At 48.4% G+C, this 128,820-nt stretch overlaps 1 protein-coding gene and 2 long non-coding RNA genes across 12 annotated transcripts; 1 reads left to right on the forward strand and 2 right to left on the reverse strand.

The window, feature by feature from the left end:
* Positions 1 to 28,404: 28,404 nt before the first annotated feature.
* On the reverse strand, positions 28,405 to 33,378 carry LOC135185826 (uncharacterized). 3 transcript variants are annotated; one of them, XR_010306642.1, is made up of 5 exons: positions 33,340 to 33,375; positions 32,691 to 32,808; positions 32,142 to 32,258; positions 30,890 to 31,859; positions 28,405 to 28,648 (listed from the first exon to the last, which is right to left on the reverse strand). It is a non-coding gene; the product is annotated as an uncharacterized LOC135185826 (long non-coding RNA). The 3 variants fall into 3 exon arrangements; XR_010306644.1 differs by having other exon boundaries at positions 28,405 to 31,205; XR_010306643.1 differs by lacking the exon at positions 28,405 to 28,648 and having other exon boundaries at positions 28,939 to 31,859; positions 32,691 to 32,779; positions 33,340 to 33,378.
* A 7,146-nt stretch (positions 33,379 to 40,524) lies between these two features.
* LOC135185679 (uncharacterized) lies at positions 40,525 to 41,854 on the forward strand. Of its 2 annotated transcripts, none has more exons than XR_010306572.1 (2): positions 40,525 to 40,552; positions 40,635 to 41,854. It is a non-coding gene; the product is annotated as an uncharacterized LOC135185679 (long non-coding RNA). The 2 variants fall into 2 exon arrangements; XR_010306571.1 differs by having other exon boundaries at positions 40,641 to 41,854.
* Positions 41,855 to 42,311: 457 nt separating this feature from the next.
* On the reverse strand, positions 42,312 to 109,684 carry JCAD (junctional cadherin 5 associated). Of its 7 annotated transcripts, none has more exons than XM_064162660.1 (4): positions 73,206 to 73,266; positions 59,419 to 59,777; positions 49,250 to 52,902; positions 42,312 to 44,262 (listed from the first exon to the last, which is right to left on the reverse strand). In XM_064162660.1, the coding sequence occupies exons 2-4, from the start codon at positions 59,715 to 59,717 to the stop codon at positions 44,228 to 44,230; spliced, it is 3,987 nt and encodes a 1,328-aa protein (XP_064018730.1). In that variant the 5' UTR covers positions 59,718 to 59,777; positions 73,206 to 73,266; the 3' UTR covers positions 42,312 to 44,227. The 7 variants fall into 7 exon arrangements, with proteins under 7 accessions (XP_064018730.1, XP_064018727.1, XP_064018726.1 ...); XM_064162657.1 differs by lacking the exons at positions 42,312 to 44,262; positions 73,206 to 73,266 and adding exons at positions 62,186 to 62,274; positions 109,537 to 109,684 and having other exon boundaries at positions 48,641 to 52,902; XM_064162656.1 differs by lacking the exons at positions 42,312 to 44,262; positions 73,206 to 73,266 and adding exons at positions 62,186 to 62,274; positions 62,371 to 62,385 and having other exon boundaries at positions 48,641 to 52,902.
* Positions 109,685 to 128,820: the final 19,136 nt, after the last annotated feature.

Below are 128,820 nucleotides of genomic sequence, written 5' to 3' on the forward strand. Positions count from 1 at the left end.
TACCAGCTTTCTTGTGCTCTTTCACTTGCTTTGCATTCTGGTTGTATTTTGTTTGGTTTTTTTTGTTTGGTTAGTTTGTTTTTTCCTGTAGCTGCTTATGGGATGTCTTTACCTGAGCTACAAGTTCCTCATATTCTCTTATGCTTCCTTCTCCTCCCCCCCCAAATTTTGTCCTTCTACCATGCCACCCAACCCAGCTCTACATCCCACAGCCCTCTGGAGCATCCTGGGGGCTCTCACTTCCTACCTGTGCTCCCCAGATACAGGCTGGGATAACTGTGGCTGTCAGCAAGCAGCTCTTGTAGCTGCTGAGGATGCAGCACAGTGGCCTACACCACAGCCTGTATTGATGGGAAATAAGGATCTAAATGGAGTAGAGAACTGTTGAGCTCTCACTGGAGGCTTTTCCACCAGAGCAGGCACTGGCCTTGGTCTCCATTCTTTGTGTAGTCCCCAGGCCTTACTGGACAGGCACCAAGAGCCGTGCTGGTGCCCTCATCCTGCTCTAACCTGGCTGAAATTGTGCCCAAGCTGGAATGCACTGGCTGGAGGAGAGGAAGGGAGTCTGGCAGGCAGAGTGTAACAGGAGCTTCAAAAAGGCTTTTTGGGGGGTTTATTTGGTTTGGTTTGGTTCAGTTTGGGGTTTTCTGAGGGATTTATTTCTGCAACTGCTAGAAGCCTAAAGAAAAACTTCAACCATCTTGGACTCCTCTTACTCTACAGGTGTGGTCAGATGTTGCTCATGGAAGCTGCCAGACAAGGCCATACAGCATGTACATAAATAAGGCTATGAGATACAAAGAGGCAGTGACACCGCTGCAGGGGTGAGAAGGGACCCTTGGCGGGCTCAGAGCCAACACTGCCTAAGGCAGCTGCATGGATTTCACATCCAAGTGGCTGAGCAGGGCTGAGATGAACATCCCATCCACCCAGCTTGTCCAAGCAGTGACCTTCAGAGCAATTGTTTTAGGCAGACTCTGCAAAGCTTGCCCCAGAAGACAGATTTTGTTTCTGTGCCGACCACAAACAAGAAGTGGAGTTTCAACACAAGCTGTTTGGTGAAATGAAGTCAGTCACCCTGAGTTCACAGCACGGAATGCACTCCTTCCCAAAGTGAAATGCAGCTTTGGAAGGGCAACACCTTCTCATGAAACAAGCTATTGTTGTCTGTGTGTGAGTGCAAGCAGATTAATGATGAAACCGCTTTTTATGAATGCCTCTTTTCATCCTTTCCCTCACCTGTATCTTGCTTTTAAGGCAGATGGTGTAACTTCCTTTGCAGCTCCAGTTCCCATTGCTCTCTTCTTGTCTTGCCACTGGGGAGCAGGCCCAGGTAGGACAGCCCATAAAAAACCTTTAGCTTACAATTGCTCAGTGCCATGTGCAGCCTATAAACAACCCAGCGCTCTGAATAAGGAGCTGATTCAGGCTGGTGACCCTTAAGCATCAGCTGAAGACACTGAACACAGCCAGATGGGCTGTAGGCCTTGCCACTTTTCTAAAGCATGCTTTAAGTTAAAATAAGTACATTCAATGTCAGCTTCAAATTCCAAAACAAAACCTGGGCAGAGTAGAAGTGCAAATTCCCAGATATGCAAGACTTGCACTCAGCTGCTTAAATGGAGTAAGTAGAATGCAGAATCACACAGGATGTTAGGGGTCAGAAGGGTCCTCCAAAGATCATCCAGTCCAAGCCCCCTGCCAGAGCAGAATCCCCTAGGGCAGGTCACAGGGGAATGCATCCAGGTGGGCTTTGAATATCTCTGGAGAAGGAGATTCCACAACCTCTTTGGGTAGCCTGCTCCAGGGCTCTGGCACCCTCACGATGAAAACATTTTTCCTTATGTTCATATGGAACCTCCTCTGCTCCAGCCTGCACCCACTGCCCCTTGTCCTATCACTGCCTCCATACTCCCAGCGCTGCCCAGCACATCATCATAAGCATGAATGAGGGCAGCCCTCAGGCTCCTCTTCTCCAGGCTCAAGAACCTCTCAGCCTTCCTTCACAAGGGAGATGTTCCACTCCCTTCAGCATCCTTATGGCTCTACTCTAGACTCTTTCAGGCAGTTCCCTGAGGTTCTTCTTAAACTGGGGAGCTCAGAAATGGACACAATATTCCAGATGCAGCCTCACCAGGGCAGAGTAGAGTAGGGGGGAGAACCTCTGTGACCTACTAACCAGAGACCTTCTAATGCACCCCAGGATGCCACTGGCCTTCTTGGCCACAAAGGCACATTGCTGACTCATGGTCACCAAGATCCTCAGGTCCCTTTCCACTCTGCTGCTCTCCAACAGGTCAGTCCCCAGCCTATACTGGTCCGTGGGGCTGTTCTTTCCCAGGTGCAAGACTCTGCACTTGTCCTCGTTGGATTTCATTAACTCAATAAGAAATTGTCCTTGCAGGATTAAAATGGGCAATGTAATGAAATCAGATGCATTACACTAGATGCAGTTTCAGGCTCAGTCTGCCCAAATTCACTGTTCTGACAGTATTTCAAAGCTTCTTTTTTGTCTGAGAGGCTTGTGGAGTTTGCAAGATCTTCTCACAAGCAGCATATGCAGTTCTTCAGGACTTGCATCATCAGGGTTGTGTTTTCAAAGCCTGTATATGCAGAGTAAGGGCTTTTTTACACTATGAAGCCCTACTAAAAGACAAACATTTCTTCCCCCTGTAAGGTCATGGGAACTGTTTCCCAGAGAGCCCTGCCCAGCAGTTTCTAGTTAAATGGCAACCATTTCATTAAAATGTCTGTTTTCTGTCAAGGAAACTTAGCACATCTTTAACTGTCAGAAAGGGCTGTACAAGCACATGCTATAGCAGAGCACAGAATCCATATATATCTGCTAATAACATGCTCTGCCTCCACTGATAAAGACACTTCTGTCAAGTCCTGCAGTTAACCATTGTCACACCATTCAGGAGCCATCCATTTGGCCATAGCTGCCTGCAAAGAAGTACTGCAGGAATCAGAGAGTCATAGAATGGTTGAGGTTAGAGGGGACCTCGCCAATGTTTGTAAATATGTAAAGGTTGAATGCCAAGAGGCTGGAGCCAGACTCTGCTTGGTGATGCCCAATGACAGGACAAGGGGCAATGGGTGGAAGTTGAGGCATAGGAATTGCCATGGAAATATGAGGATTTTTTTTTTTTCACTGTGAGGGTGACAGAAGCCTGGAACAGGCTGCCCAGAGAGGTTGTGGAGTCTCCCTCTCTGAAGATATTCAAGACCCACTTGTACACATTCCTGTGCGATCTGGTATAGGTGAGCCTGCTCTGGCAAGGGGTTTGGACTGGATGAGCTATCGAGGTCCCTTCCAGCCGCTGACATTTTGTGATGCTGTGATCTTAAAGATCATCTAGATCCAAGCCCCTGCCATGGGCAGGGACATCGTATTACCTGTGCCCTCACCGTGGAGTGTGGCATACGCCACTGTTTTTCCTGTTACTGCCTTCTTTTGAGCAGTGCTACAGCTGGCAGGCCCAGGGTGTCCTTTCTTTAACTGCAAAATCCAGTCAAGCCAAGAGCCTGGAGTCAGACCTTGTGGGATGCGTTCTCACATCAGTCACTTTTTGATCCTGACAAGCCTCTCATCTCCTCTGTGCTTCCCGCAGCGGCACACGGGCACGGCAGCACCACAGCCGAGCTCCTCTCGCTGCTGAGCCCCCCGCCGGGGTTAGCTTCTCACGGGCTGCCTTTCTTTTCTCCTCTCTTCCAGTGTATACAACGATTTGAATTTCCTAACAACACACACATGCTGCTGTGCGTTTAAGAGAAGGTAACATCAAAGGGAGAGAGTTTAGACTGAGGGCAGAAGGTGATGAGGTATTTCCTGGGGAAGTTCACCCTACGGTCTTAGAGCTGCTAAATATTGTTGTTCTGAGGAGTTAAACCCTTGGTAACCTGCGGAGTTCATGTAAGTTTATGTTATGTGTGGTGTTCTCCAGCCAGTGTTTAGCGTGCAGGGTGAGTTATCTGGGTCGAGATTTGTATGGCAACCCAGTGACAGGAGAGCAGAATACAGCCTGTGGATTTATGGTACGCAGCAGTTTCTAGGGTCCCAGTTCAAGAGGTGGTGTTCTGGGGGACAGCACAGGCAGCCGTCCTCTGCCACGGGCTACCCTACCTTCAAGAGCTTCTGCTGCCACGCCAAAGATTGATGCAATTCAATAAAGCCTAAATGCCAGTTAAGATGTTAACACAGTATAAATATTTACTGCTGTTACTGGGTTCGAGAGGCAGCTACTACGTTTGCAGCTATGGATAGCTAGAACTGGAAAAAGATACCCCATGCCTGCTGAGGTGTCCAAGAAGTGGCAGAAGAGATGGCAGCAAAGATGGGAGAGAGCCTGAACTTCAGCAGAGCTCTGGAAAGAAGGCCCAGCCAGGGAGTCACTTGGTTTGCACAGACTGTTAAGAGACAGGATCTGACCAGGAGGCACAGGAGAGATGAACAGGCAAAGGAAGGGAAATCAGGGTCAAATAATGGAAAAAAGTCACAGAGAGAAAGAGAAGCAGGAGCTGGTGGAAGCAAAACTGATGTGACACTGAAGCAGAAAGCACTCAAGCATCATCCTCTAGGTGGCTAAGTTCCAGGTACTGCCTTTAATAAGAGGAAGCCATTTGTGAGGAGGGGCACATTGGGATATATAGCCTGAGGTAGAGTGAGAGCATTCTAGCACCACAGCAGGGGATCAGTTTTGTAGTCCTGCAAATTTCACAGGAAAGAGCTGTACCCTCCCTTTCTCAGGACCACAAACAATAAGAGAGCTGTCCAGTATGTGTGTGTGCTCCTACACGGTGCTCTTTGAGTGACACACAAGGAAATAATCAAACAGAATAAGCATTAGAAGGAGATGCCTGGTTAGAAAGCAAACCAGAGGAACCCTAAGAATAACATGGGGGAAATGCAAAAGGAAGCAGAAAGTCAGGAGGAGTTGGAGAATGCATCCAAAGTGGGATGCAGAGCACACCGAGAGCAGGCCAGGCAGGCCACTGGAAGCTGCCATGTAGCATGAATGGCACACATCACCAGCATGACTGGGATGTTTCCAGGAAGCTTATTTCTTTCATGGGGGACTAAGGAACTGCTGCTCTGGATCACACTCGCTGTCCAACACCTCCTGTGGAAGAACAGCCAGAAGCCATGGCTGGGGAGGAACAAAGCCTGAAGCTGGGGTTAGGAAAAGAGATTGCACAGAAAGGTTTCCCTGTGAGTCGGGTGAGAGCCACACAGTTTAGAGCCTTCCCATCACTCCTCCAGTTTTATCTGGCTTAGTAATAGAATGTAAGTGGTTATTACTGGTTTGCAAACAAACATTTAGTCCTCATATTTGAAAAGTTCTTTAGGGTAATCCTGCATTCCCATTCATTACTGCCCCAAATAGAATCTCTTCCAAGGTATGGAAACTGTCAAGTACATGCAGTGCTTTTTCTTCAGCGTTAGGAATTCCCACTTTCCCCCTGGTTTCTTGCCTCAGAGTTGCATTGTTCTAGCTGAAGAAGTTACTTGAAGATTAGTTGCAAGAAACATCTGAGATGGTTGCTGATGGAGGCATAATGCAGCCTTGTTTCCACAGAAGCTCCTGCTGACCTTCCATGTCTTGCTTTCTTTTCATTAACATTCTTTCTTCTAATAAGAGATACATTTTATACTGACATAATCTTTTCTTGGAGATACTTTCCTAGTGTTTTGTGTGGAGGTTTTTTATTCTTGTCATTATCTAGGAAGATTTTCATCTGAAGTTATTCTTTTCTGTTTCGTTTGGCATCCACATTTGGGAAAGAGCCAAGAGAGGAAGTGACAAATCCATCAGCTTAAGATGGGAAACCCTGTGATTTCAGAGCTGCTCATGTCTTGTTAGAAGTTGCCTTTCCCTTTGGCTATTTCATACTGACATACTTTCATGGGATAGTTTCTCCATTCACGTCATTAAAATACAGCATCAAAATACATATTCATCAAAAACTGCCTGGAAAAAGTCTAATCTTGCCAGTCATATACTCTACCAGGCTTAAACAGCACCTGAGACAGCAGACCTTACAGGACATGGGGGGCATGATTTGCTATTAATCAGAACAGTACTAACAGCTTCACAAAAAGTATGGATCATTTGTTCAATTGCTATCCTGCTTACAAACTGTTTTGCCTGTACTCAACCACGAGTACCACCTCATACATGTATGCTCCTAACATATTTCTGTTGCATCTTTCCTCATTTGCCTGAGGCACAGTGAAAACTAGCAGCAATCACTCACTCCAGCTCCTTCCCCATGAAAAACATTGTGTTTCAGCAGCAGAAAGGAAAGGTTTTCATTTCGCTTCTCTTGATAGCAGTTCTCAGGGTTTTGAGATGCTTCTTACCGTAGAAAAGCAAATGAGAATAACTGCATTGATGAAGTTGTGCCTAGCACAAGCCCTGGATAGCAACTCAGATTAGTAAACCCGTTGCAAAACAGTATAAATACCAGTGAGATTAAAAAGACTCCCTCTAAAGCAAACAAGTCAGAGCACACAGGAATGTTACATCTAATATCTGCCCCGGCTTGCACAATACCTAACATCTCCTATCTGAAACTCCACCACCCCTCAGAACAGCCTCCAGCAAGCAGAAAGCATTTTAGTCCCAAATCGTTAGTCCCAAGAGGGCTCGGTGCCTCCATGTACATCCTCTAAATCCCTCCTGTTGCATTGCAGCACTAATAGGGGAACCACGGGGAGGTGGACAAGCAGCAGCGAAGTTTCAGGCGAGGCTGCCTGAAAGATAAAGGGAGATTAAGATGAGAGCTGCCCTGAAGCAGAGCCAGCCAGTCGAACCATGGTGCTTACCCAGTAAATAACCGTGCTGACAACCTCCCTCACCTTTCAGCACTTGTCCCTTTTAAACAATTCTGTGTATCTTGTGCCCTTACTCCTAACAACGTACCAGCGTGGGTGTTGACATTTAACCTGTTTGTCAACAGATCCATTTACATCTCATTTCGCTGGCACCCCGCGCGGGAGGCAGTAAGTGAAGAGCATTTTAGCACAAGCGATGAGAGATGTCACTGCTGGTGCCCTTTAGCACTGCCTGCACTGCCATGAAGTATAGCTACCATTACTAACAGGGATTTGAGTGTAATGTCTGCTTTCACCCAGCAAGGTCAAAAATTTATGGTTCTGACCTTTTCTCTCTCATTTGATGTTAGAGTGGGCTCAGGTCATGTTCACAAGGAATAACATAAAATCAAATAGAGTTGGTGTAGGTTCAGTGTGAAGTGAGGCAGAGAAAGCATTCCATCTCTCTCTGATAAAAGGACTTCAGCAAATTTAATAACCAGGGCCATAAATTTCCACAAACTTTACAGAAAAGGTTGTGAGGGCACTAAATGTTTCAAAGGGCTACACAGGAGAATGCAATTATTCTCCAAGAAGACCTACATTTATTCTTATCATGGGTTAGTTTCTCAGATGTATTTTCAAGGTCCCAAATACGTGTTTCTAGAAGAGCAAGGCTTGTTAGGGCATAAAGGTCTGTGTTAGTTAAGCCAGTGTGACTTTTAAATGCTGTGCTCTTAGCAGACTGTAAAGTGCTGTGACTTGGTTTGAGTTGGTGACTCTGCACACGCAAACTAGAGACACATACAAGCCCTCGTGCTGCATTCCTCTGATTTGATCAAGTTGGCTCAAAATGGACTGCTGCTGTTTGTGCTGACAAGCCTGGGAGTTTTAATGGACTCTTATACTTTTCCCTGATTCTTATTTTTAGAGCCAACCAGAGTTAAACTATTTGGCTGAGTCACTTTTCAGCGCTGAAGTCCTCTGATGTGCACAGCTGCCATGTGGTCTCCAGCATGCTCCTCTTTACCCCATCACCAGCAGCCTAGCACTCGAGGAACAGGACTGCAGCTCTCTGTGCACATCAGTGATGGAGAGCAACTGCTCAGCAACTAGAGGGAAGGAGTATTTTAGAGACTGTTGGTTCCTTTCTCACTAAGCATGACAGGCAAGAGCCATGAAGTTCAGCCAAGATCAATCCAGCTAATGTTTAGGACTGGGGATTAGCTCAGCCCATTGCAGACACAAGGCTCAATTAGAAACCATTTTCCAAACAAGAAGTCACTCTGCAGTCTCCTTATCTGGAATGTTATTTCTTTTTTGTTTTTCTTTGTATTTTCTTTTTTCCTTTCTTTCTTTTAATTTTTTTTCCCCCTGCAAAGGTCAATTCCATGTCCAGCTGCCTAAATGCAGGCATAGACGCCATGCAGAGACACAAAGATCTCTGATGCTGTAGTACAGATGGCATAATGCATTTAAATTTGGGTACAGTTTGGTTTGCTTTTGATTTGTTTTCTTGCTGTTTTCACCACTTCGACAAGGAAAGATTTGGGGCAGTTGTGGGCACATAAAGCATGCTGGTGTGAGAGATCTGCAGCTAGCCTGGGCAGTTTTTTGTGCTGGAGTTTTTTGTGCTGTGGCTTTTTTGCTATCTGTAAATGCTCCCCCTGGCTGCAGCACCACAAGTCTGCGCAGATGTAGCCTGCCTTGAAGATAATTTCCCCCCAGCTTTCTGCTAGGATGAATAACTTTATCAGTTTCCCAAGTTTTGGATCAGAGTTTGGGGACTTCTGTCAGAAAATGTAGTGTCTGTTTGCATTCAAGCTGTCTATTTCAGGGTGCGTACAAGCTGTCCTCCGCTGCCGGGGACTGCAGCAAGAATTGTTTCTAAGAGTGTCTTTGGAAATACCAAGTCATACATAAGCTATGAAATAGATTGTTACTGTTGTATGGATATTTTCGACGCATTTGAGCAGCGAGAGATCAGCACAAACGCATTTTGATTCCTGTTAGCTAAATCCCTTGGGATCCAGAATGCTTCCTCTCTGGTTTTCGTAGTTCAGAAAAGGATGGAATTTGCACCAGCCCACCAGGGCAAGGGAGCAAGAAATTAGCTACATGTTGCATATCTTTTCCTACTGCTTGCTCCTGCTACAGTGACCTTCCTCCCTGCTGTGAAACTTCACAGCCAAATTTCCTCCCCAGTGCTACAGGGTACTGCAAGTACCAACGAAAAGAAATGCAGAGAGGAAAAAAAAACCCAACAACAACAACGACAAAGAGCAGCTAAAGAGCGATTAGCAGGGTAACAAGACAAACAGGAACTGCTCTTACCACAAGGTTTCTAACCACAGCAAGACCACTGGGAGAGACTGTTCTATCCAGTAATGCTCCTCCTCGAACTTAATGCATTAGAAGTACCTTGGCTGCTTTCTGTAGATAATTTAAATTCACTTTGTAAAACCAAGAGACCCACTGAACACCTCCCCCTGGCATCTGCTCATGACTTACCTTCCATACCGCTGTGGTCCCTCATGTCCATGCTCAGCCATTCCTTACAGGTCAAGAACATGAAGACAGAGAACATGTTCTAGTGGGAGGTGTCCCTGCCTGTGGCAGAGGGATTGGAACTAGATGATCTTTGAGGTCTCTTGCAATCTAAACCATTCTATGAACTTCCCATTGGTCTAAAGAGGCTTTCATGCCTGGGGCGACATTGGAGGCTTAGCCCAGTGTGGGAGCTCCACTCCTGCAGTGGGACAGGACAACATATTTACTCAATGCCTGCTTTCCAGCAAAACCAAATGAGGACATATTTTGGTTGGCTTTTTGTGATTGGTTTTTGTTTGTTTGTCCTTCTTGGAGTTTTTCTTTGTTTTGTGTTTGTTTTGGGTGGGTGGATTGTTGTTTTGCAGGGATTTGGTGTGGTTTTTGAGTGGGGAGGGGGTTTTGTTTAGTTGGTTGACTTGGGTTTGGGTTTTTTTTGTTTGGTTGATTGTTGGTTTGTTTTTTTTTAAGAATACAATCATAGAATCAGTCAGGATTGGAAGGGACCACAAGGATCATCTAGTTCCAACTCCCCTGCCATGGGCAGGAACACCTTGCACTAGATCAGGCTGCCTAGAGCCTCATCCAGCCTGGCCTTAACACCTCCAGAGATGGGGCTTCCACCACCTCCCTGGGCAACCCATTTTTGTTTGAGTTTCTTTTGGTTTGTTTCTGTGTTAGGTTGGTTTGTTTATTTGCTTGTTTTAATGCAATCATTTCATCATTACATGATTATTTAGTTCTCTATCCACTTGCTGGTAGAACTTGCTGCTGGAGAACTTCACTGCCATAGTATCTGCAGAGCCTCACCACTAGTAGAAGAACACAACACCATACTCAGAAATACAGTCTTCAAAGCAAGGGTTATCCCACAGAGTATTTCATGCCATTTTTCTTGTTTTGCTTTTTGCTTAGCAATTAGAAAGCCTCCTTAGTTTGTGTTTTGACAGAATTATTGTAGTAGGACACTCTACCATAAAAGGCAAGGAAAGAGCTTTCATGCCAGTCAAGAGTTCTCTTTATTTCTCTAGTATTTATCTAGCAACAAGAGAGTCACAAAACAAGGATCTTTCAGATGCAGGTGATCGGGAGTTTGGTTAAACAGGAATGAAATGAAATCTACAAGTGACAACTTGCTTTTGTAACAGAGATTACCTCCAGCCCAGGAAACATTACACAGTGCACCTCTCCTTGCTTGCATTTCAAAACAGTTGCTCGAGTATCTCCTTTTGGTAGTTGAAAATACCCAGTGCATATAGTCTGTGCCTTCCCTCAGCAGGGCTCCAGCAGCAGATGTGCCTGGCTGACTTTTCAGACGTGAGCTGCCATGCTTGTCTGTCAGTGTTTTGTCCTCTGTTTGGTGTCGTTCTGGTAAGAAAAGGTGGAGCAGTTGGGTGGATCCTGCTCTGTTTCACTCTCTGAGCCAGAGCCAGTCTAGCCCCCAGAGCAGATTATTTTCTCATCGTTGCATGACTAATATAACCACAGGCACTTGAAGTGCATGGGAATTTTTCCAGGCAGCATTCAGAGGGCAGCAGCAACCTTTCTGCTGAGGAGGGTCTGATGAAATACTTTCCTTTCTATTTGCTTTTAGTAAAGAGTTTGGTAGCACCATCAGTGCAGCATGACGGACCCCAAACCTCGCACCAATGGAAAGTAACTCCTCCTGAATCCTTCATATACCTTGAATTCCATGCCAGCACAGGCCACCCTGGTGACAGGAAGAGTTCATGCATTTTCTCAGGCATGTTCTCTAGTTAAGCTCTGCCAAAAGTGGCTGAACTGATCATTTCATGGTTACTGCACAAGAACTCACAAGAGAGATGAGAAAGCCTTGCTAGGCTGTGCAATACGTTCCACAGCACAATACCAGCAGCACGTGGTGCTGCCTCACAAGCATGGTGAGAGTCATCTTAACTCTTGCATATGGTCACTCTGTCTTTTCAGGTTCTGTGATCTGGGAACTGTTACCTTTGAAAGACATCAGAAATCTAGTCTGATAAAGTTATTGTAGTGGTGATTGAAAGCTGTGTGTAGACATGGCACTCTGGGACATGGCTGAATGGCCATGGTGGTCTTAGCTTGATGATTGGACTCGGTGATCTTAGAGGTCTTTTCCAGCCAAAACAATTGTGTGAGTCTGTGACCACGTGGATACCTTTTACTTATAAATGTCACCCACAAATACTTCAGCCACATCAAGTACGGTAAATGGAGAATGGAGTTGCACTGCTGAGTGAGAAGAAGACCAGAGCTGGACTAGAGGGATGTGGAGATGCTTTGCATGTTTCGATTTCAAAGCTGCCTGATTGAAAGCTTGATAAAAATCCCATCTTGCCCACAAAAACTGAACAGCCAATTATTTACTAAGGTTGTCTCAAATGATTTCTAAATAAAGGAGCATGTGGTTGTCTTCAAGGCTGACATTTTAGGTATGAAACTCAGTTCCATGTTAGGGATCCTCCACTCCCCTCTGCGATGCGCACTCTGTGAGGCCACCCTGGCTGCTGGCACTCTGCCTTGCCAGCCCACTGGGAATTCAGTTCAACCTCCAAATGATGCTGCTGGCATCACTCTGTGGCTCCTGCCTCCAAGCTGGGAGCATCATTAGCTAGTCCCAAGATAAAAATGTCAGTGAGCCTTACAGAAGCACAGAAAGTCCTCAAAGAAAAGAGAGCTGACAGAACCTCCTTGCTGTGAATTCTCTATTGCAGAGACAGTGTGTGGCTCAAACCCAGCTCATGGTGGCTAAAAGGCACGGGCCAGAATCAGATCTTTGTACTTTTGAATTGTGAGGGAATTCATTTTAGAATTAGAATCAGATTCAGAATGAATCAGGTTGGAAAAGACCTCTAAGATCATCAAGTCCAACTCATCACCTAACACCTTCTAATTAACTAAACCATGGCACTAAGTGCCTCATGCAGCCTCATTTTAAACCCCTCCAGGGGTGGTGTTTAAAATGGCAGCCCGTTCCAATGCAAATCTCTCTTTCTGTGAAGAACTTCTTCCTAACATCCAGTCAGAACCTGCCCTTGCACAGCTTGAGATTGTGTCCTCTTGTTCTGTCACTGAGTGCCTGGGAGAAGAGACCAACCCCCGCCTGGCTACACCCTCCCTTCAGGTACTTGTAGAGAGCAATAAGGTCTCCCCTGAGCCTCCTTTTCTCCAGGCTGAAAGCCTGCACCTGCAGACTGACATTTTTAGCTAACTCCACTATGTCCACAATAAGAGGGGAGAAAATACTTTGGTGAGCAAGGAGACATTTCCCTGTGACCACGTCTCCCATCTTTGCGGAGCATCTTCTGGAAATGACAGTCCTTGCCCTTGGTGCAGTTTATAACTGGATCCCCGGGATAAAAATACAGATTTGGGAGCAGACCTTGCTTCTCACAGTGGAAAAGGTTGGTTTGTTTGAATCGTTTCCTGCAGAGGTCAAAGAAGGGCAGTTATTTTTTTCACAGATCTAGATGGAGTATCAAGTGATGGTTAATTTGGGAAGACAGCCCAGGAGCGCAGGCCTGGCTGCAGAGGCGCAAAGCTGTAACTCAGCTGAACTCATTCCAGAGCTAAATTAACCTGAGCACAGGTCGGCAGGTGGCAGGCAGGACACGAGGGCAGAGCAGGGCAGGAGAAGAGGCTTGTTAAACTGTGATCTTGCAACTAGATCTCTGCCAGCGGCTGTTCAAAGCCTCTGGAGCCGGTAGCAGGCTGGAGGCAGGCTGGGTGCGGGGCTGGCACAGGCGCCCGCTGGGTCAGGGCCTTGTGAGCTCCCAGGACACGGTCACTGGACAGGCTAAATATAGCTCTGTCCCAATGGAAAACACTCTGGGTTCAGCCGTGTGCAGTCAGCAAGCCTCCTGATGCCCCAGAGAGCAGGACATGCTGTTCAGCCTGCGGAGGCCAGCTCTCGCTGGGGCAGAGGAGGAGGCCAAGCGCCAGCAAAGAGAGGGCAGACCCAGAAGGGGAGCTGGGTCTCCTCTGCAAGCACAGCAGCAGCAGATGCCAGGGGACTTCAGCCTGCAGAGCAAGCTGGCACAGCAACACCCCAATGGCAACCCCCCCTGAAACTCTGTAAGGAGAGCAAGTGGTAATTACAGGTTTCTAGAGCTCTGGTTCTCCAAAATCTTACTCTGAAGTAAGCTGTGGAGAAAATCTGTTTTTTCCCTTGGGCAAGTAGTCTTGACCAAATGTCTTCTCTTCCCTCCCCCTTCCCTACTTCACTGGAAATCCTTTCCCTTACACACACACAAGGCTGTTGCCATAGAAGTCTTCCTGACTCGGTTAAAAAGTGATTCAAGAGGATCACCCGGTGGCTGAACCGGCTTATGCTGAGAGGCAGAGCAGAGAACAGGCCCTCTCTGGAGGCTCGGGCTGCAAGGAGAGCCTCCAGTTTCCAGCTGGGTCTTGCCCGTCTGGGTGCCTGGCTTTGCTCAGAGCCAAGCTGCAGAGGAAGCAGCCGTGCTGCATGGCAGGGAGCGCTGTGCTGTGCTGTGCAGCACTGGGACCATGGTCTTTATGAAATGCTCTTCTCTCACTCTAGCAGTTAAACCTTTGGACTCGTTCTCTTAATGCAATTTTCACTTTCTGCAGCCCTTTGTGGTTTAGCTCTCTTCTCCTCCAAAGGACAGGATCCCTTCCCCCTGCAGTAGGGCATAAACAGTGTCTCCACAGCAGCCCCAGGGCCCAGGGAAGGCACGGTGAGTCCTGGCACATGGAAATCAGCCCCATGTGCCTCTTCGCTGCTGGCTGGTGCCAGAGAGGTGAGCCAGGCTCCTGGGCACACATGTGGCTTTGGGGACACAGTGTGAGGCACGGGGCAGGAGGTAAAAGGAAGGGGCTAAGTGGGAGCTTCCTCCAGTGGGTAGAGAAGTGGTCTCGCCTCCTTTATCTGTCAGGAAGGGTCTGTAGCAGTGTGCTGGCAGTGCAAGGGGCCCTGTGCCCTCGAGAGTGCTCTGTAAAATTATTCTTCCATTTCCAGGAGTAAGGCTAAAATCAAATACACACTACTCAGCTCACTGTAAGCATTAACCACCTCCTTTGTAGCCTTTCTGATGAGACTCTTCCAGCTACTGCTATGTGCTGGAGCAGCAGTCTGGCATTGCCATTGCACCCATACACCATCCCAGGGACATTCCCCAAATGAAAGGTCCCTCTTGCCTCAGAGAACTTGGAATTCTCACATGTTTGTTAGAGATAGAAGCTACTAGGCTCCAGAGGTGTCAAGCTGTGAGCCTGCCCTGCTGCTCCCTCATTGCCAGGTGGCACTGGCCCAGATGCTTGCCACAGCAGCATCGAGGAGCTGTGGGATGCTCCAGGGTCCCTCTCTGCCTGGGGACATGGTCACTCCCAGGCTCCCAAACGTCTCTTTGCCAAAAGAGTGACAAGGGGTTGGAAGAGAAGGATGGAGAGAGAATGATGGGGTCTGCCTGCAGGAACAAAGGAAGGATGACACGGAGGAAGGAGCCAGGTCTGCTGGAGTCAATAGGGTTGCCTAGAGGAGGTGGGAGGACAGGCACATCCTCACCAGTGTCCCTAGGTTCTGGCAACCTGCTGCTGAGCTCCAGCTGCACGGTGTGTGGTCTGACTCTGCCTAAGCTGAGCAGGCTGCAGTACCCAAGGTGCTGGGTCACCCTCTGAGGAGCAGGATGAAATCAGTCTCTTGGTTAGCTGCTAGTTAATTACGAGTAGCCTGGGAGAGAGGAGCAACAAGAGCTGTGGCATCTGGCTGTGCAAGCAGAGGCTCTGTTACTGTGTGGGACGTGACACAAGGAGGCACACAGGCAGGATACTGACTCTCCCCAGCCTGCAGGCTTCATGTGGTAGCTTCAATAGTTAGTGGACATATTTTTGTGTTATTTTAAAACACACCCAGAAGTTCAACGTGCACCACTGTCACAGGCTGGAAGTCGAAAAGCAAGACAGGACTCATGGTGTATCATGTGCATGTGGATCACATTATCAGAGGAGCATGGACAAAATAATATCTCTCTGCTGAGGCTTACTAGGGCTCCCAAAACATTCTGAGAGAAGCGTCTGACATCTTTAGAGTCTTAAGGCTAAGGATTTTCCACTTTGTTTTTTCAGATGTAAACATGTGGGACACACACAATGTCTTTTTCCATTCCAATTAGCATATTCCTTGGCTAAACGTTGCCTGGCCCTGATACTTCTGGGAGACACACACTGACTCCACACACCACGAGGGCTGCTGAGGCAGACAGAGACACAACGATGGCAATTATGGGGGATTTTAAGCAGCTTCACTTAACCCGTGAATGGTGTAATACCAGGCTGAAAGCTTTGACCAGCCTTTGATGTAAAAATTAACTATGGAAGGAGAAAGAAAGGGAAACAAAAAAAGCCCTGAACAGACTTTGCAAGCTGGTGCTCTGTAAAAATCACTGATCAAACACTGTTCCACCAGCTGAATGCTCTGATGTGAACAGCAGAAGAGAATTGAACCTTTCTTTGAAAGCTGCTTCCTTCCCAGACGAGAACTCAAAAGATCACCCATCCACTTGGTATTTAATTTGCAAAGTCACTGTGCTAAGCTGTTCCCACACACAGTAAATCAAGGGACAAGGAGCAGAAGATAACTGCTAACCCGTCTGGACAGTGACTCGCTTCATTTATTACCCAGGGAAGTGTGTCCATTTTGCAAACAGAAGTGGCATTTTCCTCACTCCGTGGCACCAAGTGTCTTGTTACAGCAGGGCTGGCAGGGCAAGAGACTTATTGACAGCTTGGGTTACAGGTGCCAAGTGCCCTGTGACTCTAACTCAGTGAAAGGCAGCCTGATGCAGACCTGGTCTCTCAGATCTCTTTCAAGGACAGGCACATACTGCAATGATGCCAGCAGTTCTCAGGCGTTATCTGTCTGGGATGTGTCTGACAGGGAAAATAAAAGAACTCTGACAACTTACCCACGCCAAATGTGAAGTGCTTTGGTGCCTCCTGGAAGCAAGCAGGAGTAAGCCCGAGGAGGTATATACCTTCCCAGCTCTGCAGCTGGGCTGTCAAACCCAGCCTTCACCTCTGTTATAACAAGCCAGAAGCTCAAGAGCTCAGGAGACAAAAAGCAAGAGATACCTGTTCCATCATCCACAAAAGCACTTCTCCACTAGCAGCTTTCAAACAGCTAATCAGAAAAGCAAGCACGGACTGGCAGAACACTTGAAACATGCTGCTGCCTTCGCGTGTCACTGCCATCCATCCTCAGGTGCTCCAGAGCCCACGGTCTGGTTTTAAGGTGAGGCACTACAGATCTATTGCCTCTGGGGCTCAGGATGCACTGATGTAGTCCTGTCGTGCAGTGCTGCCTCTCTCAGGAGCAGCCCACAAGGTTTGCATTGAGTTTGTAAGTCCTCAGAACTGAGATTTTCAACTCAGTTTTGTGCTTGGTCTGAACTTCTCCTGACCTGCTTGCAGCTTTTGCTCTGCTTCACTTAGCTGTGGCAGTTAAGTTCTCCAAGTGAGCACCGGTGCAAAGCCCATTTGCTTCTCTTTTGTATGACTTTGCCTGGCACAAGCATGCTTTCAGAGATAGCAGCTATTCCCTGCAGAATTCAGTGTTTATGGCTAATGTAATACTGCAGTGTGGAGGAGGACAGGTCTGCTATGGCAGCCTCAAGAAGTGGAGACACAGGATGAGGCACTGAGGTGCACTGGTGTGAGATGCTGAGAGATGGGGCCCAGGCTGGTACTGGAGATCTCACAGCTGTAAATATCTCTCCCATAGTTCAGTAGAAGTGGAGCTGGGCAAAACTGGGTTTAGGGTAAAAAAGAGAACAAAGAAATAGTGCCCAGCATATGGAAAAGGCACAATTTGATAAGTCCTGTGGAGCTCCAGGCCAAGGAAGAAAGAAAAAGTGTGAAAACCACTCTAGCAAGTTTAGGAAGAGGACTCCAAGCAGGTCCTAGATCAAGGAAGGAGACACCATCAACCCGAATGTCACATTCCTCCCTGTAAAGAATTCCAGCTGCCCCTGATGTGTTGCAGCACCCCCAGCCCTGTCAGACTGAGGCTGTCCAGGGCAGGGCACAGAGGAGCAGGTGCCAGGCAAGCCTGGCACCAAGCAAAGAGCAGAAACGAAGTGTGTGAAAGGATTTTAACTGCAGTGCTACTCTTGCTGTAACACTACACTAGCAGTGATTCTTGAATTTCCCTTGAGGTTTCAGTGAGTGTAAAGTGAGCTTCCTCTTCAGCTCTAAACAAGTTTTTTAATGTACAAACTGCTGGAATTAATGAAATGTGATGAGATCAAAGTGACAAAGTAGACACGGACAAGAGAGAGTCTGCTGGTCTGTGGGTTTGCCCTGGGCTGTCACGGTTCCCATGACTGAGCTGTGGCACAGGGTGACTTCTGGAGGTCAGGGAGGCCCAACTGGGAGCTGCACAGCACAGCGTGTTCCTGGGCAAGGGACAGCTATTTCAGCTGAGAGCAGCCACAGTGGCAAGCTGTCACCCACCACGAGGAAATCACTGCCTTGGCCGGGAAGGGGAACTCAAATGGATCCCACTGAGGTATGAGAATCCTGGGACAGATGAACTGTAGCACACATCATTTATATTAAAATAGTAAAGATCAGGCCAGAAAAGTCTACAGCCAAACTGATTTGGAAGGTCCACACTGGGCTGAGGAGCAGCAGGCTAGCAGAGGATGACATGTGTACCATTTGTAACCTAAGCCAGGCTGCAGCGATACAGAGACACCAGCTGGCTGCACAGAAAGCACTGAACGTGATTTAAGGGGACTGTTTGGGTCAAGTGATGCTGAAGTTTGTTTTTCACAAGACCTTTTGCTGAGAGTGTTTTCTTTATGGACCTTCTCCTGCCAAACTGCCAACAAAACTCAGCAGGATGCAATTTCTTCTCCATTTTCCCTGGGAAAAGAGGAGCACTGCAGTTGAGTGAGGCTAATCATACTAGCAGGTATCAAGTCTCTAGTGGACTCCCTTCACTTTTTTGGGTTTCCCTTCTTTCTTTTATTTTTCTTCCTTCTTTCTTTTTTTTTCTTGCAGCTGCTTTAAAGCACCTGGGAAACACCTGCCACAAAAAAAAAACCCAGAGGCTTGGGAGGCCTGCAGGACCAGCACCCAATACATTACCATGCAAACTACATCTCCTAGAGCACTGACTACCAGTTCTGTCACCACAGCTTTTATGAACTCCAGGAGCTGCAATGTGCCTTGAAAATCTAGCTCTTGGATGGACATATCTGGATGCTGGATTCAAAGTCAGCCTAACCAGCCCTGTGGAATGAGGCTTATGGATATCATCAAGCTTTGGATCAATAGAAGCACAAAGCTCTGGCAGCTCTCTAGCTGGGCCAACACTTTCAAAGGTCATTGCCAATTTTGCAAGACCAGATTTGAAGTTTAGTGTTCAGACCTATGCCACCTGCTTTACAGACACGCAGGAAAGCTGCTCCTTGCTGCAAAGACCTTACTTTCTAAACACATGGATCTCATACAGGCAAGGCTGCTGCTAGAATTAATAGTCTACTAATCATGTTAGCTTTTACTTTTCAGCATATGCTGATGCCATATTTCTACAGCCAAGCTATCTATAACATGATGGATAGTTTTGCCTGCTTCTAATTTTCAAGTAATAGTGGGAAAAATCTTAGATTTAATCAGAAGAACCTGACATTATTCTTTGGTTTTGTTCTTGGCATTGCTTTCACGAGTCAAAAACATTCCCAGCGCTCTGCTTTAACTCTTACTAGCGATGGGGGTGGGTATGCTCAGAATTTCCTGTCTCCATCATTATGAGTGGGGCTCACTCAAGAGGTGAGCCAGTTTTCCATTACTTATTGCAGAGCCTAGACCTCTCGTGTTGCCAGACCGGCACCAGGGCTGCTCCCACACTGTCCAATCCAACAACCACCCCATGACATTGACAGGAGCCACAGGGCAAGAGAGAGGCTGCTGGTGGAAAATGTCCCTCCTTGTGCCTTTCTGGAAAGAAGACTAATTACAGCACTCACTGCATTGCCAAGTTGCCCTTCCAAAGCAGCTGGTGGTGGGGAGGGCAGTCACCCTGGCTCTTCTGTGCTGGCAGATGGAGGAGCCAGGAGGGTGTTGTGCCTTAAGGCACAGCCGTGGTCCATGCCCAAGCTGGAACACTTGTCTGTCAAAAGAAAGTGCTGGGGAGTGTTTTGCTGCAGTCCATTCCCTTTCCAATCCTGGCAAGATAAGTCTCAGAGCGAGGCAAGTTCATTATGTTCCATGTTTGTTGATCTAAGCAAGGCAGAATGAACTAAGACTGATTTTATTTGGCTGGAAAGGGCTGAACAGCAGCTAATATTAAACACCTCTCATGAAACAGGGACATTGGTACTGAAAGAATTATAATGACTTAATGTGAACATTAATAAAGTGTTCATGAATAATACATTTTAGATTATTACCTAGATATTGGCTGGCTGCAGGTCCAACCTGAGCCCTTTTTTCTCTGCCAGTATTTAACCTCATCACTAATTTAGGGGATTAGAGGCACTAGAAATCCTAGCTGGGGGGGGGGGAATATGGAGAGATTTACTAGTATAATCCTTGTCCCATTCACTCACTGGTCCATTTTGTTCCTATAAAAGAGAGTAACAGATAAAATGAAGTCTGTAAATGAAGTCCATAAAATGAAGTGCACACTGAGCCTGTGGCCTCTCCACACAATGAGGTAGTGCACATGAAGCCATGCACTGTCCATAGGAGCTTGTCAGAAGTGCAGGAACCATTTTCCTGCGAGGCTGCAAATGCCTTCAGGAGGTCACTGCTGGCTCCATGCATTCTTGATGTGGCTTATAACTGCCTTGTGTCTGGTGGAGCAGACAGCCAATTCAGCCTACCTCCTTTTGATTGCCACAGTCAAGATTAGGGTTCACATGGAAAACATCCCACTAGCCAGAATTTTCCAAGCCAAGGATGGAGGAAGCAGCTAACACTGTAATACATGGCCTTGCAAAGTGCCACTTATGCTGGGACTTCTCTCTCCTTCCCCACTGGCTGCTTAAGCAGCTGTATCCATTTCCAGCACCCAGCACACTCCACATCTACCTCCTGCACAGCTGCTTCTTGCAGCCATGAACCTGCACCTCTGGCCAGTCTGTTAGCAACACAGGGTACAGCTAACACAAGCAGGGTACTCTGAATGAAATGAAGGTGTGGATTTGCAGTGTCAGTGCAGCTGCCAGTGGCAACTTCTCAGAGGCAGCCTCTTGCCCTGGAGAAGATTTTCCCTTTATAGTCAGGCAACTTTTCACTTACCACAGGCTGTGAGTGGGACCTCGCTGTGGAAAAGATGATGTGATGTAAATGCACATCCCCACAGTCATTTGTTTGTATAGCTGCACCTTTAGAAACAAGAGTTGCAACCAGAGTAGGGCTTGAAAAGAGTCCTGCTGCTGACCAAACAATGCTTTCAAAGGACTTCCAAACACTGCTCCATGTGGGATTTGTAAATTGTTCTGCTGTGCGAGTCACTGCAGCACTCCAGCCCATTTCAGCCTGAGCCTGAAGCGTGGTTTATGGTTAAAAACACCACGCAGCTGTAATACAATAACAAAGCAGTTCCTCTGACTAAAACTGGCCACAGTCCTAGGGGCTTTTCTACTGCTTTCTCAGTCACACCCTTCCCTTAAATCCTCTCCTGGGTCACACAGCTGACCCCGAAGTCCACAGCATTTAATGGCTAGTCTAAACCAGCAAAATTATTTTCCAGAGCAGAACCTTTAGGGTTTGACATACAGATAGAGAGTGAGTTTTAATACTGTCTCATTTTTGACTCGTGAGCAATGCTTGACCTTACTGCTGTGCCCTCAGCTGGGTTTCACAAAGCGAGCTGTTGGGGAAAACATCCATCCTCAGATTCCCAAGCACCATCAGTGTCATGTGGGTGTCATCAGAAGGTCACATTGCGTGTGTACCCACAGGCTTCTCCTCCGACATGCCCTAAGCTGCAGTGACTCTGCAGGAGCTTAAACATCTGGAGCCTTTCTGCTGCTCTTGGGTACACTCCTGGGTGACAGCTGCTGGCTTCCTTCCAGCTGTGTGAGCACCCGGAGAAGGCAGCCAGCAAGGACCTGCATGCATGGCCAGGCACAGCCACCCCTCCTCAGCCAGCCAGGGCCTCAGGGTCACAGAAACATTCCCATTGGAAAAGACTCTCAGGATCACCAAGTCCAATCATTGTCCCTACTCTACAAAGTTCACCCTTAAACCATATCCTCAAGTACCACATCCAAATGACTTTTAAACACATCCAGGGTTGGTGACTCAGCCACCTCCCTGGGCAGCACATTCCAGTGCCTGACTTGCTGGAAAAAAATGTTCCATGTGTCCAGTCTAAACCTACCCAGTCCCAGCTTGAGGTCATTCCCTCTGGTTCCTCTCACTGTTTACCTGTGAGAAGAGACCAGCAGCAGCCTCTGCACACCGTCCTTTCAGGTAGCTGTAGACAGCCATGAGATCTCCCCTCAGGACTGGGGAAGGGCTAACAGAAGGGACATTTTCTGCAGAGTGTACCTATTTTCATCAGCAATTTTTTGAGGAGAGAATGCATAGAAATACAGTTTTGCAGTAACCCATACTGCAGTGCTGAATATTGGAATGTGAGCCTTAAAATAACCAACCAAACAACCAAAAAACAAAGCTTTTCCGTGAAGAAAACCTCTACACCTGCAGTGAAATATTTCCCCAAGGTTCTCCAGATTTCCCCCAACCTGAAACTCCTGCCCAAGCCACTTCCACAGGAACAAAAGCAGTAACCAAGCTGGATTGCTAACATTGTGTGGGAGCCCAGTTTCAGCTGACTGCTGGAGATTTTCATACTCTCAGTACCTTTCTACTTTGCCAGTTCTAATAAACCCCTAATGACTTAGGGGAAGGAGGTGCTGCAACACACAAAGACCTTTGCAGTTGTCCTCAGGGCTCAAAGGTCTCTCTGTAGCAGGCTGGTGTCTTGTCATCAGTCCACCTTGCAGTCTTCAATGTACCTATGAGCTGCACTAGCTCTGCATAGACCAGCACCTTCTTCCAGACATGAAAGCCCACAGGAGCAGTGCCTCCAGGCCAAGCATTCTAGCAGGGAAAATTTGTTGTTTTACCATTCCTTTCTCCCATTTCTGCACCAAGGATCTTCCCTCATTAAAACAACACAGAATCATAGAATCAACCAGCTAGGAAGAGACCTCCAAGATCATCCAGGTCAACCTAGCACCCAGCCCTATCCAGTCATCTAGACCATGGCACTAAGTGCCTCATCCAGGCTTGGCTTCAACACCTCCAGGGACGGTGACTCCACCACCTCCCTGGGCAGCCCATTCCAATGCCAATCACTCTCTCTGGCAAGAGCTTCCTCCTAGCATCCAGCCTAGACCTCCCCCAGCACAACTTGAGACTGTGTCCCCTTCTTCTGTTGCTGGTTGCCCGGGAGAAAAGAATTCTGGATAACCCAAAAGTACCATCCAAGGGAAAGGACAGAAATAGCAACTTCAGCCTCCCTACACCCTCCGTTGACATGAGAGACACTAAGTCTGTGCCCCCTCATAAGTGGCCCTTGCAGAACCCTACAGGAAGTCCTCTATCTCTAATAATGCCGAAGGAGAGTACTGTCTGTTGGTATGCAGTGCACACAACCAGGGTAAAAAAGTATGATCCAGAGGGTTTGCAGTCTCATTAAGGAGTTTAATTCTTTATACACACTGTAAAACCGAAAATCCAGGGTAGGTCCATTTGAAAACAAAGCAAGGCAGATAAATGTGAGCCGTTTCACCCTGGGCTATGGGTATATTTATGTGGAAGACTGAACAAATAAATTAGTGGTTTCTTTTCTGATAATGTAAATACTCCCAAGAACACTGGAGATCCCAGAGAATTCATCTGGACTGGGATATAATGCAATGCAGATGTGGAAGTGCTTGAGGGGAAAGAGGGAGTGTCCAAGGCTTTGCCCAGACTCTCCCAGCACCCCTGTGACAGTGATCTGCCTCGGTGTTGTTGTTGGCATGGCTCGCCCAGCAGCCCTCTCAGCCCAGCCTTGTAATTGAAGCTGCAGTCCCAATTCATTAAAAGAAGATTTAGTGGTGTTAAGAGGGTTTTGTTAGAGATCTTGTTTTCATAAACGGGGCTCTGTGGTGCATTATGTCTGTGATTTAGAGAGGAAGGCAAAAACTCTGAGTTGTGGGGAGGAGTGCATGTGAGCAAGGCTCTTGGAGAGAGAATAATTAGCATGGAAATGAGATACAGATCTTGGGGAGAAGGAATCCAATCTCCTTCTATCGCGTGGCGTCCCAGGAGATGCCACAGCAAGACACAGTCGCACTGGGGTTGTTGTGGGGCTCTGTACACCACTCTGCTCCTGCTACTGTCCTGTGTGCTCTGGCAGCTCCAGGGAAGCTGGCAGGGGGTAAGGAGGCCCAGCTCCCACTGCTCACTGCCTCCCCAGCCTTGGAGAACTGTTCAGCTAAGTGCTGATGCTCTGTAGATGTCTGCTGCACTTGGAGTGGGTTTTCGTCCAGACTTGTAGGTACAGGCCAGCATGGTTAGCTGCAGCTAGAGGGCAAGCAACTACACAAGAGGTGTGCTAAGCATCCCTGCCCGTGGCAGGGAGATTAGAGCTAGATGACCTTCAAGGTCCCTTCCTACCTAAACCATTCCGTGAATCTGTGAAAACAGAGACCTAGTTAGTACAAGTGGCAGAATCTTGGGCCTGCCATGTTTGATCCTAAAATGTATGCCTAAAAACCCCATGTTCCCCAATTGCCCCCCTGGCCCCAGCTGAGATGGGGTCTCTGCACAGGTCCTGATTTAACATTCACATTCTGGCTGCCTGTGTAGCAGAACACAACAGCATGGCTGCTATCTACAAGGCAGGAGCAACTCAACTGGATCTAGATGGGAAAATCCAGAGTTCCAAAGCTTTTCTAGTAGTCAAAACTCTTCTAGTTCCTATCTCTTTTAAACTGTTCATGCCTTTATGGCTAGAGCACAAAACAATGTGCAAAATACCCTGCTCTTTAGTGAATCCTTTAGATTTCTGCTATTGAAAGAGCAACTACATTATTTTATTAAAAAAAATGGTGTAAGATTCAACATTTTAATGAGTTTTGTCTCTCAAAATCCATAAAAGGTTATCATGTAATTAGCAAACCCAATGAGTAATGCACCAGCTTAGTACCAGCCCCTTCAGAGCCGCTCAAATTCCATGACAGCCAGGAGTTAACAGACCCCTAGCAGTCAGCAGGGGAAATTGCTGTGTGTTTTGATTTATGATGCTATGTTATAACCATTTCACTCTTGCAATATCTGATCTGCTGTAGTGACCTACAAGTGACACACAACTCTTCCAGAGGGCGTCCTACACACAGCCAAGCAATTTCCCTGGGCAGATCTCCTGCACACAAACCATTTTCTGGAAACATTCATTCACATCTTTAGAAGTGATTCACTCACTATAGGGATATCATCAAGGCCAAAAAAAGAAGAGAAGTTTGCAGGCATTTTAATAAAAAGGAAGTGTGAGGTGAAGCATTTACTGCCTTTAATTTAAGTCATTCGTGTTTCCCCAGCAATCAGGAGCTAGTTTCCAGAGGCCCTGCAGGTGTTGAAGTGCACACAGGATTGGACAGTGTCTGTTGTTTGTGTCAAGCACTAGATTTTTAAGCAACATTTGGAAATGTTCACAGAAAAAGGGCAGCTTTGGACTTGTGCAAAGGGAATGATCATGCACAAAACCTAAAGTTAAGTTTCATCTGCCCGAGGGGAGAACGAGGAGTAAAACCATCCCTATGAATCATGAATTCAGTCAGCTCTGACAGTGTTCAAGTACTAGATATAGGCTGCTCCCAATTTGCTTTTGACCAGACAGTTATCCACTGAGTGATTCTGATTAAACAAAAATGTTCTAGGTGGTCATAACCTGCATCTGGCCACATAACAAAAGGGGGGTTGGTGGCGTTTAAAGTAAATCATTCAAATAGAGTAATCATTCCAAGAAGTTTATTCTGTTCTAATCACATGGCAACACTCAGATATATGTATCCAGTCACACCCCACTGGCAAGTCACCAGCAACAGGATAGCAGGAAAATCATCCTCAATGCTTCAAGCTCATGTTTTTCATCTGCAGACCTCCAAAGAACTGTGCAGTGGAGGGGAAGGTCCTGCATTTCAAATGCAAGCTGGCTGACAGCAAGCAGTTAACTTGCATAATCCCCTCAGGAGTTGTTCCAGGGATTCACAGACAGATGAGGGCTGAAAGCCACGGTTTTAGATCAATCATATTTGACAACCCAATTTCAGGAATGGACTTTTTGTGCATTGGAACTGTGAAGTTAGAAAGGGCTTTAAAAGCCTGCTTAATAATTGGCATTGCAGCCTGTTGGAGTCATGTTAGCACGCAAAGATGTTCTGCTAGATGAACAATACAAAGGTTGCCAAGAGGAGTACTCAAAAGCTAGGCAATAGCAGAACTAAGGCCATTGTGCTCTGGTGTAGCTCTTGGAATGACACAGCCACGTCACCCTGCTCTGGCAGTCAACGCTGCAGCGCCTGTCCTCCACAAAACAGGACTCTTTTCAAGACAGACTGGTAGCTGGCACTTCCAGGAGTGAGGACGTGGTCTGTAGTCACCCATGACAAGCCAGCTTTTTAGGGGGATCCCGTGCTCCCTCTCGCTTTGCTTCCGTGCCATGATGTGCACTTCCTTTCCATTGGTGCTCGGAGAGGATGGGCTCTGGGAGGTACAGTCTGTGACCGTACCTTGAAGGCTGCCCTTTTGCTCCATGCATTGCACCACTGCCACTTCTTTTGCCACACTGCAAACCCTTTCTGGAGAGTGGAAAATCTATCACCCATCCCACTCCCCACCCAAAATAGGGCACTCAAGAATTATGAGGTTAAAGAAAAGCATTTCTCATGCTTAACTCAGATCCTGTAGTAAATGAAGCTGGATGTCTGGCATGGAAAATCTCTAGCCCAAACATCTTTAAGAGTTTGGCAGAATCATAACCAAGGAAGAGTGGGGTCTCGTATCAGGGGAAACTATTCAGCACAAATAAGAAGTAGAGCTGCTAGATGCTTGCAAAATAGCACTTGATGTAAGCTCTCAGAGTTTGTCTGAACAGGGTTCAAAGCTAAGAAGCTGAGGACTGGTGTTTTACAAAACCTAGAAGGACCACAGAGGATCCTCTACATTTTCCTGCAGACAATCACTGAGATTAGACTGACACCAAGAGTTGTACTGAACTAAATCCACAGACAGAAAGGACAGTGCCTCTTGGTTAGGGTGAGCAGCCAGTCTTCTCAGATTGAATCAGGAGGTTGCTGTTCTGCACTGACCACCTGCAGCACTCATTTACAGGCTATAATGGACCACTCATCAAATCTAGGTGACAACAAATGTTGATACAAGTCACTTTCTTCCTACAGATGGCTTCCTCAAAACTGCTACTTTTCACTTGCAGAAAGCCTTGCCTGGAGGAGAAACTGGGACACTGCGTGAGACACTGCCTCTCTTGACCTTTTTTTTTTCCTGAGGGCTAAGATGTGGGAACTCAAAAGAGATAGATACACTTGAATATTTATAATCCCAAGTTCTGTTTCAGGTTCTTTGCTTTATGCTCATCTCTATTCTTCTGTATTCAGTTTTTGCTGATACATGTCCTCCCTAAAGTCTCTTGCACTGCGGGAAAGAACTCCCCAAAGCTGATTTGTCTAGATCTAAAATAATAGTGGCTTGTACACTAAGAAACAGACACAGCTGCAGTGAAGGGCACTAGGCTTTTGATCTCTAAATAAAGAGAGAGGAACCTGGGTTTAATGAACATTCATTTTATGCAAATAAATCCGTGTAGAAAAGCAGTGTATGAGAAATCTGCGCCCTTTAGAGAAGGGGGGAAAGCAGCTGGCCAGGCTCACACAGAACTCAGCCTGCAGGTGCTGGGAACTGGCTCAAGGGTGAGATTCTCAGCTGCTGAACTCAAACCTGGCCTCTGCCACAGCGGGAGCAGAGGAAGCAAGGCTCTTGTAGCAGCTATCCCTGCAGAGATGTTCGCCTCCTCCAAACGCTGGAAGGGAGCTGCTTGGCTCTGCATCTATCAAAGGCAGATCTCTATCAGGCTGGGTGTTGTGATTGTCTTTTCTTATGAAATAAGACTTCGTTTGAGCAATGGCTGTTCAGAGCTGAGGGCTGGCAGGCATTTCTGTACCAGGCAGTCTGTGTTGCAGCTTTGGGCAGCTCAGGAAAAAAAACACAAATCAGATTAATGCTTCTGAGAGCTGCAGAGCAGTGTCTGATCTGTTAGTCGTTCAAAGCAAGAGGAGTTTTGGGTTTAGAGGACTCAAAACCTTTCCTGTTTACTCCTTTTTGATCTGCTGTCAGAGCTATGCATTTCACCCCTCTCTGTTGTCTTCTTCTGAGGACCTTGCCTTATCGTAGGCAGCATTAGTAGGTGAGGGGAGAATTGGAGACAAAAGGAGCGCAATGCCCACGTGTTTCTTCACACTCAGGCAGATCTGAAGTGCTTGGCCTTCTATAGTCTGTAGCAGCAAAGGAATCGGCATAGGTAAAGAATGTTACCCTGTGTTATGTGGCTTACAAAGGGCCAGCAACTCCAAGGACTGTGCAACTAGCCAAGGCTGATGCAGCATGGCTAATGTGACAGCACTGCCTGCTTTCTGTGTCGTCACAGAGCAGGATATGGACAGAGACATCTGCTCTCCTCCCAGCCAAGACAGGAAAGAGAAGATGTGTAGAGAGCTGGAGAAACAAACATCTAAGTAAATAAGATGTGAAAGAATGGAAAAGACACTCCGAAAGATGTAGTACTAGTGAGAGCTTTCCCAACTTTTGGATCTCATAGAATCAACCAGGTTGGAAGAGACCTCCAAGATCATCCAGTCCAACCTACCACCCAGCCCTATCCAGTCAACTAGACCATGGCACTAAGTGCCACATCCAGGCTTTTCTTGAACACTTCCAGAGTTGGTGACTCCACCACCTCTCTGGGCAGCCCATGCCAATGCCAATCACTCTCTCTGTGAAGAACTTCCTCCTAACATCTCAAACCACTTCATTTTATAAGAAGTTAAGCACACAAAGCCCCTTGCCAAGTGGGCTAAACTTGTTTACACCACAGTCAAGAGTGAAAAATTACCTTCATGCTACTCTTGAAGTGTTTCCCTTTCTTCCTCCCAGCTCATCTGGCATGTTTCAATGTAAATGTCCTCTTCCAAAGAATGGAGTCTCACTGAGTTCAAAAGTTGGAGGGAATCTTATGTAAATCTGGGATTGAGAAGGATTTCAGGGAAAAAAAATGGGGTTGATCTGGCAACATCTCTTTCAAACTTACAAGAAAAACATGTCAGTGATGGGTGAGGTCACAGAACAGACAATTCATTGTTAAATGCAGTGGATGTTCCCACTCATCCTACAACATGAAAGAAATGCCAAGACACAGCTTTCCTCCTCCAGCATCCAGCTAACATCCCTAAGTCCTTCCCAGCTATTCAGTCAACAATGGAAAACCAAGTCAGCCTCCACAGCCTTCTGGGTTATTTGCTGTCCTCAAGCTATTTTCCATACAAGTGTGAAAAGTGAGATTTGCCTGTGCTGGGTCTGAAATCACAGCTCTGGCCCTAGCCAGTTCAGTCCTGCTATCAAAGTCAAATAGGAGTATGGATTACTTGTTTGGGACTGAGATATAGGGTAGCTGGCATGAAAAGAGCTACAGAGCTCTGGCTGCTAGGGCTTGGCAAGTGGGAAGAAACTGTGGTTAATCTGATTTTGAAAACAGCCTCTCATTTCTTTCCCTTCATGTGAGACATGACTGAAATAAACCCCAAGTCTCTGGAAATAGTCATTGAAAAATAAAAGATTCTCCCTTGCCAGAAGTGTGCAGCAGCTCTGGGGTATGCAAGACCAACCTCATCATGTGTACCAGGCAAAGAGCCTGGCTGCCATGCACTGGCAGTTGTTCTTTGGGGGGATTCTGGGTTATGTCTCAGTCTCTTATTCTAAAAGCATCCTATTGTTAGAAATAATTTCATGCTCAAGTAAGAGGAATTGTCCATACAGGCCATCGGTCAGAGTCCACTGATTACTGACATCTCAGTGCCTGAAGAGAAAGGAATCAAAACCAGCAGGTTTTGGTCCAAGTACAAGGTGTAAGTGAGAATGAGTCAGGCACTACACCAAAGGTGTGGAGGAAAGAAGGATGCTCTGGAGAGGTTTAGCAAACAGTCAAATGCTGTTTTCACTGGAGTAGGACTGAAGTGTTCAGAACCAAGATCAGATGTTGGTGATGTAGAGACAAGTGGATTAGAAGGTCAGGGGTAGTCTGTGAATGTGGTAATAGTGCCAAGTATAGAATCCTGTGATTGGGCTGTGTTGGAAAGGACCTCCAAGGGTCACCTAGTCCAACCCCTCTGCAGTCAGCAGGGACATCCTCCACTAAATCAGGTTGTTTGGAGTCCTGTTCAGCCTGACCTTGAATATCTCCAGGGATGGGACCTCAACCACCTCCCTGGGCAGCCTGTTCTGGTGTTCCACCACCCTCATTGTGCAGAGCTTGTTCCTAACATCCAATCTAAATCTCTTGTCTCATTTCAAACCACTGCCCCTTGGATCACTGCAGGCCTTTGCAAGCAGTTCCTCTGCACTCTTCTTGTAGCCCACTTCGGCTACTGGAAGGCTGCTATTAGATCTCCCTGGAGCCTTCTTTTCTCCAGGCCGAATATCCCCAGCTCCCTCAGCCTGTTCTTGTAGGAGAGCTACTCCAGCAAGCATCTTGGTGGTCCTCTGGACCTGCTCCATCAGGTTCACATCCTGCGGGTGTTGAGGGTTCCAGAGCTGCACTCCAGGCGAGATCTCACCAGAGCAGAGTGGCAGAACCACGTCTCTCGACCTGCTGGGTAGGCTTCTTTCGATGAAGTAATCTCACGTTTCTTTTGTTGATGCTCTCACCGTGTAGATGTAGGTTCCCACACCGCCGGGGACGCCGCTAAAGCAGAGCCCACGTTTCCGCCCTCCGCCGCCGCTCCCTGCCTAGGCGCTGCGCGGCCCGCAGGTGGCGCTATTGCCAAGGCGGTCGGCGGCAGCGGCGCGCCGGGACGGGGACGGCTCCGCTGTGCGTTCCCCAGCTCCGCCGGCCTGCAGCCTGCCCGGGGAAGCGCTGCCGCAGGGCCCGCGGCGCGGAGCTCGGCCGGGCTGCGCGGAAGGTCTGAATTCACCGATGCGCCCCTCTGGTGCGGAGGGATGCTGTGACAGCCCCCAGGAGGCTGTGTGGAGTGGCGTCCCTCGGCATGGGCAGCAGCCTCCGAGACCTGCCCAGCTGCAGCCTCGTCTCCTCATGCGGTCCTTTATATAAGGGAGACCAATACACCCCCCCAAAGGCAGCATTTTTCCTACTGACTGATCTTCTGCTACACAAAGCAACCACGCCTGGGGGTAAGCCCGAGGGCAGCCTTCCCCTAGCTGGGAGACCAGCAGCCCCCAGGCACAGCGCTGGCACAAAACGTCACCTACCCAGCAGGGCTGCAGTGGCTCCCGGTGCGGGGCACTCCGATGTTCCCCCGCAGAGTTTGCCTTGGTATCGTGGCACATCTCAGGAGGGACGGGGCAGGGGAGTAACAATGCCTGCCACCTCTATGGGTTGCAGTGGCCTTGGGCCTCCAGCACAATGGCTGTGATCTGTCTCTTCTAATGTCTTCATCCTTGAGGACGGAGGTCTGCTTCAGGTTAGAGGATGAAGCTCATGAGTGAAGAGTCCCTGAGGAGGGCACTGAGGAAGAAGGTCCACTGCTGCATTCCTGAAGATTTCCATCCAAGAGCACGAACACAACTGTCAGAGCAAGGGAAGTGGTTACAAACTGCATCACAAGCCAACAACCACACTCCAGTGATCAGAGGTCAGCTGCAGACACTTTAAACAAGTTTCTCCTGGAAGAAACTTGGCTTTCTTACTGCCCTGCTTAGATAGAATTGGTGGGGTTTTTTCCCCCCCTTTTTCAGCTCCATTTCTTCACTTCACTGCTCTACAGGACTATTATGAACTTCTTCACCCATTTGTATGGCTTAGATGTACCTACACTGCCTAAAAAAATGTCTAAAGGCAGAGGTTTAGGAAACTGGTCAGAAGTCTTAGAAACTGAGTCACTGGGAATGGGCTGAACTTTGTTTTTTGCTTCCAGCTGCCTGCTGTGTGTTTATCAGATAGAGACTGCACTGAGAAAAGGTCTTGGAGTTCAAACGCCTTCCCTGCTGCAGAGAGGTGGAGCACGGCACAGGATGCAGCTTATCACAGATAACAGCTGTGTGTATCAGGGGTCTCCACTTCCCTCTCCCATGCCGTTTGCTCGGCCCTGTGCCTCTCTCATGCACATTGCTTGGAGGGAGGCTAGAGTGGGACACGGATTTCTGACCCATTAACAGCTCTTCCACCAGCTGGAGTCTGTCACAGGGCATATCCTGCTGATTCAGCAGCAGAAGGCCATTCCTATCACAGGGAAAGAGAATAAAAGAGAAATAAATCTTCTTTGCCTTAGAAGGCATCAACACCTTTCACCCCTGTCTGGCTGAAGCTTTAGTGCTTCATTAAAGCAGTGTAATTTCTAAGCGGTCAACAAAACTCTACAGATATAAATGTACCCACCAACATTTACCAGCCACTGAACTACAACTCCAGTGGGGATAGATGCTCTGCATAGCTGCGTGCACACCAGGCTTTGGTGGTTGTGGCATGACAGGATGTTAACAGGCCCCTGGGAACAAGCCTTACCCTGCAGAAAAGGAGAATGGCATTTCATATGCCAGTCTGAATTCAGGCAAGAGGCTTTACCCAGGCTACAGCCAAGAGAAGATCATGTCTACTTGTCTTCATTAAGCACCTAAAATTCTGAAAGAGTAACAACATCACAGAGTCACAGAAACATTCAGGTTAGAAAAGCCCCTCAGGATCACCAGGTCCATCCTACAATCTTACTCAACAAGATTTACCTTAAACCATAACCCTAAGCACCAAATCCAAAAAAACCTCAAACATATCCAGGGCTGGGGACCTCCCTGGGCAGCTCATTCCAGTCTCAGACCACTCCAGGAAAATGTTTTCTCTATTGTCCAATCTAAACCTATTCAGCCTCAGCTTGAGGCCATTCTCCCTTGTTACCTGTGAGAAGAGACCAGCAGTAGCCTCTGCTCGATGTCCCTTCTGGTAGTTGAAGGCAGCAGAGAGGTCTCCCCTCAGCTTCCTCCTTTTCAAACTAAGAATGTTAAGTTTCAAACCTCGGAACCTTCTGGGATGCCAGAGAGTGCTGAGACACAGACTTACCGACTTTGGAGTAGGACCTGTGCAGTAGCTTTAGACCTTGAGCCACCTGGAAACAAAGCCATGGATTGTCCAAACAAGCCACAGAGCACCTGAAGAATTGCAGCTTGCAGTCATAATGCTGTGAAATGAGATTGCTTAGCCTATGAGAAAGCCAATACAGTTAGAAGCACAAACACACATGGCTTGAGATGGCAATTTGTAAAAGCCTCTGGCTGCCAAGCAGCTCCAACAAGTAAAACCCTGAACTGCAACACAGGCATCTTCTGCCCTGGCCTGGCTGAACACAGCAGGATTTCACCCCCTGCTGAACAAAGGCAGGTTTAGCTTAGCTACAAAGCAAAGCAGAGTTTCAGCCACTCTGACAAAAAAGAGTAGCACTGAGATTTGAGTCTAACTGCATTTCCCTCCTTGAGGATTCACAGCCATCTCCTCCATGCTCAGTTAGTGCTTCTCAAAAGGTGCCACAGGCTTGTTCCTGTGTCACAAGTGAGCAGACAGAAGCAGCCAACACCCACGAGTGAGGTTGGAAGATGTTTTGGTCCTGGTCCTAGCCCTACCTAGCCGGGGGGCCAGCGAGGCCCCCCGGCCTTTTGAGAACCTCCACCAGTCACCCGGTGAGCACCACCCGGTGAGCACCGCAAGTACTCACCAGCGACGATGGGAGGAGGCTCCCTCTGCCCAAATGGGCAAGCTTGGGGCTTCTGCCTCTTTTGGGGCCGATTATAAAGGGGACTGGGTGGGCAGGGCAAAGTGGTCACACCTGGGGTGGGAGGAGACTCCAACAGGGGCCAGCTGCTCTGGGGCTGGGGGGGGGGAGGGAAAACGTGGGCTGGAATTGGAAAGGGGCAGATACGGTGGGAAAGGGGAGGTGGTGCTGAAGGGAGGGAGGTGGAGAGGGAAAGGATGGGGATGGAGACAGAAAGAGGGAAACGGGGGGAATGGAAGGAGATGGAGAGGGAGAAACTTTCTTAGAGTGAGGGCGGCAGAGCCCTGGAGCAGGCTGCCCGGGGAGGATGTGGAGTCTCCTTCTCTGGAGACTCTCAAAACCCGCCGGGGTGCGCTCCCGTGTGGGCTACCCTGGGCCACCCTGCTGCCATCCTAATTGACAGGAGGGAGATTTAGCTGCAGGTTGAGTCTACAGCGTTGAAACTTCTGTTCCTCTGCATACTCTCGCTGAAGGATCGAGCTGAAGAGTTCACGGTGATGACTCTGTCGCTGAATGCATCAGAGAAGCTGGGGAGCGCTGATAGAGTTCCCTGGCTCAAACTCGCATGCAAGTTTGCACCTCTCCCCGGTGCCTAACCCTGAGCTGTTTGCCATCGACTCTAAAGAAAAGGGGAAAACAAGCTTCAGACAAAGAAAAAGGGAAATCCTGACACCAATAGCAAAGCCCCAACCCACATTGCTGCCTCCCACCCCTGCTGAAAAATATGTGTGCAAGATGGCTTGCAGAGCTGCACAGCAGGGAGAGGGTGAAGGCAACGTCAGTAAAAACTGACCGACACATGGCTGAGATTAGAAGCAAAAAATGACACTTCCCAGCCAAGAGAAACCACAGGAACATACAGATTATAAAATGAAGGAGGAACTTTCCACCCTCAACAGCAGCAATCTCAGCCTTCATTCGAGCTCTGGAGCAGCAGAGAAAATAATCAGGACCAGCTCTTTATAGCTGTGTGCACACCAGGCTTTGGTGGTCATGGCATGAAAGGTTGGGCTGTGCTGGGCTGAGCTAATCAAAGAAATGAAACATTACTTTTGGAGAGGGATGGGACCATTTCAGAAGATTTGAAATGTATCCACAGTTGTTTAATTATTACTGCTCCCCCTGAAGCATCTTTCTAGATTCTGTATCAAAAGCAGTATTCAGGGGTTACTGAAACACCAGTGCCATAGCCTATGACTATTTGATAATAAATATGCCAAGTGCACAACAACCAAAGGCACAGTGCTCTCCATGAACATCCCCTTGGTACAAGAGTTGACAGCATTCATTAATTTTGGTTTTCACATCTCAAGGGGATGTTTAAAATGTGGCCAAGGGGCTTGTTGGCCTCTGTTTGATTGTTCTGGCTTACCTCCCCAGGGTGACTGGGCTTGGGTGCAGAGGAAAGGACCCTGCATTTTTGCACAGAATCACAGAATTAACTAGGTTGGAAAAGACTTTTGAGATCATCAAGTCCAACCTATCACCTAATACCTTCTAATTAATAAACCATGGCACTAAGTGCCTCATTGTTCTGCCTTGTCTTTGGGTTTTTTTGATTATTTTCTTGCTTTGGTTCAGGATATGAAACATAAAAGCTTAGGATTTTGTTATAGAATCATAGAATCAACCAAGTTGGAAGAGACCTCCAAGATCATCCAGTCCAACCTAGCACCCAGCCCTAGGCAGTCAACCAGACCATGGCACTAAGTGCCTCATCCAGGCTTTTCTTGAACACCTCCAGGGATGGTGACTCCACCACCTCCCTGGGCAGCCCATTCCAATGCCAATCACTCCTTCTGTGAAGAACTTCTTCCTAACACCCAGCCTGAGCCTGCCCTGGTGCAGTTTGAGGCTGTGTCCTCTTGTTCTGCCACTGGATGCTTGGGAGAAGAGATCAACCCTCCCTCCCCGTGGCTACAGCCTCCCTTTAAGTAGTCATAGACAGCAATAAGGTCTCCCCTGAGCCTCCTCTTCTCCAGGATGAACAACCTCATCTCCCTCAGCTTCTCCTCGTAAGCTTGGGCTCCTTCACCCTCACCAGCCTTGATACCCTTCTCTGGACAAGGGACCTTTAGGGGACCTTTGGTTGAAAAGACTGAATCATATTGGAGCTGCTTAGAGTGGTAAGGAGAGTGTTGCAGGAACATGGAAGTGAGTCTGCACTGGGGAAAAGAAGGAGCTGTGGAAAGTAATGCAGAAGTGAAAACAAAAGAGAAGTTCTGTGGATGCTTTTTAGCCACAGGCACTCCAGAAGAGGCTGAGAAGGGAAGGAAATAAGAAAAGAAGCATATCATAAAGAGAGTGGTGACATTTTACAGCAGCTGAAGATCTCCTCCACAGTGTTTGTACTCCTTTCATCTGGTGTTATCAGAGTCCTTTGCAAGAGTTTATTATCGTGTTCTCCCAGACAGAAAGCAGACAGCCATCCTGTGACCCACATCCTGAGTTTTACAGCCCTCCTTGTCCTGTGCCATCTGGGATATTTATAGTGTGAGCCACCACTGGGAGAGCAGAGGACTTCCTTTATGTTCTGAGCATTATGCTGCAATAATAATGATGAGAAAGTGGGACAAATGACAAGCCTTCCTGCCCAATAAATGCTAGACCCCTGCCATTTCAAATGCCACCAGTGGGCTAGGTCACCAGGCTGTTTGCTCAGCAGGTTTCAGGTTACTGGCTGTGACAGCTACCGGAGCTGTACTAAGGCTAAAGGCTGTACCTGGGACGGTGCATGGAAAGGAATCTAAACACCATCTGAAGGGAGCAGGGAAGGGTTAAGGGAAGCTGAAGCACCCTGGTTAGGGCAACATTCAGTCACCCAGTGCTTCCAAAGGGCTGGCTGTTGAGTCAATGGCAAAGCAAGCTCCAGCTCCAACCTTTGTGGCACAGCTGTGGAGTGCAGAGATTGAAGGGCCTTTGCCTAGGTGTTTTGCAAACATTTTCTGTGGTCTCAGTTGTCGTTGCAAGAAGTGCTCTGATTTGGGGAGGTAAAAGGAGGCATCTGGCTTCTTTCCTTTCTGTATCACCTCGCTGAGGTGATATAGGCACTTCCACGAGCCAGAGTTAGAACCTCACTGTGTAAACAATGCAGAGGGATTCCCAGGAGACTATCTGTCCTTCCCTCAAGAAAGGGAAGGTTCAGAGCAGCAGAGAGCTTTAACTGAACCTGGGCATGCATACCATTGTTACCCAGAAAAGGTCAGACATGCTCCAGTGCTTTCAGAGGTCAGTGGGAGGGATAAAGATGAGATGTGTGTGGCACAAGATAAGAGTTAAGGGTCTTACATGATTAGCCAAGAATCAGATGTGTGTGGACCAGTGTGGCAAATGGCAAATGTGGAACCTGGGCATGCATACCATTGTTACCCAGAAAAGGTCAGACATGCTCCAGTGCTTTCAGAGGTCAGTGGGAGGGATAAAGATGAGATGTGTGTGGCACAAGATAAGAGTTAAGGGTCTTGCGTAATTAGCCAATAGTCAGATGTGTGTGGACCAGTGTGGGAAATGAAGAGTGAGCTGGTGCCTCTCTGACTAGTGCTGGAGTGGAGGTGCAGCTAGGAGGGATTTTGGCTGACTTATCAAGAAATCTTCTGAGTGAGGCCTATGCAGCATCCACTTGCCCTAAGTCACCTTTAGTTTTCCCACTGACTTAGTTTGCAGGCCAAGGTAGGTCTGAGCACCTGCAGATTTGTCCAATGGAGCATAGATCATGTCGACCAGCTCCTGTCCCTGTCTGGTGGCAAACAGCAGAACTTCTGCCCATCTGAGGCATGTCATGCAAGTGCTGGCCAGATAACATGCAAGAGCAAAAGGAGAAGATGGCTTCCTGCTGGTGTGGGCTGCCCACCTCTTTGTAGAGAGGATAGGTATGAGTGGATGGGAGCAAGCACAGAAAGGTCTCTGCTCTCATGCCTTCACCTTTCCTACTACCTTGTGTGTGTAGGTTCCTCTATACAGGGCCACCCCCTTGCTTTGTAGCATCAGGTCTCAGACTAACAGGACAATTTGCCCCCAAGGTACCTAACTCCTTTTGTAGCTGATAGCAAATGGGACAATTCTGTTCTGTATATGGCTACTCCTGGAAAAAGTAACCACAATATGCATGAATTGCTGCAGAGACCAAAGCTAAGGTGGAAGGAACCACCTTAGCAACTGGAAAGAACTGAATGTATGTCTTCTTCTACCAGCAAAACAAACAAACAAAGTAGGAAAATTGGTTTCTAGAGTCAAATTGTGTGGAAGATGGGATTATGCTGGACTAGAGATTTTAATGCTTCAACCAGGTAAGGAAGGAGAGGACATGGTGCAGTCAGACTGGCCAGATGACAGAAGGCTAAAGAGGTTAAAACTGCCACAGTGATTTGCATCTTCAGCCTCCTCAGATCTGTTGGGTCTTTTGTTGTGCAGGTTTGTTGGTGAGAGATGAGGAGCACCAGGATGAATCACAGCAGTATGTATGAGCATGACTGTAAGGTCTAAACCTGCTTGTGAGCCAGTGACAAAAGACAGAGCTGCACATTCTAGCCATGACCAACCTCGACTTTTGCCTGAAAATAAAGTTGTTTTTCTCTTCAATTAACTTGATAGCTTAGCTCTCTTGAAGTCCTCCTATCAGCACAGATACAGAGCATGCCACTCTTTACTGCAACGCAGCCAAAGTAAACTATTCCAGTGCCATATCAACTTGTGCAAAGGGAGTTGGAAAATACTCAGACAGAGTGGAAAATGCTCTGACAGTGAAGGTTTGCTGAGTGCAGATGGCTGGCTGCCAGGCAGTAAAGGAGGAATCGATGCTCACACAGAGGCAGAACACGCCCAAAAGGCCACAAACAAACAACACAACTTGGAAAGGAGTAACCTGCAGCCTGAGCTCGTCTGAGGAAGTGTGGATGTGAAAAGTAATTTTCCCAAGTAAACACAGTTTCTGTCCCTGGTGGTGTAACAGGCCAGGCACAATGTCAGGTTGCGAAGCTACAGCCCCCTGGAGAGTCTGCAGCCTTTTAACACTTCACCAACACATTTCTCTTTCTCAAAGGCAGTGCAAACATCAGAGCATGTGCTCCATTTTGCCCCATGATAACAACATCAACAACATCAGAGAGGAGCACATCCATGCACAATCATTCTTGGGAGAATGTCTCCTCTTGAATAACAGCACCCCTCCAGCCTACACAGCAACACAAGATTTGCACTGAGCAGAAGAGAATACAAAGAAAATCCTTCAACCACATTAATCCTCTGGTATCAAATAAATACTATTGTAACTGCCTACTGCCACTGCCTCTCTTTTTATCCCCCTAAATCTGCCCTTAAGCTAGTCAGAGAACAACACCATGGCCTTGGCAGAGTATTAGTTTTGGAGACAGGCCACAGTATCTTGAAAGTAAGTGTGGAGAATTATCTGCACTGTGTATGGACCAAGACACAAAGGTAGTGATATCTTCTCTAGCATGTATATCTCCTTCCTTTCCTTCCAGGTTAGGAATGGCTTTGGGAATGGTTCTGATTATTTTTTCTCTGCTGCTCCAGAGCTCGAAAGAAGGCTGAGATTGCTGCTGTTGAGGGTGGAAAGTTCCTCCTTCATTTTATAATCTGTATGTTCCTGTGGTTTCTCTTGGCTGGGAAGTGTCATTTTTTGCTTCTAATCTCAGCCATGTGTCGGTCAGTTTTTACTGACGTTGCCTTCACCCTCTCCCTGCTGTGCAGCTCTGCAAGCCATCTTGCACACATATTTTTCAGCAGGGGTGGGAGGCAGCAATGTGGGTTGGGGCTTTGCTATTGGTGTCAGGATTTCCCTTTTTCTTTGTCTGAAGCTTGTTTTCCCCTTTTCTTTAGAGTCGATGGCAAACAGCTCAGGGTTAGGCACCGGGGAGAGGTGCAAACTTGCATGCGAGTTTGAGCCAGGGAACTCCATCAGCGTTCCCCAGCTTCTCTGATGCATTCAGCGACAGTCATCAGCGTGAACTCTTCAGCTCGATCCTTCAGCGAGAGTATGCAGAGGAACAGAAGTTTCAACGCTGTAGACTCAACCTGCAGCTAAATCTCCCTCCTGTCAATTAGGATGGCAGCAGGGTGGCCCAGGGTAGCCCACACGGGAGCGCACCCCGGCGGGTTTTGAGAGTCTCCAGAGAAGGAGACTCCACATCCTCCCCGGGCAGCCTGCTCCAGGGCTCTGCCGCCCTCACTCTAAGAAAGTTTCTCCCTCTCCATCTCCTTCCATTCCCCCCGTTTCCCTCTTTTTGTCTCCATCCCCATCCTTTCCCTCTCCACCTCCCTCCCTTCAGCACCACCTCCCCTTTCCCACCGTATCTGCCCCTTTCCAATTCCAGCCCACGTTTTCCCTTTCCCCCCCCAGCCCCAGAGCAGCTGGCCCCTGTTGGAGTCTCCTCCCACCCCAGGTGTGACCACTTTGCCCTGCCCACCCAGTCCCCTTTATAATCGGCCCCAAGAGAGGCAGAAGCCCCAAGCTTGCCCATTTGGGCAGAGGGAGCCTCCTCCCATCGTCGCTGGTGAGTACTTGCGGTGCTCACCGGGTGGTGCTCACCGGGTGACTGGTGGAGGTTCTCAAAAGGCCGGGGGGCCTCGCTGGCCCCCCGGCTAGGTAGGGCTAGGACCAGAACCAAAACATCTTCCAACCTCACTCGTGGGTGTTGGCTGCTTCTGTCTGCTCACTTGTGACACAGGAACAAGCCTGTGGCACCTTTTGAGAAGCACTAACTGAGCATGGAGGAGATGGCTGCGAATCCTCAAGGAGGGAAATGCAGTTAGACTCAAATCTCAGTGCTACTCTTTTTTGTCAGAGTGGCTGAAACTCTGCTTTGCTTTGTAGCTAAGCTAAACCTGCCTTTGTTCAGCAGGGGGTGAAATCCTGGCTGTGTTCAGCCAGGCCAGGGCAGAAGATGCCTGTGTTGCAGTTCAGGGTTTTACTTGTTGGAGCTGCTTGGCAGCCAGAGGCTTTTACAAATTGCCATCTCAGGCCATGTGTGTTTGTGCTTCTAACTGTATTGACTTTCTCATAGGCTAAGCAATCTCATTTCACAGCATTATGACTGCAAGCTGCAATTCTTCAGGTGCTCTGTGGCTTGTTTGGACAATCCATGGCTTTGTTTCCAGGTGGCTCAAGGTCTAAAGCACAGGTCCTACTCCAAAGTCGGTAAGTCTGTGTCTCAGCACACTCTGGCATCCCACAAGCTTTAGGGGTTTATGACTTAACATTTGTTGTTACTGCTTTGGAGTTTTAGGTGCTTACTGAAGACAACTGGAGAAGATGCCTTGGCTGTAGCCTGGGTAAAGCCTCTTGCGCAGGCAGCCGCACGGGGGCGTCCTTCCCCCTCTCAACAGTGCCGCAGGGACTGCTCTGTCCCTCTCCTTGTCCTCAACGGCGGCTATGCCGTTCCCGACGCTCACGGCTGACTCTTCCTTTCAGACAGACAACAAGAGCCTGAAACTCTGGCTTCGTTGTGCGTCTTCCTGGCGCTGCCTCCAGCTGCTGTTCCTGCCTCCAAGCCCTTAGGCTGACTATCCGCTCTGGATCTCAAGAGGGTGGCTGGGAGGAGACGACAGCTCCTACTCCGCCACCTGTGTCCCAAGGAGTGTCTCCACTGAACACTCTTGAAATGCGTATACGAGTCATGACGTGTTTGCTTTCATTTCTAGGGATGCTTGTGAAACCAGCATCTCCAAGCAAGCCCTTTTGCAGCCTGCCATCCAACCCTGACTGTCCCAGATGCGGCAGTACAGCAACAGCCCAAGCTGGAGAGACACCAGCTTTTAGCACCCTGCTTTATGGGGTTCTAGCTCTGCTCCTCCTCCCAAGAGTTAAGATAAATGCTCAGTTCCTCACTGCTGCTCTGCTACCACACAACTGCACTGCAGGGGGCACTGGAAACAGACTGCCACATCCTCCTGCTCTGCCTCTGTCAGCCCAGAGCTCCTGCCCTTGCCACTGTCAGCCATGGCTGTTGTCATGACAGTTTTATGCACCCATTGAGATAAGCACTGAAAGTCACTTATGTTTTCTAACTACATCTGGTGCAAAATGAGCTTTGGCTGCTCTTTGCAACTGGCAAAAGGCTTCTGGAAAGGTGTTCAGCTGTGGCATCATCCAGCCCACTCCCATAGCTGACATTTTTGTTATGGCACAGCTACTGTACAAAAACTGAGGCACAATCATTCCAAAGCTGTCCTCCATGTGTTTCTTAAGTTGTCTGAATCATAACATCCAATGAAATAAGCACTTCTGTTCGAGGAACACACCATGTTTAAAGCAGTACTAACTCTAGCCTTTCATCCCCTGTCACATACTACTGCAAAACAAAGCTTACAAGGTTTAAGTCTCATTCTTGGCCAAGAAAATCTTCCCTGTGATATTGCTGCTTCCTATTTCTTTGTGGGTTTACTTTTTATTTTAATTATGGCTGTTTAAGTGCATTGGAAAAATAATTACTTGACATAACTGATGGATCAGCTGTGCTGCAGGATCAGGTTAGGCTCTGCACCTCCGCAGCAGAAGCAAATGAAAGGCACAGCCAACTCTTGTTCCATGCAGACATGGACTGAAGGTGGCAGGACTGGTTCTATGGGACAATTTACAGTGCTCCAGTAATTAAGGATAGGTTGAGACTTTCGACTTATTGCCAGGCATCTCAGCTTTACTAGTAGATGAGAATTAAAGCAACTCTGTTTTAAGAACTGCTTAGTAGATGGAGTGATGAGAGTTGAAGTAACACTTGTTAAGAAGAGGATTTTTAGGGGCAGCACTGGGGATGTGAGGAACATGTTTTGTAGCTGTTTACTAGCCCCCAGATGTCTTAGACAGTGATGAAGTGGTTATAGTCAGGATGGTGGCAACAGTTTGTCAACGTATTGCTGCACAACATGCACGAGAGTTCATGAAATAAATTATACACCACTTTTTCTTTTCAAACAAGCTTTTAGATAGTCCATATGTAACAGAAGCATGTGTTACAGACAAGGGGTTCTTGCTGCCAAAACCCAGCAAAAGTGTTTTGGTTTTTCTCCCCCGTTCCGTCTTTCCAAATTACAGACTTAGGGAAAAAAAAAACAAACAAACAAGAAATTAGAAGATTTAAAAAAAAAAAAAATCCAAAAAAATTATGCTAAGCCTCCTAAAAAGGTCAGTAGAATAGACCAGTGAAGTACATGAACATCAGAAGAATGTCAGTACGCAGGTACTTACAAACAAAAAACCACACAGAAGTGGACGTAGAGAGTTTAAAGACACAGATGCTATGCAGGCTAATCGAGTATCAGAGAGCAGAATGCACAGGCTTTGTTACGAGCTCTGCAGTTCATGCATTTGTGCTTGCAGATAAAATACACTTCGAGCCATGTGTTTAAATGCCATCAAGAAGACACCTGAACCTCCCCAGCGACATCAGTTGACTGCAGGGAAGAATGAAACTCACTTTTGTTTATTTTTATACACTGGCCGAATCCAAACCCATAACCTGTAAAAAAAGCAACAAAGTAAAAGAGGAAAAAAAACCCAGGTGTTTTTCTGAGCCACTCAGACACATCAGGAGAAAGATCCAAACCCACTTTCTGGTAGTGGAATGTGGTGGCAGCAACACTAGCCCAGACAGTTCTCAGCTGTGTTTCAGAGAGTGGCTCCAAGAAGCAGGATCCAAGGGTTGAGTGAGGAAAACCAGAAATGAACCCTGCAGTACATACATACACAGACGGCTCTTTCCAGAGCAAAAACAAGGTAGCACTACTGAGTATGTGGCAATATGGAGTGTGCATTAAGGTATACAAGTGAGATCAGCTTGGGGCACCTTCACTCAGAGGGATAAGTCTTCTTAAAATATAATAATAATTATAATAATAATTATAATAATAACAATACTTCTTTATACTTGCTGCTTGTTAGCAATTGTTTACATCATAGAAAAATAGAGAGTATTCTGTAACAAGAAATATAGTTACTTTGTTAAAATGGGCTATCTTAAACCAGCTACTACTCTTTCATATAAAGAATTTCTAAACAGCAAAACAAAACCAAACAACAACAAAAATAATAGGTAATACTGAGTGCAAAACAGCCAGTGGTATACTTTGCATTGGTTTGAAACACTACTTGCCAGCTACTATAATTACACGTTCTGTACACTGCACTACAAAAGTCATCCATCTTCCAGAAAGCTTTGGGGTTGTTGTTGGGTTTGATTCTTTTCTTCTTCTCTCTAGGTGGCAAGGTAAGTATTTAATCCTAGTGAATTCAAGCTCTGGAAGTCAGAAATCACTTCGCTGTCAGTCTTCGCTACCGTTTCTCTCACGTGCCCTCCACCCCCACGCCCCTACTCAGGGCCAAAAGTCCCTTCAGTGAAAAAAAGTTTAGACTGTAGATACTTCAAAGTTTAGCTTATAAATTCACATTCTGGTTTGGTTTTCTTTTTTTTAAACAAACAAACCCTCCACTAATCTCCCACATTTACACCAAAGAGAAAGCTCCAAAGCCTCGCTTCATGCATTTCATCATCCCTGCTGAAGACTGAAAGAGGGCTCAGCAAAACAAACCTCTTTGCCAACAATAGGTATTAAGTCTTAACTCTACAAAGCCAGGTGGTTCCAATGCAGAAGTCTTTTCTTTTTCTTTCCTGTGGTCTCTGCAACAGTTTCAGATACAAATAGCTAATTCCTAGTGGCAGTGTGGTAAAGGCATTATCTGTACACCGTGAACACCACAAACGGAGGCCATTTCCAAGCGTCAAGGAACAAAACACAAACAAAAAGCACCCAGAAGGAAAAAAGAAATCAGTGAAACATTCTTAGCAGAGCAGAAATCTCTCTGTTGTCTTCATTCATCTCACACCTTTTCGACTTTGGTGGGATCATAGGTATCTGGAAAGAAAAAAGAGAGAAAAGAAAACAAACGAAATGAATACAAGACCATTAATCACAGAAACACAGAATTGCTTAGATTGGAAAAGACCTTCATGACTATCAAGTTCAATCATTAGTTTCACACTGACAAGTCCCTGACCAACCCAAATCCCTCAGCACAACATCTAATCACTATGAATCACTATGGTTGGAAAGGACCACCAGGACCATCCAGTCCAACCTTCGTCCCAGCATCCTTCATCACCAGACCATAGCCTCAAGCGCCACATCCACTCTCCTTTTAAACACCTCCAGGGATGGCGACTCCACCACCTCCCTGGGCAGCCTGTTCCAGTGCCTGACCACTCGCTCAGTAAAGAACTTCCTCCCAACATTCAACCTGAATAATGTGCTGTGAAATGTACTCAACAATGTTAGCTGTGGAAATGAGATTACTTTCCCCAGTCTTTATTTGAAAAAGGAAGCTAATACTGGGGTTACAGCCTTAAAGATACATATTGCATTCTTCACCCAAATGCTCTCTTTCCACCAGTGTAATTCGTGACCAATGTGGATCGAATGCATGGAGACAAGTGCAGAAGCCTTGGGTAGGCAGGAGAGGGGATCTAATCTATCACAGAATCAGTCAGGGTTGGAAGGGACCATGAGGATCATCTAGTTCCAACCCTCCTGCCATGGGCATGTACACCCTACCCAAGATCAGGCTGGCCAGAGCCTCATCCAGCCTGAGTATATAAATCTCTGAGGGGTAGAGGTCAAGAAGGAAGGGACAGCCTCTGCTCACTTGTGCCCTGGGACAGAACAAGGGGCAATGGATGAAAACTACAGCACAGGAAGTTCCACCTCAACATGAGGAAGAACTTCTTTAGTGTAAGGGTCACAGAACACTGGCACAGGCTCCCCAGAAAGGTTGTGGTGTCTGCTCCTCTGGAGACTTCCAAGTCCTGTCTGGATGTGTTCCTGTGTGACCTGCACTAGATCATATAGTCCTGCTCTGGCAGGGGGATTGGACTCGATGATGTTTGGAGGTCCCTTCCAACCCCTGACATCCTCTGATGCTATAGGAAGGAGCACACAGAATGCTAAGTGATTACCTCTAGTTCTCAGATGCTTTGGCAGGAAGAGAAAGACCTAAGATTTGCCCTCCCTTGTACTGAATACTAAGGACAAGTAAATGCTTTAAGCATCCTGGCTGGGTGTTTAAGGCTGGCTGAAGAAGTGATGATGCCATCCAGTTATCAGGGTCTTTTCAATTCAGTTGTGAATCCTTGAGTTCAGATTAATTGAGCAGAATAGAGGGCAGCACAGCTGCACAGCAGCACTGTGGTTAGGCTGTCTCCCCTCAGTCTGCAAAACTGCAGCTCACGTTCTGAACATAATTCACTGAAGCACTGGGCTGGCTTACTAACATTGGTCTTCATTTTCAGCCTCCTTCTTGGCACTTCACAGGACAGACAGCACTTCCTTTTCTTTTCCTGCATCCCCAAGGAGACTCTTCTATCAGCTATTTTTATTGGCTTTGCTCCAGCCTTGGCTATGGAATGATCAGATGCCAGCCTTTTCCTTCATCCTTCTGACTCTGGGAAATAGTTTCAATGAAAGGACTTAGCCTCACAAGATCTGTCTGCTCTGTGCCATCATTCACAGATTTGCAGATTGCCTTGGGTTGGAAGGAACCCTCAAAGGGCATATTGCCCAATCCCCTGCAGTCAGCAGAGATACCTCCAACTAGATCAGACTGACTAGGACCATATCCAGTCTGATCTTGAATGTCTCCTGGGATGGGACCTCAACCACGCTCCTGGGCAACTTGTTCCAGTGTTTCACCACTCTCACTGTAAAGAACTTCTTCCTTATGTCCAACCTAAATCTCCCCTGCTCCAGTTTCAAACCATTGCCCCTCACCCTATCCCCACAGGCCCTCCCCAGCCTGCCTGTAAGTCCCTTTCAGATACTGAAATGCACACAGGGGCCTGGATAAAGCAGCACTGCAGCCCTTGCCACCTTGTGCTGCTTGCTGCTCTTACACAACCTGGGTATCTGTGCTAACCTTAACCATCCTTCCCGCAGGCTGTACTCCCACAGCTCTCGCAGGGAACAGCTGAGCAGGAACACGGTTGCACACATAAATATCACGCTCTGCAGTAAAACATTCATCCTCAAGGCTTTCATGATGATGTAAGTGAATGTCTTCACTCAAACAAGGCTAAAACTCTTTATTCCTGTGTGCATGTGCCTATCTGCAGCATCCAGACTCATATCGAGTGGGGACTCGGCTAGGAAACAGCTTAGGGATTTGGCCCCAGTGGGTGGATTCCTGGTGCAGGATCCTATACTGCTCCTCTTGCTCGTTCTCCTTAGAATTGCAAGGCCAGTCAAGAAGAGTCTGTGCCAGCAACACCTATCCTTTCAGAACTGCTTATCACCATTCAGCCTCCTCTGGTATTTCTCAGCTTAAACAAGAGGCAAAATGCAAAAAAAATCAAGAGGAAAAGAGTTGTTGAGGTCTGGTGCACCCCAGGATAGTGCCGCATCTTCCCAAGCCTAATGCACTGATGGTGTGGGAAGATGCCTCTAAAGCAGTAACACTGTTTCAGTTGTAAAGTTGCCATCTAAACTGCTAGAACGCACCTTGGGTAAGCTTTACCTAAGAATAACAAACGGATTTACATTTCAGAAGCCTGATTTTCCTATGGCCAGACACGTTGGCACTGCTAGAACTCCCCACAAAACTGCAGGTGCTCATTGTTTCAGGGAGTGGCGGGGGCCCAGAAAATCAGGCCACAAGACACAGAGCCTCTGCAGGGCTCAGCCTACTCCTTGGAAGCTTCTCCACACCCTTAGCACCTAACCCAAGGACACAAAGGGGCCAGTCTACCAGGTTCTGTGGGGAACAAACACTGAAGTTCCAGCACTGATACAGAAATGTTTATTCACCATTTGGTTAAGCCCATTTGAAATGTTCTCTGCAGAAACAAAGCCAAACCAGCAGCCTGGTGGAAGCTGTCTTCAAGCAGCAAAGGAGAGAAGACATCCAGTTGCATTTGGGAACATTTGGAGATGTTCTTCTAGTGGCAGTATTTGCATAGCAAGATCAGCTTCTTGCCCTGAGTTTGGGCAGAGCTCTTACGTCAAGAGGTGACTGTTCATCTGCCAAGCTGCATTATACATGTGCAAACCTGCTTCTGCTAAGGCCTCTGCCACAGTCCCAGACTAAACATCACCCTCTCTTGCTCCAAACAGAATGGCCTTTGGCAATATTTACTTTTTAACAGCAACCCCCCCCAGAGGTTCTTCAGGATTCTCATTTCAATTTTCAGTGGTACCCATGAGCCAGTCTGGAAGTTGATGTGAGAGTGAACAGAGGCAGATACAACATCAGGCTTTCCTATAAATGTGAGTCTTCAGTCCTGCCCCATTAAGGTAAAGTGAAAATCTTGTGGCCATCAGCGCAGGAGGGCCTCTGGATGGGAAGAAGCCCGTGGAGGAGATGCCTTCTCACCCTGTGTGAGTGCATGCTGCCCTGTGGGGCTGGATGTGTGCAGCAGGAAGGGGCATCCACGCTCTCCAAACGTGGGGAGGCCTTTACATCTGCAGGGGAACACACTGCAGAATACAAGCCTGGCATTGTCAGCAAGAGGGATAAATTTAGACCTAATTTACTGCGGAATAACTCTCCAATAAAACACACACAATCTGTTTTGATACATCCCTGAAGTCATGTCACCACAACAGTTATTTTCCTCACTCCAGCAGAAACCCCAGGGGAGGAAAGCATATGAAATACATGTGGGGCGTCCTAGACCTGATGGGTAGGAGAAAGCTGAATTAGCCTGTTTGGAAAATCTGCTCTAGAGAAATACAGTTCAGAGCAGAGAGAGACACAGAGCTGGAAGATACAGAAAAAGACATAAAGGGGAATGCTGCAAGGCTGCAGGAGTCAATAATTACAACCCCTACAAATATTTCTCTTCAGATGGAAAGACATAAATCTACTTTAAAGTATGCTCCATTTCATTTCAGTGCCTCTGTGCTGGAAAACTGTTAACAAATTTATATTGATGAGGCTTAATAAGTAACCTGTGCAGATTTTAAGGTAGAGTGTCAGCAATTACAGAGGATGGAAAAAGGCAGGAGATAAATATTAGTTTAGCAACTTTCACACCATGCATTTGCTCACTCTTATTAGTCTAGTGGACTTAGGTGACCTGGGAGAATTATTCCTTTACACAGATCTCTGCTTTTCAGCTGTTCAGCACCATGTCACATGAAAACTGGGTTGGACATAAACCAGCCTACGTTACTCAGGAGACACATGTGGACTGCACAAGTTTCTATGCTTTTGAGGGATGAGGGACACCAGAAAAAAAAAAAAAAAAAAAGAAGTGTTCAGTGAAAAAGTCAGCTTGCATCTGACCTGAGGATAACAGTGATTCTTCACAGCTGGTCTGGAAAATATTCATGAGAGAGAGAATTTTCCAGGCCCCTCAGTGCAACCACTTCCCAGAGGCTTCAGGGAAGAACATCAGATATATATTTTCAGTTTCTTCTGAACTCTGATATAATATGTGTCTGCTTAAGCATGAGAGAGGGGGGGAAATGGGGATTCAAGGAGAGACTGTGATCAAATCACCACATGTTCCCAAACACTGGCACTAGAGTGTCTATCTCTGAGCTCTGCTCTTTGAAGCTGGCCATTCCTGAAACAATTAGATGCAGATAAGGCCTCAGGGAGTGCTCCAATCTCTATGAATGAGCTTCAGCATCACCAGTGAGTTTTACAGTAAGCTCTCCTAAAAAGGGATCAGAGAACACTTGTGTTAGCTCTTCCACAAGGAGAGCAGAGAGGGTGGCAACCAGACAGGGGTAGTACCACCCACAGCCTGTTACTATTTGAGCAGCATTATGTGGGCACAAGCAAACCAACCATGCCCATTACGTAAGGAAACAGGATCCATTTGGATCTCCCAGAATAGGATCTTACCTAAAGAAAAATCTCTGTCGACCTTCTTCTTGTCCATTCCACCTAAATATCCATTTTCACTGAGAGAGATAACACGCTTGGAAACAGCCCCTGAGCTTGTCAGTTTGCCTCCTCTCTCCTCTTGTACCCTCGACAACTTCTCCTCATCCACCTCCTCTCCCGAGTCTGCGCTCTTAATGCTCAGCCTCCTCATCCGGGACACTGAGTCCACCTCCTTCATCCGCACCAAGCGGTCCATGGCAGTGCGGCTGGGGGGGGACGTCAGCTTGCCTTGGAGCGTCTCTATCACTTTCGAGGTGCTTCTCACTCTCTTTTCCGAGTGCTGATACACAGCTGACTTGCAAACCACGTTTTGGTTCTCACCTTGGCTGGCACTCGCAGGCTGTTCCGGAGCTTGCCCGGCTGGCAGCGTTTTAGCGCTGGCTTCCTGGCAAGCGGTCTGGCACTCAGCGGGGTGCGAAGATCGGCCTCCCACCCTGACAAAGAGAGCGCTCTCTGTCCAGCCACACTTCCGTCTGCCTTCATAAGAATCCTCTTTTCTTCTTTCTTTGTCACTTACTGTGCTTCCCACTGACGACTGCGAGTCCTGGGTGCCATTTGCAGGGCTAGAGCCTGGGTGGCATCCAACCTGATCATCTGGTAGGAGAGACTCCACTGCTATATCTATACCTAAAATTCTTGCAGCTCTTGCCTGCAATGACTCATTCACTGGGATTTCCACTGTGTTTGCGTTTGAAAAGTGATCAGAGTTGTTAGCACCAGGTCCTGGGACTACATCAAGTCCCACTGACCTCAAATCTGGCTCAGAGTGCCCTTGGTTCCTCTTTGTTAGCGATGAGTATGCTTCTGGGCCTCTCTCTGATGCTGTATCATTTGTGGGAGTTGCACCTTTGTTCAGTTTAACAAACTCTAGGTAATTCTGGTCTTCACTCATCTCTTGCAAGGCAAGGTTATTGAAAGGATTGCTGTGACACAAACTGTTTGGACTACTGGACAAAACTGTCTCAAGAGGGCCCACATCAACTGGCTGCTTGCTTGTTCTGCTCTTGGCTTCCCCTGTCCTCATTTCTGTTATCAGACTTCCATCTGCTGGCCCAACCCCTTCACTGCTCCCTCCTGGCTGCCAGGAGCCTCGAGAGCCAACGCAGCCTGGCTCACCACCATGCTCCTTTCCAATGCTCCAACTTTCAGACTTACTTTTAACTCTTCCTGACTTAAATACAGGCACCTCTGGCACACCCATTTCCATCTTCCCGCTGTGTTTTGGCTCCTGGATTGACTTCTCATTTCTGGATGCCCTCCTCTGTGTAAGGGCACCAGCCAGCGGAGAAGCAGCAGCACTTTCCAAGTCTTCTTCACTGCTTGTACTCTCCTCCTGCTCTTGCAGCTCCTTATTAAAACTTTCTAGCTCACTTATTGCATCCCAGGGACGGCGACTTACAGGCTTCAACAGGAACTGCCCAAATAGCTCCTTCCTCTTGCAGAGAGTGCCTGCTTCTCCCTTAACTACATCTCCCTTGGAAAGAAAGCCAGTTTCCCTCTCATGGGCAGGCATGGGCTGGCTCTGGTGGGGTTTTGGAGAGGGGGACTGAAGGACTGAGGTGGCAGTCCTGGAAAATGCACTGTTGCTAGACTGGTTGAGGTACATCTGACCCTTCATGCCATAAGTGCTCTGCCTGCAGCTTCTCTCATCAGAAGGCAACTCTGCCTGGTTTGACCCTGCCGTGGATGCTGTACATCCCAGGAGCTTTGGAGACAGCAGTCTGTTACTAGTAGGCTGCCCAGGCTTTGTACCATGGAAAAATTGTGGGCTTTTAGGTTCTTCAGCAAAATTCGTCTGTGTCTGTTGGTCTTTGTACTGATCACCTGGCCAGGAGCCAGAGTATTTGAGCTCTCTGTGTTTCGGAGGCTGAATAAATCTGAGGTCATTCATTTGTTTGAACTCTTCTGGTCTCCACAGCTCTTGTTTTTGTAACTCATTTTTATTGGTCATGCTTCCTGTAAGCGCTTGTAACTCCAAGTCCGTTGAAGACATACTTAAGAGACTTTGTTCTTGCAAAGCTCCATTGTTATCAAACCCATTCTTATCAGGGCTCTGGGTTATGTTGTTGTTCCTATCTGTATCTGGCAGATTGGATTCTGATTTAACTGGGATAGAGACCAAACAAAATATAGTTTCATTCATTTTTTTCTTTGAACTCTTTTTGCTCTGCATCCCAGTTCCAGGTTCAAACTTCTTGACTTTCGTAACGGTCTCACAGGTGCTGTCCATATGTGTATGTCTTACAGAACGTTTGCCTTTCGTGTACTCCGTGCTGGCTTCATCGTAAGGGCTGTGATTAGTTGTGCTACAACTGTCTCTTTGGTCCGGCAAGGCACAGGTTTCCTGATCTCGGATGGATGGTGCCAACCATCTGCTGCTATGGGTGGAGCTGTCCGAAGGTCTCTCTCCCTTTGCAGAACTGGGCAAATTTGACGCATCCCAAAAGGCACTGTTGTACTGTACTTCAAGATTTCTCTCTTGCAGAGCACCAGAACTGGGACTCCGTGCACGGTCGGCGTGTTTAGCATTGTCCTGCAGCCCTTCTGGTGGCATGAGTTTAATGTGTCGTATCCGAGGGTCGTCAAAGGGAATGTACTGAACAGAGCACAGGTAGTCAGCAGGGCGCCGTGCATGGCTTTGCTTCCCGTGAGGAAGGCGGTTGTCTTTGCAGGGGTCGCCCTCCAATTGGAAAGTATTTACAGCTGGTCGCTGGCAGGGGACAGCCCGCTCTGCAGCACCCTGCTGACCGCTGCCGGCATACGTGTTGGCGTTAGGCACTTCGCTGAGGGGATGTGGGGTCACGTTTTGGTGAAGGGGGGATTTGTAAGAAGGAGGAGGTACGTAGACCGGTGGCTCCAAACCAGAGTCTTGAATGCAAGCATCTTGCCTTGGCTCATTAACTTTGGCTAAGTAGGAGATGGGTTCATCTTTCTGGTAGTGGTCCTGGAAACCTGCAGTTTCTGCAGGCGCCCTGCTCTGCCGCTGCAGTTCATAGGCTGGAGGCTTGAGAGGTTTCCCATACTTGGGTTTCACCAGGGGAAGGAAATGGCCTCCCGTTTCGTGGTGCTTGGTTGGTTCCACACTCAGTCTGTTTGGGGGATAGGAGGGGGTTTTAGTTATGCTGAGTGAGTTGTTACTGTTGGTCAGGGAGGGCATTTCCACGCACCTCATGCTCTCGGGTGAAAGGACCCTTGGCAGTGACTGTGATTTCCCCTTGCTGTGGGTGCTCAGTGCATTGTCTCCCAGGGTCAGTGAATACAACTCTTGAAGCAGCTTCTCCCTGTCACCCTCGGACATTTGCCTCCCTACCTTTTTTGGCTGGTTCCAGTTTTCCATTCCCAGACTTTGCCATTTGCAGTCATCAGGCACTTCGCAGCTCTCCTGCAAGCCACTTCTTCTAACATACCCTGTGCCCATCCCCACCTTCAGCTGACTCTCTTTGGGCTGCCGAGGTGTCCCCGGGGCTGCAGACAGGCCTTTCATTTCCACACCAGCTTTCTGGGAACAGCCCAGGAGCACACTGAAGTCCTGTCCTCGTCTTCTCCAGTAGGCGAGCTCTTTCTCAGCCCTGGGCTGGGCAGACCATGCTAATTGAGGCCTCTCATAACCCCTGCAAAAGAAACAGAGTGTCACAGGCAGCTTGCACAGACTCCCTTTCCCCTTCTCTGATGGGTAAGGCTGTTAGGAGGTTAAATGCTGAGTTAGGCCAATGGGGTTGGTATAATCTATTTGCACCCAGATGACTTCATGGTTTTAATGAGAGGATTTAAAAGTCAGTCACTAACATGAGTCAAGGAAGGGACTGATGCTCTGCTGGCAGGTTGTTAGCTATGCAAAGCTGTTAGAAAGAGAAACAAATGCACACAGCTCCGTGCCGTGCCAACACACACAGCCCTCCCTGACAGGCACCAGGAAACCAGAACACTGGTCTTGAACTTAGTGCTGCACTCTGCTGCATCAAAATCTATAGGTGTCAAGGGGACTACTGTGGGATGCAAGTTTGATAGGAATCCAAAAGATCAGAGAAGAGGTAGAGGGCTGCTTCATAAGGTGTGCTCTGTAAGAAACATGGTTTGTATCCTAATATGAGAGCTGAAATGAAACCTGTCACTTCCAACATTTTTCTCTTGTCCATCTTCCCAAGGGAACAGATCTTCAAAGCACTATGGATGAAAGGATACATGCCACAACAACGGGGATGTATCAGATTGGTCCTGATTAAAATGGGACCAATATTTAAAATACAAAACACTTCAAAAGAAGTATAAAATTCTTAAATTAAAGAGGGATTAACTCCAGCAACCTCTTACTGAACTGTGAAAGACTTTAGACATTTTATGGTGGATTTGAAACTCAGAGCACAGATTTACATGAACAGAATAGGTTCTTTGTTCTGAGCAGAGTGTAAACTGTTTTCTGTATGTCTGCTGAACAAAATTGGCACTCTTCTATATAAATAATTAATCTTACACTTGAACTGGGTTCTGCTATTCTTGTACCTAAGGTGTCCAACAATATAACTGCCTTTACACTATGTGGCTGCCACCAGCATAAGACTGGAAAGAAAAATCAAAATTGACAGAAATAGGACAACAATGTGGAGAGAACCCAAGAATTTCTTTCTCTTCCCTCCACCCCAAGGTATATAAACAGTGTCATCTGGCCCCTCTTTACTAAAAGACAATGATATATTTAAGTACTGAAAACAGAATGCAATTCAAAATTCAGGATGCAAACAAAGCAATCCATCTCCACAGCAATTTTCTTGGCATATATATTAACTTCATCCTACAACTATAGAAGTTTAAAAACAAAACTAGGATAAGGAGCATCTTGTTCGTATTAATACAAATGGATTAAGATCCTTCTACATCTGACCAAAACGCTGTGCACAAAGTACAGTTTCATTGCTGAACTCCAGGAAGTAGCAGATGTCTGTATTATTCTGTGAGATAGAACAGGACACTTCTGTATTGGAAAGCTGATTGCAGCAACACTGAGCATTTCTGTGCCTCTCTGCATGTGGAAAAATGCAGCTGCACAAATGTTGCCTTCTCCTGAGATTAGCAGATCTACCTTTGCATCTCAACCCCGTGCTGCTCTAGCACCACTTGTATCTGCCTTTACAAAACCAGGTGAGAAATTTGGTCTAGCAACAGCAAGGGGGGAATGGACAACTGCTCCTTCTCTTTGATTTTTACCCATGGTCGTAAAAGAGTCTAGAGAAATCACAAGAAGTGGGAAGTCACAGATTCCACGATCAGAAGAGACTGTTACAATTATTTAGTCTGACATCTTGCTCAATGAAGGCCATCAGACTTTGCCCAGAACGACTCCAGCTTCACCAGTAGTGTGTCTTTTAGGACAGCATCTAGAACTCCTTACATTTCCAGAGATGTTGTTTCAAACCTTAAATCACCTTTAAAATAAATAAATGACGTAAACTCCAATTCTTGTCAACCCAAAGACAAAATCACTGCGGGAAGGAGGTGTGGTGGACAATAATATTGAGATTTGCAATAGCTGAAACCAACAGCATGGAAACTGAATGGGTTTGCTGTTTGAAGGGCTTAATAGGAAACCAGGAATAGGCAAGGAAGCATAATTTGACTCTTTCCTAGGAAGCCACCAAAAAAAGAGGAGTTTTGATTGGTTTGATTCTTTTAAAACATAAACAAAACCCAAGCCCAGCTATTCAATAAAATAAATCAGCCCTAAGTTAGGACAGCTTCAGTTACAGAAAGGCTGTTCCCCCATTTATTAAAAGCTGTTTAGAAGATTAAGTTTCTTTTTCTCAAGATTAAGAGATTAATAACTAGGCTCCAGCAATGAACTTTGGAACGCGACAGAAATGCTCACTCAACCTGTACTATGCCAGCATTGCAAGGAGAGGGTAGAAATGGCATTGCAAAGGAGCTATTCAGAGCACTTTACATAGGATCTTTTCTATGATCTAGTCACAAGATGGACAATATCAGCCTCGCCAGCTCCTGGCCCAGGTGGTTACACAGCCTGTATCCTGGGCCCCATAAACTTCTGGAGAGGGTGGCACTGCACAGTGGGAAGGGGATCCTCCACACTCTCCTCAAGGGACCCTCCAGCTTAGCTCCAGCCTGAAGACTCCTCTGCTCCCAAGGATGGAGAGCAGCTCCTGCACACCTGTATGCAGCAGGCATAGCAAGAGGCAGCAGGCAGTGGAGCAGCACAGCAACAACCAAACTGTCCATGGCCTTCTTCCAGGATACATTAACACTCTGGGGTCTTGCAGCCAATGAAGTGGTGGAAAGGGCCACCCAAGAGCCACTCCAAATTCAAAATGCTTCACACCAGCCCTAGCAATGCTGCATCTCTGGATGGAAAATGCCAATCACACTGCAGCATTTGCATCCACAACACACTGTCAAGGAAGAGCTCTCACAGCCACTCACAGCAGCAGCAAGTCTCTGACTGTGCCACTACATGGTCCTGTCTCACTCCTTCTGCACTGATGTACCCAGACACAGCAGCTTCACAGCACTTCACAGCTGGGAGGGTGCCAAGGATGGTGCAGTCCCATGGGAACTACTGGGAACTTTTAAGTGCTAGGGACAGAGCAGTGCCAAGGGACCACGGAGGTACATTTTAACATTAAGAACTCTTTTCCAACAGCCTTGCTCCTAACAAATACCACATTTGCTGCCATAAAGTGCTCTGTATCGATTCTATACAAACTTAATTGAATGAAAGCTGTTTTTTAAAACAACCACTTGCTAGCACTTTATGAATTTGAGGCTTTTTGCAAGAAATGAGGTCATCTGTCCACCCAGCACTGGCTGCATGACCACATCTCAAGGAGCTCTCGAAGCAATGAGTTGAAGCTGCCCAGTTCCTCCAGGAACCAGCAGGACCTCGCACGATGCACAGAACGGGGCCAGCAGTGAAAGAGGGTGGCACAGGCATTGAAGCCAAAGCCCTGCAGAATGAGGCTATCTGAGGTGTTTCTGACCTTATTCTTGGCTGCCAGCATACCAGTGGTAGGCGTCAGGCACCTGGTAGCTTGGAGTGAGTGAGCCACAGGCATCAGGACAGACTTTGTGCCAATGAGGAGGAACTGTTAAGAAATTTCCAGGATTTGGCAGCAAGGAGGAAAAATTTTCAGAGGACTGTTCTGTATACTAGCAGCTTCTGTTCTATTTTTGTATTCTACCCTCACATACACTCCTCCAAGTCCCCAAACTGGGAAACACCAGTACACTTTTCTAATTTCTCCAGCAGGTGACCTCATTAGTGCTATCTATTTATCTCTACATTTTCTAGCTAGCAACATAGTTCCTCCCACACAAACAGCTAAGCAAAGTGCCTCTTCTCTCCTCTCAGAAGAGAAGCAGAAGGGAGTTCTCCTTCTGTGAACCCTCTCATCTTTACCCACAGGGTCACCTTTCTCATTTTCTTTGCCTTGTCTCCTCTTCCAAACCTCTACTGTGCAGTCTCCTAATGCTCAGTTAAGCAAGGACAGCCAGGACAGCCCTTCCACCATCTGTTCCCCCACGCTTTGCCTGAAGAACAACAGGATGGAGCAAAACATCACTTTGCCGCTCTGCCAGGGCATCACTCTCCCCTTGCAAGCAGCAGCAGTGGGTGGTGTGATGTGCCCACATGCAGCTGCTGTGAAGCTTCTCTCCTCCTCCTCAGCAAGGTTCGATCAGCAGAACAGTCCTAGTGAGTGAAGATAACAGTATTGTCCTTTGCCATCATGAAAGACCCTGAGCCCTGCAGACCTGTCTGCAAAGGCACCAAAGAGGTGGTCAACATCACTCACTTCTGTGGTGTTTGGAGGGTGATTAGCTTTTCCACATCAGTGATCCCAGCAAGTGTGGCACAAATAATTCCCTATGCAAGCAGCCTGAGCCATGCAACATCTATGAAGGTAGTTGAGACACACATTGCCTCTTCCAGCCCTCTCCTGCTACTGTGCTGCACTAGGAGGACAGTGTCAGGAGATGGCCGCAGAAAGCCTGCGATGCCCAAAGTGCAGTGTCTTCATCTGGATCTTGCTGCATGGTTGTCTACTCTTCAGGCCATAATGGTTCCCAAGTCTCTGCCATGTGCAGTTCTTTCCCAACCCAAGGAAACCAGGTTGGAAAAGACCTTTGAGTTCATCGAGTCCAACCTAAAACCAGAAACCTACTTCCTGTGGTGGTCCAGAAACCAGAGAGACCAAAATCCCTGGTGGAGTTCACCAATGCCCACCTTTAACAAGCCAAAACATCCCGAGGCCATCAGGAAGATCTCTTCAATTTCAAAACAGCTCACATTGGCACGGCAGCCCTGTGCCTTGGATGCTTCCCCAGGGCAGGGAAGTGGGTCTGGGGAGGAACTGCCACCCTGAAGCTCAGCAACCAAAGCAGGTTGAAGTGTGGACAGCTTTCCTGGATCTGGCTTTTCCTGTACCAGCAGGGCAGTAGCAGTGTCACACTGGGCACCCAAGGGACTCTGCACACACAGGGACAGCTGACACAAAGGTTTTCCCTCGTTCATAGCTCCTAGTGCCTTGTAAGAGTTGCCAAGAGGCTCCCTGGGAATCAGCTTGCTGTAACAATAGGGAAAGAGTTCTATTTTTATGAAAGTATGACAAAGCCATTTCCAGGGCTGCCTTCCCTATTTTATCTGGAAAAGAAAAGCCACTTTTGAAAACCAAGATACAATATTTAACTACAGTGCAGACTGACAGGTTCCACACCTTGCATTTTGAGATGTTAGAAGGAGACATTTAACTGTCAGACAGCATTATTTTGTATTTAGGCAGCAGCAGCAGTTACAGATACCTTGGCCAGGTCCCAGATGTGGGTCAGAGGTGCAAGCCCCTGCAGATTCACCTGGAGAAGCAGGCAGCAGGGAGTCCTCCCATGCCGCTGTGCGCCCAGCAGGCTCTGCCTGGCAGGGTGTGGGAGCAGCAGCAGCTCTGCAGTAGCTTGCAGCCTGGCACAGCAATACCTACACCATACCTACCAGTTTTTCTCCACTGTGCAAACACAGCTCCAAGGCCAAGTGCCACCTTCCTCGGCCCCCTTGCATGCTCACTTTCCCTTTCACTCTTTTTCAGTATCTTTCCTCGTTTTATTACTAATTTAGTAATTACTAATTTGCTTACACAACATGAAAGACCTTCCTTATTACCTTTAAGCCTGTGTCCTCTCCTTCCTTCTCCAGAAGGGATGGCTCCACCTGAGGACCTTCACCGCAGCTGGGACTCGCTGCCCTAGGGCTGCGTTACAGGGCTCACATCTCCTCCTGCCCGTTATGCTAGCTGGCAGCCGGGAGCCACTCCTGCTCCGGGCCACCAGGCTTGCGAGGGGAAGAGCTACGCCAGGGCAGAGCGGACGAGGCCAGCGGACACGTGTGCCCGAAGGTCTCTGTCAGAGGAGAGCCTCCGGCAGCGGCGGCAGCCTCTCGCCGTGCGTTCAGCCGGAGGGCCCGCTCGCCAGGAGGAAGGGGCTTTTCCTCCTGAACGGCCGTCACGCTTGGGCTAGCTTCCAGCCCTGCTCTAGCCCCTTCCCTTTGTTCATCCGCGGCAGAACAATGGCCGAGCAGCGGTGTGTACACACAGCTCTTCCTGCCCGGCCGGCCCCGGCCCCGCCGCACGTAGTCGCGCCGGCACCTAGGGCACGGCTCCGGCAGCAGCTTCTGCCGCCTGGGGCTGCCTGAAAAGCAAGGCACAGGCACCTTCATGTCTGCCCCACGACAGCAGCCTTGGGCAAGCGAGCAAGTCCTCCCTGCCGTGCATTAGCAACATCCACCAAGAGCTGCACAGTTTTTGAATAGCGAAGAAAAGGAAGAACTTTTGTCCCTTTCTTTAGTGTACTTGGACTGAGCTTTCCCAAGCCCATCAGAAAGACCTTTCTGGTAGAGACCACATTAATAACTGAACTGTTGCCACGCTAGGTCATGTCCCAGTACTCCTAAAGGCCTTGCTCTAGCAGGAGGAGAATGGATGTGCCACTGCTTCAAGGTGTGGGCTTGCAGTGCATGGAAATGGTCGCTGTTATGGGAGCAGGAAGATGGGATCACAGGTTAGGGTCATGCTTAGTTTTCTGTCAGTACCAAAAAGGAAGAGAAAGCAAAGCCATGGCATGGTGCTGAAACTTACCCCCCTTCTGAAGTATGAAAAGTGGACAAACCCTGATGGTCATGGTGGTAACCAGGACCCGAGTGCCTCCCTTGGCTCCCATGGCTGCTCTCAGTGCTGCTCGAGCTGGTTTTCACCAGAGGTTTCTTGCCGTAAGCCCCAGCTCTCAGCTCTGCCTCAAACCCGTTCAGCGTTCTCTGAGCAGATCTGTTCCCTGCGGTTTCACGCCGGTATCCATCATATCTGTTCTCATAGGAAACAGGGGGTTTTTTGGACAATTTGTATCCGTGAGAAATCAGGAGGTCTTCGACGCTGAACATGTTGTGCTGGTTTCACTCACAGCTGTGCCACCAGAAAGCTCTCTCCAGCAGGACCCATCACTGAAAAACAGAACCGAAGACAAACAGAAGCTGCTTTAAACACAGAGAGGTAGTTTTGATCAGCTGCTGGAGCTAAACAATCTCATCCCCTGTCATAATACAACAGACGAAGCAAAGTGCATGCAAGATGCTGATGAATCATGTGCTGACCTTCCCCAGACAATACACCTCCATGCACTCCACCAAGCAGCAGATGCTGCGTTGCTGCTGCTGCTGCTGACTCAGTCTGTTTCGCTGAAGAATTCAGTGGTGATTGCAGCTTTCAGATTTCACTGAGTGATCTCCAAAAAAACCCCCAAGAATCTTTGCACCGGAGGTAAGCCCACGGCTGGAGTCAGGCATTTCCTTAAAAGCAGCTTTTCTCCAGCCACGGAGAGGTGTGCTCCACGTTACATTTGAAGTTGCTGCGGGAGGAGGGGGCGGATCACAGGGCAATGTGCCTCTCCCTGCAGCTCTGCACAGCCCAATTGAGCAAAAAAATGTTCACATGAACGAGGACGAAATCTGCATGAGCGCAAAAATGAATTATGTAACCACATGAAAAACCCAGGTAACATTATGCAACGTCCCAGCTGAACAGTGGGTGTTTTTTTACAGATTGCTTTCCTTTTCAGCCTGTTTGGCCTGCTGGAAATCAGTCCTTCTCAGGTAGAATGGTACAAAAGCGAAGGCTTTAAGTACACACTATTTTTACTTCTGCTGTGTAAAATGCCTGGAAACAACCTGAGATGCCTGAGTCTGTTTTATCTCAATGATTTCCAGGATATGGGACAGTATGGATTTTCCTTCCCAGTGACAGCCCTCAATTCTGCACGGACTGGAGCAAAGACCAGAACTAAATCAGTTGTCCAGAAGCAACCTCTCTTGTCTAAATCACTCTCACAGCTTATTACAGCAATTACAGGATACTCATTCTTCCAGAGTTTTAAAAGGAGTGGAAGGCAATGATCTAACTTGTGCATAACAATGGACCCATTTTGATACGCTCCTCCTTGCTTCAACTGTGTCACCAGAAGATAGGAATGAAGAAAAGTGGATAAGAAGTGAAACACAGAGAAATAAATTCATTATGTAAACCATAAAACACTCCAGACAATTTTCCCTGCACAAAGAGTTCATTTGACTTGCCTGGTGAGTACTGTGTGTCCTTAGCAGTAGCAGGTCTAGTCGAGGGACGGAAGCCCAGCACTGGCAGCTACTCAAAAGGAGATCATCTCTCCAAAGATCACAACAAACAAGTGCATTTTATACACTAGCCTCTAATGCTCTTCTGGGGCGAGAAGTAAAGGAGAACTCTGTTTACTGCTGTTTACTCCAGATGGAGCAACTACTGAGCTGGCTGCTGTGCATGCACTAGTACTAAATCGCTCAGGCTGTGTATACTCAGAAGCTGATGGGTTGGCTAACATATAAACCGGTTTCTGCAGTGCAGTACTCCATCTATATGGCCACTTTTTTGCCTCTCCAGTGCCCCATCCATCTGCTGCTCCTGCCCTGTCTCTGCAGGCTGTGGAGCCGGTCTAGCCAGCTGCTCTGGGCCAGCCTGGTGTGCAGCTCCCCGGGCACTCTGGGACCCTCCAGCTGCCTCTGCTCTCCGCTGCCCACAATGGCCGTGGCACTCGCCCAAGGACAGCCCATAGGGTGGAAAAACAGGCACGGTTTTTCTGCAGAGCCACAATTTAACTGGTAACGCTGCAGAAGTGCTTTTCAGCCTTGCAGCCTGCTGAGCACTTAAACCGGTTTGTCTCTTGAGCTTAATAAATCTCTTTCCCTTTCACACAAGTAACAGTACACACCCCTCAAAAGCAGAGAAATAAAGCTCTTTGCTGGAGATATTTTAGGAGTATCCCTTGCTAGAACAAGATTCCAAATTCCCAGTAAGTACTCTACACAAGCAAACCAGCAGTAAGTACAAAGAGGCAGAAAGCAGGGAGGAGCAGGACCCTTCCCTCTTGGAAGGAAGAGAAGACTTTGTGGGTTATTTTTGAATAATGACCTAAAAGGCTGATTTTCCATCCACCCACCATCCCAGACTGTGCAAGGAGCCAGGTATGACCAGAGCAAGGGCCACAGCTGGCTGCTAGAGCTGCTCAGTTTCTAACAAGAGTGAGATCCAGTGCGACTACCAGAAACAGCAGAAAGCCCATTGGAGCGCTCACAGGTGCAAGGAAGAAATGTGCTTTTTCCTGCTATTATTGTCAGACCGGCTTGGAGCAGAGGTTAACCCCTTCTCTGCCACCTACTGCAGCCGTGGGGCCATCAGAAAGGCAAGAGTGGGTGGGCTGTGAAACCTCCAGCCCCTAGGGTTCACTCTGATCTTCCTTTTAGCACCAGTGGTGAGGAGCAACAGGGTGGAAATGCACCATGAGAAACTGGTGTAACTGTCTCCTCCTGCTCTACAAACTTACCATGTGTGGAAGGGAACAATCCCATGGTGCTGTGGATGGTGGGAAGACCAGGCTGGGAGAGGAGGGCTCTCTCTGTGGCAATCACAGCTCTGCAATGTGAACAAATAAGGTGGAAAAGCCTGTGCACCTCTCCTGCCACAGTGCCCTTGGCACCAAGCCCTCTGATGATCTCTCCTCAGACCCACCACATAGAGAAATGCTCCACGCCCATGGCACAAGCTTCCAGAACCCAGTAGCAGTGCTGGCAGGTGATGGCTTCAGGTCTTGAAGGGCTACACAGATGTTGTGAAGTGGTACCATTCCCTCTGCCTTGGACCCTGCAAGGGACAGGGGAGCTGGGGGCCCTCCCAGCGCAAAGCCTGCAAGACATCAATGTGTCAGCGCTCGACATCCGCAAGGATACTGGTCAGCTTTCCAAACCTTGCTGTGGCACTGGGGGCTCTTCCCACCCTGCCTTAGATAAATAAATCTACAAAACCAAATCAAAGGAATGGGATTGGCAAGAGTAACAAAGCCATTGCTGCAGCGCTCTCTTGTAAATAATCTGTCAGGCTGGGCCAAAGAGTAAAGGCTGTGCAGAGCTCCTAGTTTGAGGGAAGATCAACAGCACTGGAAAACAGTTTGTTTTTCCAGCTCTCACTTGTTTTGATTGCCAATGACATCAGTGCTTTCTGATAGGGTTTGCTTCCTGAGGATGCCTGCTATCTTGCCAGCATTTCCGACTTGTCCTCATCAGCCAGTGTGACTCTGCTTTGCTCTGGAGACAGGGGCCAAGCTTTGCTCTGGAAACAGGGGCCGAGCTTTGCTCTGGAGACAGGGGCTGAGCTTTGCTCTGGACACAGGGGCTGAGCTTTGCTCTGGACACAGGGGCCGAGCTTTGCTCTGGAGACAGGGGCCGAGCTTTGCTCTGGAGACAGGGGCCAAGCTTTGCTCTGGAGACAGGGGCCGAGCTTTGCTCTGGAGACAGGGGCCAAGCTTTGCTCTGGACACAGGGGCCGAGCTTTGCTCTGGACACAGGGGCCAAGCTTTGCTCTGGACACAAGGGCCGAGCTTTGCTCTGGAGACAGGGGCTGAGCTTTGCTCTGGACACAGGGGCTGAGCTTTGCTCTGGACACAGGGGCTGAGCTTTGCTCTGGACACAGGGGCCAAGCTTTGCTCTGGAGACAGGGGCCAAGCTTTGCTCTGGAAACAGGGGCCGAGCTTTGCTCTGGAAGCTTCTCAGATGCAAAGAAACAAGCATAGGCTGGTGGCAGAAATCGGCAGCAGCCCCCCCGGACGTGGACACAATGGGGGCCCACAGCCTCCAAGAGAGGGACACAATGGGACCACCAGGTGAAAATAGCATCAGAGCTACTCATCTCGGGGTGCTCTGTCCAGGCACGGGGATCTCATCACTGGCCCAGCAAAAAGCCCCGAGCACTCCTGAGAGACACTGAGCAAATCTGGTGCTAGAATTTCCTCTGGGCTGCTCCTGGGGCCCATTCACGGTCAGGGATACTCATGGGGTATTTTTTCCACTGTTTTCTGTTGATGGTCTGCCTTCATCTACAGTTTTTTTCAGTTGCAGAGGTTCCCATGCCCTATTATTTTGAGAGAGAGTGCCACCACTGCCCGGACAATGACCAGTATCAGCAATGCTGAATGCCAACACTTGCAACAGTAGCAGATGCAGGTCTTCCCTCCATGCTCTGAAATAGCTTGCATGCTGTTGAATCCTCCTTGCATGGAGACTCAAGAAGCCCATTGGCATGCTTCTTCCTTTAGCCTTGGTTTCAGAGAGCATACTCACACAGCACCCACATATTGGGTGGTAGACCATAAGTGACAGAGAATTTGGGCCTGTCTGCCCTCTCTTACATCTTTTCCACTCTCTGCTACTTGAAATAAAGCAGAAGGTGCCAACCTTTTCATTTTTTCTTTTGCCCCCTGAGGTCCTTGTCCATAATTCACCCATCCCATTTCTGCACAACTGTTTATAACATTTTTTTGTAAGCCATTCCATACAACCTTACAGACAAGAAAACTGTGGAAGAACATGATCCCTATTGGAAAATGAAGCAGAGAGGCATCATGGATGGTCAAAATCAAGGCACCCTGCACGGACACAGGAGCTGCTGCAGCCTGTAATTACCTGGCTTCAGGCTACTGAATTCTGCAGGACTCCTGTCTTAGCTGATGTGCAGGCTAGGTGATGCTAGTCTGGCTGGGCTTTATCTACAGCAACTATCCAAACAGCATTCTGAAGACAGTTCCTAACAGGCATCTGAATTACAAAGCACATTATCTAGATGGGTCACACATTTAACTGGCTTATCTCCACTCACCTCTGGGTGACATGATCACCATTTCATATCAGACGTGTGCCAGACAGAAGTATTTATGCAGACAAAGTGAAAACAACCCTCTCCATTCTAGACACCCAGTCCAAAGTGCCTGCTGCCTGAGTTTTTAAAGCACTTCACTCTTGAAAGTGAACTAGGTATGCCCAAAGCAACTGCTGCATGAACCTGGTGCTTCAGCACATCAACCCAAGTGTGGGAAGTCAGCTGTCCATGCAGTGAAGACATGGGATGAGCTGAAAAATTGGTTGCAGTAATTTGTCTACCACACTCTTCTATCTCTCTGCCTGTCTAATCTAGGACCAGTGCTTTTGTCCAGGAAGCCCCATGTCTCTCCTACCTCTGATAATTCCTCACCACCATGCTCCCTGGTGCCTTCATTTCCCATTTGCCATGTCAGACATTCATCTCCCCTTCTTGCCATGCCTCAGCATCCCTTTCCTGTGTTCCCATCTCCTGGTCCCACCAATCTGGCTGCTCTTCCCACACATCCTACCACCATGCTAAGCCAACCTGCTCAGCCCTCCTGCACCTCTTGCAGCTACTCCTGACCAGTTATCAACTCATGCCCATTACTCCTGCTCCTCCTGATGCCCAGCTTCTGCCTTGCCTACAATTCCAGCAGAAGTACCTCTGTGCCTTCTCTCTGCTCCCAGTATCAAGACCCTGTCTCACCGGTACCTGAAAATAGCAGGAGCTGCCATTACAAGGGCAATCCAGCCCCATGGCTCAGGGGCATGATGCCAGGACTATGCAGGGCTAGGTCACAAATGGGCTGCTCAGCATCTGAGGCTGGGGAATGCTGATGGATGGGAGGGAAACATCTTTGGAAAACAGAGCAGCTAGAAACAGAGGCGAGTGTGCTGAGAACGTGTGTGGATGTCTCCAAGTCTTGTCAACATAGATCCTGTTCCTGAACATGATGGCACCACAGCTCTCAATCAAACAGCTGGAGGATTTATTTTCTTTCCCTTTTTAATGTGGGCAAAACAACATTCCTCTGTCCTCCTTCCTCCCTCCTAGTTGTTCTTGGAAATGGTTGAATTGGTTTAGCTGATGATATTAAAATAAATTTAGCCTGAGAGGAGAGACACAACCTGAAAGTCTCAGATCAAGTGATAAAAGCCTGACAGGCAACACCAATAGAAAACAGGTTCTTGTAGCAGAAGTTTTAATACTAGGTGGTACTAGTAGCTCAGTTTACATCTAACCCCGAGCTACATCCCAGGAGAATATCTAAGTCTTTGGCCATTGTAGCTGCCCCTGTTTTCTCACTCTGGCTTTGAATGTATGCATATGAGACAGCTTATCAAAAATAAACACATTAATGAGGCTTTTGCCTTGATCATTTCAGCTCCTTTTGGATGATAAAGTAAAACAACAGGAGGTGATGGAGTCGCCATCCCTGGAGGTGTTCAAGAAAAGCCTGGATGAGGCACTTAGTGCCAGGGTCTTGTTGACTGCCTAGGGCTGGGTGCTAGGTTGGACTGGATGAGCTTGGAGGTCTCTTCCAACCTGGCTGATTCTATGATTCTATGACTGCAAAGGGCAGGCTGCCTGTGCACACAGCTGCCTCGGCACGCTGTGCCACCACCACACTCACCACTTTGTGAACACACTCCACTGGCAATGACAGAATTCACGTGCTGGAAGGCACTTCAACAGCAATGTTCACTGTGACCAAATATTAGATATCTAATGTAAAGTGAGTCTAGAACACAGGAAAAAGATATTATAGAATATTAATGGAGGTTGGATGTATTCAGCTCAGTAGGGCTTAATTAAGTGTCGGCTAGGAGTAAGGAATGAAAAGGGAATGGGCTGGGGCAGCCTCCAAGGCATGAGTAAATACTTCCTAGAAAGTCTCAAAGGATGGGCGAAGGGCAAACTTATTCTCTAACTTCAAACAAAAAAGGAGAAGGAGACAGAGCTGAGGTAGCATAGACCAAACAGCCTGGCTATGATAGCAACTCAGATAAATTATTGTTCAGCTCACTTCTAAATGCCTCTAACAGGTGTTACTATGTCGTGGAGCAGGAGGGAGCGAGTGTGCAGCATTTCCCTGCCCCACACTGCAGCTGCATCCACTCCCACAATATAAAGTCATGAGAAACCAGAAAACACAGACTTGTCAAGAACAAATTAAGTCTAATCAATTTAATTTTCTCTAACAGGGTTGGGAGCACAGTGACTAGGGAGGAGAAAACAGGAGAACTTGCACACTGGAACGAGGAAAGCTTTTGATGGGTGCATGTGATAGTCTTAGATGCAAACCAAGTGAATACAATTTAGGTATAATTTACTCTAGGTGGTATACAAATGTTTCCAATCTGTACTCAAGGAATAGTAAATTCAATGTCAACCTGAAAAGACACACAAAGGCTGTGCCTGGGGTCTTGCTCTACTCAGTATTTCCATTAATGACTTGTAAATTAGGATAAAAATTACAATTACAAATCTGTAGGGAGTGCTGAGAGCATTTTCAGGGATTACAATTAGAATAAAATCTTAATAAATTAGAGACCCAGTCTGAAATGAATGATTGAGATTCAATGCAGGCAGGTGCAAGGCATCATGTCCAAGAAGAAGGATGCAATGCAAAAGTGCAAAATGGAGCAGCGTGGCAAAAGAGTCACTGGGACTAGAGCTGCAAAGACAGAAGACATCAAGAGTAGTGCAGAGCTTGGTATATTCAGACAAATATGCTTGGAGATCTACAAAGAGGAGCATCACAAGAGGCTTTTTACTTCTCCCAGCCCTATAACCAGTTTGGGGCCCTAACTCAAGCAAGACTCTGCCCTCTTTCACTTGTTCACAAGAATGATAAGTTGAGGCAGTGTGACCCCTGGAGAAGAGGGTACAAGGCAGTGGGCTTGTTTAGCTGAGGAAAGTGAAAGGGAGGGAGGAGCAATGAGGGTGAGAGAATGAGAGATGGTAATGAGTTTTAAATATGGCAGCAATAATCTTGTCCTGCTCCCCATGGATGTGGAAAACTGAAGGGATTGGCTTAGCACGCAGCAAGGGAGATTTAGGACAGACATCAGGAGGAACTGTCTAGGTGTGATGATAGCTAATCACCAGTTATGCTGAGAGGCTGGGGATCTCCATCAATGCAAGTCTTAAGGAACAGGCTAAATGAAGACCTATTGGGAGTGTTGCAGATGAAGCAGATCTTGCCTCAGAACCAATGGATTTGGGATGGAAACTAAACATTTTGACATTCCTCCTCCTTACCCTCCACTCCCCCCCAAAAGATACTGTTTTGTTGGTATGCTCCATGCATTTCCAAGAAAACCAAAGATCTTCTGTACAAGATTCTCAGTCTTATAAAGTGCCATCTCACCTGAATTACACTGTGGCTCTCCCCTCTGCCACGTATGTAGCTTTCCCCACTGCCCCAGCAGTCCAGTGTCCTGATCTGAAGTAGGGTATCCCTGCCCATGACAGGGGGGTTGGAACTAGATGATCCTTGTGGTGCCTTCCAACCCTGACTGATTCTATGATTCTATGAAAGTAGAACAACCACTGGATTGCCACGAACGACCTGCCTTGCACCCCCTTTTCCTGACATCCTCTACATTGTGGGGAAGAGTGAGGGAGTGCCAAGGGCAGGCAGGCCTGGCAAGGTGGCAGGCACCATTTAGTAGGAACAGAAACACTCCAGGGATGAAGGAGATGGGGAGACTGAGACACAGGAGACATGCTACACATTGAAGGATGCTGAGCAGAGAAAAGGCACTAGATGAGCTGAGGAGAGGCACAGGAATAGGGTCCTGACCAAAGGACTCAGATCAGATCACACACATGCACCAAGCAAAGCTTCAAGTAAGTTCCCATTGCAGCCAGCACCATACTGAGGGCTTCAAATCTGCTAGTGCTAAATACATAATCATCCCTGCTGACCACATGGGAAGAAGGCATGCCAAAGTCATTGCTGGATGATAAGCCAACTTTCTGTTGGCTCTTCCCAGGCCAGACTCCTCCATTCATTCATCTTAGAGAAATTTAAAAGAACTCTGTGAATTCTGGTGTTTAACTCTCATTATCTGTGGGCAGGAGACTTCACTTCTTTTTTTCTTGAACACAGAGATTCACAGACGCTGAAAATTACAGCTCACATCCTCTTTGCATTCTTTCAGCGAGAAGTCCTCTCTGAAATCACTGAGGAACCGTGCCAGGGAATAAATTAATGATACAACGTGTCTCCAATAAAATTAGGAAGCGGGGAGGAGAAGAGGAGAGAGTCTTAAAGAGTTGTTATAACTTTCAGAAGGTAGTTCGTTCCTGTCTGCTATCTCGCCAGTGCAGATGCATCAGCAAATCCACCGTGGCATGAGAGAGAGCACAGAGCATCCCCTGGGAGAGACCATAATGAGTGACAGCTGCTCTCCAGGGGTTATCAGCCCTGTTTGAGAGGAGGTTCCAGGTCATATTTCAAAGTTTGCCTTCTCAGATTTGCCAAGGGAAAAAAATCAGTAAAGAGCTAGCTATCTTTTAAAGTAGCGTGGGTGTGTGAGTACTGAGTTCAGCAGAGCTGACACACATCTCCACTGGTGCACCAACAGGAGTTAGTATCCAAAACTAGGCTGATTTTTAGACTTGCCATGAACCAATCCAGCCCTGATGGAACACTGATTCACTGAGGCTCACAAGGATCCCATTCGTTCTGGCTCTACAACTCCTTGAAAGGAGGTTGTAGCCAGGCAGGGGTTGGTCTCTTCTCCCAGGCACTCAGTGACAGAACAAGAGGACACAGCCTCAAGCTGTGCCAGGACAGGTTCAGGCTGGATGTTGGGAAGAAGTTCTTCACAGAAGGAGAGATTGGCATTGGAATGGGCTGCCTAGGGAGGTGGCGGAGTCACTGTCCCTGGAGGTGTTTGAAATGAGGCTGCATGAGGCACTTAGTGCCATGGTTTAGTTAATTAGAAGGGTTAGGTGATAGGTTGGACTCAATGATCTTTGAAATCTTTTCCAGCCTGGCTAATTCTGTGATTCTGTGATCCAGATAGATGTAAACACATAAAAGAGAGAGAGGAAACATCCAAACATGCACAGATCCTGCTGGTTTTTAGGACATCAGCAGCTCGCTTCCACTGATGACAGAGCAGCATGGAAACCAGACCAGGCTGAGCAATTGGTAAGGAGCTCTCAGTGCTACTTTGTGCTCCAGATATAAGCAGTCCTTAGAGCGATTGGCAGCATATGGTGTATTTCCTCAAATGACAGCTTTTGTTTGTCACAACAGGAGGACAAAATGGTACATTTATTAAACAAAGCGTAATTAGCCAACTCTTTCCCTCCCAAAAAAGGAACTGCAGAACAGGATCCTTTTTAGGACTCAGCTGAATGTTACCATGACACTTTGGTATGGAGCAATCCGCTCGGGTGGAACAAAGCACGTGGAATCACAGTGGTTGCTTACATCTTGAAATCAAGACATTCAGGGCTAATCATCCTACCTAAAATACCTATGGGCAAAGTGTTAATAAACTCTTCCCACGCAAGGATTAAAGGATCATTATTATTGTTTGGTGTATTCTTTTTTAACAGGAAAGTTCTCCATCTGTACAAGCAAAGAAAAATCTTACTAATAACTATATCAAACCTCTCAAAGTCAGAAATGTTGATAAGGGATCTATCCCGGAGCTGAACTTCTTTAAGGTGGCAGTGACATGACTTATAGGGTCTGGGCTCCGTGATCAAAAGGATTACACACATTAGCATCCTACTAATCACAGCAGGACAGGCCAGCCCATCAGGCCAGGACTCAGAGATCCATAAACAACCACTTTCTCCCGCTCACAAACGTGTCTGGGAGCGGAGGCATTCCAAGGTTGGTGTTGTCTTCTCTTCTTTCAAAGAGATAAGGATTGTGGCTCCTGGAGTAAATGAATTCTCAGCTTAGTCTTACACATCTATTTGTTTACTCATTCCTGGGCATTACCATCCTCTCCTGGGTTGTTATTCCTTTTACATTACCCCAGTATGTATAATCAAATGCCCTCTCCTCTGGATTGACCCTCTGCCTCTTCCTGTATTATAGACGCCTTTGATCTTTCTGTCTTGCATCTGTGTGTCCTCCCTTGTCGCCCCAGCAGGATTTCCCCCCGACCCCTCACTCCAGCACAAACTAAATGCCGAAGTAGCACTTGTATGCATTGGTGTAGAAAAGACCAAGGCAGAGGCTGGAGGAGCCTACGTGCAAGTGCCGCTGTGCTGTGGGGACACTGTGTGCGCTGGGCAGGGCTGCCCACCAGGAAGGGAAACCCAGGCTGGTGAAAAGTGGCCCAGCTCCTGAGCACAGATGAGCCCCCTGAGCCAACAGAAGCAGCAGCCACCCCCACGGTGGGGGGAGAGCTTCAGAAACAGCTGCACATTTCCCCTCTTCTGTCACATTTGGTGATGTGCAGGGTGCCCTTAGCACTTTCAAAAAGCAGAACTCAGCCTGTAACTTTTTTTGGATCTTTCTTCTACTAGTTCAGATTTCCAGACCTCCTCCCTCGCCCCACCATTTGAGATGACCCCAGTTCTGCCTGACAAGTCCTATTAATATCCTAACTGTAATACACTTGGGTGACAAAGAGGCTGCTGTTGACTTTTGTTCTCTGCAGGCACTGTCAATATCAGAAGAACTGAGGGTTATCTCTAGGTAAATGTGACAAGATGCCATCAGTTCACATAGAGATCTTAACAATTGTGTCCAGACCGCTGAAAGGCTGACCAACCCCTTCCTTCAGAGCTGGAACTGGTGAGTAAGCTTCCCCAAGAAGCCCAACTCCACTGGCTCTTGAAACAAAGCACAATAACAAGGTTGCAGAACGTGAGATAACCCTTTCCACTCAAGAAGTGGAAAACAACATCTGCTAAAAAACAAATAAGCAGAAGTAATGGCTTCAGCAAGAGACCCAGAGGATTTCAGAGATGCAGCCTGTGGCTTGGTCAACACATTGCAAACAGCAAATTACAAGAGAACAATTGTTTCATACCAAGCCCTCCCACCCCTGAACTCCCTCAAGGTTAATTAGGATGGCCTCCGGCCAAATTAATTAGATGAGAAGATTTGGGCAGGACTTTGCTATGCACTCGTAACTAGTTCCAAGGTGACTGAGAAGTTCAGAAATGCCTCACCTTCCAAATAAAGCCTGCTTGGCAAAAACCAAGCTCTCATGTGCCATGTCATTTCTCTGACAACCAGGAGGAGCTCTTAAAAGTAATCTTTCCCTAAGTTAATGGCTAAGGCAGCAGAATTTTCTGCATCCTTCCCACCAAACAATATGCTCTTGTGTATTTTCTGTGTGCTTTTTAGGTCGTAAGAACAATGTCCTACTGTAATACGCCAGTATTGATGCTCACACTGACTGGTAGACTCGGAGAGATCCATCTTTCCAAGGGCTGGAGAATACATGCTGCGGCATGAGGAAACCCTGAACACCGCCTTGAGAAGGGAGGACACAGCAATGGGCCCAGCCTTTGAAACAACAGACTAAATTGGCATTTTGGCTGGCATTATAGCATGTCCCAGTGGCGCAGCTTAGGAGAACATCCTGCCTTGAGGGGGACAGCCCTGCCCAGCTTCTCTATCCTGCAATAGCAACCTGCCCTGACCTCTTCTGGGTTCCTGCTGCCCTCAGCATCCTTGGAAAAGGGAATAGCCGGCGAGGTCATGCTTTTTTCCTCCAAGTGGTATCATGGTGAGTGGTAGAACTGCAGGACCTATCAAACCAAGGCAGATCTAGCCTCTCTGATACTCACCATGGCTGCCTCTCTGAACAGCAGAGCCCTTCTCTGTCATTAACCTGATATTCTCTAGTTTTGAGGCTGCTATTTTCCACACGCCTGTTAAAACCAGCACAGACATTTGTGAGCAGAGCTGGAAGTTCTGAAGTAACAAAGAGAAAACGCGCCAGCTCATGCAAAGAAGTGCAGCTGAATACTTTTCGGCAGGACACAATTCTCATTGTCATGAGCCAAGATTTAATGACTTGACTGTGTGGATCAGACTGCTCTGAGCAGTTACATCGTATTTTCACTTCAAGACATGGGCTGGAGTAACTTAACATGTAGGGTCCCTGCCACCAAAAAACCCAAACCAAACCCCACACTATTATTCTCAAGTCTTGACTAAAAAAAAAAGAAAGGAAAAAAACCCCAAGCCTTAATAAATGCAAGAGTCCTTTGGCGCAGGTCCAGCAGGAGATTACAGCCATAATTCCTAATTATGAAGTGACATAACAGCACAGACCTCCTTCTGACAGAGATGTTTCTCTTTGGTCTCCTTTGCAAGACAAAATGCTTTAAAACAACCACCGAAAGGCAACTAACCCAGAAGAGCGATGCGGCTGCGGCGTAAATACCGGCGTGAGTGCGAACAGCAGGAGGGGATGTCTCAGAGCCTGGTGCCACATCCCGGGTGGTGGCAGCGAGCGCCGGGACCGAGACACAACCGGCAGCCGGGTCCCGGGTGCTGAGGAGCGCAGCGAAAAGGCACCAAACGAAAATGAGCGGGTCCGAACTTCCCCGGGACTCCCGCTGCAGGGCGACGAAGAAACGGGGGGCGATTTGGGGATGAAGCGAGGAACAAGCAGGTGCAAAGGGATGGGAACCCGAGGGATGTGCTTCCCCCTCTCCAAAGAGCTTCTCCAGCTCCTCACTACCTCCCTCCGCGACCTGCCGGGACTCACCTCTCCTCCGAAGGACCCTCCGGTGGCGGCCGGGGCCACCGCGCTGAGCGGCCGCGGCGGGGCGGGGCGGGGCGGGGGGGCGGGGCGGAGGCGGGGGGGCGGGGCCTCAGCCGCGGGGCGGGGCGGGGATCGCCGCATCGCTCCGCGCGGAGCAGGGCTTTGGGGTCCTCCAGTCCAACCATCGGCCAGCTCTGCCGAGGCCGGTGCTAAACCATGTCCCTCAGCACCACATCTGTACGACTCTTTAACCCCTCCAGAGGCGAGGACTCCACCACTGCCCTGAGCAGCCTGTTCCAGGACTTGACAACCCTTTCGATGAGGAATTTTTTCCTAATGTCCAACATAAACCTCCCTTGGCACAACTCGAGGCTCTCCTCTCGTCCTAAGAGATGGTGAAACAGAGGGTTCTGCCCATTTCCAGTCCATCACAGCCCGGTCCAATCACTTGCCTCTTGATGGGATGCCTAGAACTACTCAACCAAAAGTCCACCATCAGAAGAGAGCTGACCCTTTGCTTTCTAGCTGTCTCCTGTGGCATTCTGCTCCTCCCTGCTGGCCCTAGCCACCTTCAAGAATTGGACATTCAGGTGTTTCTGTGAATTAGGTCAGAATTCTGCCTCCCAGGGTTGTTTTCAAACATCTTTCACTGAACTTGTATCTGTATGCCCACGGCACATCAGTGTTCAGCCAGACCTCACATTACAGGCTCACAGGCTCACAGGATGTCAGGGGTTGAAAGGCACCCAAAGAGATCATTGAGTCCAACCCCCCTGCCACAGCAGGACCACACAATCTAGCTCAGGTCACACAGGAATGAATGCAGACAGGCTTTGAAAGTATCCAAGAAGGAGACTCCACAACCTCTCTGAGGAGCCTGAGTCAGTGCTCTGTGACCCTTACAGTAAAGAAGTTCCCCCTTGTGTTGAGGTGGAACCTCCTGTGCCGCAGCTTCCATCCATTGCTCCTTGTCCTAGCATAGGCAGCAAATCAGGACGTCTGTAACTGAAGCACATCCCCAGGTTTAGGCACATGCTGAACCACCACCTCCATGCTGCATCAGGACATGTCCTCACCATGGTTTTCACTGTGACATCTGCAAGTGCGTTTGAAGTGCTGCTGGTGCCCTGCTCCACATCTCCCCTCCCCATCATGTGTTCAGCCTCTAGAAACAGGTGAACAATTTGCAAATCCATTTTGGTTTAATGACACCCTGGAAAGGGTGCATTTGTGAATGATTAACTGTGCAATTTCAAAGGCCCGTCAGCTGCTGGATGAGTCTTAACTGGTTTTGACCCTGGGCTGTCAAAGTGCTTTCCACACATTCATAAATGGAGTCCCATTCAATAAGTGCTGTAGTTAACAACAGGAAAACAAGGGCGCTGGGGTTGTGTGATGAGCTCAAGGTCAGGGAGAAGTCTGCAGAAGAGCCCAGAACCAAGAGCAGGTTTCCTGGTGCCCTGGTTTCACAGGGCTCTGACCTGCTTTTGTACAGACATCTCCTCCTGTCTTCCAGCACTGAGGCCCTGAGCCCGCAGCTGCTGACACACAAAGCAGTCACCAAGGGCAGCACCACCAGCTGCAGTCGGACCTCCATCAGGACCCCACATAGGCAGCTTACCCCTTATTCCTGCAGGTACCTGCAGGGCTCTCTGTGGCTTTACTGGCTGGGAAACTCATGTATTTTCCCGTGGTAAAACCCTGTAGCTGACAGTCAGTCAGTAGAAAGTTCAGGGTTTGTCACAGAGCAGCTTTTTGTGGGTGTGACAATGGCATGGATTTCCATCAAAGAAGCTGTGCTGGCACGAGGTACAGGTAATTATTTAAATCTCTAGACTCTGACAGGCAAATTGGGAGTTGTGGCTTTTTCAAATACCTGTCCCTGCTGTCTTGTATGAAAAAAAAAAAGTAGGATTATTCTCTGCAGCCCTGAGATGTTTGTTCTCCTAGGTCGCAGGAGACAGTCCTGTTTACATCCCTCCTTCCTGAGCCAAAAAAGTTTTGCTCACTGTTTGGCAGTTCTGGTGCACCACGCAGAGCAAGTCCTCGCTGCCGGAGCTCAGCTCTCCCTTGGGAAAGCTTCTGCGCCACTGGCTTAAGGGGATGGGAGGGGGAGGCACAAGCTGGAGCTGCCACTTCAGTGCAGGAAATCTGGATCATTTACTGAACAGGGTCAAGGTGAAGGCAAGGGACAGGGTTTAGTTTTCATGAGGTCACAGACCGTAGAGAGAGGACAGCACACCTCACAGCTGCATCTCTCTACCAGGGGGTATTTGTTGTTACGCCTCTTCTGAGAAGACTTTTGTGGGCTGCAAAGGGAAGCGTAGCCCTTGGAAGGAAGCATTTAAGCTGATTTGTCCTGCAGTCACTGAAGATTTCTCCTGAGTCAAGTCAAAGGGCTGAGCTCCTCTCAAAGCAGAATTTCCTCCTGGACAAACCAGCCTCTCATGCTTAGAGCTCTGCTGGTACAGTACAGTTCAACTCACCTGAGCTGAACATAACTCATAGTCAAGGCAGCAGAAAGCCAACTGCATCATTTTGGAGAGAATCTGAGGGCTCTCTTGGGCTGCATTCACTGTTAACAGCCAGTGGTAGCTGATAGCCTCAAGTCACGCCCAAGCAGGACTGTCCAGAGGACTGATGTAACATCTGAAGTCTGTAGTTTGGGTAGTCCAAGTGCTGTGCTTCTCAGTGGCAGCACAACTTTCAGGGACTCCCTCTGCTCCTGCTGCATCTTGACCTCTGCCTGTTAGAGAGCAAACTCTTTGTTGGTTCTGGCTTTGCCTTAGATCAGTGCCAGGTTGTGGGCTCAGGTGGCTACTGCAGTGCAGACCATGATGGCCAAGGGGAGGGGAAGCATGAAGAAAAGCAGAGGAGGCAGGAAAGCAGTTCTGCTTTTTGATGGTCAGAACAAATGCACACGACTGACAGAGCACTGCTTCCCTGCACAGCCCACAGTCCTGCAGCATCCTGAGGCCTCTCCTGGCTCTTTCTGGAGAAGACCACCTAACTGACATGCCTCACTTTAGAGCTTCAGCCTTGAAAAGGCTGGAAGAACTAAACATGGATGCAACAGAAGCATACAGATGGGATTTGTGGAAGAGAAAAAAGGACTAAAGCCTCTGCTCTGCCATAGAGGACTCCTGAGAGAGGTGAAAATCAGTATAACAGGGTGGAGCGACACCAGAGGGCAAGGGATGAGAGCTTTCGTTTGCCCTCTGCTTGCAAGGGGCAAGGGCAAAGGAACCACATGAACAGCTGGTGGTGGCTGTGCGTGGCAAGGACAGGTATCCTGACAGGAGCATGGAGAGCCTGCAAGAACCCAACAAGTGGTAAAGCCATCACAGCTGTCAGGTTCAGACCAGCATCCTGTGGGACACGACAGAGCAGGTCCACGTGCCTGGGCAAGCAGGGAACACCAGGACTCGGCTTCTCAGGAGACAACGAGCAGCGCCTGCAAGTCTGAGTGAGTGGCCACTACGGGCAGAAATCGTGGAAAACAGAGAAACAAACACGAGAGAGACAGGCCAGATGGGGAAATACAGATGAATTACAGGGCAGGGAGAAGGAAAAACACACAGGCATGCTGCAGGCCAGCCAGCTCCTCAGCAGCACTGCTGCGTGCCATTGCTCTGATGAGTGAATGGGAAGTCCTGCTCTGCTCCATGCAAGTTATTGCTACTTTATGTCTTTATAATTCTCTCTGGCCTCCAAACCTCCCTGTCTGGGAGTCCTCTGTTTATGTTTTATGTCCCATCATCAGCATTGCTGCTCAAGGCCAGAGCTTTCCTGCCAGTCCTACCAAGATCATTGCGGGCTTGGAACCTCTTTTCTGGAGGTGATCCTGCATTAGTGGTTTTTATGCTGAAATCAAGCAGATTTCTCCATAGTTTGGTGTGGTGTGAAGTGACCAGATGTATTAATTACTCCCCAAAAGACTGTAACAGGTTTTGTCTTAGATCCAGTTGCTGGGAATGTATTTAGGAGCATATGCTGAAATCACCACATACCTGAAGTTTACCATAACTAAGTAGCCACAGATGTGCCATTAAACCTGTCCTTATTTTTACCTCTCGTCCATCCTCTACAGCATGTTACAGCTGTGATATGTGAAACTTTCTTAGACCAGATGATAGCCATAAACAAAACAGCTTTTGCAAGGCAAGATGTCACATAACCCATCCTGCCAGCAGTCACCTCTTTATAGAATTGGCACCTCTTTTTACTTTGGAACAGAAGAGCTTCAGCTATTTTATTGCCATACCAAGGGAAACACTCAGCATTGCCCTGGAGAGGGAATGTTTCCATTTGGTTGTTCTTCAGTGCTTCTTGAGTGGCATTTTTTTACCTGGCATTCAGGAATTCAGTTCTCAAAGTACCTTATCACTGCCTCAGCATCTCAAAGAAGCCAATGGGATGTGTATTGAATAGAGGGAAGTAGTTCATGGTGTCAAATGGTGACTGTTCTGTAGGGATGAATTAACGTGCAGCAGGCAGTGTTTGTGCAAGGTGTTGGGCCAGCAGCTGCTGGGGAGAGGCTGAGGGACTTGGGGCTTTTTAGACTGAGAGGGGATCTAATAAATGTTTACAAATATCTGAGAGCTGGGGGTCAGGACGGGGAGAGAGGCTCTGCTCACTGCTCCCTGGGATAGGACAAGGAGCAGTGGATGGAAGCTGCAGCACAGGAGGTTCCACCTCAACACAAGGGGGAACTTCTTTACTGTAAGGGTCCCAGAGCACTGTCACAGACTCCCCAGAGAGGTTGTGGAGTCTCCTTCTCTGGAGACATTCAAGGCCTGTCTGGATGTGTCCCTGTGTGACCTGAGCTGGATTGTATGGTCCTGCTGTGACAGAGGGGTCGGACTCGATGATCTCCTTGGGTCCCTTCCAACTCCTGACATCCTGTGAGCCTGTGGACAGTGTGCTGGTGGAGAATGTTTTCCTTTAAATGTAAGTACTCAGCTATAAAGTCTCTTAGATATACCTCAAAGTCCTAAAAGATGACACACAAATGTATGCTGGAAGGAGGGGGAAAAGGTGAAAAACAAAAGTTAACAGAGATGAAGAGTGAACCCATAGGATGTATTTCCCTGCACATTGTGAAAGCTGCCAAAAAGGCTGAGAGGTGTGGCACAAAAATCACCCTTCAGAATCTAGCTGGTTTACATTTGGGAAAATTTGGCACTTTTGAAGTGCTAAATATTGTTAAAATAATCCTCACAGCTCTTTCATCTCAGGAGTTGGCTCAGGGTGCTGAGCAAACATTAATGAGTTTCTCACCGTGACATCCAGGAGAGCTGGGAAGTTGTCACAGTAATTACCTCCATTGCCCAGCTGAGGAACAGAAGAGTTGAGCCTCATTTTTCAAGAGAGTTTCTGGCCAAAATATTTGTACAGTTGTTCATCTGAAAAAAAAGCTCTCAGGAAGAGTTAGGAGCTCCAACTGGCCTCCCAGAAAGGTGTCAGGACTGATCTCCAAAGGCAGGGAAAGATGGAAGTGGAATAGTTACAGGAGCAAAGCTTTCTGGTGTTGGATCTACCTCATTTTTCCTACTTTAAAATTTGGATGTATACTCCTCCAGAGAAGACTGATCCCTGTGTTTGATGTGTTGTGTGCAAAGGTGCACAGATGGTCTAGTGCAGAGAGTACCACAGCTGCATTGGTCTCCAGGAGGGCAGGTATGGGAGCTGAGCTGTGGCTGCCGTACCCTCATTCCTGCTGGTGATGTCAGCCTCGCTCACTAAGGACTGAAATCTCACAGACACTGGGAAGTGAGGTCACAGCCAAGCAGCATGCAGCCACAAAGTGATTTTTTTTCCAAGCATAGGAAAGGTTTTAGCTTCACAGAATCACAGAATGTCAGGAGCTGGAATGGACCTCGAAAGCTCACCCAGTCCAACCCTCCTGCCAGAGCAGGATCACTGAGAGCAGATCACACAGGAACAGGATGGGTCTTGAGTATCTTCAGAGAGGGAGACTCCACAGCCCCCCTGGGCAGCCTGTTCCAGTCTTCTGTCACCCTCACAAGGGAAAAAAATCCTCCTCATGTTTAAATGAAACTTCCTATGCCTTAGTTTCCACCCATTGCCCCTTGTCCTGTCATTGGGCATTACCCAGCAGAGCCTGGCTCCAGCCTCCTGGCACTCACCTTTACATACTGATAAACATGGATGAGGTCAGTGAGCTGGATTAATCAGAAAGAAAGGATCAGCAAGAGCTGTGGATCCCATTAACATCACCGTGTGGACTGGTGCTGGTGGAACACACACTTCAGATAAGGTCAAAGAAGAGCGTGTCCTGGTCAGATCTCAGGTAGTACCACGAGACATGGACGATCTCCAGGGAAATGCCCACTGTGTCATTACTTGTGGGTCTCAGCAGCTCCCAGCCAACACTCAGCAGCCTGCTGGGTTTTCTGTTTGGTGAGCAGTGTAGGTCTAGTTAAGCAGGGGGATCCATCCTGTCCTCCCAGCAAAATTCTTGCTATGCTTCAGCATCGTCCGGTTGTGATTTACTGTGGCAAGCTCAGGTACTGATCTGCTGGTATCACAGTGAAGGATGAGAGCAAGCTCAAGCTGCCCACAGGCATTGGCTAAGCATTTTTGGCATTTTTCATGAAAATAATTGCAAATCTACTTAAAAAAAAAAATTGAAAAGAGGCAACTTTGTTCTCAAAACAGCTACAAACTTGTTCTTATCAATGCAGATCATTTCACTTGCAAACACATAGTGTGTGCTGAGCAGCTCTGTCTCTGGGAGAACAGAGGCCAGAACGTGGCACCTGTGGGAGGAGAGGCACAAGGGACAGGGTGATAAAGGCATGTGAAGTAATGCAGAAATAGGAGATGTGGTTTGGGAATGCCTCCTCCCTTTCCAGGACGTATATGTACAAGCAGTGAGATGGAAGATGGCAAATGCAGTACTGATAAAAAGAGTCTTGTTTCTTTCCACCAATCTGGTTGGGCTGTGACACTGTGGTGAGACACAGTGGAGGACCTGAGGTTTGTAAGGAACAAACAGAAATACAGCAATGGCAAAAGAAGCTACACCAGTAAATATCAAGAAATAGAGCCAAGAAGGGGAACTATGTAGCTTACAGCTTTGGCCAGACTGCAATTACTGGGGAAATAAGAGAAGTCTTCCACGGAGCACATGAGCCCTTTCCCTCAGCCCCAGTCACTGTCATTAAGAAAGGTGCTGAGGGACCTGTGCACAGCCAGCTAGGGGCACCAGCGGGATGTTGGTTCAGACTGGCAGCTCTAGGCTGTGGGCCAGCTAGTGGCATGATAGGGCTCCTGCTTGTCTTTGGAAGGCAGGAGATAACCACTTCAGAAGTGAGAGGCCATCCTTCCCACAGCACCTGCTCTGCTTCAAGCAGAATGGCTTTGGATACCGCTGGCACCAGGGCTCTGCAGCAAGCCCCTCACGCTGCAGAGAAAGGAGCAGCACTGACATGAACCACACAACAAAAGGGCTCTTCTTGTAAGTGCTCTGTGGCATCCTTCCTATTATTTCTGTAAGGACTTATCAGCTGTTGAAGTTTAATCACCAATTTTAGCTTCTAGCTGTGGCAACACTAACTTTTAGATCTTGCATCTCAAAAGGCAGCACCTGGGATACTGCCTCTCTTCTGTAGGTCTGCATGGTCTGGGTTTTTTGGGGTCAAGGGGGGAGAAAACTATCTATAGCAGATTGTTTGTTTGTTTCTTTTTCTTAAGAGAAGTTGAGCAGGGTTGCAAGAACAGAACACAAAGAAAGGGTTGTCTGTGGCAGGAGTACTCAAAAAGTTCCAACGAGGGTTTGCAAGACCCCTTCATGCCAGACAGTTCTCACAAAGAGCCTCACCCAAAAAGCTGAAATTACAGCCCTCTGTTAAAGACAAAAGCTGTGAGAATGGCTTGTCATTTTTGAACCAGAAAAGCTATCTTTATCTTCTGAAGAACAGCCCCTCGAAGACGTGAGTGTCATCCAGGGTTAAAGAGCAGGCAGAAATCCCATGGAGGGATGAACCCTTGGCGACTCGACACCCAGCACCAGGCATCTGTCTCCTCAGGCGAGGGGATGCTGCTTTTATCTAGCTGATACATACCAGAGTGTCTTGGCTTTCCGTATCCAAACACATCTTGACACTGGAGATTGCACAGATCCCAGAGCTCTGGAGTGAGGCCAGGGCCATGGACCCGCCCCAGCGCAGCTCACCACCAGGGGAGCAGGCACAGGCAGCATGGAGAATCCTTATCAGAGAGCAATGACACGGCACGGCTGCCTTGAACGGGCCAGGGGGTCAAGGGATTAGGACTCAAATCCATTCTTCATAGAAAAATCTTTTCCAAATGCCTGACTTAAAGCTATGAAATCCCAGAGGGAGCATGCTGTTATCTGTGAGGGTGGGGCAGACCCACCTCTGCTTCCAGCAGGAATCCAAACCCCAGCAGAATGTAGCTGTGCACTGCACCCCCCTGGCACGGAGTTGTGCTCGCCAGGATGCTTGAATCCCCCAACACCTGCTGGTGGACAGATTTAGAGGAGGGAGTGAGGATGTGTCTTCAGCCCAGCAGTAAGAAACTTGCCTTGTGCTTGTGTGTTTTAGTCTCAGTTTTAACTGTTACTTGGTCTCACAGAATCATAGAATCAACCAAGTTGGAAGAGATCTCCAAGCTCATCCAGTCCAACCTAGCACCCAGCCCTAGCCAGTCAACTAGACCATGGCACTAAGTGCCTCATCCAGGCTTTTCTTCAACACCTCCAGGGACAGTGACTCCACCACCTCCCTGGGCAGCCCATTCCAATGCCAATCACTCTCTTTGACAACAACTTCCTCCTAACATCCAGCCTAGACCTCCCCTGGCACAGCTTGAGGCTGTATCCTCCTGTTCTGTTGCTGGTTGCCTGGCAGAAGAGCCCAACCTCACCTGGCTACAGCCTCCCTTCGGGTAGTTGTAGCCAGCAATGAGGTCTGCCCTGAGCCTCCTCTTCTGCAGGCTGCACACCCCCAGCTCCCTCAGCCTCTCCTCACAGGGCTGTGCTCCAGGCCCCTCGTCAGCTCTATCAGCCTTCTCTGATCATATTATGTTACAGCAGGCCTTTCAGTTCTGCAAACACTGCTGTCATCTTCATTTCTTACCTGCTCTCTACTGGATTTGCTTTTGCAAAGACTGGAGAGGAGACACTTTTATAAATGTACTTTTGCCATGAACTTACCTGAGCAGCATTAAAGAAACCTGAGTTTGCTCAATAGCCTTTTAAGGCACAGCAAAGGACTGCAGCACCAAAACCAGACCCTCAGCCTGCACCATAAAGGTTTGCAGGTCTGTAGGGACTATCTGGGGTTGAAAGTCATTGAAATCTAGCAAGTCTTTTGTAGGAGCTGATACTGATGCTACAAAAAATATTGCTTGGAAAGTAGAGAAATCCAACTGCTTATACCAAAGTGCTTGTCTTGTCCAGCTGAATCCTTCCATTTTCCTCCTTCTCTCCAGGGACAAAGGGGAAATGGAATCAAGCACCAAAATAACAGAAGATTTTTGCTTGGCAAAGCCTCATTCAGATTAACCACAAATCATCCATGTGTATTTTACTAGGCTGTTTTGTTCTGAAGCCAGATTCTGTACGATTTATGCATCCCTTGGCTCACCAGAGTGCTTCCAGGCTCACCAGTGGAAGTTACACCTCTCCTCACTGTGTTTTCTGTGCTTTGGACCAGAAAAAGCCTTAATTTGTCACATCCTTTCTTTCACTGGCTCACACTTCCCCTCTGCTATTTGGGGTATTGCAGCTGTGACAGAGGTGTCTCACAGACTCTGAGGGACATTGATCCCCTGTGTGTGCTCTTTTACTGCTTCACCATTCTGCCTAAACCCAGTCACTCCTACAGGCCAGACCCTACTCTGGGGATCTCATATTCCCCTGCCAGGATGGGGTGGGACTTCACAAGACCTTGCCTCACCTCTAAAAGACCCGAGTCTAATAAAAAAGCTTCCTTAATGCAAGCTGGTTTGGAGTGCCTGGTCTGTCCTCAGGAAGGCTCTGGAAAAAAAGCATCCAGCCAGCCTGCAAATGAACCGCTGCTTGAAAGGAGATTAAACCCTCCTTGTCAGGTAGGTGACATCAGAGAAGCCAAGTTGCCAAGGAGAAAGTTAAAATAGAACTTAGTAGAGCTTTGCCTTTTGTTGTGCCCTGCAGGCAGTGTGCACCTGCATCCATGCATCCTCCAAAGTCAGAGCATTCTTGCCTCAAGTGAAAAATGGCACACACAGCCCTACCTTTTCATTCCCATCTTTCCTAGGAGAGCCTCTGTTCTCCTAGTCAACATGAACTGGTCATGAGCAACACCACAACCCATGCAAGTACTCAACACATCTCATAAGGGGAGCTGTAGAGTGAGTTGCAAAGCTCCAAGCACAGCTCAGATCCTGACAAGTGGCTATTCCATATCTAAGGACAGAAACAATCACTACACAAAACTACTGCCTTCAGATGCTGTCCTCCTACATCTACCAGGAGCCAGCTTCCTCTCTACTAGTGTCTGATGCCTGAGTAGTAGAGGCTACAAATCCATTTCAACACCAAGCCTGTGGTTCTAGCCTGGCGAGGGTTCTGGAGTGCAGTAGGCTGATGATGTTGCAGTGAAGTCAGTGAGGAAAGCTCTGCTAAGGGATGTTTGCTTGCAGAAATGAAGGTGGAAACAGCTTGGGGCAATGACACTGTAACCCAGTACAGCTGGTTCTGTAGTGATCATTTGTTCACATCCTAGGGTGCATTAAAACAGTCGTTTGGAGCATTTCTCTTGCTTCTTATCCTCTGCCTGGACTGCTGTTAATGCAACACTTGCTCAAAGAAGTGTTTGGGTTTAGATCCAAAAAATCACTTAAGTGCCTAAACCCAAGGCTCACAGCTGCCTAAGGACATAGGTTCCCCTTTGGTACCAGGACTTCTTCAGTGGAGTGACTCTAGGTGGTGCCATCTTAATTGGGCTTGGCCACTGGAGCCTGCCTTATGCCTCTCTGCCATCCAGCTCTGCAGATGACTTGGACGTGTTTGGTGTCGCTCAGGTGCTCTGTGGCTGTGCCCTGACTCTAAATTCAGCAGCTGCTCTTGCTCAAACTGCACCTGGGACTGCTCTTCCCTGTTGGTCCTCCACCACAATAGGGCTGCCTCTTTGATGGACGTGGCACAAGGGTGACTGCCCTGATGAGCCTGTCTTGAGCACATTTTTCCCATGTATCACTCCCTTCCTCCCACACCCTAAGGTGAGTCTAGTGATGAACACACCCACCACAGAAAACAGATGTTTGTCTTTCCCCTCTTCCACTACACTTGCTACTCATGCCTTCATGGAGCTGTGCAGCCAGGTGGACTCTGCAGTCTGGTGGTTGCTGTATGTGTGGAAACTGGATGAGTTATAGGACACCAGGCTCAAAGGCACTCTTACTGCCTCCCACCCATAAATCTGTGCAAGCTTAAAGTCATTTCTACCATGGTATAAAATATCTTCATTAACCAACTCTTCTACTAGACTGCAGAGTACACCTGCCCATGTGCCTCTTCAATCAAGACAGAGGTCAAAAATAGCTACAGACATCTGGTTATCAACTCCAGCAACTTACAGGGAGCCCGAGAGAGGGCACTTGCTCTTCTAGAGCTTATCCACCCTGCTCCTGGAAAAGCTAATGAACTGTCTGAGTCCTTGGGGTAGATGATGAGCTGAGGTAGGTGTGCTGGGAACTCCTGAGTGTGTTTGGGTGATCTGACATGCATCTTTCAACTGCACTCACGTGTCTTGCCATGGGATCACCAAGCCTTGAAGAGTTTCTCCTCTTGTCTGATAAAGCAGTTAGGGTCCATGTAACAGACACTTGCACTTCTCAGGTAGGGTTCTCCAGGCACAAGCTGGTTTCCTCATTAAGCCCTTAGGTCCCTGCAGTTCACCCCAATCCATGCTGGACTGTAAAAGGCTTAATCACTGTAACACATTCACTGCTGATGATGTCAGGGAGCCACTCTGCCAATCTAACAGATGAACTCATCTGCCAGCCTGTAAATTTAGGATGACAAGCAAGGTTTATGACAGTAAACCAGATGCCATCAGCACCCTTCAGTCCTGCAAAAACACTCAAACTCTTCATAAAGCTATTACTGAGCCATGTAGGAGAACAGGAGATCTGAGCTGCTTCCTGCTCCAGCCCTCTGCTGCTGGCTCCTCTTCCTACAGCCCGGAGGAGAGCCTGATGTGAAGGCATGTTTCTGAAATCATTTCAGAGATGAGGTTTGGTGTCTTCTACATGTGTTCTCAGCAGGAAAACTGCAGAGCAGCAGAAGAGGGAACATGTGGCTACTGTGGGATGGAAAAGGAATCTTCTGTGGATCTGTCCATGCATGTGTACCTGGCTGTGCCCTGTCCTCCAGCCCTGCTGAGATCTGTATTTTAAAGAGACCGTGATTCCTTCTCAAATTACTGCTGCTGGCAGAGCAGCCTGGCTGGCTAAGTGAGCTTTCAGGAATGTCTTTATCCTTCACAATCCACATGAAATAGGTCCAAGTAGAAACATTTTTTGGATACAGATATTCTGCAAAGGTTGGGAGCAGCAAAGCACACTATTAATAAAACAGTCACAGTCCTCTTGGACAGCTTCTGATGGTGATAATTGTAAGCAGACGTTTCATTTTGTCTAGGTTACAGCCTCTGTGGCTTTGAGCTTAGAGCTGTCAGAGGCAACTGAGCAAGAGGGCTTTGTTTAGTGGGCAGCAGTACCTGATCCAGTAGATGCCATCAGGCGGCTTTGGTAAGTTCAATGGAAGAGTGAAGAGGAAAGCTCATTGGAGAAACAGCTCTCCCTTGCACTGCTAACACTGTCAAAGCTCAGAGCAGCCTACCAAAGGCTTGGTGTGCAAGCACATCCATATATAAGGCAGGATCACAACATATTAATGCTCCAGTAAGGAGGAATCACAGAATCAGCCAGGTTGGAAGAGACCTCCAAGATCATCCAGTCCAACCTAGCACCCAACCCTGTCCAGTCAACCAGACCATGGCACTAAGTGCCTCATCCAGTACACCTCCAGGCACGGTGACTCCACCACCTCCCTGGGCAGCCCATTCCAGTGCCAATCACTCTCTCTGCTAACAACTTCCTCCTAACATCCAGCCTAGACCTCCCCCAGCACAACTTGAGGCTGTGTCCCCTTGTTCTGTTGCTGCTTGCCTGAGAGAAGAGCCCAACCCCACCTGGCTACAGCCTCCCTTCAGGGAGTTGTAGACAGCAATGAGCTCTGCCCTGAGCCTCCTCTTCTGCAGGCTGCACACCCTCAGCTCCCTCAGCCTCTCCTCACAGGGCTGTGCTCCAGGCCCCTCACCAGCTCCGTTGCCCTTCTCTGGACACCTTCCAGCATAATAAATAAACAACCTCTTCTCCAAATACTGGAAACCAGATACCCAAAGAAAGGAGCTGCTCCTAAGTGTTTTACTTATGCTCAGTTAAGTGCTGTGAAACAAAGCTGGTGCCTGCTGGCAGCGTGAGCCTGCTTAGGAGGGGAGATTTTGTTCTGATAGTAAATCTTCCCCACACGTTTTCAGCATCTAAGTCCCCACAGCTACCATGGAGAATCAAAGTCTTCGTGCTCCAGAGGCTGAAGCACCCACCCACCATTTCACCTCGTTTGCAAATTAACAGGTTTATCACTTACACCACAGTGTCTCTCTTGAGGGAAATCCCAGTGGCATTAACCATTATTAGCTTCCAAGTGCAGCAGGAAAATGTGCAGTGGAGCATATTTGTGCTAGAGACAGCCCTTCGTGCCTAGGTGTGCTGCAGTGGCTGCTGCTGAAAAGGGCAGCTTTTCTGCCAGCTCCTGGAGATCTCCTCAGCAGGAAACACTTATCTGTAATACCAATTTCCTGCAGGATTTCACAAATCCTTCCCTCCAGGGATTTCACCTTTCATTGTTTTCCCTGCAGAGGACAGAAAATCTAACTGCAGCAGTACAAAATCAGATCTGACTCAGATTTTTCTTTTCAGCCTCTGACAGCTGAAGGAAACAAACCCATCTTTGGCTAGAAGGAGATGGGCAAACAGGGCAAGGGCTGCTAACCTGAGTCCCAAGATGACCTTCGAAGGTCCCTTTCCACTGCACCCATTTTGTGGTGTGATGTGTGGAAGAAGGCAGAGGGTGCGGTGGTGGCACTCGTGCCTTGGCAACAGAAGGGGTCCAAATCCAGGCATCCTGTGGCCCTGTAACATTTGTAGTGCCTGGCAGGAGGAGATCTTCACAACACCTGCTGTCTCCACCATGTATTCTCTGAAGGCCACAGCATTACTCACAGACTGCCTAAAGTCATCAGATTTCCTTGTGGAAAGCACATTGCCCTCCAAGATTTGATCTTTAGTGCCAGCAACAGAAAAGCACCAAGCACTCACCTGCCAGCTAAAGAAAGCTCAGACCTTTACTAAGCTCAGCCCAGGAAACAGAAAGAAGGAGAGCAGAAGCAGCCCTTAGACACAGCATCGGGCCAGGGGTCCGACCTGGGGTGTCCCATCAGTGCCTAGGGCACAGCTCCTGCCCTGCACAGCTGGCACAGGCTGTTGCTCACACCTCTCCAGTATGCAGCCTGCAACTTGGTGATGTGGTGCTGGTGACATTTAGGTGAATTCAGTCAGTAAGATGTGCAGGAAAGGCAGGAGGCAGTTGGGCATCCACAGAGGCTTTAGGGTTGAAAGAGAGATGGACAAACAAGGAGAAAAAGCAAACAGAAAGAGCTCTCTTTGGCATCTTTCAACTACACCTGGGAGCAGAGATGGGCAAATGGAATTAAAGTTTCTCATGGTATTTTGCTTTTCAGAAACTGCAGATTTACATTTAAGGTGCTGTTTTTTAAAGCCCAGTGGAAAAACCTTGTTCAAACCCAACATTTTCCTGCAAGTAGATGACTTTAAAACAACAGTGACAAAACCCTTTATTTGGGGGAGAACATTTCTGAGTCACAAAAATCCAAGTGGCTCTGCTCCCTGCTGTGGATGCTTTCAGATGTGCCCAAAGCATGTGCAGGTGCACACTGAGCTGTGATTTGCTGTACTTTGAGATGCCTTTGTTGTTGGCCTTGAAGCTGCCTGAGAGATGCCTTTTTTCCCTCCCAGCAGAAGGGGATAGAAGGGATGCAGCTACCATCCAAGAAGCGTGAGTCCAGCCGTAGAGGCACTCAGACATGCAGCGCTGGGATTGAAAGCTATGGAGCTGTTCTGCAGAGCTGTTAGTAGCATTTGATGTTTGATCATCCATTTGTATTCATGGCCTCTTTACTTGCTAGAAATCTCTGGCAATCTTTGATAACATTAAAAAAAAAAATCATTTCCCACTTGAGATCTCAGAGGCATGGAATAAAAAAAATGCAATTTACATGACAATCAAGGTCTCCTCCAAGAGAAATGAAGGAACTGGGAAAAAATAAGCCACAGAGTGGGAATATCCATTAGGAGTTTGCCCACTTCATTCCAGACACCAGGTGATCATAAAGTCTTTGTTTTCTAGAAGCCAGAAGAGCAACAGCCAAAGGGAAGAGATTTGTTACGGTGAGGTCTGCACACCAAGCAAGCCCTGCTGAAGTGCTCGAGGAGAAGAATGACCACAGGCTGACCTCCCTGCCCACTGCAGGCAGGAGGTGAAGCACAGCAATGAGGCAGTGGAAGTGGGCAGTGAGGCAGGCTGTGTGGGATTGAGAACAAGTTTGATAAGCAGTGGTGGGGCCACATGGAGCTGAGCCTGCCTGGAAGAGAGGGAGTAGCTGCTGAGCCTCTCTGGGAGCTGCTGAGCCTCCCCAGACTGCAGCCTTCAAGCAGAGATGTTCCACCTTGCCCTCACCACACCGGTGTCTGTGACAGGGGTTTGTGGCACCGTGTCTCAGCACCTTTATAGAGGGTTTCTGGTTTTCAGCCTCACTGTTCAGTTCTTACTGTAAGCTGGACATTATTTATTCAGTTGCAGCACAGCTGCGATGTTACAGAGTGACAGAATCACAGACAGACCTTTGGGATCACCAAGCATCTCTCCTGTGAGGAGAGTCTGAGGGAGTTAGGGCTGTTCAGTCTGGAGAAGAGAAAGCTCTGGGGTGACCTTATTGTGGCCTTTCAGTATCTTAAGAGAGCCTACAAGAATGCTGAGGAGGGACTTTTTAGGATGTCAGGTAGTGATAGGACTAGGGGGAATGGAACAAAGCTAGAAATGGGGAGATTCAGACTGGATGTTAGGAAGAAGTTCTTCAGCATGAGGGTGCTGAGACCCTGAAATGGGTTGCCCAAGAGGTGGTGGAAGCCTCATCCCTAGAGGTGTTTAAAGCCAGGCTGGATGAGTCTCTGGACAGCCTGATCTAGTGTGAGATGTCCCTGTCCCTGGCAGAGAGGTTGGAACTAGATAATCCTTGTGGTCCCTTCCAATTCTGACTGATTCTATGATTCTAAGTCCAACCTATAACCCTACTCTACAAGGTGCACCCTAAACCATGACCCCAGGCACCACATCCATGACCCATGATGCAGCACTACATCTGCAGCAGTCCAAGTCCTTCGCTGACCAGGACCACTCCTGGCCATTTCCAAGACAGACGGGAGGAGCAGAGATCCTGGCCTTCCCCTGCACTGCATCCTCCAGGAGGATGCAACTGCTGAACTGGGGTTTGTAACCTCTCTGCTGGGCACACTCTGACTGTCAGCCTGGGCCAACCCACACTGCTCCCCCTCGCCCCCCCTCATAACACTGGGAGCTGATCTGCCTGCAGTGCCAATAAAAATAAATCATCTGGTTGCCTTCTGCTCTGCGTGGAGGAAAACAGAGTCATCAGTGGTCTGTGTGCTTCTGTGCTAACTTTACGCCCACAGAATGGGGGTTTTGTGAGTAGAACTGCAGGATTTTGAATAGACCTCTCTGCGCTGGAGGAGAGGAGAGGGCTGAAGCTCAGCGTGTGCCAACGATGAGCTTACAATGCAGTCATTGTTCTGTTCAAATAATGCCTGTTCAAATTAGGTTTGCATCTCTGAGTGTGATGTTCTCATTGACTACAGCGATGCACAATAGACCACCCACAATTGGGGAGAGGGCTGTGAGCTTGTCCCTCTGTGGGCAGGCACCACTTTGTTGTCCATCCCTGTTCTGTCAACGTATCTTCAGGCTGGCCTTAATCGTTCTCTGCAGATGAACTGGATGCCTGTCTGGATCACATAACTTTCCATGGGGGCCACAGATGCAGTTAAAAGATGATTTGAAGTTCAGAGTCCTCAAAGCCTGGAGAGCTGAGACCTGTGCCATTGATCCAAAATGCAGCTTCAACGTTTTCCTCTCTCTCAGTGTGGGAGTAAATGGGGATTTGTGCCTCTGAAGTCGGACGTTTACATGGCTTTAAAGCAGGAATAAGTGGGCAGGCTTCATCTGCCAAGGGGGGACCAGCTAGAAGGTTAATGCTTTTTCTGAGCTATGCTGGGAGTCTCAGGTGCTTTGCAGTAGCTTTGTTGTCATTCCTATCAGAAGCCTCAACCTCGCTACTCTCATAAAAAGAGTGAGTGTGTAAGCAGCCAAAATGCAGTTTGTGGAGGAATCACTCCCACTCAGGTCACCCTGAGATAAAATGATATATCTCAAAGCCACTGAGGGCACAACCCCCAGTTGTATTTCCATCTGGAACATGGAGCATGTCCTTCCCCCAGCTCTTGCAGGGGGGGTGCTGGGACAGGTTGTTATTTATGACAGCACAAACTGGTGGTACCAGGCAAGGATCCGTGGTGGTGAAGGAAAGTGTTAGCGCCGGCGTCTTTGCTCAGCATATGTATGTGATGAGATAATAGACATCTGGCACTGAGTGGCTGCTGGGGCTCTGCACAGCCCATGTCTTGTAGTTCTGTCCAGCACAGGCACCTCCAGTGCAGTACAGGACTGCACAGTCTGCTGCGACAAATTGAATACTGGATTGGTCCTTACTCTGAGCACCGAGTTGTGTGACTCTGCTCTCAGTCCTGGACTCCCCCGGGGACGTTGGTGCCTAAGAATGGACTCAGGGAGTTGTCAGGAGTCCAGGGGCTTGCTTAAAAATCCCTAAGGATTGCTTCACCTCCTCATATCCCAGCATTTTGTCCAGGTCAAGCAGTTCAACATCTGCCCTTGGTGCGAACTTGATGTCTTCCACCTGAGACCCCACACGTGATGCGTGCTGCCTGGGTTGAGTAACCACAGACTCCACAGCTCCTCGCTGTCCCACATCACTGACACCAATTCACTACCCAGGATGTGTGCTGTGCTCGCTGTTTCCTGGGCTCCTGAATGCCATACCTCTCACTTCCAGGGCAGGAGAGATGATTATTCAAGTCCCTGCTCCAGGTGCAGGTTGTGCGTTGAGTCCAGCTGTTGTTTAGGATGCACACCCTAAAAGCCTGTGTTATTAACTCAAGGTTAGAGTTAATCTTATTCCAAGTGTAGGAGACTACAAATGCCATTAATATTCACCACTGTTGAGAAATACAAGAGTAAGCAACTCGTTAGAGAGAGCTGTGACTGTGGTGAACCTGCAGCAGAAGATACAGCACGTTCAGTTGTACGATGGGGCAGCACCGGCTAAAAATCCCTCTGGATGAGTTACAGGACTAAATTCAACTCTTTTGCACTCCCCTAGAGCTAAACTGACTTCAGTTTGCATCCCTATGACTTTATGTGGTCTCCTGGTGGGATATTTGATCTCCAGTACCAAGAATAGGAACAAATTTTCTGATTCCAGTGGATGATACCCTGCAAATATCTGTTTGAGTGGCCAGGTCGGAGTTAAAAAGGAAATCAAATAGAGGGATGTGGAAAAATCTCTTTATGCCTATAAAAGGATCACTTCAAAACCACAGGATTTTGTATAGGAACCTTTTCCCTTAAATAGTAGAAGCAGTTGCCTGGTGCATTCCATCAGTGTGAAAAATGAGGGTTAGAGGAGAGCTGCTGTGTCCGGCGGCAGCTTCCTCTCCTTCTATGTCTCCCTTTCCTCCCCCCCACCACATGTGTACCTTGTCTTAACCCCAGTAACTGTGCTTGTAGGAAGCATGAAAACAGCCTAATTGCAGTATATACATTTATACACACAGCTCTAATCAACCCCATGTGTATGTGTACACAGAGTGTGCAGTTCAAGAGGAACTGCACGGTGGGGGGGGGGTTGCTGCCTGCTGCAGGAAGCACCTTTGTATCCCATTTTCTCCCTGAGATAAACAACACTTGGCAGGGAATTTTGCTGGGTGACTAAAACCCCAGCGCAGGCTCCTGGTGCAAGCTCACACCTGCAGCCTCCTCCTGTCCACCACCAAGCAGAAGACAGGAAAATAAAACCCCCAAGCTCTTCAGCAGTGTCTGTGCGAGGGCAGTGGGCCAAATGTCGCCATGCAAAACCCTGCTGACATCACAGGGATTAGATGGGCTGCTAATCAGGGCAGCAGGATTTGTGCCAGCCTTTTACCTAGGATGTGATGCCACATCCCCAGTGATCGGTGTGGGGTGCCTGGGGATGCGATGGGATTGAGGCTTCTTGGGCATGAGCAGCTGTGGGAAGAGGCACTTGGATTTGAGGTGCCCTGTGTGTGCTACTGTAAGGAGGAGCAGGAATGTGGGACGAGGCATGGCACTCCAGTGCCTCTCAGGGCAAGGTTTCTGCTGCTGCCCTTTCCAGTTCAGGGCTCCCACTGCAGGAGAGGACAGGAAAAGGGAGGAGATTCCTGTGTCTTTGGGGTTTAGTGCCCCGCTTTGCTTTCTCTGAGGGTCAAATGAGGAAAGAGTCATTTTTCCACCTTCAAACTGGAGATTGACACAGTTGACATTGAAACCTTTCCTAGGGGTTGTTGAGATGAAGTTTTTAGTACTTTGCAAGAGGAGTCTGATGGGTTCACATAAATCCAATCAAAATGTGCAATGCAGAAGAGTCCTCAGGGACCCAGACTGGCTCCAATCCATTTCTCCACCCCATGCCTAGGTCAGTCTCTACAGATGTCTGGATAACCTATTCCTAAAACCCTCTGATAACAGAACCTCTATAGTCTCCTGAGACAAAGGGCTTCAGCATTTTACTACTCTTGCTTTAAGAACGTTTCTGAAATCAGTCTTAAGTCTTTCTTAACTCTCTCTGAGCCAGGCCCACTGCACACCCTCGCTGAAACTTCAGCACATGGCTGCTATCTGCAGCAGGGACAGAGAGCAGTTTGTTTGCTTCATTTTTGCTCAGCCTGTTCTGTGCCTGAAAGCCATCATTTCTACCTTCAGGCATCTGTTCTTTAATCAAATCTAACCTACCTTCCTGCCTACACCTGTATGCACCTTTCTTGAGAACCAGGATCCCCATCCATGAAAAAAATCTGGTTTAAAAAGACCTTAAGAGCATCAACTCATAGAATCGTAGAATCAACCAGGTTGGAAGAGACCTCCAAGATCATCCAGTCCAATCTAGGACCCAGCCCTATCCCCTTGTTCTATTGCTGGTTGCCTGGGAGAAGAGACCAACCCCACCTGGTTACAGCCCCCTTCAGGTAGTTGTAGACAGCACTGAGGTCACCTCTGAGCCTCCTCTTCTCCATGCTAAACAACCCCAGCTCTCTCAGCCTCTCTTCACAGGGTTTGTGTTCCAGGCCTCTCTCCAGTCCAGCCTTTAAAGTCCAACCACAGCCTAACATCTCCTTGTACACAGCTGTTAGACCATGTCCTGAAGCTCTTCGTCCAAACATCTTTTAAACACCTCCAGGGACGGTGACTCCACCACTTCCCTGGGCAGTCTGCTCCAGACCCTTGCAGTGAAGAGATATTTTCCTAATATCCAAACTAACCCTCCCCTGGTGCAACTTGAGTGCATTTCCTCTTGTCCTACCACTCGTAGAGCTGTAGGATGCCCTGCACCAAGCAGAGAGAGGGAGAAGAAGCCACTCTGAGCATGGGCTCTCTGTGGAAAAGCTTTGTAGACCCCAGTCTTAGCTGGAACAGACAGCAGTTCAAACGGGGCAGGGGCTGTGCTGCAAGAGGGCTGGGAAACATGGCCTAGGAGCAAGGTGCCTCTGTGTTGGTGCAACAGCTCAGTTCTGCTGCTCTAATAAGCATTAGCAGCCTCGCAGTGGTAAGAGTTGTGCATGTGGCTGGCTGCTTCCAGAGTGACCATGGTGCTTCTCCATGGACCCTTGCAGCTTTCTCCAAGCCCTACCCTCTGCAGAGGGCACAGACCTTGTGCTGCACATGCAGGAGTCTTTAGTAAAGTTGCTAGTGCAATTAGAAAAGGACAGAAAGTACCTCTGCTGTAACTGCTTGAGCTCCTTTTCAAAGAGCAGCACAGCATACAGCTGGAGACACACTGCTGGGGAAAGCATGCTCCGTGTACTGGTCTAGCAAGCACCTCCTGAACAGTTTTTAATGTGACCTGGCAGCAGACCAGGCTAAGTGGCATGTTCTTTTTCCAGTGCTTTGGCCCAAAGTGTGTATTTCAGAGGCTTAAATGAACAGTCAGTCAATTAAATGTGATAAACGAGGCCATTTGTCACCAGCATTTTAGCTTTTCTTTTAAAGTACAAAACGAGATAATGAGCAGGGCTTGAAGAAATCCTTTGTGGGGTTGGGAGCCAAGGGCACATGATGTACAGAATGGATTTTCTGCCTCTCCCATCATGAGAATGTGATCTGACAATACTCCCCCTCATGACACAGAAATCAGAGACAATGTTAAGAGGGGAGAAAAAAAATCCTTAATGGATGAAAAAACAGCAGCATGTTACAGTGGAGATAAGAATTGCACTCAGTTAAGGGCAAATTCACTCTCACTGCAAACTTCCCCTTGCAGGTGCTGGTCAGAAGAAACACTAAGACAGAGACAGCTACTCAGCATCTTTAGCTGTTAGAAGAGCCTTGTGAAGCATAATTACCAACACATCACCTACTCAGAGAGAAGCCAGCAGGGTCTGCACCCAGCAGGGAGGCACTGGTTGACTGAAAAGATGGATCAGCCCTGCCCCCAGAGTGAGAGAGGGGTCATGGCTGTGAAGGGCTCTGTGAGCTGGGGGTCCTGCACCGTGTAGGAATCCCATGGTTTTGAGGCTTCAGGCAGTGGGTCCAGTTCTGGGGCTCCCAGTTCAAGAGGGACATAAAAGAGCTTAAGAGTGTCCAGCACAGAACCACAAAGATGATGAAGGGCATGGAACATCTCTCTTGAGGTCTCAGGAGAGCCTGAGGGAGATGGGACTCTGCAGCTTGGAGAAAAGGAGACTGAGAGGTGACCTCATCAATGGTTATAAAGATGTAAAGGTGAGTGCCAGGAGGCTGCAGCCAGGCTCTGCTCAGTGATGCCCAGTGACAGCACAAGGGACAATGGGTGGGAGCTGAGGCACAGGAAGTTTAATTTAAACATGAGGAGAAATTTCTTTCCCTGTGAGGATGGCAGAAGGTTGGAACAGGCTGCCCAGGAGGTTGTGCAGTTTCCCTCTCTGGAGATGTTCAAAACCTGCCTGGATGCATTCCTGTGTGATCTGCTCTCCGTGATCCTGCTCTGGCAGGGGGGTTGGACTGGACGAGCTTTGGAGGTCCCTGACATTCTGTGATGCTGTGACCTTAAAGATCATTTTGTCTGTGATGTCTACAGGTGCACACAGCACAGGGTACATCACACTGCTTGCTGACAGCCACATAGGCAATGCAGGACAGGTATGGTGCCATAGGAGTGGAGATATTTAAGTGTTGCCTGCATGTTACTATCCATGACTGGAGGCTAGAACTGGGACTGGACCCACAGCTGAGTGTTTCCAGCTCTATTTAAAGGAACAGCACCTTTCTTTCTGGCAGGTTCCCTGAAAATCTTCCCCTCTGTGTGCTGTCCTGTCCTATCTCATGTAAAAGGAACCCTGTATTCATGTGTGAAACTTCTCCACACCTGTGGGACATGAACATTTGGCTGTGCTGGCTGCCTTCCACACTGGCACACGTTCCACCATGTCAGGGCTACTTCTGCACCCTTTTTCCATCTCCCCTCTGCATCCACCCACTTGGAGGAATTTCCTCTTCTTTTCCAAGCTGTTTTCACAGTTGATCACCAGTGGACACTGAATGCATTGAGGCAGGAGTGCCAGGCTGTGCATGCACAGGAACAGGTATCTAAGGAGATGAGAACCACTGATAGTTTATCTCTGCAACCTCTGTTTTATTTCTGTCTGTACTGGCAGCATTTGCTTCAGTCCTGGGATAAAACCCTGCCTTCTTGCAGACATGGACAGCCTGACAAATGCCTCTGACATTAAATAAGTAAAGCACACTGTGCACAGGAATATATCCTTTAAGAAAACAACCTGGGTGCACCAGCAACAGGAGATACTGAAGCAGCTCAAAAGATGACAAATCAATGCTGGAATTCCACGAAAGGGTGTCCCAGTCAGGTGTCAAACAAGTAAAGGTGGGACATGCAGCTGAGGCAGCGATGTAGCATCAGGTTAGCTTCAAGCCCATGAGCTTCTGGCTGATAACAAACTTTGTGCATGGCCTTCCATGGGGCTCTGCCTGGAGGACTGCTCTCCTTGACACCACAGTAGGTCACCAGCAGCAGAGCACAGGCAGCTACACCCATGTGAAGGTTCCCAGCACTCATGATGGCTATCACATGGGTGAGGTCTGTGTCTGAGAGGATTTTTCAGATGAGGTTTCAAACAACAGGGCTGGACTCTGTGCTGTGTGAGAGCTGCTAGTTCAAGAGCGGTCTGTTTGTCCATGCCTCCCCTGGAAGCAGGCTCAGCCCCAGCCCATGAGCTGCTGTAGCTTGCTGAAAGGGTGGGATAATCCTGCCGAAGCCCTTGGTGGGCTGCCCATTTCCTCTCCTTCCAACTCGCTTGCTTCCAAAACAAATTCCTGCTGCAGAGACTCAGGCCCTTTTAGCTTCACATTCCTGCTTGTAACAGGATCTCTTTTGAAAGGAGGTGAACTTGTAGAGCCCAGTGAACACAAAAGGGAAAATATCCCAAGTAATTGTTGGGAATGATTGGAAAGAAATATCTCATAAAACAACATCCTGAACCAGGCAGAGGGCGGAACGTTTCAGCAGCAGCTGAGAACTGCTGGAGGTGTGGGAATCAGTGCCAACGCCTTTCCTTTCCCCATGCACAGAGCCCATGGGACCACTGCCTGCACTGCACTGCACTGCCAGGCTGCCTTCAGCCACTCTATCCTATCTCAGCCACTGCCATCTCTAGCTATGCCCAAGGAGTGGGTGTGGTGCTTAGCGATATGGTTTAAGGTGGATCTTGTAGAGTAGGGCTACAGGCTGGACTTGGTGATCCTGAGGGGCTTTTCCAAGCTGGATGTTTCTGTGATTCTGGGTGAAGGCTTCATCCCTTCTGCAGAGGCTTGTTGCCATCTACCCCTTTTGTCTGCCTGGGTTAAATGAGGAGAGTGTGGAGAAGGAGGGGGAAGCTGTAGCTCCCTGAAGTACAAATGTACAGCTTCAGGAAGACAGCCTCTGTGTGAACGCTTTTGGTGCTTTTCTTCCCCCTGTCACCTCTGCAGAAATTGAGCACCTTTAAAACTGCATTAACTCCCCTTAGGGAGGCTTGGTTTCAGATCTCTCCTCATCCTGATCTGGAGCAGGAACATCAAAAGGCAAGGCAAGTCTGGTCCCTTGTTAACTCGGATCCATTTGGAATGGGTCTGGACAGTTGGAGCTTGCCATGATGTTTGCAGTCCTTCGAAATATTTACTTGTCTGACTGACAGAAGAGTTGTTTAATAAGTTATGATGTCTGCAGTGCTGTGTAAACAATTTACAGTGCCCTGATTGATGCTGCTTGGAGAGAGGCAGGGCTGCTTGTATACACTGGGTGTCAGCATGGGGAGTTCAGCCTTGGGACTGGGCGCTGTGGTGCCTGATAAATAACAACAGTTAATGGTGTGGACTCTGTTCCAGTGCTCACAGAGCCACACAAACAGTGCAGTTAAGTCAATGCTTCTTTCAGCAGACCTTGGCCATGCGACCACCAGGGACCTCGGCAGGGGTTACAGTGCCCAGCTCTGCTCTTGCTTCGTGCCTGTGCTGTCCACAGTTCTTGTAGCACTTACTGGGCAGAGGAAAGTGGCTGGGCTTGTGGACAGGCAGCACTGGACAGCCAGTGCAGGCGTGGGGCATTGCAGTACAAGTCCCTTCTCCTGACAGAGGCTGGTGGAGGTTGGGAAGTGAGTGTCACCATGGCCAGCAGGCAGCTGCAGCCCCTACAGGAGTACACCTTCACATCATGGTACATCAGTGGCTTTCAGCACACTTGTGTTTTTCACTGCTCCACCTCGGGTCTTCAGTGGCTGCCAGGAGGAGATGGGGTTCCCTCTTCAGTGCTTTGGATGACATCATCAAAGCCCTCTATCAGGGTACATACCTTCCATTACAGGCATGCAGGATCACAAGAAAACCCTGTTCCTTGGTGGAAAAGATGTTCCCACCTCCACTGCAGCAACACGAGAGTGTGGTGGCTGCAGTTCATGGATGCATGCAGCCCAGCTGGTGAGACAGAGCTACCGTGGATAACCACAAGCTCCCCATGAGAGACCAGGGCAGAAAAGAGACAGCATGGACTAATATCAAAGTGAGGGAAGTCAGTTCAAACTGGAAAGAAGTTCTTTCAGTTCTGAACCATCCAAATGTTCTGTTTCTAGAATTAAGTGACGTGGATGTGTCTGAATCAACATTTTCAGGACTCTACTGCTCCTTTAAATCTTCTGCAATATGACTTGGCCTGATTGTGTGCCAAGACCAAGGGTATAACTCTTGGAAGTTCCCAAGAAGTGGAAACACTGGGACCAGTGCAGCCACGTGCAATGCAGGAGCTACGCAAGAGCTACTTCTGAAAAGCAAAAGCTTGGAAGGAGAGGAAGAGAGAGCTTTTCATGCTACCAAGCAGATGTTCAGACTGACTAGGCAAGAAATTAAAGGGGAAAAAAAATTAGATGCAAGAACTCTGTTCTGGAAATACTCCTTCAGACCCACTCACCATCAAAGGTCTGTACCAGATGCTGTGCATAAAGAGTGAGAGGAAATTAAAAGGAGAGAGTTGCCCCCGACCCTGACACAAGCTGCCTGGGTGGATGGGAGCTCGATAAAGGCTCCATGTACCCATGCAGGGGAAAATGTGTTTCCTCTGAAGGGAGCAAAGCAATAAAGTATTGATTTGAAATGGCCAATGTGTGGTACTCATCCACGTTGCTGATGATGGCCTTGTCTGGCAGAGAGAAAACTATGAGGAGGTCTTTCCAGCTCAGACTGGAAAAAGGAAAAGGCTTTCCAAGGCACTCTCCACACTCTGCCCTCACACCGCGGGAGGAGAGCAGCACTCGGCACCCTCCTGACATTCAAAACTGTTTCTGCAATCACCCTCAGTCACCAGCAAAGGCTAATTGATCCCCCAGATTCACCTTCAGCAGTCCAGCTTTCCACAGGGCCTGTTCCAACTCGTGCTCAGAACAAGGGGGTTCCTGAGCAAAACAAAGCCTGCTTCTTCCTCCCCAGGGACCCTCCAGAGATGCGCTGTGCTTCGCAAAGCAAGTGAAGGCTTCAAGGGGACCTGGGGGACAGTAGGCTGATGGTACCATTCTGAGTCTCCATGGAAATATGTCTTGATGTAATTAATGATAAAGAGCTGGGACAAGAATAAAAATGATTCAGAGAAGTTCTGGTACTTCCTCCCCTGTTTAGGTCCCATGATTAAACCCACACAGAGCCTCGAACGGTGAAATGAGCCTTAATTATAGCTAAGTAATGGCATAATGAATTCTCTCCTTTGCACGCACTTTAGCTGGTGAGTAATCCAATTTCTACCCAGATCTATGTTGACTATGGAGATTTAGCCAGTATCAGATTCATGGAGATGCTGGAAGAATGTGGAATTAGAGATGTGGGAGGAGGACTGTAGCTGTCCACCACCTCTTCTTAAACCTTCAGCTTCTGGGGCAGGCTTTTTGGCAGAGCACATTAATCCAACCAGTACTTGGGTGAAAGCCTCCTCTTAGCTACAAGTAACCACACCCAAACAGCCTGTTAGGTGACCAGTTGAAGCCTCTCTGTCATATCAAAATCTTTTTTCTTTTAGATGATGAGATTTTGTTATATTTGCAGACTCCCATTGTACAGCACAATGTGGCTTGTGTGACTTGAAGTCTTTTGCTCAGAAAATGCTCAGAGCTCTAGGTTCTGAGGTTACAATTTAAACACTGAGGCTGACCCCCCCCAGCCAGTGAGAGCCACAGAGAGTTGGCATCCTTGTGTCCCCAGCCTCAGCTGTTGTGTGTGGGTACCTGTAGGAAAAGACAGCTAATAGGTCTCAGAGCAGCTTTCCTGTGTCTGGAAGGAGCCTGTTCCTGGGAGAGAAATTCAACAAGGCTAAGTGTAAGGTCCTGCACCTGGGTCAGCACAACCCCAAGCACAAATCCATGCTGGATGCAAATGGTTGAGAGCAGCCCTGAGGAAACGGACCTGGGGGTCTGAGGTGATGAAAAGCTCAACATGAGCCTGCAGTATGAGTGCAGCCCAGACAGAAACCGTGTGCTGGGCTGCAGCAAGAGCAGCTTGGGCAGTAGGCACAGGGCCCCTCAGACCCACCTGCAGTCCTGGGTGCAACTCTGGAGCCCCCAACACAAGTAGGACACAGAACTGTTGGAGCCAGTCCAGAGGAGGCCACCAAGATGCTCAGAGGGCTGAAGCAGCTCTGCTATGAGGACAGGGCACAAGAGTTGGGGCTCTGCAGCCTGCAGAAGAGAAGGCTTTGAGGAGACCTTGGAGTGGCCTTCCAGTATCTGAAGGGGGCTACAAGAAGGCCAGGGAGGGACTATTGACAAGGTCTTGTAATGACAGGACAAGGGGCAGAGGAGAGATTCAAACCAGCTGTTAGGAAGAAGTTCTTTCCAGCGAGGGTGGTGAGACACTGGCACAGGTTGCCCAGGGAGGTTGTGGCTGCTCCCTCCCTGGAGGTGTTCAAGGCCAGGTTGGATGAGGCCTTGAGCAACCTGTTCCATTGGGAGGTGTCCCTGCCTGTGGCAGGGGGTTGGAACTGGACAAGCTTTGAGGTCCCTTCCAACCTAAACCACTCTATGATTCCGTGACAGAAGCACTATGCCTGCTGCAGCTCTACCCTGCGACCCTGGTTGCTCGTGGCAGGATTGAGGGCTGGCTCTGAGCCCTGTGCAGCAGGCAGCAGCATTCTGACCTGCTGGATCTGCAGCCCCAGCTGAAGGAGCTGCTGGCTCACAGCGCAGCAGTGGAGCAGGAAAGGAGTTGCAATAAATTCGAGAGAGAGGTGGAGGTCTTTTATAAAAGGCAGTCTTGTACAAGGATTTATGCAGAGCTCGAGGGATGTTATTGTTTAAATAAATATTTAAGGGAGATTCCCCTCAACTTAAACACAGCAAGCTGCAGCATGTGGAAAGCAGCAGTGTCTGATTACATACGTGCAAGAGGCCAAAGCAAACTGTTAGGAACAAAAGGCAGCAGAGGAGGAGAAAGATTCTGTTTCTCTGAGATAAGTTATTGACAGCACCACACCTGCCTAGTGCCCAAGTGCAGCAGAGATACAAACCCTTTGTCCTGCTTTTGCTGGGCTGGAGTCACAGAATCAATTTTCTCTTCAGGAAAGCTGTGTTTTTGAGGAGGCTGCACCATCTGATTTGTTGAGAGCAAAATCCATGATACCCTTTGGTTTTGTTCCTGGTTGGCCATTTCATGTGGGTCTCCACAGTGATCAAGGTCTTTAGCAGCTTCTCGTTAGCCAGGTCCTAGAGCCAGGAGGAGGAAAGCCAGGCCAGCTGGCCCAAGTTGGCCCACTGAAGTGTTCCATACCATAAATGTCATGCTCACTGTCAACTGGAAAGTTTGCTGGGCACAGCCCTTCCTCCTGGTGGTCTCACCCATCATTCTGGTCCCAAGGTCTACCCTCCTGTTTGCTGTGACCATCACTTGCTCCCTGTGGTAGGACAAGGAGCAATGGGTGTAAGTTGCAGCAAGAGAGGTTCCACCTCCAACACAAGGGGGAACTTTTACTGCAAGGGTCACAGAGCACTGGCACAGGCTCCCCAGAGAGGTTGTGGGGTGTCCTTCTCTGGAGACTTTCAAGGCCTGTCTGGATGTGTTCCTCTGTGATCTGTGTTAGATAGGATTGTCCTGCTCTGGCAGGGGCTGGACTCGATGATCTCCTTGGGTCCCTTCCAACCCCTGACATCCTGTGAGCCTGTGGTCACAGTTTTGCTGGAGGTGTGGTGCTCACAGTGCTTCTTCTCCAGCATTCACTGCTGCAAAGCACAGCTCACAACCCCAGCGTGGGCCAAGTTCAACCTTGTGTCCTTTAGATTAGTATTAATAGTATGGTTTAAAATGATGACTGTATTAAATCCCTTTCCACTTCACCCCATGGCTCCCTCTCCTTTTCCCAATTCCCTTTCCTGGGGAGTGGTGGCATGGTGACAGAAGGTGACTAGAGGGAGACACACTGGCAGTCTTGGAAGTGGTCTCAGGATGTTAGGGGTTGTGTGCTAGTTTCGGGCTAAGTGGAATGTTTTAGTGAGAGAAACTGGATTATAGGCTGTGAGAAGGAAACAATGGTGATGTCTGCTTCACTCGTAGGCTTGCTGAGATGTATAAAAGCAAGGACACAAACAGTCTGTTGGAGTTCGGTGTCTGTGTTTTCTCCCTGAGCTGCTGTTCTGCTTGGATTTATGTAACCCAGCTAATCCTTCTGCTTCTAACCCCCCTTGCTTATCCCCCCAAGTCACCTTGCATGTAAGGCAGACTCTGGGATAAGGTAGAGGGGTGGGAAGAAGGTGGAAGGGTGTTTGGGAGCCCCTCCTGGGCACTCTGATTTCTAGGAGGGCTGTTGTGTTCCTGTAATACTTTTAACTTGTCTATTTCTGTATGTAGCTGTAAATAATTGCAAAATATTGTAACTATCTGCTTGTGCATTGTGCTAAGCTGTGAGCTGAAAGCTTCACTCCTTAACTTTCAGCCAGCTGAGTCCAGTCTGGGTGAATTCTTTGTGTGTGAGGGCAGGTAACTCCCAAATCATCACAGGTTGGAAGGGACCCAAAGAAATCATCAAGTCCAAGCCCTGCTGCCAGAGCAGAACCATTGTGCTAGAAGCCATACCCCATGCCTTGCTGGCATTTGTCTGCTGGAATGTCTGGGGACAGAGGCAAGGGCAGGGGTCAGCCCTGCAGGCAATGCTCTGCCTGGCAGTCAGTGACCCAATGTGCAGCAGCAGGGCTGTGTGCCCAAGGAGAAGGGGCAAAGGTGGGCATGGCCAGTCATGTATGACCACCATGTGCTTTGGCCAGGCTTGGGCAGCCACACAGGCACAGCCTTGATACTAGAGCACTGCACACTGCAATGTGGGCTCACTTTAAAACCCTGCTTGATTTGGCTGAGTCTCAGAGATGACAACTTAGCTGTGGGTTTCTTGTGCTCTGTGGCTACAGAGCTGGAGTCACCTGGTGCTTGGGGTCACCTTGTGCTTGGCATAGCCAAAGCTCAACGCTGCACTGTCAGAGGCTGGATACAAGGAGGTGCTTTGTAACCCACAGGCAGAAAATGCCAAGGGCATCAACATCCAACCAGTAGTAGCAGAGAAGAAGAGAGTGCAAGAGAATTTCACCACTGAGTGACATCTAAATAAAAGTGGAAATATGCTAAAAGACCAAAAGCAGTCCAAAAATCCTCAGAGAGGTTATTAGGAACCTGTGTGTGTCGTAAGTCTCACACAGAGGTTTGGACTATGGGATTCACAAGGGTCTTATAAATGAGTTGGTAAAAGGACATAGAAGAACTCATGACACTTGCCTCAGGGTGAGGAACCTGAATTAATGTCTGAATAACAGTTTCCCAAGTAGTCTTCACCAGTGCAAAAGGCTGAAATGCTCATTTAGCTCACCCTGTGCTAGTCTCCTTCTTCTGAACAAGGTAAAGCCTTCATCTGATCAGAAATTAGATTATCTTTTCTGGTGTGACTCTGTATTCTCCCCCTTCTGAGTTTAGGTCACAAGCCAATAGAGCACCAAATGAATAACTCTTCCAAAGTGTCCCTGACATTGGAAGGTGCTGTAAAAGTCACACAGCCCAAGTGAGACACATTGCATGAATGCACCTGCAGACACGGCAGGTCCCCTGTACAGCACAGGACGTGACCTGTGTAGGAGAGCACTGTTTGAATTAGCAGGATGCTTGCTACAAGAATCCTCAGCCAGGGCTGTGTGTTGGTAGGAGACACAATCCATGCACACATTCACGAGCAAGCCTCTTTGATGTTTCACCCTGTCCCAATCTGAAGACAAGCTTACACCTCGGGTGCCACAGCAAGGAGGTAGGAAGCTTCTCCCAGCCTGCTTTACTCCAGCCATGAGATCTGGGATCCTCAGTGTTACTGTACTACCACCTGCAGAAGTCCAAGACCCTAGCATGTGTCAGGACAGAAGACCTGGCCCACAATATCTGTGGAGACCTGGAGGCCTGCAGTGTAGGTTAAAGCAGAGAACTGGGAGGGGAGACATTCATTTCTGAGACAAAATAGTTCATGACTTATGAACTTTCTGAATCAAATGGGAAAGAAGAATTACACAAAAGCCTCGTTTTGTTAACTTTGTGCACTTTGGTTTCCAGCAGAGGCAGAGTCCCAAGGCACACTGCTGGGCCACTCATGTCACACATGCTGGTTTAATTCAGACCCAAACTGTAGGAAGACTACGATGGGATATAGCCAGTAGCTAGCTGGGAATAGAAGTGGAAGAGGAGCATGTTCTGAGTCTCAAGAAGGTTGAGCAATTCATCAAGCAATGAAGGCTTTGGGTTAGCACTTACGAGATGACCTCACTCTTTCCCTGGGCTGTATGTAGTGCTCCCAGCTGGATCAGCCAGAGATGCAGATTAGGAGGCAGCAGCTCTTCCAGAGCTGTGCAAGAAACCTTATGCACAGACCTGGCTGTTCACATTTCTGATGTCATGTCCCACTTTCATCATCGTATCAAAGTCGTAACCACAACATCTTCCAAGATGCATTTCTTCTGTGACAGCTTCTGCAAGGACATCCTCAACAAGCATCTCCAGTCTCTGACTGCAGGTCTCCACTCTACCCATCCACTCTCCTTCCTGTTTTCCACAATGTCCAGACAAGTGCCTTCTTGTTTTCTCCCATGACACTGGAGCAGAAGCTCACCACTCCTTTCTGTTTCAGTTCTGCAAGTGCCTGCTTAAAACTCCCTCTTGTGATACCCTTAACAAAGGCGAGGCAGCTGGTTTGCAGCAGGTACTGCCTGCCGTGCTGGCCAACTGTTGTGGCTTCTTAGAACTCCTTCATCCCTCAATAGCTGTTTGTAGCCAGCTCTGGTCTTCTCACCCTGTCAGTTCCTATTTTCTGGTCTTTGTTTCCACACCACCTCACACCACTGAGCCCTGGTGTGTGCGTGGAGCTCCCAGGAGAGGGTGAAGATGATGAAACTTTGCTACCTGGCTTTGTGGAAGGAGAGGCTGTACAGGATGCTCTGTAACCCGCAGCCATAGGAGAAGGAAACCACCTCTCCTTGCCATTCCAACAGGAGCAGAAGCAAGTGGAATGCAGCTCCTTACCTTTCCACGTGGAAATCACATTGAGTGGCAAAATGGAAAGGCTGAGATTTCACCATCTGTCTGCAAATGCTGCATATGTATTGCCTACAAAAATAGGCTACAAGAATCCTGCTAAGCCTGAAAAACCCAAGAGATGCTAGAATTAGGCCTCCCTTGTGCTATGTGTTATGATGAACTGGTTCATTAGATGATTACACAGTATTTTGCCAGAGGTCTCCCCTTTATCCCTTTTTAGTGTACAGGGTGGACTGTCTGCACTGGAAAAGATGTTATACAGCATTTGGGGCTTTTTCTTTAGTGTTCAGTGTGATGCTAGCCTTTACTTGCCAACCAAGTCCTCCTGTGTACAAAAATGACTGATTTTTCCCAACTCTGGCACTGTGCATTTCAGTGGCACACCTCCCTGGGCACTTTACAAGTGTCTCTGAGCTCTGTCAGAGGGTGTAGTGGTGCTTTATCCATCTGAACAAAATGGAAATGGAAATACCAACAGATATGCAAGCAGGAAACTTGATCATTTCAGGCATCAGTTTACCAGGGGTTTGGCTTGGTCATCCATCCCAACTATCCCCCACCACAGGAGTAGGACTTCTCTGTAGGAAGATTCATGCCCACATCCAGCCTTTGCAGGCTTCACAGGTCCCACAGCCCAGGGCTTCAAGGTCGTGAGGAGAGACCAAGGGGTGACCAACAGACACAGCAGGAGCAGGGGCTGTGCCAGAGCATTCAGCATCAGGCAGCACTGGACATGGTCTAGGCAATGCCCCCATCAGATCCCATGCAGGAGCAAACAGTCAGTATCAGGGTCCTTCATGATGCATGGGCTGGGGACACATTGCACAGGTGCTGACTGCAGGCTGGGGAAAGCCTCAGTGTGACCCAGCAGAAAAGACCCTGCAGGGAGAGTCTGACTGGAGCCAGTTCTGCAAGGCAGCACTCACATTCCCAAAACAGAGACCATGGATGGGGCTGCTCACGTTTCATGTCTGGCTTTGGCATGTCCAGACTCTCCCTACGGCTCACACCTTGACACACACCTCACTACCCTGTTCCCAAGCCCCCAGCTCCTCACTTTTACCATGTGCTCTCCATCCCAGTCCCATGCCATCCTTTGGCATCTCACTTTCCCTTAGCCCAGCATCCCCACAGCATGCAGCTGTCTCCTGGCTGTGCGGCGAAGGTGTTGAGTGTTGTTCCCTGCTTGCCCAATCCCTTTGCCCTGAGCAGCACTGTGAGGAGAGCCCAGCTTCATCCCACTCCTAGAGCTGGGGATGGCTCTTGGGCTGCAGAGAGGGACATGGGGAGCCTGGTCCCTGCAGAGCTGTGAGCAGGCGCAGGAGCAGCAGGAACTTGGCAGCACTGGCTGGATGCACTGGAGCATTGGGGTCAGCACTGGGGACTGCCAGGATGCTGGGCTGAGCTCACTCACATGGGAAGGAATCTCAGAAGATTTTAACTAGTTGGCCCTAGCACTCCCCTAATAAGTTGCTATTTTTTCCCTTCAAAGGTTTTCACTAAGCCAAATTGGAGGAGATTTATAAAGTTGGGGGGGGGGGGGGGAGGAATTGCAGTCCAAACACAGAGCTGCCAAAATTCAGATCTCTACTCCAAAGAACTATCCAAGGAAAGGAGCACCAGGTTTCCCCCTCCTTTTTCTTCCTTGCTTTTTTCCTGCACTTGGACAGCAATGACTTTTTTTGATGTGTTTGTTCTTGGAAGTGGCTGGACAGCCTTGGCTGAAGTTTTCCAGCTAAGAGCTTAGCCTAAGGCAGACAATCTAGTTGGAAGAACTTGGTCTAAACTGTTCAAGCCTGGCAAAGTTCTAAGCAACTGTAAATGTGGTCTTCTAGCAGGACAGGAGTAACCCCAGCCACAGAAGCTGCAAAGCAATCCCACCTTTGACGCAGTCAGAGCTATAATAGCTGCTGATGCTGTTCCATTCAGGTGTCTTATCACGATTCAGATAAGTCACCAGTCAAAAAGCTTTACCTCCATCATCCCACTGAGCCTTCCCACAGCCCTTCCTACTCAAACAGCTCTTCTCATCTAACAACTGTTGTACAAAACCCACAGTTCCCTCGCCTCCGGTATCTGCGTTTGAGCTTCGCCTTCTCGGGTAGAGGCAGCGGATGCTAAAACAGGACTGCTCTCTGAACTAATGTATGCAAAATTAATAAAAGAAAGCAAGCAACACACTCCTCTGGCAGGTTCCCATGCATATTTTCCATAAAAGTTCATTTTTTCCACAAGAACAAGTTGTATGTGGGGGATTTGCACTGAATCTTGATATGGAGCTAAGAATTCTTGGCACCGCCGGGGACGTTAAAATGACATCAGCTCTGCTTTCTGTGCTGAAATTGTATCGTTGCTGCCTGACCACATTGCTTTGTTCTGCACATATTCTCGCTCCTCCAAGCTGCCTCTGCCATGGTTGCCCTACAGGGGTATCGGGAAAAGCTCCGTTTGGTTCCCTTACAGCCCTGCTTGCCCCTGCCTGCACTAGGCACCCCGGTGATAAAGCTGCAGTCCTTCCTCCGGCACACAGCAGCATTGCTGGCTCAAGCAACGAGGGCACCTTTGCCAGCCAAGGGGCTTCCCTGCAGCACCGCAGCTCTGTGCTGCGAGGGACCTGGCATGTAAGCAGGGTCCTCCTCTTTTCTGCAGAGAAGCAGAGTGGAGTTGTGTCCTGCCAGAGTAACACAACTGCGGGACGGCAGGGACAAGGGGAGGCTAGTTGTTGCAGGCAGGACACTGTGAAACCAGCCTGTCTTGCTCAGGGAAGGGAATGCGGAGTGGAAAGAAGGGGAAGAGGAAAGGGAGAGCCTCTGGGTTGGAGACAAGAGGAAGGTAGCACCTGGAGCAGTGTTTGTATAACTTCCCCCCCAACACACACACACACGCACACGCACTGACACAGGATTCCTCCCAACTAGGCAAAAATCCGAGTTACGGTGTTTCTGTGTTACCCAGCAGCAGGGTAACCCGATGTGGTGGTACTCGAGATCCCCCTGCGAGTCACACCGCGCGGGGAGAAGCAAGAGCGTTGGAACCGGGAGAGTTAACTGGCTCCAGACGGGGAGTACAGCTCCACGGGCATTAGCACAGACATCACGTTTGTTTCCTGGATTTCAAATAAAATCAGGATTCAAGGAAAAGATGATGCTTTCCTACATCCCCTGTGACTTGGAAAGCAGCAGGGGCAAACGAAGGCAGTTAATTATCTGGCACGCCACATCCAAGTGTTTGGAAAGCGGCGTCACCGCAGGAGTCACGCTGGAGCTGCCCAGCATACACCCTGCAAACGCTCGGTGCCGTCCTCCAGCTCAGCCTCAGCCTCCCGCACGGCATTACAGCAGCTGGACCAACCCGGGAGGGACTCTACCTGACAGACAACAAAATGCCAGCTTGGCTTTAGTCCGGCTTGATGGCCACGGTACCTGGGCTGGCGATTTCCTACTCTGCTACATGCTCAGCCTCTCAGAAATGTGTGACGGACAATCGCTGCTGCTTGCTTCTCCGGGCAAGATTATCATTCCATCGTTTCACTGTCGTGTGGAAGTAGCCACAAAAAGATATTAACAGCTACAGATTGTGAAGCCATTCGCCAAACACTCCTTGCTCTATAAGCAGCACCGTTTTCACGATTGCATTTGCAGCAGCAGCAGCTTTGCAGTCAGGTTTCCAGGCTCCTTTACAAGCACATGCAAGCGCACACAGAATGCAGAAAAGCTTTACCTTGTATTCCCAGAGGAGAGAGCCTGGTTTCCTCTCATGGATCAGAAGTAGGAGGAAAAACAAGCCCGAGAAAGACCCTCGAACAGGCTCATCTGCTGAGAGTTGTCTAAATCCCAAGCCTGCTTCCACTAGCAGCTCTAAGTTTGTGCTCTGAATAGAGGCTGTGTTATTTTAACCACAGGATTTCTAGTCATGGGGGAGGAGAGATGGATTAGGTACGTTTGCAATCTAATGCTTCACATCCACCTCAACCGAAACGAATTACTTTAAGCCTGATGTAAATAAGTACTGCTAAGATATAAATTTCAAGAGTCCACTAACCAATTATGCTTAAACTAACATGCTGAAGAGCTGTGGAAAATTCCAGAGGAATAAGATAACATACTTCTGTGTTCTTTCCTAAATAAAAGGCATGTGTGGAATTCCATGCGAGATACTACGGCAAGTGAGGGGCAGCAGGAGAGCTGCACAAACTAACCTAAGTAAGGTGCTGTACCTCCCAGTTTCTCACACCTGTCAGCATGGACCTCAGCAGGCAGCCCAGCAGTTCGGCTTCTTGCAGCTTGTAAAGAGCACAGATAGGAAGAATTCGAACCTAGTGTTTCAAAAGAGCAAATAAAGATATTTAATAAGGCAGGATTTGAAAAGGCCACGAGGTCTGTAGTTCTGAAGGGGCACAGACATGACCCCACTGGGCCTGTGCCGTCTCCATCAGGGATTTCAGCTTGATACCCTCCCTGCAGCTCATGGATTGCTACAGGGAGTGTGACATGCAGGCAGAATGTGACACCCAGGACACCAGTTTGGGGTTTTGGGTGTTTAACCAAGCTCAAACTCTGCCTTCATTTCCCAGTTTATGACACTTCAGTGCCACAGCTGCTGTGCTTGCAAAGCGTGACAGGAGTCCAGGCTTCCAGGGCCACCTCACAGCTGATGGAAAAGACATCTATTAACTTCCTGAGAGGTAGGATTTGCAAATAAAACATCCTTAAACTTCAGGCTGAAGGGAGGCAAAAAAAAATTGGATGTGAAAGACTGTAGAGGAGAGGACAGCAGAGGCTTCAGGAACACAAATGTAATTCCATTTTGAATGAAACCTGGCTCTATAAATAACTTTATCTTGCACTTACATAACACTCTTCATCCCAAAGCATTCCTGAGTGCTTTGCAGACATAATCATCCCATCTGAAAGCCACAGCCCTGCCTGTGCTGGGTAGGAGGCTGGAGGCTGGAGGCTGGCAGCAGAACACTCACTCGTGGCTTGGCTTCCTCCCGTCCATCTATGGGAGCTGGCAGCTGGCTGGAGCATCCCCAGTCACCATCCTGCTCTTGGGGTGCTGGCCAGGAGCATGGAGCATCAGCTCATTGGGTCACCTGGGCACAGCTGGCTGCAGGACAGCTTGCTTTGGTGTACTGGTCTGGTGTCTTCTGCAGTCAGCACTGGTTAAAAGCCTATCGTCCAGCTCAGCCCACATGTTCCCAGAAAGGACTGGGGCATCTCCAGAGAAGTCAGCCTGCTTCCCAGAGCTCTCTGAGCTCCCCAAAATGCTTGGTTCAGTCTGGTTCACCTGAAATTGTTGGGGTTTTTTTCAGGGTAGGCAGCTGGGATACAAAGCATCTGTGCCCCGAGCAGGGATGTGAATAGAATCACAGAATCAACCAAGTTGGAAGAGACCTCCAAGATCATCCAGTCCAACCTAGCACCCAGCCCTAGCCAGTCAACTACACCATGGCACTGAGTGCCTCATCCAGGCTCTTCTTGAACACCTCCAGGGATGGTGACTCCACCACCTCCCTGAGCAGCCCATTCCAATGCCAATCACTCTCTGTGAGGCACTTCCTCCTAACATCCAGCCTAGACCTCCTCCAGCACAACTTGAGTGCCTGAGTTAGAAGCAAAATGTCCCCAAACCTCCCATCAACATGTCTCAGCCCATCAACCAATTTCTTCTGCCAGCCAGCTGCCTTTCTTTGCCATTGCTGTAATTGCCATAAGATTAGCTCCAGTGACATTTCCCAGATACTGCCTCATCCTTGCTTGGGACCCCACAAAGAAAATAAGCATAAGAAATGCTCCCAGAGCAGGGGTAGGTGTTGCTACAGCCATCCTGGGTAGGATCTCCAGCTGGAAGAGCTCAGGTCTCCCAGTCTGCAAAGATATTGCTATGAGATAGGCACCAGCCCCACACACCCACATTGCAAGCTGCCAGAGAGGACTTCAGGAAGAAAACAACTCATCTCCTTTTCTTATCCTCCTTCCTCCACCTGAATGGAGACTCTTTGCATGCACAAAGGAAGTTTCTGTGCTGCAAAAGGGTATAATTTCCATTTTTGCTTAGCTGGCTTGATAGGAAGCAGCAGGAGGAAGAGCAGCAGAAGCTGCTCTGCAGGTTGACCTGAACAGAGAAACTGAAATAAATAAATAAATAAATAAATAAATAAATAAATAAGTTGGAGGAGAGAAAGCCAAAATAGTTTTGAATTATGTGAAAGCATCTCATCCCAAGGCATGGTTTGGGTTTTCCTGTTTATCTCTAAGGTCAGACTGTACTCAGTTTACAAAGAGACAGCACTTTGAAAGCAAACATCAAGGAAATGAAGAGTTTCATTTCTAAAATGTCAAGGTAAGAACTTTTACTGTTCCCTGTTTGCTGCTGCTTCTTTGGGATGCAGTGGAAAGGCATAACAGAGAGATGAGTTTAGTGCTCATTTCCCAGACAAGCCAACAAATTGGAAGTGTTTCACAGAGAGAGTGATTGGCATTGGAATGGGCTGCCCAGGGAGGTGGTAGAGTCACTGTCCCTGGGGGTGTTCAAGCAAAGCCTGGCTGAGGCACTTAGTGCCATGGTCTGGTTGATTGGATAGGGCTGGGTGCTAGGTTGGACTGGATGGTCTTGGAGGTCTCTTCCAACCTGGTTGATTCTATGATTCTGTGATTAGACATTCACAAGCTGATTCCTTCAAATTTGTACTCTTTAATTATTTAAAAAATGCATTCTGTCTGAAACCTGTGCCAGAATTAGGCTCTGACACAGCAGCCAGCATTGGGAAGTTGAGAACCTGCCTACTGATGAAGTTGGTTATTTTTCTCTCATGCCTTGAGGCAGCTCAGACCTGTTCCCTCCCTGACTTGTTCTCCTGCTGCAGTGCAGACCACAAACATGCCCACTGCTTCCAAAGCAAAGTCAGCTCTGCATAGTTTCCTAGAGCTCTTTCCCTCTTCATCCAACCCTAACATTATGGATCTTAGCTGGAATGGCTGTTTCCCAAGTGTAAAGAGCAACAAATTACTCGCAGTCTGTGAGAGGAACATTCCCTGTCCCCCTCCTCTGTGCAGTGCTGGACATTTCTGCAGCCTAATCACACCAAGCTGAGCTGCATACGCTGTGGTGCTCACCTGCCTTCCATTAAAGCCTGCAGAACAAAACATGGTCCCTGCCAGAACTATTTAGGGATTCAGTTCTGTATTTCAGCCAGCACTTAGATGAATCAAGCAACAAAGGAAATGTGAAGCATGATGAACTGTACAATAAAGTACAAGAACTCCCACAGTGGCCTCCTCCTCCGAGATAATGGGATGAAGAATTTGTAATAGACATCGTGGATGGGAAATTACATTGTTAAAGGAACTTGAGCAGCTGCCCAGCTATTTGGCATGGTTGGGGTTTTGTTTCTTCTTTTTACATAAGGTGGAATGATAGAGATAAAAAGTTTCTATTTCTTCTGAGTTAGGGAACCTCCTCTAGAAGTGATATTGCTGAGTCCTCACTGGTGCTGTCTACAACTACCTGGAGGGACATTGTGCAGAGGCTGCTGCTGGTCTCTTCTCACGGGCAATTGGTGACAGAATAAGGGGAAATGGCCTCAAGCTGAGGCTGGGGAAGTTTAGATTGGACATTAGGGAAAAGTTTTTCATGGAGAGAGTGGTCAGGCACTGGAATGAGCTGCCCAGGGAGGTTGTGGAGTCACCCACCCTGGATGTGTTTAAGGGTCGTTTGGATGTGGTGCTTAGGGCTATAGCTTAAGGTGAATCTTGTAGTGTAAGACTATAGGTTGGACTTGGTGTTCCTGAGGGGCTTTTCCAACCTGGATGTTTCTGTGATTCTGTGAAAGGTCTTCCATTAGGACCTGCACAAAACCACAACTGATCTAGAAAATACAAGGGGTTATTTTTTTTTGGGGGGGAGAAAGAGGCCATTGGGAATGGTAGCAAACTACCTTTCCACACTTCTGCACTGCAGTTTTGACACATGCTGCTTATTTGTGTTGTAAAAGAAAGCAAATGTTTTATCTAATCAAAGTACTCAAGGAACTGAGGTCATGAACCAGCCCTTCCCAGAATCACAGAACCATAGAACAGCCTGAGCTGGAAGGGAACCTTAAAGATGATTCAGTTCCAACCCCCTGCTGCCATGGGCAGGAACACCTCCTACCAAACCAGGCTGCACAAAGCCTCGTTCAGTCTGGCTCACAGATTGATGGATTCATAGAATGGTTTGGGTTGGATGGAACCTAAAAGATCATCTAGTTCCAAACCCCCTGCCATGGGCAAGACCACCTTCCACTAGACCAGCTGAAATACAGAGGGAGGGGACAGGCTCTGCCCACTTGCTGCCTGTGATAGGACAAGGAGCAATGGATGGAAGCTGCAGCACAGGAGGTTCCACCTCAACACAAGGGGGAACTTCTTTACTGTAAGGGTCCCAGAGCACTGGCACAGGCTCCTCAGAGAGGTTGTGGAGTCTCCTTCTCTGGAAACTTTCAGGGCCTGCCTGGATGCATTCCTCTGTGACCTGAGCTAGACTGTGTGATCCTGCTCTGGCAGGGGGGTTGGACTCGATGATCTCCTTGGGTCCCTTCCAACCCCTGACATCCTGTGAGGTTGCTCAAAACTTCAGCCAGCCTGACCTTATATGCTTACAGGAATTAAGCATCCACGACTTCTACAGGCAACCTGTTCCATGTCTCACCACCCTTATAGTAAAGAGCTTCTTCCTAACGTCCAAGCTAAATCTCCCCTGCTCTAGTTTAAAAGTGCCATAAGACAAAATTGTGGTAGCTGTCAAAGATGAAAAAGTGTCAAGAGAAACAAAGTCAGTTGAAGCTGATGAGCCTCGAGTCGTTTTCTTTCTGGACTGTATTGCCTGCTCCTGTCCTTTTGTTTCTAAAATGATGCCAGTCACAACCCTTGGTGAACACAAAACCCTGAGAAGGCTGACAAGCTGAAGCCAAACAAGCTCACAGCTAACCCATGGAATTCCACCAAGGAGTTTCCCCTTACATGAAGTGTGCAGCTCTCGAGATAAAAGAGGTGGGAGCTCAGCTGCAGAGCTGATATGCTCATCTTTATTGTGGAAAGGAAGATCAGTTATTGTGACAGTCAGGATTAAAAAGGAAGGCAACTGAGTTCTGATGTATAAGATTGAAGGCTTTCTCTGCATGCCTCAGGAAGCCAACGTGCAGCACTTGTGGTGATTCAAAAGAAATCCATGGTCACAACAACTCTCCCCACAGCCTGCAGACTTCTTTCCTGCACACCTGCCCAGCTGCAGGGTGGCAGGATGCAGCCTCTGTTTTAGAGGCTGCATTCAGTGAGCCTGGAGCAGGTAAGAGAGGTCCTTGTTCAGCTGGAGGGGTCAGTGCAAAGTGTGGAGAAAAGGGAGAAGCAGCAGGCTGAGAGGGAAGGAAACAAAGGCTTTGGAGCAGGAGCCTCAGAGGTCCTGAAAATAGCAGCTGATGAGGAAAACAGTCAGCAGAGCTCTTTGCTGAACTTAAGATGATGTTAGTATTCATACAAGGTGTGCAATGTCCTTGTTAGGTAGCAACAGTGCTTCCTCTTTTCCCTCACACCTCTGACTGCAGGAGCCCAGGGACCTCTGGCAGGTCCCTCTATCATGGAGCACAAAATAGGCCACATCAGTGGAAGGTACCAGCCTGCCAGCAGTGCCTGGTGGACACTGTGCTTGTCACCCTGTACTGTGAGAGCAAAAGGCAGAGCTGGCCACCAGGAAGGGAGCAAGTCTGGCCTGACAGCTGCTCCTGCATGGAAAGGAGCAATCACAGCTAATGAAAGCAAGGATGGGTCTGACACGAAATGGAGTCCTGTCCTGTGGCCTCTGTGGCTCCCTGGCTATTTTCATGTGGCAGTTCTTGATGATTTCAGCAAGGCAGGGGCATGCAGACAGTGGGGAGGGGAATGTGTTTTAGTGCCTACAGAACTGCATCTCTAAGAAAGCCTCTGTTCCCACGCCTTGCCTTCAGCTACTCACCTGTAATTATTTCTGTTACTAGCCAAGAGATTGTCCAGGCTGCAGCCTGCTGAGCTAGGGAACCTGCTGCACAAAAAGGCAGGTCATGATAAAAAGGCAGAAACTGTAGCACCACCCCAACATCTACCCCTCTAGCTGCTTACAGAGCAGCATTTAGGTTTTGCCTCTTTCAGCAAGAAAAGTTATCCTGCATATGACATTATAAGACTCAGGCAAAGATGCTTCTCCAACCTGCTTGCAGGCATTCCCCAAGCCTTTATCACACCTATCAACCCTGGAGGAATTTGTGCAGCAATTATGAAGCATGCATGGAAGCTCTAAACTCCCACCAAGCCCCAGAGCCCTTTGCACTGCTCGGGGTGGGCAGGACAAGCCTTAGCACAGTCATGTCAGCCCTGAGGACATTTCCTTGTAGAGAGGTCGGGTCCTTCTCTAGAGCTCCCCATGGCAATGCACAAAAGGCTCCAGAGGAATTGCAAGATCTGCTTTCAGCTCTCTGTGTTTTGTTTTGTTGATTTGGGTGGGTTTTTTTTTGCCTCAACCATGACAGTAAAGCCAAGGCCAAATCTTCTGCTTTCCAGACAAGAGGCCTGAATAACGTCCTGTGTCTCAGAGATCATGGTTTGATCCCCAGATGTAGCACAGACTCCCTGTATCACTCTGGCAAGTCACTTCATGATGGATTTTCATACACTTGGCACTATAGCCAAGTTGCTACAATAACTATATAAGGCAAGATCCCCAGAAGAGCTCCTTTTGCCTTGTCCAGAGTTCTTTGGAAGAACTAGCTCCTTACTTACTAAAAGGGAGCTCAGCCCTTCTGAAAACCTGCCTGTACTTGGCAGCCCCAAGTTCTCAAGAAACTCTTTCCCCACACCTCTCTGCCTTCATTCCTGTCTACATGTTGATAGAGAACATCTTGGAGCCCTTCAGCTGGCTTTTCCCTTCCAACCTCAAGTCGGAAGGTGCTGAGATCCTTCTCGTGCAGGGTGTCCCAACCTCTCTGGTGCAGCAGAGCACAAACCTCTGGCACACACCTGCCTGCCTGCCCTGTTACACACCACTGGTAACAGGAACCCAACTTAAAGCAGCCAACTGCACAGAGGAAGGACACTGAGAAGGGAAATCAAGTTGAACTCCTCTTTGATGCACTTTATTCTCTCTCGTAAGACCTGGGTGCTTGGGGTCTGTTTCTGCTCTGTGCACCTGGAGGATGAGGAGGCATGTTTTCTGGGAAAGGCAGTGTAAACCCTCCTTGGGTTTTTAATGATGAAGATGAATAATGATGAGTGTGGTCTGTCGAGAACGAGCACCAGAAGGTGCAAGACACTAGGATTTCCCAGGAAAATATCAAGAATCTGAAGGAATCTGAGCTTAATGTGAGATCAAACTGAACTTTCCCCCACTTTGTGACCACAGCACTTCTGCTCGATTTTCTTTTTCTGCATCTGGTATTTAGCACTGAGGACTTCTCAGATGCTGGAGCTGCTCCTTTGAGCTGCGACAACTTAATCACAAGTGCAGCTACAAAGGGAGTTGCACTCAAATTATACACTGCCCCTAGCAGGTCAAAACTCATTCCTACCTGTTTGTACTCCAGAAAGCCAAGCCTCACACCATGGATTGTGGTTGCTCACTGAGTGGCAGCACACAAATGTTTGGAGGCGATGGAGAAAAGAAGGGATGCTTTTGGGCTACGTTCTCACCGTTAGACTCAGATTTGCACTAAGACCAAGGAGCTCACAGCAGCCTTTATCACCAAGAATTAGCCAAAAGCATGGTAAAATTAAGGAGAATAAGCCAGAGCCTGGCAGATGAGTGCCCAGCCCCATCCTTCAGAGGTGTGACTTCCAGGCCTGATGGGATCATGTTTCTGAAATCTTGAGTGTCTTGCAGAAAGCTGCAAGTGCCAGTGGCTGCTTCTAAAGGCAGGAAGGACATGGTGTGCTTTGTGGGCCACATCCTGCTCCGTGGGCAGCTCTGCCTGCCCTGCAAACTGTGCTTTGGATGTACCCAGACTAGCTGCTGGGGAGCTTACAACAAGGCAGCTGCTGGAGGAGTGAGGGTCATCCCTGGCTCAGGGACGGTGACTCCACCACTTCCCTGGGCAGCCTGCTCCAGTGCTTGACAAGCTTTTCTGTGAAGAAATCTTTCCTGATACACAACCCGAGCCAGAGGGCTTTAAAAACTCGTGGGTGTGGTGCTGAGGGATGTGATTTAGTGGCAGTGGCTTAGTGGTAGTGGTGGGTTTGTGAGCTCCAAGCGAGTGGTTGGACTCAATGGTGTCAAAGGTCTCTCCTGACCTCAGCAGTTCTGTGAGTCTGTGCCATTTCCACCTGCCCACAGCAAGTCAGGAAACTCTCAGGAGTCTCATTTTCATCACTGGTCATCCCGGGGTGGAGAAAGCATCCAAAAACATTAGCAACTTCATCTACTTTACACGTCTTCACACAGCACAGAGCCACTCACCTCTGCTTGGCCCTTCACTGCAGCTGCAGTGCAAGCTCTCAGTCCTTAATCACCCTTTGAGATGTATCCAAGGAGGAATCCCAGGCAGTGACAGGGGTGCAGTGAAATTTCCTACTGAACAAATAGGTTTATGAAGACAGGAGTGGGAACATTTGCCTGAGCAAAAGCAAGGTGTACATGTCTTAGCTGCATGGGTTAGCCTTTCACTCCTGAGTTTGCAGACAGTTTTGCTATATTTTAGGGACAAAACAGGTGGGTCCCTTTCCTTCCCACCCCCTCTGCCATGCATTTCAGATCTCTGCACAAAAGTAGTGTCAGGCTGGGCTGCTCTGTGTGCAGGGACTGGCCTGGAGATGGAGTCTCGCCTTTAGCTAATCTCTTCCAATCCATTTAAGACAAGAGCAGTTTGAAGCTCTTAGCCTCTCTACTTGGAGCTCAAATTAAGTTAATTAGGCCAAGCTCCAGAAGATGTGCTGCTGTCACAGAGGGATTGGCAAAGGTCCTGATCCAGTAGCCAGATCCTGGTCTCCATTTGCAGATAGGGCAAAAGGAAACACTTGTTCCCAGCCCTATGAGGAGATGAATGAGGTATCACAGAGATCTTCTCAGAGCACAGCCTGCTCTTTGAGCACAAAGCTGGGCTGCTGTCCTACTTTGCTGCTTGGTGATTCTCTTGCCTAGATATGAGCAAGTCAGGGCCCAAGGGTGCTGGGGGAGAAGGTGGTGAGGTGGTGTGCTGCTGAAATTCAGGCCCATACAGCATTTTCTATTATTGGTCAGATTTGTCTCCTGGATCCCAGGAGAAGTTTTCTTTTCATTCACATCTTCACTCGAAGGAGTTGTGCTTGCACTTGTTAGCAATTCTCAGAAGCAAAGCAGCTAACCAGCAACTGCTGCAATGCATCTGTGTCTGATGGCCTTGCAGAATGACAGAAGGGCTAAGGACAGGGGAGTCTAAGGATTCTCACTATGTATCTGCAGATATGAGATTAATTACAGCACTGCTCTTCAGTGTGTCACACAAAGATAAGCTTCAGGCTTCTCGAGTTAAACACTTTGCTTGCTCTGTTTTACAGGTAAAGAAACAGAAACATGGGAGGTTAAATTGCTGTCTCTAAGACATGCTGCAGGTCATTGTCTGATTGATGACTCGGAGAGCAGCTCTTAACCTGTGCCTGATCTGACTCTGCTACCACAGAAGCTCACAGTAGAATAAATCAAGTCTGATGTTGCTGTTGTTACCAATGCTTGCTCAAAACCACTGGAGGAAAAAGAAGGAGAAGAAAAAACAGGTTCACAGAATTTAGCCTCAAACTAAAGAGAGTCCCTGCACAGCCAGGATCCAAGCACTGTCCTTCCAGTGACCCTGCTCTTTTCACAGTTTCCCTTCTCCATCTGCTGCAGTCTCATGCTGTCGTGGTGCATTGTGCTCCTGCTGCACTGCTCTCCCACCACCACTCCCTTGAGGCTCTGAGAAAAATTTGGGAGGGGCTGTTAAATGTTCAAGAAGCCTCCTCCTGCAAAAATGTGTCGTCGTCGTCCCCCCCCCATCTATCCAAGTGACAGCCCTAGGAAGCTTGGAGGGTCCTGTGTTCACACCTCCTGTAGCAGGCTCTGGCTCTTCTTTAAGGCTCATTCCCCTGGAATAATCTGATCACATGAAAGCATCGACGTTTATCTAAGGAAAATGTTAGCAGCTCTCTTATTTGAGGAGAAAGGCTCAGCAGTATGAAAGTGAGGGCATCCAAATCCAGGCATCAAACTGAGAACTGGAGGTTGTTCTCTCTCAGCCCAGCCTTCAGCTTGCCCTCTCTAGTGAGGTGCTCACACACTTGTGAGCCCTTCCTCCACTTGTTGGGCAGGTCCCCAGGCTGCAGGCCATGCCCTTTGATTTCCTGAGCTGCAATTGACACAATATGTTAATCATAAATAAGCATCACACCACTGCCAGACTGGCTGTGCTGGCAAGGCAGGCAAGGGCTGAGCCAAGGCAGGATGAGGCGCAGGGCATGCAGCAGCAGCAGCAGCTCTGCTCTGAACTCAGCAGGACCCTACCTGGGTGGTGGGTGCAGCACAGCAGTGTGCTGAAGCACAAGCTGCCCAGGAGAGACAGCAAGGTAAAACTTGTCTGGTACCCCATGGAGATGTCTCCTGAATGCCAGCCCTGCCTTAGGCACGACCCAAGTCCTGTCCTCAGGACCAAGCTGTCTCTGCTGCAGGAACATGGATGCCAGATCCTCATTCTCCTGCTTCAGCCAGACAAAACCAAAGTGTTCTTTGATTTTCACCTGGAGCATCTGCTCCTGTGTGCTCAGCCAGTGGTCAGTGTACAGCAGTAGATGTGCCGTGAGCAGATGTCACCATTCCTGTGGTGCTGACCTTCAGAGCAGTGTGGTGCTTGTGGTGCTGCACTGGTGGCTTCTTCCGTTTCTCATCAGGCTCCTTGCTGAATGTCTCTGCTAAGCAGAGCCTGCTGGGCTCCCAGCTGCATGGTGTGATGGCATCTATGCCTCTTGAGCTGGTGGCCATGATGGCAGCTGCTCAGCCATGGTGCACAGAGGTTTTACACCACCAGCTCCTGCTTAGGCTGTGCCAGAGAGGGGATTTTGCTGCATCACACTTGGCTTCTACAGCTTCAACATCCCCAGCTTGGCTGGTCTCCTCAGCCACTAAGAACCTGACTGCAGAGAAGATGAAAATCCTTAACCAGTTCCTTGCACAGATGCTTTTTCCCATGAGGTTTCCTTGCCTGAAGCTCATCCCTCTGCTCTGGTCCCAGAGGGACAGGGTTGGCTGACTTTCAGGGCATGCTGCAGGGCACATTTGCTTCCAGGGGTATTCCTGGGGCAGTCAGTGGGGACATGATGCAGGCAATTTGCAGCGTGCCCAGCTCGGGGAATGCAGCACTAATAAACAACACTAATTAGTTGCTGCGGCAGTGCTTGAAGCTATGGGTGGAGACAGCTACTCCCATGCACCAGGATGCTGCACCTTCACCACACCTGTCCCTGCACAAATTTAGATCCAGCCACAGCTTTATGGCCCCCAAGCATCTCCTGATGCCTACAGAGCTCTCTGGAGACCTTCCTAGGGAGGAAAAGCCAGAACGAGTGCCCCAAAAGCCAGCATTGGGAAGTGTCTTGTCCCCTTTCTTCACCATTTGCTAGTGGTGGTCATTAGTCCAGCCTCTGAGTACTTCCAGAATGCTGCTGGACATATCCTCACCATCTTGCAGGTGAGGAGCTGATGACAGGAGAGCAAATGACTGGTCCATGGTCACGCTGGGGGCCTGTGCTGAGCTGGGCTGGCTGAGGGTTTGCCCAGTGCATTAGCCATAAAGCTGTTCTTAGTCTCTCCTGCATACTTGCAGCATTATCAAGTTGAACCCCTTAACTCCCCCAGCTCCTAGAGCACTCCATTAGCAGTGATTTTACTACATTTTTTAACCAAAGCCCAGAGATCTGACCCAAGAACTGTTGTCAGTTCAGAAGCAGACAGGACAAGGCTGATCAGCCAGACGAGAGGGTCCAAAAAACCAAGTTACCTCTCTGGTCACATCTATAGCTGATGAACAAAAGGGTATTGGGCACCCCTTGAGCATCCCCTCCTGTGGGTCTCCAGCCCTTTGGGGAGTGGTTCTGGGCTGATTTCTGCCACTGCTGCCATGCTGTGAGGTGGCTATTTCTGGTTTTGTGGTCACAGAATCATAGAATCAACCAGGTTGGAAGAGACCTTCAAGCTCATGTAGTCCAACCTAGCACCCAGCCCTGCCCAATCAACTAGACCATGGCACTAAGTGCCTCATCCAGGCTTTGCTTCAACATCTTCAGGGATTTAATTAGTTTCCTTCAATCTATTCTTTGTTGATCTTTTCTCTCTTTCCCCTTACCAACATCAGCGTTGTTAACTACCAACACTCTTCAATATATGATTGGAAAATATCCATATGATGAAAATACTGAGTTTAAAGCTCCTAGCCACCATGAGCAGAGCTTTGCTGAGAGAAGACCAGGTAGATGATTTTGGCCTGGCAATGAGACTCATGGGACCACCTTGCAAGTCTGTATCTGGGATTTACAGTGTGGCAGTTCTGTTATAGGCAAGGTACTCATGCCAGAGTGGTGAAGGGACTTACTCCCACCCAACAAAGTTTTCACTTGTTCGTGTTGAAAACCTGACAGCAAAGCAAGAAATGTTTGCTTTTCCCTTTCTTTCTCCTCCTAATTTAACCAGGAGGAAGCCGTCTTAAAATGAGTCCGATGCGAGACTGGAAATGGTTCAAATGACTGCAATGAGGGGAAAGAACAAAACAACTGAGAAAGGACACCAGGGGAAAATGGTGCAGAAAATAAGCAGCATTCTCTTTGTGCTGCTGGTGTAAAGGCCAAATTGCACACATGTGCTGTCGATTGGGGTTGAGGAGATGGAAAAGCTCTGTCCAGCCAGGCTGGTAATCTCACCTCCCGGGAGAGGCGGCTTTGGAAGCAAGGCTGGTGCCGTGGAGGTGGGGCGTACCCCAGAAGCAAGGTTATTTGGTCTTCTGTGGCATGTGGAAGGGACTGCAGCAACTTTAGAAATGCAGGAGACACCAGAAGGGGCTGCCCTGTGTGCTTTTTGCAGGACCCTTTCCTCTGTGACCCCTGAAAATGACGTGCTTTAGTGTGTCGTTCCTGATCAGCTGAAGGACAGCAGTGCCCCACCTGCTCCTCTGTCCAGTGTTGCCACAGCTCTGCTGGAGTCTGAGTGCTACTGGCAGCAACAGGAGGGAGCAGCAGTGGCAGCTGATGGCAGTGGCAGCTGATGGCAGAAGCCTGGTTGGTCGTAGTTCATTTCTGTCCCTCGCCTGGGTGTGAGGACGCTGGTGCAGCTGATTGTCACCCCTGCCAGTGAGAGTTAGGAGGCACTTAATCTCAGCATCAGAAAGCAAACCCTGGCTCAGAAGTGCTTTCTTCCAGTTTCTGGAAAGTGCTGCAATAGGGAAGACACTGAAGCAATCATGGACATTCAGGAAACCCCACAGGGGACCTGGCAGCTCCAGTTTAGATCAAAACTGACGTTTTGTTCCCAAAATCTGCCAGTAAACTGATGTATGGCAATGGGGAAGGCAATGCACTCATCCCTGCTTCACTTTCACTGTACATAAACTGAGACTAATCACCTCTTTGTATTGTTCTTTCAGTCCTACTAATGGAAGAATAGATAAGAGTTCAGTATTAATTCTTCTTGTCATGATTAAATAGGCAGTTAATTAGAGAACAGCCTAGATCTTAAGAGTCTTAAATCAGAGATACTGCCTTTCTTTTCCTAAGCCACTTGGTACCAGCACTGCACGCATGCCAGGCTGCAGAAATCCTGCTCTCCCTGGCAGTATGGCCACAGGGCCCATGGACAGCCTGTGAGCTGAGGACCACCATCCCAACCTGCTTACATCAGGTATCACAGAATTAATCATCAGGTTGGAAAAGACCTCCAAGGTCATCAAGTCCAACCTATCACCCAACACCATCTAATCAACTAAACATGGCACCAAGTGCCTCATCCAGTCTCTTTTTAGACACTCCCAGGGACGGTGACTCCACCACCTCCCTGGGCAGCCCATTCCAATGCCAATCACTCTTGCTGTGAAGAACTTCCTCCTAACATCCAGCCTGAACATGCCCTGGTGCAGCTTGAGGCTGTGTCCTCTTATTCTGTCACTGGTTGCCTGAGAGAAGAGACCAACCCCACTTGGCCACAACCACCCTTCAGATAGCTGCAGACAGCAATGAGCTCTGCACTGAGCCTCCTCTTCTGCAGGCTGCACACCCCCAGCTCCCTCAGCCTCTCCTCACAGGGCTGTGCTCCAGCCCCCTCACCAGCCTTGCTGCCCTTCTCTGCACACATATAGGGTTCCTGGGGGATGTGGTGCTGTGGGTAACTCTGTCTAGAGAAAGATAGAGGCTGGTGTGCAGAGAACAGCCTCAGCCCTAACGAAGGGCCAGAGCCTAATGAGCTCCACCCACCCCAGTGAGTGCAGGGGCACAGTGATGGTCTGCTCTCACCCTCTTCCTGCCGATGGGACTTCCAGGTAATCCCAAATGGGCCGTGAACATCCTTCCTCACAGATCAGCATGCACTGTCACCTGCATGCTACCTCAGACACAGCTGTCATTCCCTGGAGGACTCAGGAGGACACTGACACACCGAAGTGATATGACTGACCTGACTGCTCTCGGGTCGCGTTCAGCCCGAGGCTGCTGCATTAACTTGGGTTATCCGGAAAGAAAATGCCATTGACAGTTGGGATGGATTTGAATGGCCCTTCAATACATGCAGTTTAATGGAACAGTGAAAGAGCATTTCCTTCACCTCTGAGGCAGGCAGAGGCACTTCTTGCAAAGGAAGACAACCCACACTGATATTTGAGGTTTGCTCCTAATTCACCCAACCTACCCTTTTCTGTCTATGCCACACTTTGCAACCCCCACCAGAACCATCTGCCTCCTCTCAGCATCTTGGTGCCTGCCATGTGCATGCTCATCCTCTGTTTCATGGACCAGAGCAAAAATGGATTTGTTTAATGGGTTGAGGTTCATGCTCAATACTCACCCAGTTTTGTGAGGAGCTTCGATGCCTTTATCTGAACAAACATCAAGCCTTGGGTGGCCCTTTGAGAAAGACCTGCACAGTAGATAGCTGCATAGCAATGCAATTTGCTACCCATATTAATGCCTCTCGTAAGGACTGTACAAGGAAAAGACCCCACAGCAGTGCCACGGGTCTGAGGGCTAGATAGACCAGGGCAGATGCTGGTGTCACTGCCAGTGCCGTGGGCTAGGGAGGGAGGCAGATGTGCACCTGCCCTGCCAGCAGCAGAGCAGCGTTTTCCTGCAGGAACTTCCACAACCACTAACCTCTGCTTGGGGCTCCCCACACCCCAGCCCAAGAAGCTTTTCCTTTAGTGGCTGTTTTGTCTTTTCTGGCTGCATCCTGCTCTCTGGTCAGCAACATCTCCTTTCTATTTCATGTCCTCAGCGAGTCGCAAGATGCTCTGGACAGCTGGGGTAGCAGAGCAGAGCTGTCCTGTAAGGGCACATGCCATGTCCTGGGAGCAGGCCACGCTTACTTAGGTGGCTCCAATGGACCCTAGACCTCTCCACAGACACAGGCAAGGCAGTAAAAGTAAATCGCGAAGGAATGCTGACAATGCCACGCCCTGGCCCGCAGCAAGCTCCGGCTGCTGCGCTGGTGGACGTGCTGAGATCTGGTGACTCATTGCAGCAACCACTGCAGCGAGGCTTCGGGAACTGCAAAGGGTTTGATGGGTGTGACTGGGAGGAGTGATAACTGCGCTTTGTGAAACGCCTTTGGAGGCTCTCAGTGTGGTTCTGGAGCCTGTCAGAGGTGGGTTCAGAGGGCTTGAGGTCACCGCTTGCCTGGGTGAGTCTCATCTGACTAAGCACAGATATATCTGAGCTAATTCTTTAGACTTCCTTTGCAGGCAATGCAAAGAAATAAGCACTTTGGGAGTGCCATTCTCCTGCTGAAGGAGAGATCTGAAACAGGTGGCAAAGAAGAAACTTCTTCCCTGAAAGTTCTTGAACACTGGAACAGGCTCCCCAGGGAGGTGCTTGAATCCCCATCCCTGGAGATATTTAAAAGCCACAGAGATGGTGCTGAGGGCCATGGTTCAGCAGCAACCTTGTAAAGTTAGATGATGGTTAGACTTGATGATCTTCAGGGTCTTTTCCAACTTGAAATGATTCTATGACTGTAGAACATACTATTTAACTACTACTACATACTACTTAGAGTAGCTGTGTGAAGAGTCTCTCTCTGCTGGAGACATCCCCACTGCAGCTGCCCAAAAGAAGGCAAAGTGATCCCCTCTGTAAGTGGCTGGGAGCTTACAAGCCTGGAGCACAGTGCAGCAAAGTCTGGAGCTGGATGTTGGAGCACGAGGGCTTTCGATCTAAAGGAAGGTGGTTTAGGAATGGCATTAACCCAACATGGGAGTAGTTTAGCATAGGCTGGGGTGGATTTTCAAAACCCAGAAATTTCCCTATAATGAATTTTCAATCTGAAATAATCGAGTTCAAAGCCAAACTAGTCCAGGGAAACTCCAGGCTGAGCTGCCTGGGAAGTCAGAGTAAGTGTTTCAAACAGTCTGCTCTGATTCTCTACTCAACAAATCTAAATGGCAAACTGGGGACAGGTTTCACCAGCTTCAGTACTTTCTTTTTTGTTATTGTTTCCTTTTTTCTTTTTAAGGTTTGCAAGTTGCCAGACTTCAGTGATGAGAAATAGATCTGATAGGGATTAGTAATGCTGAGCTCACCACGGCTCCACTTGCTGTATCTGCCACTCCTTCACCAGGGCTGCCAACAAGGGAAGTATTTCTTTGCTTGGAGTGTCCAAGGCTGCATCAGGAAAGCAATTCTTTTAAAAGGGAAATGACTGAAATGATTCAGGGTTTTACTCCACCAAACAAAGCAGGGCACAATTGAAACTGGGATGTCAGGGAAAGGCTGAGGAATGGTCATCCTCTTGACTGAGCCACCATCACCTTTTTCCCATGCAGGTAGTTACTGCTCATTGAGACACAAGAAAGGCACAGAGCTGGGCAGGGAACAAGGCTGAAACCAACTTCACAGAAGGTCAGACAAGCACTCTTTTCCAAGCCAGGCACTGTAGGTGCATTGGTTAGGAAAGCCTGAAGTGAAAAAGGTGCTCGAGGCAGGGTAGCAGTGAAATGCAGCCTGCCCACAGCTCTGGTTGTCTCTACCAACCTCATGCATCCTACCTTGTGCTGCTGCCACATCATGTTAGCTAAGCCCTGGAGAAGTTTAAAGAAACAAACTGCCTGCTCCTGTGTGAGCTGTCTCCATCTCATGATTTCCTTGCTCAACTGCAAAAACAGAGAAGGGTTTGTGGCAGCAGGGGCATCCCTCTGTTTTAACCCTTCCTTTTAACAAACTGTGCTTGAAGTATCCTTGTTATAATTCTCTCTTTCACCTGCCTATTGAAATATGGTTTTGGTCTCCTTGAGAAGCACATTTCACAATTAGTTTGGGTTGTTGGTTTTGTTTAACTTGCCTGCACATGTGTGTATAAATATTTATTCCCCTGGCATAAGCTCTTCTGCTTGAAGAGGCAGAAGTGATGGGTTTGATCCGGTGTCTAGGCAGAAGGGACTCTTCAGAGTCCTCTGGGAGGGCTGCTGGGTTTCACTGCATACAGAGATACTGCAGTAGCTTAACAGGATGGGTTCACTCGATGGCTGACTGGGACAGCATCAAGACAGCACATCTGAGTGTCTCATAACACTTCCTCGTGTGGGCAATCACCTTTCTTCTGCACCTCTCCTTTTGGCTGCCAGTGCTTCTCCAGCCTCCTCATAGGTATCTCCCAGTGTCTCTGTCTCTCCCAATGACATAGTCAGTACAAAAGAGCTTCCCCAGACCTGTGCTCTGTCCCTGGAGTCCAAACTGTGCCTAATCCCCCACATGCAAACTCTGCAGTCTCCCCTGCTTGCATTGTTGTTGTGAGTCACTGAAGCTGGATATTAAAACAATCTGTTTAATCTTTCAGTCTCATTCCCTTTTCGTGTGGAAAGATCAAATCCCTTTTGAGAGGGTGCACTAAATAATTAATCTTATACTATACATGAGCTTCACCAAAAGCCTCCAAGAAGATATTTGTGAAATCCTAATCATAATTAATAGTTTCTTCTTCCCTTCCCTTCCCTTCCCTTCCCTTCCCTTCCCTTCCCTTCCCTTCCCTTCCCTTCCCTTCCCTTCCCTTCCCTTCCCTTCCCTTCCCTTCCCTTCCCTTCCCTTCCCTTCCCTTCTCTTCTCCTCTCTCCCTTCCCTTCCCTTCCCTTCCCTTCCCTTCCCTTCCCTTCCCTTCCCTTCCCTTCCCTTCCCTTCCCTTCCCTTCCCTTCCCTCCCCTGCCCTCCTCCCTTAAGAAACAGCAAGAAACAGTTGAAGAGGAAGCAGATACAGGGAAGCACTACGGTGTATGAAGACTGGCAAATCTCCTGCAGGGTGACTGCAGCACATGTGAGGTGCTGCTGCTCACCACCTCCTCACAGGCTCTGCTACATGATGCCTGGTACTCTAGCACCCAGTGCATGCAGGTCCCCAGTAGAGCCCCTGCCAGTGGGTGGTCATGAGACATCAAAAGGAACAGCAAGGAAATGGAAAATCAACTATCAAGAAGCAACAGAGTCCAGGCCCAGTCTGGAAAGAGGAGTGGAGCTGTAAGCACACTGGGAACAGCTCTGTCCCCGAGATGGGCTGTAGCCTGCCCTGCCTGCTAGCTGCTCGGACAGGGAGTTTCATGGTGACCTCAGCGCTGTTTATTATCTCGCCGGTGCCAGGGTGTCCACTCCCTTGCAGAGAGACAGCAGGACCCCTGCTCTGCTCTGCTCTTCCTTCTACCAGTGTGAGGAAGGACTGTGGTGGCTAATCAGGGGAGAAAGGCTCCAGAGAAGACACTGCCCTCTGCTTCCACAGCTGCACCCACACACCTGAGCTGGTGCCAAGGAGCCTGGGAGGCATTGC

This window comes from Pogoniulus pusillus, chromosome 23, assembly GCF_015220805.1.
Source record: "Pogoniulus pusillus isolate bPogPus1 chromosome 23, bPogPus1.pri, whole genome shotgun sequence".
NCBI lineage: Eukaryota > Metazoa > Chordata > Aves > Piciformes > Lybiidae > Pogoniulus > Pogoniulus pusillus.

What these genes read in the sequence shown, in the direction of transcription:
- JCAD (XM_064162655.1), bottom strand. Translation starts at nt 59,717, where the DNA reads ATGTTCAGCGTCGAAGACCTCCTGATTTCTCACGGATACAAATTGTCC. An exon ending in TTTCATACTTCAGAAGGGGG is followed by an intron (nt 52,903 to 59,418) that starts GTAAGTTTCAGC and finishes TTTCTTTTGCAG; the next exon opens with GGGTTATGAGAGGCCTCAAT.